General features: G+C 45.7%; 1 protein-coding gene across 1 annotated transcript; it reads right to left on the bottom strand.

The window, feature by feature from the left end:
• Positions 1 to 43858: 43858 nt before the first annotated feature.
• Positions 43859 to 135483, bottom strand: LOC144148547 (papilin-like). The gene is made up of 16 exons (XM_077680068.1): positions 135381 to 135483; positions 132458 to 132502; positions 126194 to 126238; positions 124378 to 124422; positions 121996 to 122040; positions 119753 to 119797; positions 117243 to 117287; positions 116998 to 117089; positions 93119 to 93416; positions 71843 to 72013; positions 70487 to 70657; positions 64943 to 65107; positions 63368 to 63538; positions 60307 to 60471; positions 48668 to 48687; positions 43859 to 43995 (listed from the first exon to the last, which is right to left on the bottom strand). Exons 1-16 carry the CDS (start codon positions 135439 to 135441, stop codon positions 43921 to 43923), a joined length of 1659 nt encoding a protein of 552 aa, XP_077536194.1. The 5' UTR covers positions 135442 to 135483; the 3' UTR covers positions 43859 to 43920.
• Positions 135484 to 144179: the final 8696 nt, after the last annotated feature.

The following is a 144179-nucleotide window of genomic DNA, read 5'->3' as shown; positions in this document are numbered from 1 at the left end:
CCCGAGAAAAAAAAAAGTAGCTAAAGGGAGCAACTTTCACTGTTCGTACCTCGAGCCGCGCAGTTTCTCCCTCGGAACAACCAGTTCGTCCCTCAGCCGCACGGGTTGGTACTTCACGACCCGCTCGCTTTCACTCTTCACGGTGATCAACATGACTATTCAGCGGTTCCGAACAAGCGCCAGCCAGCGGCATCAACCACGCACAACCGCTCGTCACTGTGTTTTGATTTGCGCAAGCTAAGTGCCATGCATGGTTGAAAGGAACGAATTATGCCAGTAAATATTTCGCGACAGACTACTGGACGTGTCTCCAACAACGGCGATAATCTAAAATCGCCTGCTATGCCCACCTAATACGGCCGGCGCAGATGTTTTGGTCGCTCTCGGCCAACCGCCAGCGGCGCCCCTCCCTCTTTGCGTACCTCCGGGAGAAACGCGTCAATCACCGGAGGCAGCCGAAACGCGGCGCGCAACCCATTCCAGATTTCCGTTTTGTTTAGTTACAGCTTGCAACAATAAAGTAAACATGAAGATATGTGCAATTGCTTACGTTCCAGTGTTTCGCGGTATTATATTTTGGAAATAATAACGCGTAGTTTTGTAAACATGCAATGAGAGGCGCGCCTCACCGCGGCATCGGCATCCCGCGGCTGGCGGGTATATATACATGAAGTGCACTGCTAGCATTTGTGCGGTGTCGGTGTCCTGCTTGCAAGCGCTTGTGGTTTTTCGGATGTAGTACGTTTGTGAGCTGGGGTTGTGTTGTTTGTTGTGTTGTGTTTCAGAAAGTGCGCGTGTGGATGTGTGGCTCCGCAAAATGTGAACCCTCGCAGACGAGGAATCTGTTTCTGCTGTCTTTTTTTTTTCATTTTTGCTCCCACTAAACAATCTTTTAAAGGGCAATAATGACGACGTTCTATTAAGCTGTATTGACACCACGGTCTAGGAATGGCCGGCTTTTCTCACTGCATCACGTTTCGAATATCCTGTCCGAAACGCTTCGGTTAGCAACAGCGATTGATTATAAAGTCTACAAAAAACTTTCTGTAGAAAGTCTACAGAAACGTTTCAGTTCAAACACGGTGGCCAATGGTTGACAAAAAGTTGGTAGGTTGTTGCTAGGAAGTCTATAGACAGTAAGTAGACAGTCTACTCAATGTTGGTAGCTTTTGTCGACTTTTGTCAACAAACATTGAACTCAATGTTGGTAAAAAATTTTTTGAGGGAGGGGTATGTGTTACCTTCTCATCTTTCCACAATCATACAAAGGAAGATAGATTACAAGCTGGGAAAATTAAAAGAGGCGGCAGCGTCAACCACTGTGTAAAATTTGTGCCCTGTCCTACGGGCGTTGTCTGCCGCTTGACCCTCGATTGCGGAAAAGGGCACAATGGGCAATCAAGTAGATGCGTCAGCAAGCAAGTTCAGAAACCTTTGAATACTTTGACACGAAACACATCCTCCCACCTATGAGTGAACTACCAAGCATGTGGTTGCACGCAGTGTTTTGATGATTGTGACGTTTTCGTGCCCCACAAGGACTACCTGGCAGGCAAAATTGTAGAAGCCGATTATATCAAGAATAGCTGGGTCAGATGTGCAGTCCATCTTTACCTTGCGTTGCACAAGGAGGAAAAGTCCATTTTGGATGCAACCTAGCCATGGAAGTGGTTATCTTGCCTTTGCCCGGTTTTATCTGATCTTTTATGTTTTGTTTGTTTTCACCTCACCAGATTGTACGTGTCGGCTACACATTTGTGCTCATTTCCCCGGGTGCCCATCTTGTGAATGTCTTCTGTCGCCTCCGTTGTTATTTTGCGTTGTTAAACATCAAAATGCATACGCACCAACTCGCCCCGCTTTCAATTCTATCACACTATTCATTCACCACATTCCTGAAGATGCTTCTGTACCACTTTCCATTTCACCTTCTTTCTATGGTTTCCCAAGGTTAGCTTCATCAGTCCTACGCACGGGGCACCTTCAGTAATCTTGGTGATCGTATTGGCGACACCCCGGACCCCGAGCCCCCCTACTCATGCTGCATCGCTCCATTGCTAGGAGTTTTAAGGTGAAGGGCAGAAACCGAAAATGGTAGCCGTTGGAGCCATGGTCAAGCTCCTTCGGATGGGTTTTCTGGCTGTTTAGTAATCAGGAAGCTCCAGGACCTCTCTAACATTCAGGATAAGGTTAGAGGAGACACTACCCCCGTCCCTTGCCTTTATACTATAGCTTATGGTATTTTCTAAGCCCCTCCGCAAACATGATCGGCCCCAGAAAAGGGGCCGCACCGAAGTTTCTTTCCCACCACTTCCTAACTTGAGTCCTCTTAAGCCGCACAACTACCCTCGTTTCATGGGGATGGAATCGGTCCAGCAATCAAACCCTCTTGCTTCACAATCGGCATTTCTTCCTTCGATATTTCTTGAAAGTATCATTGGATAATTGTATAAACCCAAAAAACATCGAACCGGCGAAATTCTTGTCGAGGTGAGCAGCCTTCATCAGGCAGATAAATTTCTTGGTCAAAATCAAGTCACGCCCCAACGCAGCCTAAACAGCTCCCAGGGCGTGGTTTCTGATTTCGACCTACTTAATGAAACTGAAGCCGACTTGCTTGAGGGCATCCGTTGTAAGGGCGGTACAGCGGTCAGCAAATAAACATTCGCAGAGATGAGAAACGAATACCAACAAAGCACCTCATCCTAACCTTTGACATGTCAACCCTTCCGGAATTTCTCAATGGAGGTTTTTTCCGATGTCCAGCCCGGCCTCACAACCCGAACCCGCGCCGCTGTTCCAAGTGCCAACGGTTCAGGCATGGCACAAACCCCTGCCGTGGGCGACTTGTGCAAACTGCGCCCAACATGAACACGCGTCCAAAAACTGTAACGTGCAACAGTTTCGTTGCGTAAACGTCTAGGGTCCACATGCGGCCTACTGCAGAAAATGTGAAAAGTTTCAACTTGAACAGAAAATCATCAACATCAAGGTCACTGCAAACATCACCTTCCGAGAGGCGTGGTAGAGGTTCGCCTCTTTCCCTCTGGGAGGTACGTGGACGAAGTTCAACGGGGGGAGGAGCGGCGTTTGTCTTCGTCGGAAACACAGTATTGCGAGTCGAGACTTTGTCCCCCCACCCCGTCTCCACACCGCTTGCTGAGCCAGCAGCGGCTGTGGAGACAACCACACCTAGTGGAAGTGATGCTGCATCCACCACTTCCGCTCCACTGTCCCAAATTACACGTGAGGGCATGGAGAAGATGGAGATGGATTAATTAGTCACAGCTCCCACCCCCACCGCACCGCCAATGCCATCGGAGGCGTTCCTCAAATCTTGGGCGGTTGCAGGCCAGGAAAAGCGCGCCCAAAAGGGTCCGCGGTCCAACGCTTCTGATAACTCAGGCACTCCGAGGACATCCGACAACGAAATGGATGCCTGACCGTTCTTGTATGCGGCGCCCCGCAAGGAACGTGTCCTGACGCCAAAGCTTCCTCACAAGCCGAAAAAGACGAGAGCCACAGCCCCGAAAGATGACAAAGAAACATACACATTGTAGTAGCTCTCACACTAAGTAATGGGAAGAGAAAACATAATTCATTAGAACTCTAGAGGCCTTAAAAATCCTGGCGCTGTGTACGAGATCATCATCACCAGCCTATCTACTGCAATCAGCCAAACGTCATGTGTCTAGAAGAAACCCATTTAAATTCCAAACATACAAATTTTTCGAGTAGTTACCTCGTACTTAGGAAGGACAGGAACGGTAGGGGTATGTCTTCGGGGGGTGTGGCCATCATTGCCAGAAAGTCCTTGGAGTTTCACACTATACAAATACAGGCCATCCGTGAGGCTTTTGCCATTCGTACCATAATTTTCAATAGGCTAGTAACACTATGCTTCGTTCACATGCCTTCTAATTTCCAGCTATCGCGATCGAATTTCGAGGGCCTTGTAGATCTTCTACCCGCACTTTTGAATCTTTCAGGCAACCTCAACGCACATAATTCACTCGGGCTCTACTCGCACGGATGCCCGAGGTCGCCTTATCGAAAAATTTCTAATATCTTCGGGAGGATGCCTATTCAATAAAAACAAGCCTACATATCATAATATAGGGCACAACACTTATTCACACCTCAACCTGGATTTTGACTCTGTAGTACTCTTTTCATCTATTGTGCGGGATGTTGGCACTAATCCCTATGGTAGTGACCACTTTCCAAACACATTAACACGCATAAGAAAAGGCCCGAACAGTCGACCTTACCATAAAAGGTTCAATGAAGCCAGCGCAAACTGGAGTACAGTTACAGAAACATCCAAACTACACCACACATCCCTAACACACTTACACATTGAAGAAGCTACCCAACTACTCACGGTACACATGGTTCACTCCGCCGAAAAGTCTATTCCCCGGGTCTCTGGTGCCCCGCAGAACCCAAGGAGGGCATTTTGGAATGAGGACGGCAGGCGAGCGCAACAGGCCCAGAACAAGGCGTTGGGTGTCCTTCGCAGAAACCCCACGACGGCTAACCTAATATCTTTCAAGAGGGCAAAGGCTTTGGTAAAACGCGTCCGCCGCGAGGCTAAACGAGGATTGTTGGAGCTCCTTCATAACATCCATAAATTCATACACAGACACAAGCAAGGTATGAACACGAATACGTAAACTTAACTGACAGCGTACACATACCCTTCCCTTGGTCAGCGAACACACTTGCGTAACACTTTCAACACGTGTTCAGCTCTGAACAATAAACAAACACTTCTCTGAAACATAAAGCCTCTTGTGAAAAGCAGTCCCTACGCGACAACAACAAATCACAGACTTCTTAGAACTGTCTGTTCGCACTACATGAGCTGAGGGCTGCGCTGAGCACGTGTAAACCTTTGGCTCCTGGCCCAGACAACATCACGTATACAATGATACAACACCTACACGCAGACACTCTTCTAACACTCATCTACCTATACAATAGGTCATGGCAAGAAGCCGTAGTAGTGGCTATCTTGAAGGAAGGAAATGACCCGTCGCCCCCCTCAAGTTACCGTCCCGTCGCCCTTACAAGCTGCCTGTGCAAGCTTCTGGAGGAGATAATAAACAGGCGGCTTATGTACTTTCTTGAGTACAATGGTGTTCTCAAGAGCTGCCAGCCAGGTTTAAGGGAGGGGCGATCCACGACTGATCAGATCATGGCCTTTCAAAGGTACATTAAGGATGCCATCGCCCATAAGCAGTTTTGCGTCGCAGTGTTTTTTGACCTCGAGAAGGCGTATAACACCGCTTAGCGTTATAGGATCCTCAGCGACCTGAATTCATTCGGTGTGTATCGCAACATGGTAAACATTCTGGCCAGTTATTCGCCTGAAAGGACATTCCGCACCAGAGTTGGATCAGCACTGTCACACGTTCATGTGCAGTAGAATGGTGTTCCTCAAGGTGGTGTCTCGAGCTTCGTCGGAAGGCATTGCCGCAATCAATCTCTTGTTCAGTTTATGTCGATGATGTGTAAGTCTCATTGAAATCTTGTAGTATGTCCATATGTGAACGACAAGTTCAGCTTGGGGTCACCAAACTTGCTGTCTGGGCAGATAAAAGTGGTTTTAAATTTAAACCTCTGGAGAGTACCTGTGTTGTATTCTACAAGAGGCGCGGAATCTGTTCCAGCCCTGAGCTAAAACTGCATGGTGGTTCTATTCCAGTAAAACAGGAGCACCAGTTTTTAAGTGTTATCTTTAATAAAAAAGCTCACATTCATTCTACACCTGAAACAACTTAAACACAAATGCTTAAAAACTATGCAAATCCTGAACTACCAGTCACACCGGTGCTGTGGTGCAGACAAAGAACTCCTCCTGCGTGTCTACTCTGCCTTGGTGGGGTCTGGACTGGACTATGGCAGTGTTGTGTGCGGGTTGGCAAGGAAAAAAGCACTGAAGATGCTTGATCATGTGTTGAACAGACAGCTTCGCCTTGCCTCGGGGGCTTCCCGTAGTAGCCCAGCGCAGAGCCTGTACGTATAAAGCAACAAATGGTGCCGAGAACATCAATGATTATACATGAATTTACTATACGCTTTTAACGTCTCGTCAATAAATATTCACCCATTAGGCCTGCTCTTAAAGATACGTCTCTGTCCAAACTTTTTGTAAATTGCCCATCTGTTTCTCTGCCTTTCTCACACAGAGTAAGAGAGGAGGCATCGGCTCTCACCAAATTCTTTATATACTGGTACACATCTTCTCTTACTGACATTTTTCCACCATGGCAACATCAGCCTGTATCATGGGATTTATTATTGATGAAAAAAAAACAGCGTTCCTATAGCTGCGTTTCTGCTGCACTTCTTGTCGCTGCAGGATAAATATAAATGTGCTGAGTTTAAGTGATGCCTCGAAAACTTTAGCTATGGTGTCGTGTGCTGCTCATGGTCCTAACTTTATTTCTTTCAAAACCATGTGCGTACACACCACTATCTTCTCAGCAGACGGATACGGAATTTTGTTGATCATACAACACATGCTTAAATAATAAACTCTAGTCAGTCACCTTCCAGACTATGAGCGTTTTGCGTGCATTATCACCAAACACACCCAGAAAAAAACGACATTGTCAATCTAGTTTTTAGTGCCATAATGAATGCATATGCAAAAAATTTTGAACTAGTCCTGTGCTTGGTTGCAGGCCATGTGGGAATCGCGGGGAACGAGACCGCGGATGGAATGGATAACGCTGCTGCGTTTCAAATTTAGTGGAGATAACAACAATACCCTATGCCAACCTCAAGCCACACATAAGACAACACCTTCGCAAAACATGGCAAGCCGACTGGACTAAGCAGGCAGACAAGTTACACATAGTAAAACAAAACTTAGTACGGTATACTGCTGATTTACACAACAAATTCATCCAAATTTCCCCAGCTAGATTGCGGATAGGCCACACACACGCGACACACTCCCATCGGCTCGCTGGATCTCCAAGATCCTTGTGTAGCAGGTGTGGGGAAGGCCTCTGAGAAATCCACCCTCTAATTACATGCAAAGCACTCCACACAACAAGACTCAAACATTTCCCACAACCATACAGATAACGCATACCACTACACCCAGCACTGTTTTAGCTGAGGACCCCATGATTCCTCTACAGCACCCTTTTAAGTTTCTTAGCACAATCAAATTTTACACCTCTTTTTAATCACGCGTAGTTTTTGCCCCTAATTTCATGCCATGCACTATCACACCATGGGCTTTTACACCATCCTGCCTCATTATCTTTTACTGATTTTAATTTTGTTTTTTAAGCCATTTTAGAGTTTACGTCTTCATCCGTCACACATAACCATTATTTTCGCGCTCTTTGCCATAGTTGGCCTTGCGAATAAACTACCAACCATGATCATCAGCTTCATCAATCCACCTTCTAAGCGTAGTAAGGCGGTGAGTGTCTGAATGAAAACCATGCGAGGCTGGATATTTTTAGATGCGCTTCAAACGGAAGCTTCGATTGTGAATAATATACGTGTACGCCGTGCACGAGTGAAACGGGAGTGACAGTTGTTGTAGCGACGTTACAATTTCACAAAATTCACAAAACTGGAGTTTTGTGAATTTTGTTAAGTGCGAACAGTATCCCTGAATGCTCCCGATACAGGGTCAATCCCCTACGTGTACATGTGCGATACATTTTGATAAACGCGCACATTAGCTACTCAAAGCTTCCGATCCCAGGACTATCTCCATGTTGGTACGTGGCATCAAAAAACGGAGATAAAACACAACAATAATAGTTTTGAGCGGTATTCTCTGATTTACCTTTTAACACATGGCAAACATTTCTTCCGAGCAAACATGCTGAAACCTTGATTTGATTATAAAATTTAACGCTCCCACAATGCACTGGCGGTGAGGCGCGCTGTAGTGGAGGGCTCCGGTTTAGTTTTGACCACCTGGGGATCTTTAACAGCGCCAAAATATCGAAGGCACAGGCGTTATCGCTTTTCGCCTCCGTCGTAACACAGGGAAGAGAAAAGGATACAAAACGCCACGTGGGGTTCGTAAACATAAGTACGAATGTCGTACATGTACGCGTTTCTTTATTTCTCCTTTCTCCACAAAAAAATTGGTTTACTAACCACAATTTTACCTATGACATCATGAGTCATGTTTTTAATTCATCACTGAATCTAATTTAAATCAAATTTTAAGAGGGAGAGAGAGAGAGAGAGAGAGAGAGAGAGAGAGAGAGAGAGAGAGAGAGAGAGAGAGAGAGAAAGGGACAGAAGCCTTTACTGGACACCAGGCGGGGTTGGGCCTGTTAGAGGTAATGGGTTAGTGGATGGGATAAAATAAACCGGCACTGGAATTGAGATGAACTAGGGTTCGTCATAAGCCTACTAATATAAGGAGCAGTATTGTGGGTATCGTGTTACGAGCAGAGGCGCAAACCCCTTGCTTTCAACTTCTCGAGACCGTTCGAAAGACCAGCTGCGCAATTTAGTGAAGGGTGCCAATACCTTCAGTGAAAGCGTATCTTGAGAAAAAAAAGAGAAAACAAATTTGGTGCCAAACGATGCTGCGAAAGTGGTTATACCAGACGATATCGTTTATGCTTTATTGCAAGAAACCTAATGGTTATCATAGCAAAATTTTGTATGTTTTTCAGCTCACAGGAAGGAAAAACACCCTGGTGCAAGTATGAGGCAATAAACATGCGCAGAGACGTGTCGTCACCCCCGTTAGGCTTAAAATTAGGCTATCGCGTTTGTGTGGCTTAACTTGTAGCTACCAAGCAGCGTGAAACCAGTAGACAAAGCTATTGTACGTAAAACGATGGGCACCGTTTATTGTGAAAGACGTGGAAGCTCTACGTTTTGCCATAAAGATGAGTAAGCCACTCCGTACGCCGTCCCGTTCAGGCACAAGGATGTAAAAGAAAGCTAGAAAGGGGGGGCGAATAAGTCTTAAATTCCAGAGCGGAAGCTGATTTTAAGCGCCGCACACTCCAAAAGGCGTCCCTAGTCTGAGATTCCTCAGTTTCCATCAGCTATCCTAAACATAAACTACGTAAGCGCGTGGTACGACATTATTGTGGGTACGCTTCTCCCTTAAATTTGATAGTTATTTTTCTGGGATGCACATTAACGCGGAAAACAAAGATTTCCGAGGGGAAATGGTACACTGCAGAAGTTATAAAAATTGTCTGGGGCACCTCAACACTACGGCTCAAGATTTTCTCTGGTTCCAGCCCGCCTTTGAGTTGTAGATGATGTTCTCCGAGAAAAATGAACGGCCTGGGAATAATAAAGGTAACTTTAAAGGGTGTGCAAATAATCCTGCGGAAAGATTGTATTGTATGCTTGCTGTTGCGAGACGTACTCTTTCCTATAAAACTGACAGTGGGGTGCAATTTGGTACGAAAATGTCTTCTATAAAATCTGGTGTTGGTGGCTGCACACGATGAGGGCTATATTGGCGTTATTCCTATTTGCCTGTGGCCATTTTTAGAGGCTCAAGGTGGATGGCGAGGACAGGAGCTTTCGTTTATCAACCGTTGCCTTACAAATAATTGTGCACTTACATTACTATAACCTATACTCTCCGTATTCGAAAGCGTGCACTGTGTCCTTCGCGTAAAAATGACGATGCAAATCCTTTCGCTGATGCTTGTATTCAGACAATTATTCCGCACCATTTAACCACAGCCAGTGCTCTTGATGAGATGTGCAATCAGCTTCAGAAAGGGGAAGCCAAAATAGCTTCGCAGACAGGCACATCGAATTCTCAATTTCTTTCTTAGCTCGTAAATACAAAAATATCCGAGCTCCAACTATGGAATCCAGAGCCGAAGGCGAGGGCTGCGAAATCACGCAACCTATCAGAAGGACGACGGCTTTTAACAGACCCTGATAGAGTACTAATTCAACAATACGCACAATGGTACAAAGTGATGCTGTCCCGAGAATGAATAGAACTATTTTTGTGACGAAGGGATTCGAAATGTTGGGAAAAGAATCCTTCATGAACTACATCTTACACAACCGAATATGAAAATTTTGTGCTTGGTTAACGATTGGATGTCTTCAGAATTCAAAGAACTTGCAAATATAAGACAATATCAAGAAAAATGAGAAATGCCAACGACTTGTCGTGCAACTTCAGCTTTTTTCGAAATCTGGGGTGACACACAGGCACCAGTACTCGCCGTGGAAGACGACTATTACACATGGGAATCAGCCCTAACCTTTCAGTCTACCTAACAATATCACGGATCTGCTACGACGATCCCACGCAGACGCGATAGCACTGGACACCTAGAATTAGAATACTGCCTGTGACGTTCCTACGCATTGTGCCTGCTCTCTGCCCCTCCATACCACTTTTTCTGAGAAAAAAGTGTCATCTTTCTTCCTCTGTAGAGGTTAAGAAACGGGATTTCGCACTTGTATAGACATCCCCAGAGCTTGCAAATCCCCCTCGGTAAGCAAAATCCAGCAAAGAAGAGAAGAAGAACGAAAAGCACAAAATGGGTTTTTTTGCTAGACGGCAAAGCAACCAACCTACTCCTCGCCACCCTTCGGTCTCAGAAAGGTCGCTATGGCAGCCGCACGAGCCGACGCCCCAGCAGAGCGTGTACGTTGCGGCGTCTCCTTCGAATCCCACTTTGGATAATGCCTACACAGTGCATGGCTACATAAAACCTGGTGCCGGTGATGGTGCGGACAGAACCACCTCGTTCTTCAATTTCATCCTTATCCTCGTCACCACGGTAATAATACTCCTCGTCCTCTGGTTGTGGGTCGTCGAGCGACAGTTTACCATAGCGGACTCGGGCCAACCCCCAGAAAAGCCGACCGACAGCGGATTCATGGATGACTTCCCGGCACCCCGCAAAAAGACTGCCCGGCACCCCAAAATGGCGACTAACGAAACGTCGGAGACCACTTTGCTCGACGACTCAATCAGTGCAACGGAAACACATGCCGAGGAGCATGAAGCTGTTCCATGGGCTGTTGCTCCAAGAAAGTCATGAAAGCCGACCCAGAAAGAACTACCTGTGTGGTGTTTGTGTACAGCTGGAATGATTCTGCTATAATCAGTTTCTTCGGTAGTTTTTGGTACAGCGAATGTGGTATTTTTTAAGACATTGCATAATTTTCCCAGTGAAGGTTAACCACAACGGCTATCTCGCACAAAAAGGACTTATTGAATTTTGTTTTCTGGCAGGGACAAATGACCTAGTGCGGCGTGATTTGCATCCAATTTTTTCTCAATAGATGTGTTTAATTCTCCGCTTGATAAAATAAATTCAAAAACCATTCTACGAAGTTTGAAAACTTTATTTAGAAAGTTGCGCAACTTCTCTAATTGTCAATGCCCGTGCATATGTGTGTGCAGACCACGCAAAGTAAAAAATCGGAATATTTATACATTGTTGTCATTGGGTGCAAAATACTAATTGCATAGTACAAAATACCTTATGAAACTTTGAGGTCCAAATATAGCGTCGCTGCATGCCGCATTGTAAAATAATGGACCCGCAGCTCACTCCGTTGGAAGCTGCCAGAGGTACTTCCGTGAATTTTGTTAATATTCTGCCTCGACGGTGATTCAAAGTTAACATGGGAGCCCTTTTTCTGGATTATTGTACTAAGTGTACTACTCACAGACCTAGAAGCCAAAAAAGGCTCAACAATTTCATACATACCTTAATAACCAGAAGCGTATCCACTTTCTAAGGGGCCGCTGTTTGTATGCTCCCCAACAAATGCGTAATGAATAGTGCGATGCTCAGAATCCCACAAGCAGACAGGCAAGATGCGAAAGCTGCAATTATTGTCTTGCCCTTTATTGTATCTAAAGAAATTCAGTGCCTCAAACTCGGTGGCTTCAAAACCACCAGCCCATCCATTAGCCGTTACAACCCGACGTGACATTTTGGATCTTGAGCATAGGCTGTATCACTGCCAATAAAGTTGGCTGATGTCCAACGCTCTATGCTTGCATCGCACTTACGAGATCGAAGTATTGTTTATCGCCTTTTGATCTACCTAAAAAGGTGCAAAAAATGTGCACCGGATTCGTCTGTGCGAGCTGGCAAATAACAAAATGCGGCGACTCGCTCTTTACTTTGCCACCTCGAAAGGATTTCTTCCTGACCATCGGCCTCATGAGTTATTTCCCCGCACCATGTGCAAATCGGCCTCATCAGTTATTACACATCTCTCCGCATCAGCCGCAGTAATTTTCTCCCATCGCGGTAACATCATTCCGCTATATGATAGAAAACATTCCGCGTTATCTTGGCTCACCCTGCTCTCCTTTATCTTTCTGGGCTGCGATAACCCGACGACTGATATTCATTTCCCTCTGCGTTATATTTTTGTACGTTCCAGTATAGTCACACGTGGTGTTCACAGTGAGACAAAGCTTTTATAGATGTAGAGGTAAGGTTTGAGTGAGGGGTCCTTATTCCAGGATGCCTTTAGCTCGGACCCCGTGGGCAACCCTTCCGATCAAGATCAGGTGATGTGCGCCACCGAAGTTGGCCGAGGCTCCCGCCACAGATATGTTGAAACTTGATGTTCGAGGGTTCTGAGGTCAATCCGTCTCATCAAGCCACTATGTGTTTAAGGATCCGTCAGTTGGGGAGCCGGTTGGTTGGTTGTAAATATGACTTACCTTTGCATGTGTCCAAACAACTCGCAATTAAAGAAGCAAGACGTGGATGATGAACGCATTTCTTGATAATCAAGTTGGTCGGCCCGAAATAATAATTGCCAGTTAGAGAAGTTTACCGACGTATTTGAGAAGAAAAATGCAAAAAAAAATCAAACCAAAAGACAGGTGACAAGAAACAATCAACTAAGCTACGTCAGGGGCCATACCCTCACACGTTAGTATGCGGGTATGGCCCCTGACCATGACCTGCGACTTCCCCATAGAAAATCGAGGCTTTTTAGATGCGAAACATCTCATGGTCGTGGCTATGTCCCTCCCTGGTCGTTGTCGTTGTTGCACCGTCCACTCCCCCACTGCGCATTCTCGGCTAGCTGAACACCCGGTCCATTCTATGGCTCCTGGAGCGACAGTGTTGTCGGTGTCTTCCTGGGCCGGCACGAGACGAGCACGCTTCCCTTTAAGGGCTCCTGGAGCGGCAGTGTTGCCGGTGTCTTCCTGGGCCGGCACGAGACGAGCACGCTTCACGCGCCTTCGACGTTTCATCGCCGTCGGCAGCGGCGTGCGTCGGCGAGTCTCGGCGGGCCGTGATTACACGCAGCCTACAACCATCCGGGGAGCGTGTATTGACCTCATCTTCAGCAACTTTAGGGTTCATCCACTACAACAGCCCTTGACTTTACATTGCACAGACCATAAGCGGTCATAATCAAAGCCGAACACGCCAACCACTGCTCGACGTCACATACGTTGAACATGATGATGATAATGATCAAATAAAGACAAACTTATACCACGTACAACGTCTCTCTCTCTCTTTCTCTCTCTCTCGTTCACTCTAATGCCTCTCCACTCTAACACCCCCACCACCCTCAATAAAATTACACCCCCTTCCCGTAGAGGAACCCTGAGTAGTATGCGAAACAGCCATGGGGTCAACGCAATTTCCCATTTGGTAGTTCCGGTAAGTGAAAAGTGTGGTAGATGGCATGGAAATCAAACGGTAAATATAACGGTAGCTACGTACCTCAACCTCACGGAAACGACGAACTGAAAACTAATGGGCACTTGAATCGACCCCATGCCTGCTTCGCATACTACTCAGGGTTCCCCTACGGGAAGATGGTGTGATTTTTTTAAGTGCAGAGAAATTCAGGACCTCGCCTTGTCGTCGTAGCTTGCCGTAACGCGTACCGGGGAACGCTTGACTGCCGGAATCATTCGGCGAACGAGATACAGACTGTGATGACTGGCGTCCCACGAGTGGGGAAAAACCCGGCCGACGGCGCAGAGCAGGTGCCTCGAGGAGAAGAAGAAGAAGATGGTGACCGGGCCAATTTCCCTTAGAGGGTGTGTGCCAGGAGGGGAGTAGCATCATCATGAACGGCTGGCCTGGCAAGCGGAGCGAGCGGCGGAGGTTCGGGAGGGCAGCTGGACCAAAACGACCGGCAGGCGGGTCGAGGTTTTCGTGGCTTTCAAGGTTCGAGGTTCGTGGTCGCTCCAGCGGGGTGATGTCCACGGGCCTGTGACGCGGAAGACCGACGTCGCCGTTCGGGAAGCTGTCAGATCGCCGCGACGACCCTGGGAGCCGCAGTTCCGAGGCAAGGCCTAGCGAGCGGAGCAAGCGGTGCGTGACTCAGCGGAACCGCGACTGGTCCGCCGTCAACTCCGTGGCGACTGAGCGCCATCACTGTGGGACAGAGCCGTGAGCGTGGCATTGTTTTTTTTCCCCGCTTCTCTCCCGAACTCTAGTGGGTCGGACCTGTTTGTATTTTTTTATTTCGCTTGTGTGCGCATTCCGTTTCCAATATATTCAGTGTTGAGTTATCTGTTCAAGACCATGGCGTCAACTTTCTTGTGATCTTCCTCCGCGAGTCACACACCCGTCTGCTTAACCCCAACGTCCTCTCAGTTTTTGGCGTCCGCGACAGGACCTTGCTCTACTTCCATCTGAAGAGCTTAAGCAGGCAAGTGGGTGTGACGAACGAGGATGGATCTCGAGAAGTTGATGCTCATCGGAAAGAATTAGGGCTGTCAGGTCAGGACATCAGAGAATGGATCGACGCTGAACGCGCGAAAGAAAGAGAGAAGCGTGCGACCGAACGCGAGGCGGCTAAAGAAGCCGCAAGGCTAGCACAGCAGACGGAGACCGAGACACGAGCTCGAATTGAGGCTGAACGTGCCATGCTAGAGCTGAGGCTACAACTTCAGGAGCGGTCGTAGGGTTCCAACGCAAGTTCGGTCGCCGTGGGAAGTGACACCGCGACTAATGCGGCACAAAGCTTCCACAGCCCTCACAAGTTGATTCCCGCTTTTAATAAGGAACGAGACGAGCTCGACGCTTATATACAGCGGTTCGAGAGAGTGACAACAAGCCAAGGTTGGCCTTCGGACAAGTGGGCGCTCTCATTACACTTGTGGCTTACAGGTGAGGCGCTCAGGGCCGTTGGCCGCATGTCGTCCGACGATGCACTGGAATACACGAAACTGAAGAAGACCCTTTTACAGAGGTTCAGGTACACCGAAGAAGGGTACCGGTGCATGTTTAGAGAATCCAGGCCGCTGAACTCAGAAACAGGTCGTCGGTTTCTTGGTCGTCTTCTCGGTTACTTCGACAACTGGCAGGAAATAGCGAGAACAGAGCACTCGTACTCCGCGCTCCGGGACAAAATGGTGTCCGAGCAATTCCTGTGCCAGTGCGACGAGAAGCTCGCCATTTTCCTCAAAGAAAGGGGCTGCAAGAACCTGGACCAGCTTGCTGAAACGGCTGATCAATACCTCGAAGCTCAAGGCTTAGTCAACCTGGGCAGAGGAAGGGAAGAAAAGAAAGACGGTGGCAAGCCCCCTCGACTCCCTCGCGCTCCTGATTATCATGATCGCAAGACGACCAAGCCACATTGCTTTTTATGCAATAAGCTAGGGCACCGCCCGTCAGACTGCTGGGCTAAATCGCGGGGTTCCAGTCAGCCCAGCCAGAAGACGCTCTTTTGCGGACGGTGCCGAAAACACGGACACCGATCTGACGTTTGCCCCAACCAACCAGGAAACACGGGCCAAGCTTCCTGTTCCTTGACGGGACACGCATCTTGGACGGAACTGTCAAAGAAGGGGATACGGAATCCAAAACACAAAAAACCGAGAGCTAACCGGGAGCAAATGCCGACAGCCGAAGGACTACTTGAAGGGCAACCGGTGACACTCTTACGCGACGCAGGCTGTAATTCCGTAATCGTGAAGCGGTCCTTGGTTCGCGATACCAAGCTCACGGGGAATACCAGCACTGTTTATCTGTTGGACCGAACCCGCCTCGTTTTACCGGAAGCGGAAGTGGAGATTGTGTCTCCATTTTTCTCTGGCCGAGTACTAGCCACCTGTATGGAGGACCTTCTCTATGACGTTATCATAGGGAACATCGAGGGCGCCCGCGATGCCTCCATGCCGACCCGCGACTCGGAAAACAGATGGGAGCAGTCCCATGAACCGGAATCTCCTCCGACGAGTATCGGCCCAGCGAACGGAACAGGAAGCGCTTCAACAGTCGTTCCAGAAGTCCAGTGTAGCTGGAGTGAACCGCCGTGCACCCCAACGAACGCGGAGTCAAAGCCCGACACACGTGTGGGTAGTCGCTCCAGAAGTCCAGTGTAGCTGGAGCGAACCGCCGTGCACACCAACGAACGCGGAGTCAAAGCCCGACACACGTGTGGGTGCAGCAAGACGCGAGGCGTCGAGAAAAATGCCGCGGCTACCGGCAGTTACTGTTAGCCCTTCTACGATCAGCGTTGCTGAGTTAAGACAAATGCAACAACATGATCATACGCTTCAAAAGTTTTTCGGTGAGGTCGGGAAAAAGATGATGGTGAACTCGGCTGCTATCCAGTTTGAAATGGTAAATGGCGTTCTATACCAGCGGTACCGTTTAGCCTCGAGACAGGAAATAGAGTAGCTCGTTGTCCCAATCGAGCTTCGAGACATTGTTTTGACAAGGGCTCACGAAGGAATCTTGGCTGGACACCAGGGAGTTAAACGAACTCTGGACCGCGTGCGTGAGGAATTCTACTGGCCTGGCATGCAGGGTGACATAACACGATTTGTGAAATCCTGCGACATTTGTCAGCGGACTGTACCTAAACATCTAGTAGGCCGCGTGCCACTAGGGAACATGACCGTGATCGAGACACCGTTCCAGCGGGTTGCCATCGACATAGTAGGGCCGCTCTCCCCCACCACAGAGAACGGCAACCGGTATGTGCTAACGATGGTGGACTTCGCGACCCGCTACCCCGATGCCGTGGCGTTACCAAGCATTGCAACAGAGAGCATCGCTGAAGCTCTTCTACAGATGTTTGCTCGAGTGGGATTTCCTCGAGAAATCGTCAGCGATCGGGGCAAGTCCTTCACATCTGGACTTATGAAGGAGCTCAGCCGTTTTCCTTCAGTTGCACAGCTGCCTACTACACCGTACCACCCAATGGCTAACGGGCTGGTTGAACGATTTAACGGCACGCTAAAGCAAATGATAATGCGGATGTTCCAAGAAACTCCTAAACACTGGGACCGCTACTTGGCACCACTGCTGTTTGCGTACCGTGAGGTGCCCCAATCTAGCTTGGGTTTTGCACCGTTCGATCTCCTGTACGGCAGACATGTCCGAGGACCGATGGCTATACTGAAGGAGCTTTGGACAGGAGAGAACGTAAATCCTGAGGTCAAAACGTCGTATGCATACGTCGTCGAGCTTCGTCAGCGCCTGGAAGATACTTGCCGACTGGCACACGAAGAGCTCCAGAAGGCAAAGTTGGCGCAGAGAAAGTATTACAACCGAAAGGCGACGACACGTCACCTCGCCGTTGGGGACAAAGTTTTGCTTCTGCTCCCATCGGACAATAAGTTAATCCTCACATGGAAACGTCCATTCGATGTTTTGGAAAGGCACAACGAAGTCGATTATGTGATTAATCTTGGAACCCGGACGAGCCTTTTCCACATCAACATGTTGAAGAGATATGAAGAGCGAAAACCGTCTAAGCCAGATCCACAACATGTTTCTGTCGCCCTTAGATCCGACGAACCTCAAGGAGGCGACGTACCGTGTGTCCCTCTAAGACAAAAAGAGACCCACAGATATGTGGACGTTTCGGCGGCTATGACTCCTGAACAACACGCGCAGGCATGTACGCTTCTGTCATCTTACCAGAAAATCTTCTCAGACCTCCCTGGGAAGACAGACCTGGTTCACTGCAAGCTGCGCCTTACAACAGACCAACCTATTCAAGTGCGGCAGTACCCGATTCCATTTGCCATGCAAGAACCCGTGGAAAACGAGGTGCAGGAAATGCTGCGAATGGGTATTATCGAGCCCTCAGAGTCGCCGTACCAGTTTCCCATCTTGCCAGTAGACAAAAAAGAGTGAACGATAAGACTCTGCATTGACTTCAGACAACTCAACCTTGTTCTTGTCGCCGACAATGAGCCCATACCTAGAGTTGATATGATGTTTGCAAAGTTGGGAAAGAGTCGGTTCTTTTCGAAATTTGACTTCACTAAGGGCTATTGGCAAGTGCCTATGGATGAGGAATCGAAGCCATTCACTGCCTTCGCTTCTGCCTCGGGACTATACCAGTTTCGGTTTATGCCGTTCGGCATCAAAACCGCCCCAGCGGTGTTTACACGCCTTATGCGTAAGGTGGTTGGTGTGCTTCCACATATCTACCATTACTTCGATGACGTTCTCATCGCTACCGAGACTTGGGAGGAACACCTAGAAGCGCTCGAGACATTCCTCAGGAGGGTGCAGAAGGCGGGACTTAGGATTCGACCTAGAAAAAGCGAAGTAGTCTTCTTCTCAGTAAAATTCCTGGGACACATCGTTGGCCACGGTCTCCTACGCCCGCAAGCAGAAACGCTCAAAAAAGTTCGCGACTCCACACGACCGACGACAAAGCGATAGGTGCGATCTTTCCTCGGCCTCACGGGCTATTACCGGCAGTTCGTGCCAAACTACGCTCAAGTATGTCAACCCTTGACGGAGATGACTCGCAAGCGGGCACCTAACAGGCTCATTTGGGGCGACAAGGAACAAACAGCGTTTGACACTCTTAAAGAACTGTTGTCAACTGAACCTATACTGAAAGCGCCGGACTTCTCCAAGCTTTTCGTACTCCACACGGATGCGTCGTCCACAAGCATTGGCGCAGTCCTCATGCAACAGCATGCGGAGATTCTTCACCCAGTCGCCTACGCGAGTCGTCGACTCTTGCCAAGGGAAACTTCCTACTCCACTGTTGAGAGAGAGGCATTAGCATTGGTCTGGGCGATCAAGAAATTTCACATCTACTTATACGGAAAGCAGTTCATCTTACGAGTGACCACCAGCCCTTGGCGTACATACACTCCGCGAGGCACATTAACAGTCGCGTCCTTCGCTGGAGCCTCACAATGATGGAGTATGATTTCACAGTTCAGTACGTGAAGGGTAGCGAAAACGTCGGAGCGGAGTACCTTAGTCGGATCTCGGCAGAGTAGATATTTTTGTTTTCCCCATGAATGATTTTTGGAACACTTCGTTTTTTTGGGGGGGGGGGGACTGACTGCGAAGGACCTTCACTCCGGCACGTTCCTTCGATGCCCTGTAACGCCATGTGCGAACATTTTTGTGTACCGAGTTTTGTTTCCCCAAACAAACCTCTCGGGAAGGGGGGTGAATGTGATGACTGGCGTCCCACGAGTGGGCAAAAACCCGGGCGACGGCGCCGAGCAGGTGCCTCGAGAAGAAGAAGAAGATGGTGACCGGGCCAATTTCCCTTAGAGGGTGTGTGCCAGGAGGGGAGTAGCATCATCATGGAAGGCTGGCCTGGGAAGCGGAGCGAGCGGCGGAGGTTCGGGAGGGCAGCTGGACCAAAACGACCGGCAGGCGGGTCGAGGCTTTTGTGGCTTTCAAGGTTCGAGGTTCGTGGTCGCTCCAGCGGGGTGATGTCCACGGGCCTGTGACGCGGAAGACCGACGTCGCCGTTCGGGAAGCTGTCAGATCGCCGCGACGACCCTGGGAGCCGCAGTTCCGAGCAAGGCCTAGCGAGCGGAGCCAGCGGCGCGTGACTCAGCGGAACCGCGACTGGTGCGCCGTCTTCCGAAACCCTGCGGCGAGGGCGTCAACGCCGTGGCGACTGAGCGCCATCACTGTGGGACAGAGCCGTGAGCGTGGCATTGTTTTTTTTTCCCGCTTCTCTCCCGAACTCTAGTGGGTCGGACCTGTTTGTATTTTTTTATTTCGCTTGTGTGCGCGTTCCGTTTCCAATATATTCCGTGTTGAGTTATCTGTTCAAGACCATGGCGTCAACTTTCTTGTGATCTTCCTCCGCGAGTCACACACCCGTCTGCTTAACCCCAACGTCCTCACACAGAGCCAAGTAGAGCCCGGCGTACCTTCGTATCTGCGACCCACAGAGGCTTCAAACCCAAGAGGTTTATTTAGTCGTAACAGCTCAAAACTCGTGAACTGCTGGCGCTTGTCATACATCTCTCCGTTGTTTACCGCAAGGAAAAGTGCAGGTACATTTGAGGCAAAATATGCGTAATTAACCGGCCAGTCGGCCGTGGACCTGGAGGAGCCCGAATGGGGAGCATAAAAATGAAATAGACTTCATATTATGCGATAACCCTGGCGTCGTGCAGGATGTGGAAGTGCTCGGAAGGGTAAGGTGTAGTTACCACCGTATGGCAAGATCTCGAATTAGGCTAGATTTGAGGAGGGACCACAACAAGCTAGTACGAAAGAAGCCGATATATGAGCTAACAGTAAGACGTAAAGCAGAAGAATTCAGGATCGCTGCAGAACCGATATTCAGCTCTTAACGATGAAGCCGAGCTTACGACACAGGAATCCAGCGACAACCTTACACTCATTATCACGGAGTATGCAGTAGAAGTCGGGGGCACTATGGCTAGACAGGAACTTTCGCAGGAGACGAAAGATCTAATTAGGAAATGGCAAACCATGACAATCTCTACCGCAGCTGACAGAACAGAACTAGCGGAGCTTTCGAAGTTAATGAATAAGCGTAAGACAGCTGACATACGGAAGTATAATATGGAGAGGATCGAATACGCTGTAAAGAACGGAGGTAGCCTGAAAGCAGTGAAGAGGCGTCTTGGCGCGGGGAAAAATTAGATATATGCACTTAAAGATAAGCAAGGCAATGTCTTCACAAATAGGGATGAAATCGTAAGAGTGGCGGAGGAGTTCTATAGGGACCTGTACAGTAGCTGGGACATCCAGGATAATGCCGAAAGACAGTAGTTCAGAGGAGATAGACATCCCACCAGTAACGACCGAAGAAGTAAGGAAGGCTTTGAAAGAAATGAAAGGGGGCAAAGCACCTGGTGAGGATCAGATAACAGCAGACCTCTTGAAGGATGGCGGAGAAATTGTACTTAACAAACTGGCAAACCTGTATACGCACTGCCTAATGACCGCAAGTGTGCCGGAATCTTGGAAGAACACGAACGTCATCCTAATCCATAAGAAAGGCGACATGAAGCAATTGAAAAATTACAGGCCGCTCAGCTTACTGTCAGTCGTCTACAAGGTACTTACCAAGGTAATCGCTAACAGAATTTCTGCAACCCTAGATTTCAGTCAATCTAAAGAACAAGCAAGGTTCTGTAAAGGTTATTCAACAATGGACCATATTCACACGATCAATCAGGTGACAGAGAAGTGCGCTTACTATACTGAAATCCTACATATAGCCTTCATAGATTATGAGAAAGCATTTGACTAGGTCGAAACCTCAGCAGTCATTCAGGCATTACGGAACCAGAGTGTAGTTGAGCTATATGTAAGAATACTAGAGGATATCTACAATAGGTCTACAGCTACCATCATCCTCCATAATCAGAGCAGTAACATACCTATAAGAAAGGGTGACAGAGAAGGAGACACAATCTATCCAATGTTATTCACAGCATGTTTACAAGAAGTACTCAGAACATTGGATTGGGAACAGCCGGAAGTAAGTGTTAATTGAGAATACGTCAGTAGCATTAGATTTGCTGATGACGGTGCCTTACTAAGTAACTCAAGGAACGAATTGCAAAGCATGCTTTCCGCATTGGGCAAACAGAGTAGAACCATGGGCCTGAAAATTAATATGCAGAAAACTAAAGCAATGATCAATAACCTCGGGATAGCACAGCGGTTTGAGATAGGTGGCGAGGCAGTGGAAGTGGTAAGCGAATATATCTACTCGGGCCAACTTGTGACCCCAGACCCCAACCATGAGGCAGAGCTAATTAGAAGGATAAGAATGGGGTAGGGTGCATATGGCAGACATTCTCAGATAATGAATAGCAGCCTACCATTGTCGCTGAAGAAGAAAGTGTATGACAGCTGCATCTTACCGGTACTTACCTACGTGGCAGAAACCTGGAGGCTCACTAACAGGGTTCAACTTAAATTGAGAACGACTCAGCGTGCAATGGAGCGGAAGATGATAGGTGTAACATTAAGGGACAAGAAGACAGTGGAGTGGGTCAGGGAACAAACACGTGTTAAGGACATATTAGTAGAGATTAAGAAAAAGAAATGGACGGGGGCAGGGCATGTAATGCGAAGGCAAGATAACCGCTGGTCATTAAGGGTAACAGAGTGGATCCGTAGAGAAGGCAAGCGTTGCAGGGGGCGGCAGAACGTTAGATGGTGAGATGAGATCAAGAAGTTTGCGGGGATACATTGGTCGCAGTTGGCACAGGACCGAGGTAATTGGAGAATGATGGGAGAAGCCGTTGCCCTGCAGTGGGCGTAGATAGGCTGATGATGATGATGGCGAACCGGCAGCGCCCGCGTTCCTTTAGTTATGAACGCTCCTTCGCTTGTTTTCTGCAAGAGTAAGCGAAAAATGTGGCAGAGCAAGAAACATTGGCGCGATCCGAACAGCGTGGTAAGCCACCGGCGGAACCGGCACGTGCGGGATGAAAAGCAAGCACAAAAAGAACAAAACTCCCGCTGGCGCTGTTTTAGGCTGGTGGTGCGCGAGCACAGCGAAAGGTGGGAAATGGGAATAGGCTGGACCTATCACCTCCCATTTATCAGAGGAGAGCGAGAAAGGCAGGGTAAGAGCGTGGTGGGTGGTAGCAGTGAGCGGATAACGGTGCTGCAGCCCATTATGGCAAATCACTGCTCTTGCCTTCCGCCAGCTTTCACACTCAGCGGAACAGCTTTATTTTTTTCTTATTGAATCGGACAATACGCTCCATCACAGTGGCAGTACTAACGCACGGCATAGTCAGGCAGGAAAGAGAGTGCACTGAAATTTCGAGCAATGCAAACAATTTGAAAATTAGGCAAACATACCGAAGCGTTCAAACCAGGGAACTTGTCACGTAGTTGTTGGAGAGGATTATGCACACTATGTACAACCGCCACAGTTTCTCCGAAAGACGAGTTTGTTGACCGTAAGTGCATGCAAGGCCTATCGCAAAATAGACAACAGCACAAATTGTACATATCAGTTAAAAAAACATGTGTTAGGGTGGCTCACCATGACTGCCGAATTGCAAATATAGGATTTAGAAAGGCGGAATACCCATATCTTCTCTCAGTATTCACCGCGAATTTCCCAGAAAAGGCAGCACCTTTACAGTTTACAAAGCATTATTGACCGCGTCTGGTTGGGTAATAACTGCCAATAACTGCGCAGACTACCTACCGCCACAGGCGTTCCCTATCGCAGTGTCAATAGTCCAAAAAAGCATTGCTTCGGTTCTTAAAGTACGCAGACTTGTCCTTTTGATTGTAGGGTGACTATGTACTATTTTTCATTCGTCATTGGTTAGTTTACCTTTGTTATTTCAGGCTTTATGATTGTCGATGGTTTTGTTTTTGTACTAACCTAGAATTTTTTTCGCTCATCAAGTTATATTCCCCGTCTTTTAAACCCCCTTTCTGTCCCTTTTATTCCCTCTTTCCCCACTTCTCATGCGCAGGGTAGCCAACAGGACTTTTCCCTGGGTAACATCCTCCCCTTTCCTGTACTGTTTTATCCTTTCTTCCTTCCTTCAAACACCCCTTCGTCTATCGATGAAGAGAGATGAACCGTGATTCGGTCTTTCACCGAAAACGGAGTCGAATACAGATGAAATTTCGTGAGGGCTTTGCTGGTGAGAGATTAACCGATGAGGGATTCGCTGGTTGTGTAAGTTCGTTTTACTGAAGTGCGTTTTGGGCGTAATGATTTAAAATTATGACTTGGACTTCGAAAATTTAAGACCTTGCCTTTCGATCACAGTGAGTTTCGCGTTTCAACCATCTTTCTCTTCGCCTGCGATCGCCATCATGTTCAGCGAAAGTTGGTTTTCCTGCAGTGTGTTTTACGGTGTACGTTCGCATCAGTGACTGCTCTGTTTTAAATATGTCTGGACGTATGTAGTGACTCTATAATTTTATGGCATGACTTCCATACTAGTCTGCCGTTAGGTTTTAGTGTAATTTTTGTGTTCCACTCGAGTTCGTCACTGCTGTCGATATGGCGCGACTGCTTGTGTCAGTAGCAAAATGTGGCGTTTTCTGTTAAAAAAAACGTCCTTTGCCGTTGGAATCGAGGTAAGGGTATCACCAAGAGCTTGTTCGTTTGAAGTAAACCAGATTTCACTTTGCTTTCATGGTCCCTGCAACGCCATCATGCGTCACCTCCTGCATATTTTGGCCTACGACGCTGTGAATACCCGTCGGGTCAGGACGCTGCTCTGTTAGCCGAGTTTGGGGATGCAAAAATTTGCCAGTATCTTAGGAACACAATTTGTGTTCACAGCTGTCGCTGCGGGAATTCTTCGGCCTCATTTTTACTCACAAAAGAATTTGAGGTGTATGCCGGCCACATTTCATCTATCAAGAAGCACAGACGTGAAGAAAAATGACGTGAACGCCATTTGAATGGCGTCGTTAAAGTTAGTCTCTGTAGAGACTTCACAGCTTCCATAGAGAGGCCGTTGGATGCAGGTACCCTCCAGGGACGCCTAGCCATTTATAACAACGCTTGTGACAAATATTTAGTTCAAATTAGAGAAACCAGAAGCGTAGTGCAATTAAAATTAACGTTCTTACACCATAAATATGAATCCTTACAGCATTGTAGACGTTCATAGCCTTCATTCACCCTCGTGTAAATCAGAACGTGGCTTCTACCTGTTGTTTTGGTGGTTCACACAGCTAGCCGCGGGTATCCTTGCTTACAGAATGCAAATTTCTTTGCAGTAGTGCGTGTAAAAACGCTGCAGCCGGACTTTCCTTTTTAAAGCGAAAGCGTTAAGCACCTCATTCTACGAAAACCCATTGTCGTCGTTGTTGCCCGGTGAATAAAACGTCCACTTCTCTAAAAAGTAAATAAAAACACGGACATCTAAGATCCGAAGTGGTTCAAATCCGGGTCTTCATGGTAGCAGCCCCATGAGTTTTCACAATGCTATCTCCACAGGTTATCAGCGGAGGAACAAAATTGTTTGTTATTTTGCCTAAGCACATACCAAACGGCGAATCGGCAGGAATCAGGAGCCTTGAGTGTATAATGAGGCGTGTGCACAAAACGGTGCACCATCAGCGAAAAATCATGATTCCAGGCAACGTATGGCTGGTGCAAGTCTGCTTGCTGACGTAATTGACGTCGTATTATGCTGAAACAAAAGCTAAGGAAGAGGCGAAAACGTGGTGCTATAGAAAATAAGCTGGTCGCAATATTTCGCGCGAAAAACTAACAAGCTAAAAAAAAGAAAGAAATGCTAATTTGGTGTAGCGGTAAAAACTTTATCTGAAACACGACCGGAAGGATATTACCAAAACCGACACCCGTCCCCACAATATCCATCGTCTGCCAACTGATCCCAACTATCGACCCTGCACATTCTGGAGGTTCGCTTCCACCACGAAGGTTGAGGAGTGCATATCTTCCCATACTACCAAATATTGTGTCGAAACTAACGCACGTGATCCGACGAATCTGTTCGAAAATACACGGCCTCAAAAAAGCCGACACGTGCCATATCCTCCAAGCACTCTTAACCAGTCACAAAAGCAATGTCAAACCGCAAGAGCAGGCTAAAATTGACATTCTAAGTAAGAAATCCTACAAGACAGGGGTTGGCTTGCCAGTGTACACCTCGAACGAACGACTACTGCAACTGGGCCTCCATACCATTCCCGCCGATTTGATGGAAGCCACATAAACAACCAGTTACAACGACCGCAGCTCAGCCCAACGGGCCGACACAGCTGCTGTGTAAGCTCGGTCGACATGTGGCGCAGACTTCCCATACCCCATACGAATACCCACTGCTCTACACAGGAAAATCCAGCTGCTTCCCATCCCACGCCATATACGCCCCACATACAGTAATGGACGATGACAGCATCGAATCCGCGTACTGCTTCAAAATACGGCAATGATTCTACTGGACTCTACACTGACATCGCTCTCTACTCCCCACAACGGGCACACGTAGCTACCGTAGTGCGTCCCGACGCCACCACCCTCCTTACTTCCAGCCTCAACAAAGCTTCAACGCGCGCGGCAGAAAAAGCCGCTATAGCCCGTGCATCGCCCACGCTACGACAGCTAATATCACGGTGCTCACAAACTCTCAAGCCCCCTGCCGCCGCTACGCTCAAGGCAGAGTTTTCGCCCTGGCACTGCACATCCTATCCCAACGCCGCACTCTACTCTTTACCCGACCGTGTAGACACCCGGCCACACCTGTCTGCCTGGGAACGAATTGGCTCCTTACCATGGGCACTCATAGATGAGGCCGGCCGTCCCAACATCGACCGTGGACCACGCGCTCTGACCCACCTTCCCCAAAGCTGCACCGACAGGGCCTCCGGACGCACGTATCTTCTTCCTCACCCTTCGCTGTCCTTTTCCGGCGCCCGCGTCCGGTGACGACTTCAGACTCACCACTGCCACGTCGACTTCCACCGCGTCTCCCCCACGAGCTATGCACTCAATCGGACTCCGCGCCTTGTCTGATATGCACACTGAATCCCCCCACCACCGATCAGATTTCCATAGAGCGATGGGATAGCGCATTTCGCAGTCCCCAGTTCGAGGACCACAAAACCCTGATCTCTTGGGCGAAGGCGGCGACGACTCTGCGCGGCCTTCCGCAATAGAAAGGCAACGCACCGCTCGCACCCCTTTCTCTCCTCTCTCCCTCTCTCCCTCGCCTTTTATCCATAAACGTTTTTCACGCACTCAACTAGCGTCGCACGGCTTTCGACTATGAAGCACGTGAGCAGGATTAAGTGCCCCTGTGAGTTATTATTAACTAGACAGGTTTCTTCGCACAGTCCGTCACAAACAAAACGACCGGCTGCGGCGTAGGGCATCGCATCAAGTACGTTGACTAGGACAACGGGGAAGCCTACCACGTGCTATGGACCTGCGCAAACGTGTATGTAGGAAATACAACACGGTGCCTCAGCTCCAGTCGGCAGGAACACGAAAACAATGCGTGGAAAGAAAATATCGGGCCCATCGCAAATCCATGCGCTGAATTCGGGCGCTTGCCATGACTTTCACGACTCTGTCATATTGTTTTACAATGCGGATCAAGGCATGCGCCGGATAGTGGAGGCGGCTGAAATACGCATGCGAGATTTCGAGCGCCTCAGCGTAGGACATCGATACCATGACCGAAAAACGGTGCTTCTCTAAAAAGAGTTGTCGTGGTAGCACACGCATGAAAATGAGCGTTACGATTTGTCGGACCAAACATGTCTGCAACCCTACGCCCCGTTATCATCTTTGTCTCTACAAGCTCACCGACTACAAAATTTACGGGTATACGCGAATATAAGCAAGTATATTTCTTTCGATAACATAAAAAATAGATGTGGTTTTTCTGTTGACTTTTACGCGCCTTGATTTCCGAGCATTTTTTGTGCAATGGTGGATGTTAAACGTTGTTACTGGTGCCAAAGGATTGGCCCCGCCGGCAGCGATGAGTTCGTGATCAGAGTGATTGACGCTGTCTAAGTGCAGTTGAGGACACACGAGCTTGATGCTGTCTACGGGCTATGGTTTTCATTCGGCTAACATCATGTTTCAACTTGCGTGTGAATTTTACCCAGAGAAGCACATATGTTTTGCCTGAAAGGCGTGCAATATTTCCTTCGTGGCAGGCAATGATGACGTAATCCACTTTATTAATTCACACAGTAAGACAACTTCTGCACCACATTTAATTATAGCTACTGGTGTTGTTAACTTGGGAATGAGCTTCTAAAGGGGACTCCAAACAAGCAACGCAAATTGGCAGCTGAGGTTCCTAGAGGTATTTTTACCATATAAGACAAAATATTCGACCTTCAACTAGGGTATCCTGCGTGCAAGCCCAAGAAGGTGCTATGACAATACGTCCCCAGTAACCACCACATTTCACACACTTTCGAAGAATATGCATTGGGAAATGAGCACTTTAAAGGAGCCATGAAGAGAAAACACAAGTTTGGTTCATTCAAAAGATTGTCTCGTTAGAATCATACTGACACCACTTTTAACGTAAACTTCGCTCAAATAAGCTACATAATTAGGAAAAACGGGAATGGTCATGCGACCCACCAGCTCATTTCCCGCAACAGAACCTGTGATGTCACATGGGCTAAGCTCTGCGATTGGCGGAGGCTGGCAGAAGCAGACGCAAATTAGGTAGAGCTTACAAACTAGACGAACGAGCGATTTGCGCTTAAATTTAGGGCACATTCTTTACAAAGCAATAGGAATGATGGGACAAACAGTGGAAGTTACGAAAGCACATGTAAACATAGAAGTACTTATGCGTTCTGCTGTTCGTACTGCGCACAGCATGCTTTGGTTTAGCTGCACAGCACTATGGGGCTTGGGGTTGTCTCAGACGACACTGGCCGATTGACGCAAGCAACGGTGTCTTACGTGACCCCATTTGTCGAGCGAGCACTGTTTCAGGGAACGAATATTTTCTCCCAGAACAAAAACAAGCCAGGTTTAAATGCGGGCAAAAACAAACCAAACGCTTGTCACGGTATGGTGGCGCCATCTAGGTTACGGAACGTAAAGAAACGCGGGAACAAACCAACACCGCTACAGGGTGGAGACAACCTTTGAACGGTCCCGTGCCGCCGCAATTGGGCCAACGGGCTCAACGCGTTATTCTTTTCCTTTCCCACGAGACCTAGCAACGCGAAACAGACAATATGATTCAAATTTCTTCAGTAAACCGCGTTGCGGCGATAATTTTAGCGCGGTTTTGACACAATGACTTGCTTCGGCGGCGAGCGAGCAACCGAACATGGCGGCGCCAGCGTTACGTGTCTCTACCCTGTACGGCGGATGCGTGAATGAAAGTACTCTAGGCTGCAGAGTGGTCGGTTCCCGTGATGTCACTTGGGACCACGAAAACGCACGCTTGAGCGGGAAAATCAAAATTTTAACCTAAATTGTTTAATTTCTCAGTGAATAAAGCACCGTTTGTATCTGGACAAGCGCTGGGGGCGCTATAAAACACGAAATCTTTCGAATAAAACCAACTTGCATTTTCTCTTCATGGCTCCTTTAAACAAATTGATGATGCTCCTACAACACATGAGCTCGCTTATAGATCACCCCGTGATAAATCCATAAAGAAGTTTTCTGTTGTGACCTACAGTTTACACTACAGAGGGCTATCTTATAGAAGCCAATCGAACTTAGAGGTGGCATCCAAACCTCAGAAGTCATTAGAAGTGAGAATGTGTTAATGTGCGTGTGTAAAAAGACATTGTACGCATTGAGGAGAATCATTCGATTCATTTCACGCAAGCTGGGCTTGTCTTAGGATATGGCCCGGAGACACAAACGCCACACATCCCACAAGGATCAGACATGGAGGGCGGCCTGGCAAGCTCATTTCTTCATGATGAGCGCTTAGTTTTCGGAAGGGCGCAGAAAGAGCCATTGCATCAGGAACTCGGGACCTCGGGTCTCACCTATCAAACCTTTTTTCGCCACCCCTCGTTTTCCCATTTCTTTTAATCTCTAATAAACGTTTTTCCATCTCTTCGTTCGTTAAAATTGACAAAAATGCAACAAATGTAAAAAAAAGAGTTAAGCTCTTTTCTGCAACTAGGGCGTGTCCCTCAATCTTCGGGTCAAACACAGGCCCCAACGCTCCTCATCACCAACTACAACTCATACGTGTTAAGCGACCATCCTGAGCGGCTCACTGCAAGACAAGATGGACCTGACAGAATGAGCCAGAGCCCGCACCATCGATATTGGATCCCTGGACAGATGATTCCACCCCTGACACAACTAAGACCGCACGATTGGGCGTAGTGGTTCACTACGTCTGAACTGCTACTGGTCTCCCGCCAAAAAAACCAACCACCTGGATCTCCGACATGATCAAAATCCGCATGGACGGCCATACCATCAGCCCCTCTCAACACATCAAGATCCTTGGCATGACATTTAAGGCAGACAGCACATCCTCCATTCTAATCAACAAATTAAAACACACCACAGAACAAGTAACCCACATGATCAGACGCATTGCCTCCAAAACGTGAGGTATGGGGGAGGCAGACACGCTTCGACTATTCCAAGCGTTCATAATATCCCGGATCACCTACGCTATATCGTATGCTCTTCTGTCCGCGGGAGAACTCAAGAAAGTAGATACGATAATCCGGAAAGCCTACAAGCAAGCCATCGGACTCCCAGCAAGCACCTCCACAGACCGACTTCTCCAGCTTGGAATTCATAACACCGCAGAAGAATTATTCGAGGCCCACCTCTCAAGCCAAAGAGTGCGACTGGGAGCCACAGAAGCGGGCAGAGCCATTCTCTCCCGCCTGGGACTTTCAGTCCCACTTCAACACTCACCTCCTGACCTAAGAAGCATACCACACACAATCCGTCAATGCCTCATTGTTCCCCCTCTACCGCGCAACATGAACCCTGTGCACCACGCGGCGAGACGAGAGGCCAGAGCGAGAGCCATTTCGAGGCGATACGGAAACGAATCCGACACTGCCTACACGGATGCTGCCACATACACCGGGATTCAGGCCACGACCGCTGTTGTAGTCATGAAGAAACACCACCACACCAGTCTCACTATACCACACCACAACCCATTGCAAGCGGAGGAAGCGGCAGTCGCCCTCGCCGTGAGTCAAACCACAGCTACTGTCATCATCACGGACTCGCAGCAGGCGTGCCGAAATTTCGCTAACGGAAGAATCCACCGCACAACCCTCAAGATTCTTGCACAACGCTCCCCAAACCGTTCCATCAAGATCATCTGGGCCCCCGCTCATCTCGACGTTCCTGGCAACGAGACCGCCCATCTCCTGGCTCGAGAGCTATCCCGCCGAGCCGCTGTTGCCGGAAGTGAACCTGAGCGCATGCACCCGATGGTCACGTACCGAGACATCACGCTACACTACCGACTAGAGCGACAGCATTACCCCCCAGCGCACAAACAACTCCCCAGAGATCTGGAGCGACTCCTACGTGCCCTTCAAACGAATACTTTCCCCCACCCCACCAGAAGTCACATTTTGGCCCCTACCTGTTTCCCCCCGCACTGCCGCTTCTGCGAGGCCCCCAGAACACTCTATCATACTGGAGGAGGCTGCGACCAAGCTCCGCTTCCCCGCCCCAATCCCTATCCCACCCATGAGCTTTGGGAGAGAGCATTGGCCAGCTCCACCCTCGAGGATCAGCGTCAGCTGGTCGAGAGGGCTGTGGACGCGGCCCGAGCTCAAGGCGTCCTGGACCAGGGAAGCCACCCCGAAGACTCCATTTTAATTTTTTTTTTCTCAATAAAGAAAGTTTATTCTCTCTCTCTCCACCCCTGACACATTTGATTCATCCCCATGCTCCCTCTTCTCCTGCACTTTACATGAGAAGGCGTCAGCTTCTCATGTAAGCATTTGAACAAAAGGAACAGTCAGCTGCTAATAACCGACAACAGCGAAAATGGAAGACCAAAACAAATTCTAGGCCTTCAGGGCTGTAGGCTTGACCGCGTACTGAAGTTGTGCAAAAAAAAGACATCCCCCTCGCGAGGGGCACGATCAAATGCACAGCATTTCCGAGAGGGTGCGCCGGCAAGTCGTATCTCTCGATTGCGGGACCCGTGTCGCCATCTTTTGTAGGCGCGGGACAACTTGTGGCGCTTTCGAAACAAACGAGAAATGAGTGAAGGATATAAGGCGCGTTCGGTGCATCGAAATCTGTGTTGGTTTCGTGGCTCGGTCGGTAGTGCGCCGGGCACCTTGCGTTCCGCCCGCGGCGTCATGGGTTCGAAACCGGGCGCCGGAAACTGTTATGTCTTTTATAGTGTAGTGGCCTGGCTGAGGACTACGACAAGGCGCGCATGCGGACTACGACATGGCACGCCAACGCCGCGTGACATTGTGAGTTACTAAAATGCTATGCATTTAAAACTTTCATGCCCCCCAACAGGGCCTATTGGCCTCCTCCTAAAATAAAGTCATCCGTTCCATTCATGTGTCTATTCGCGTGGACATTTGGAGACAATATGTTACTATCACGTACCCACCACAAGATTCAGCCAATCGCCCTCGGGAAGTAATTGCTAGGAAGGGGAGAAGAACAAGGATGGACAGAGAAGAAAAGTGGCTCCTTTCAAAGATCCGAGAAAACCGAGCGGCTATTGACCACGTTTCAATCTTTCTAAGATCGCTATGGCAGACGCACAAGACGACGGCCTACGAGACTAAATACATAGTGCCGCTGTCTTCGGCGACCAGTCTGGAGAACACGTACGCGGTGAGTGAATGCATAAAACCGGGCGCCGGTGACGTTGAGGAGGGAACCATCACCTTTTTAGAATTCGTCCTTATCGTCGTGTTCGTGTTATTCGCGCTGCTCGTCCTGTGGTTGTTATTCATCGGGAAACGGCTGACCACGCCGAACACAAGCCATCCTTCCGAAGCGCTATCGAGAAAGGTTTCATTCAGTACTTCCCCAGACTCCGCCAAGACCGCTCCCCAAGACAGAAAACGGCGACCAACGGAACATCGCAGGCCAACTTGCTCGGAGATCCGATGAGTTTCCCGAGTTCCATGAGTTCTAAGAGTTCCACAAGGATGCAGAGTAGTGCTGAACCTGTTTCTGTAAGTGCGAAAACAAACTGTGCAGACGAAGTCTCTACGTGTGCGCCGTTTGTCTATTTCGACAGCAATTACAAGTGCATGCTTTTAATTTCGTATTTTCAACGATGATGCATGTGATACCTTCCAAAATGCGGAGCAACTTCCGCACTGAAGCCTTTCTCGCAATAATGATCGCGTACGAAGGACTCAGTGGCGTTACTTTTTTGTAGAATGCTTTGCCACTTCGTTTTGCTACAGCGGCGGCGCCCGCCGCTCTATCCCGGGCGTGGCCGACGCTTCTGCGTTCGGGACGCCGCCACTCCGAATTCTAAGTGACGGCAGGCATAATCTCTGGTTTCACTCTTTACAGAGCCATGTGTGTGAATTCAAGTGACGTCGCATGGGCAATTGCTGTGGGTTTAGTTTGCAGCCTTGCTTTCCGACCATCTTTACAGCTTGGATTGGAGGTAATTTTTTTAATGAAACTAGTTCTACAAGGGCACGAACTAGACGAGAAATATGCTAGACGTACCGGGCAAAGCTTCCAGTTGCTCTGCCGCTTCTTCTAATCGACGAAAACGCACTGCGTCGAAATTCAAAAATGCGAAATCACGTTCTCCTGACGAGGCTTCATGAATGGACGTCAGGGTGTCAAGCGTGAGCAGGGGATTCAGAGACGAATAAGCATAAATTAGAGTTACCTCCCCACCACTCAGCAGTGGTCAATCGTTCCTCGTTTGCAATGCGCGTATGCCTTTATTATCTTATTCCTGTAACTTTGTTCCCGCTTCGAAACTTCCAAAAATAGAGAGTTGGTAGCCTTGTGCGAGCAGCTGGATCCCTAAACGTACTGATTTCCCTTCACTTAAAGGGACAATGAAGTGATTTTTAAACATTGCGGGATTACTAGGACAAATTTTATTCCGGAGTCCATAGGCCATATTTCGACCACTCTGACTGCGTTTACGAGAATATATTTAGTAAAAAAATCGATTCGAAAATGCTGTCCTTCTCTCGGCATCCTCGCAAATTTTCTGTGCCGTTTTCGTGCGAAGTCAGGAAGAAATGGCTTGACTTCGCTACTGCACGGCTCGCCGACCTTCCGACAGCAACAGTCGGCCCAGCGCTAAGTCCGCCGGCCGCCGACGGCTCCTCGCAAGTCGTTCGCTCAGTTGAAACTAAACCACATTTGTGAAGGGAAAATGTGCCTTTTTTTAGTTTGTTAGTTGTTACACTGCATTAAGCTCAAAGTACAGGTCGCTCCACATATGCGCTGCACTAGCGCGCATGCGACGCTACGCAGACTGTTAGGCTAGTGGGAAAATTAAAGGACAATTGAAGAGGGAGAAGAGTCAGCGAAGTCACTATAGGTACTAAGGAAATAAAACCAACCAACACTTTTACCATACAGCGTAAATCTAGGGTGCAGGAAACACTTTTTTAAGCTGGGTGAACCAGCACAGCAATCAGCAGCACGACTATACATCTGCGACCGCTTTTCCTTCTAAAAATGCAATTGCTAGACAAGAGATATTGTGGAAATTTGAGCGACGCTTACTGCACGGGCGCTATACAAGAAATAGTCTTTTAAGCTGCTTGAAAGGCGAAACCCTAATAAAAATAGAAACTGGTTATACTTCCTATACCTTATATTTTCAATACTGGCAGCGCTGGCTCGTGGCGGAGTGGTCCGGAGGGCTGGGTATGCTATTTTGCGAGTCTCAAGTTCGAATCCCCGAGAGTACATCCTTTTTAAAGATGATATTGGGCTACTTAAACGCAGAAAGTTCGGTCTGTCTGTACGTCTGTGACTCGGTTCCGCCACCTAGCCAAAGTTAAACTTAGTGTGCGCAAAAGTTATATACCCACAGCCAAATCTAAACGTCTTATACAAGTGGTAATCTTCATACTTGTCAACATTGTTGAACAAAAACAAGATATTACGCAAGTGTTGGGCAGACAATCAATACATAAGTGATATTTGCTGTGTTCCCTTATTACCAATTCACAGATGCTTGATTTTTGCGATATCACATCGAATACCTCAGCTGCAGAAAATCGTCGCCTGCTGTTGCCCGTGCCACTAAAACTCCTGGCGGAATCTTCAGAAATCAAACGGCAGCAGTAACAAAAGGTTCCACTAGATAGAGGTTACGCTCCGCTTGAATTGCACGTGAAGTAGGGGCAACGTAGCTTTATCAATATTGTAGTAGGGTGCTTCGAATCAAGCGCATCTCCGCGTACGCAGCGCTGGCATCGAGGCACATGGCCTGGAGCAGTGGAACGCGGTAAATTTAAATTTACTTGAGCTAACATCGAGCGTCATAACTTGGGAAGAACCAACAAAAATTAAAAACAATACAAAACCAACAAAATCATTACTAAACCAACCAACTTACAAGCTATTGTTCCAGATAAGCTGCAATTCCCTTTGTCTGATTTCCGTTTATCAAGACTATCTGTATATGTAGTATTAACATAAATCCGCCCCTGGCAGCGCTGACCCGTGGCAGAGTGGTCTGGACACCAAGGTATGTTGTTTTGCAAGTCCAAGTTCCAATCCCCCAAGTCTGCGTGCTTTCTTTAAGTTGAAGTCTTTGTTTTTGACCAATGTTTTTCATACCGAATTCACCATTTTTGCGCCGTAAGGTTCACTCCTCCACGAGCGAGTTCGCAGAACGTGCGCAGACTGACACTAACGCGCTAGCGAGTTCAATTTGGCGGGCTGTTGCCATAAGCAGCGACTGCTTGTGGGCAGTGGGCACAGGCCAGAATCAGCGGACCGTTGGTCTGGTGCGAACCCGCTGTTTACAATACAGGCTGTTTAAAATACAGGCTGTTTACAATACAGGCAAGCTCCAAAGATGGAGGGAAAGCGCATCGCATTTGAGCGCCTGCGGTGACGCGGGGGGCGTTCATCCACTGCGTAGGCCTCGGCTAGTGATTGATACGATTCCAAGCCGTCCTGGTAGGCTTATCTGAGGCATTTTACAGCTTACAGCATGACAGAAGCGCGGTTTGGGGATTAGGGAGATATCGAGAATGTCCATCCAACGATAATATCGGATGCCAAGGATGTTGTTTCACAGAACCGAAACCAAAACTTGTTTGAATGCTAATCTTGGACATTTTCCTATCACGTACCACCTTTACATGACGTCACTGCGGTTAGTTGTTGCAGCCGCCTTAAACCACTCATGGTAGTTTTTCTCCTTTTAGGCTTTACAAAATAAATACCGAGTTATCGCCCTGATAAACGATGAAAAGTGTGTCCATTTGAGTTACTCTACACAGTGCAAGCAAAAACGGGGGCTTGATGAATTCACTTCCGTGTCCCTTTAGGCATGCCTCTCCCATCTTGAGCTGCGAGTAATCTGTTATTTTTCGTAGTATTCAATTACCATTCTCGAGTACCATGTTGCCATGGAGCACATGGCGCACATTTCTTCATTATGTCGCTTCTGTTCCGTTGTGTAAGGGCATGTGGCTTGTATTATCTGGTCTTGTCCTGCTGAAGTTTACTAGCATTTGCTGCGATCCAGCTACGCATAATACCCACCCTTCCCTCTAACTTCCCTTCGGGGAACTAAGGTTGATAGTCATCTCCCACAATCGTATTTTTTGGACGTGTTCTTCCCATTGAGGCAAAGCACTTTCAACATTTTTTTACCTCAACTAGGCCACGTTAACCCGCGACAGCATAACGGCGAGCTGTTGGGTGACCAGTGCTGTAGCAGTATGAGGATGCTTTGGTTAGCGAAGCATAGAAGGGATGCATTAGTGTAAATCACACCGTAATCATTGGAACATACTGCAGTCACTGTGCATACGGGCGCTGTTCTTTGCGAAGCGCTGATACCGTTTCCTTTAGGCCAAGTGATCGGATCGGTACTTATTTCTTAACATTCACTCAAAAAACTCCAGAGAGATACCGCGAATCACAAACTAGCCTAATACTTTTTTAACGCTGTAAAACGCGAAAACATAACCAAATAACAATATCTTACGTCAATAGAGTAACAGGGATAGTGCAGGATGAGCAAAATGATGATCGTGCTCCTGGGGAAGCTTTCGGGAAAAATGTTCCTCTGTAGCAATACAGATGCGATGCCGGGGTATTCAAAACAGGAAGCTTTAACCGCGAAGACACATTTTGCCGTGCATAGTGCTTATATTGAACACCTTGAAATAGTGCAAAATCGAGACGGACACACCAGGAAGCAGACAGAATACTGCGCATTAAAACGTTCAATAACCACTGCCCCCCAGTCTAATTTTCCATCGTTCTAGAGCAGGCATCCGCAACCTTTTAAGGCGGTTGGCCGACTTACATGATGCGGACGTGGAGGGGCAGGACGCAAATTGGGGGTGGGGGGTGAAGGGGAGGCTTTGTAGGCACATCGAAAATAATCGGCGAATGGACCACCATGTACAAAACTGGAATATAAAAAAGGTTTATTTTCAGCACGCATTTCATTTGAGGTAAAGCTTACATGCGTCCAGAGCAATCCTGCCATATCGGCTTGTCGGAAGGAAGAAGTTCAGGGTAGCGCGGTTCTGACATCGTGTCAGGAGACTCATAATATTACCCCTCAGTCTTCAGGCAGCCGACCCCCTGTCCTACAGTCACGTGTAGAGCAAAAACCAGTATTGGCTCATTTACTGATCTGCGGGATGATAAGGACAGCGCATAACTTAGCGGTGGGTGCACATCAAACATAAATTTACCTCCTTTGCGAATGTGCCTGTCAGGCACGTAACCGATGATATCGGCCACATCCCCCTCGAATTTAAACTCGCACGGCAAAAAAAGAAGTGACTGCGCTTCGCATTATTGTGAGTTGTTAAACTCTTGCGTACGCATTTCGGGGGATGCAGTAATTAATGGTGGCATTGCAAACGTCACTACGGCACCACATAATGCTCTACGTTCGCGTGAATGAAACCATTTCCCGCCCTAATTGTTTTTTTGGAGGGGGGGGGGGGGGCGAGGTGGAGGAGGAATGGTGCACGGTTTGCGAACGGGGTAATTTCTTTGGCTCCACATGGGCTGAAAACTCATTGAGTCAGTTTCCTACGAATCCTAACATGTATAGATCTGAGCTTTGCCGCACATCCCCCATGGCATCGCGAGTAGGCTCTGTTTAGATATAAAATCATTGCCAAGTATAGTTACCCAGTCATCGGCTGAACATGGGCTAAATATAGTTCTACATTAAAAGCTCGCTAATTTGGATTTCTAGGCTTCGGATAAATATGTCCAATCGTATGGTCAAAGTAAACCCTATAAACGCGCAACTTTTAGGTGCGGAGTAGCTTAAGACTGCAGAACGTCCGTCCGCGCCCGTGCGCATAGCATGTACAATCGCAAAAAATCACGCAGGCAACGGCAGGATTCGAGCCTGTGTCTGGTAGACCAGACAGAGTTAGTGTCACTCGTCTTGCTACGACCGTGAGTCAGTAACCAACAGTCAAATGGCTTACACCCTTGCCTGTAACGGTGCGGAGTACCCTAGGACCTCCGAATGTACGTCCGCGTCCACCCGTGCGCACACCGTCATCACGCGAAAATCAAGCGAAATTCGATTTTAGCCGTGAGTTGCGGTTTCATTTAGGAAATACTCAATGTGCAACTCGCGGCTCAAATCGAATGACGGTCGGGCCGCAAATCGGATGTCACACGGGGTGCAACTGGGATGCCATTTCAAGGCCCCGTAGTCCGCATCCTCGCAATCATCCACGGAGTGGAGATGCTGCCATTTTTCAGCTTACATTTACAGCACAAACTAATCACGGATGCTTGTATGTTTTCGATCAGAAACTCGTGTGGACACAATTTTCCTAAGCCCTTCAATGTGGAACGCAGCTCGCATAGTGTCTGCAGTGTCAAAACAAAATTCTTCAAGGGCGACTAGGGCCTCTGTGGCTTGCAATCACACTGCCAGGGAGCGTGTGCGGCTCATGGTGGAACTTCTCTTCTTAGTGCTCCTCTTCGTTCTCGGATTCGTCACCCTGCATCACTTTCTCGACGACTTGCTCATCAGTCAGAGAGCATCTGGAGAGCATCATCTGGTGGCTTTTCGAAGTGAGTACGAAATTTTGTGCTTCAATATGTGGTCCCACTGACGAAAGGCAGCCGAAGTATTATCTTTCATGAGCACATGAAATCAAGAACGGCAAGTTTATCAGCTGAACTTTACAGATGGTTTCAGGACCATCTTTGCTTGGTGTTTTTGTGCTACTGCAGGACGACTGCAAAGTAATGTATCGTTCTTTATACCTTTTCAACAAGGCTTTACCGCAGTTGAAGTACTGTAATTTTATTTAAAATGAGTAGCTGTCGTGTAGTCTGTGTGGAGACTCGGTTTAGGGGAAAGGATAGTAGAGTGGCAGGAGAGTAGTGTTACAATGGCTAGGGCATCCAGGCACCGACCTCCGTCTAGTCGTAATGCGTGGTGCCGAGCGGCTTGCAGGAGCGTATTCTCCGTTTTTGACGACGCCGAGCTAAGAGACAACCTAACTTCTTCAATGCATGGCGAGTACAGAAAAGCGATGATACATGACTCCGCACACTGGCGTGCTTACAACATGACAACCGGAACGCAATGAGAAACGCTGTTCGCAGAAGCTCAGGACTCCTTTCCTCATGGTTGGGAAAGAGGGCCTACTTGTTATCTCCAATGTACATGCACGCGCACACGCACACGCACACACACACGCGCACGCCCACACGCACATGAGCACACAAACACACGCACGCACAGCACAATGAGCACATGCACACACACACGCACGCACGGACGCACTCACACGCACGCACGCAAGCACGCACGCACGCAAGCAAAAGCACTATATAACAGAGTCAGCGAGGCACTGAGTCGGATGCCGCTGCCACAACCGGCAATTCACTGTATGCTTAAGACGGTTAAGTCCACACCCTATTTTCAGACGTAAGAGCATCGCAACTGGTCTTTCCCCCTCAACACTAGCACTATGCGGAAAACCATTACGGCTCGGCACAGCGCTTTGCGCTGTAGAAGCCCACGCGTCGTGTCAACGCACCTGCCCCCCCCCCCCCCCCACACACACATGAATGCACGCGCGCCCACGCACGCACACACACACACACACACACACACACGCACAGAAATGCACGCACACACACACACATGCGAGCGCGCGTGCGCGTACGCATGCTTACATTAGATTCGTAGCAGTAGAAAGAGTGTAGAGGAGGAGGATGTGAGTTGGGAAAGAAAAGGATTTTAGATGAGAATTTATATTTTCAACGAAAATGGGTCACAACCGCAGTGTCATCACTATAGCGCAGACCTAGCCATTGTAATCACAGTGGTGGCCGGTATTTCTTGGGCCATAACGCTACACATTTGGCCAAAACTTCACGCCACCCCCGGAGTCCCTTGAAACTTTTGCGATGTGGGTGATATTTTCCTAATTGCTGGCTGCCGATTTGAAACTATTGCTTTAACGGGCTGCTGTATGCTGTATTCACTGAGACCGAGAGTTGTAAACGACAGTGCCTCGTTTCCTTTCAATCTATGGCGTCATACTACGCTCGTCTTCATTACATTTGACGGTATTTATTTGTGCTATTTCTCGTGGCGCCACTCATAATATAGGCCTCCTGCACTGCCCAGGGGGCGCTGCGCAAGCGGCTTCCGGGCAGTACTTCCGGGTAGTTCAAAGCTGCGCGGGTCCCATAGGATCCCGTGTTGACAGAAGCAAAATGAGCTCGACGCTCCCCCCGATTATTTTGCGACGTGGTCACCAGCTCATCCCCGACGCGTGCGATCTATTTCAGCGATCAACTTGGCATTAGGGAAAAGGCTTTGCTGCGCTAAACACGTTTACAGCGCCGACGAAAGTGCTGGGACCGTGACGGCGTCTGCTACTCGCAGGTTAACCGATCGATGGTCGTACGTTAAAAGTGAAATTTTAAGTAAAATTTCTTGTTTAAACTAAAACTCTAGGTGACAAAGACTTCTCAAAAACGGCCGATCAAAAAAGAAGAGTGACGCAATCGGCGATGATCGCGCTTTAAAAAGCCAGCGAGTCCGGCGGACCGCAGGCTCGCCTGCTGCGGTGCGCCGCTCTTTTGCGTACCTGCACACTATGCGTGCACTTGCTCCTTTGCGTCGCCGTTACGAATACATGGTGCAGCGTTAGCTTGCCGTTTTGTTGCGTGTCTCAGTGACAAAATGCCGCGACCGTCAGAAGCGTGAAATCTGTTTTGCGATTCCGAAATTAGTGGCCGTAAAACAAAGTGGTCGGGTGAACTAAGAGGCCGCTCGCTTTCCTTGTTTGCTCTCAATTTACTTAATTACGCTCTTGCAGAATACATTCCCAGTTCGCACTTAATAGCCTAGAATGAGGGTCAGCAACGGCCGAGTTCCATGCAGCCGACACGGCGGAGGGCTGGACGGCAAATCAAGGGGGGGGGGGGGGGGGTGTATGGAAGGAGGGGAGCTTTGAATGCAAAGATAAAAAATTCAGCGAATTTCTAATAATATTTGACAATAATCTGGCGAAGTGTGAAGATGGGGGAGGGGGGGCAATTCAACTGGAGGACGCCAATTCTCGGTTCTTGTCTCGCTGTCTAACTCCATTTGAATTCAAAATTGGCGTGTCGGCGTTCAGATTCGACGACCCCTGCACTAGAAAACCAACACAGTCAGTGATGATCGTATATAAATATTCGGGGCCCCGCGCCGTGTATGCGGCTGTGTTATGTTATGCTGTGTTATGTGATGTTATAGAAGTACACATCCATGCAGGCAGCGGGCGTGTGATTTGGTGTGTGTTTTGCGTACTTTAATAGCGCTTAATTTGTTTATTTAATTGGCGCTATTGCCCCACCTACTCGCTAGTATACATGTACCCTGCCGTTCGTAAATCGTGCGGCGTAAAACGTTATGCAAGAATCATTTAGTTTGCGAAAATACGAAACAAAATTTCCACTCGTTCAAAGGAGGTGCCAGGCCATTAGTGTCAGCTGAGTCGGCTGCGCAATTCTTGCGTTCGCTTGCATGCTCCCGATGAAGCAACCTTTTGCAGTTATCTCAGGATGTAAGATGAGCAGCATTCCGTGTTTATGCTACTCGTTAACTTTCCTTTGTCGACCGCACGCAAGAAGAAAAAACTGTAACTGTCGTCAAACAGTTAAACGACCCGACCTGGCGATACTGTCCCATGCCGCGACCACAGCGACAGCTCGCTCAAAAGAAAGCCGACAAATCGGCTTCTTTTAGCGGATATTATTTTGTTTGGCCTCTGCAGCTACTTTAAAGGAGTGCTGACACGAAATTTTCGTGTTACGTTTTTTTCGCTGCTATGCGTGCCTACCAGCCCACTAATCATAGAATGACAGATTAGACGGTCGAGCGCAGCGTAAACATTCATTTACGGCGTCGTTTATTCGTGCCAGTTTCGGTTTCGACTGAAAAACGCCGAGCGGCCGCCATAACAGGATGTATCACATGACGTCACCATTCTTGCCGCATCGCTGCCTCTGTGGAAGCGCGCGCGAGCGAGCGCACGCGCGCGCCCAGACCGGCCGAGGTCTTGGCCGTCCCCACAGGCCCGGGCAGCATGACGTCAGTCCCAAAACCATGACGTGTACACACGCCCGAGCAGCGCACGCCAACCACAGCCAGCGCGTCGGCTTTGTCATGGCAGCCCCGACGTCGGCAGTTTGGGGCAAGTAGCACATGATGTCATGTCGGCCCGCTCTGGGCTTTCTCGTGCGGGCGAAGATTAAAATGGGTTTTAAATATGTTTCGCTGAACTGTTGCTGTTGAAACTTGCTGGGAGATATCTCCTGATAAAAAGGAAGCGTTTTACATAGTTATCACAGCTTTGAAATTTCGTGTCAGTACTCCTTTAAGGGCTATTTCATACAGTATGCAGTCATTTAAACACGCCACAAAGCGCCACAACCAACTTTCACTCTGGCTTGTAATTGAAAACACATGGAGGGCGGGGAGGGTCGTCTGCTTTTGTACTACCCAGAGGCGTCGGCCGCTAGGGGCGCTGCATGTCGCCAAAACTCCAGCGCGGGAGGCCTATGGTGGATGGAAGGAATGTCGTGGAAGAACGTATTTGATCGTCTTTTGAACATGTGTGCCCAATACCTATAGCTTATATACTTACGTCTTGACCTTGAACTGCCTTCGTTTGATGGTACCGAGAACCCTTATCTCCGCTGTTTAAGTTGTGATTATGCTATAGCTAACGTTGAAGCGTACGCGGATGACATTGCGGGTGCTGCGGCGTTGTGTGAGATCAGGCGGACGCGTTATGGATTCAAGGTGCCGCTGTTCACTACTTCTTTCTTGTCATTTGAATGTTGTGTTGCCGGCCGCCTCACGCCTGCCAGGAAGCAGTTCTCGGCTTCCTCCGCAAACAGCAAAAGCAACGTTTGGTTCTCGTCTCGTTTGACCATGAAATGCTTTCAGATTACAGTGATAGTCTGGTATGCGTAGGCCGGCCTCGCCTAGCGATATGTTTATCAGTTTTTTCATCCTTTTCGAATTTTTCGAGACAGACGGGCTCCTGCCGGGCCCCTACGCGGACTTGTTTACGAAGAACGCTACTGGGGCGTCTGTGCATCTGGTAGTAAAGTGTATGGGTTCGCTTGGCTTGTGGACATGTCCGGCTTTGTCACAGCTTTTGTGCACCAGTGCGTGACGTGTAACAAATTTGTGGATTTAAATATTCCGTTTCTAAAAGGGAAACATCCAGTATTTGTCTTTTTGCCCACAGTTTTGTATTAGTCAGACTGTGCTCTTGTTCTGAAGGGGAGCAACGCTGTAGATCTAGATATATTGTATGCAATTTCAGTATGTTACGCTAGCGAAGGGAAGAACACCAAAGGAAGTATTTTGTTACTTAACAGTTCGCCTTGCGCTATCCCCCAAATTAGGTACTGACAAAATATACGCTTTTAAAATGCTTAAAACCGTTGTACAATGAGTTGAGAGAATGTGGTTAATGTTTGGTGAGGACAAAATGGGTAGGCAATGGAATCCCATTTTTTGTAGCTGGATTTTTATTGAATCTTTTATCAATAAGAGGCCGAGGAATATTTTTATATAGATAGCTTCTCGGCTTCGTCCAGGTTGCTTTCTTGAAGCTCCTGTTTTGGCGCAGCGCTCTTGGTTTTCTGCAAAAGTACGTGTTTGTTTTGTTGCATCGAAATAGTTATGCGCTTTTTCCCTTATTATTTCCAACGAAAGAGTACTGCCTTGCTTCTTTATGTTAAAGTGGCTCCCATCTTTACCAGAATGTGTCTTTGATGCATTAGACCAAAGGTCGGCAACCTTTTTAGGTGGAGAGCGAGTTGCATGAAGCCGACACGGCGGACTACCGCACCGCAAATCGGGTTTGGGGGTTGTGGTGGAACGCTTTAAAGTAAAAAAAAATATTGAATTCACAATAATAGTTGACAATAATAACCGATAATCGGTGTAAGTGTGAAGAAGGGGGACAATGCAATTAAAAGCTATCAATTCTATGTTTTCGCGTCTCATCTACGGCGTATGAGATCAAAACTGGCATGTCGGCCTTCAGATTGAAAGTGACAAAAGGCAATATGGGGGTTCTGATCATGTTCTGGGGGCCGCACGCGCCCCGCGGGCCGTAAGCTTACGCGAAATCGCGGAACCTTTCCCTCTCTCATCCTTCGGTTTTGTTAACTGTATATCTTTTCAAAATGTTAAGGTTAAGTTTCCTGTGGTACAATCGCAAGAAAAAGTGGCACAAGTGACTCATTACCGGAGCCGAAAAATCGCGACACGCGGTGTTATTGCTCCCGAGCACACCGGTTCCGAGAGCGGGAAGCACATTCTATTTTCCAAGGAAGGGGTGGCCGGCAGAAACAGCCCATCCTGCTGTTGGCCCTGCGATAACGTACGGCAAAGAAAATACCGCTGTTCGCAACGCCTCATAAAAAATGAAATGAACTGACGTCCCCCGCAAGGTTAGCGTATGGTTTTACTGATAACCCTCGGGCAGTCTATCATTTCCAATGTAAACTTTGTTGTGCTTTCCGCCGGCTACCCTTTCTTACGAAAATGAATAGTGCTGGTCAGTATCGCTGTATGCGTGGTTACTAACAATAGCCAGGCGTAACACGATTTTTTTGCTCTGCTCATGAGTCGCTTGCGCCAATCCTTTTCCGTTGTGACTATACACCTCGAATTAATCACAGTAGCACAAGGCCCGCACGACAGTGAGATTCACTTATCCCACGAACGGCTAACTGATTATCCGAGCGGCTGTAGTTATCTCGGTATGTATTTATTCTTTTATTTCTGGTGCAGTGACGTGTGCTGGTCTTCAGAACGATAAGAAACTACATTCAAGTACAAAACCACGCAAGAACAGACAACGATTGTTTAGCCGTCTACAGGTGGCCATTAGATATTACTGGCTGTGAGCGGCAATTACCATAAATATATATTTAATGTACCAAAGAAGCCCACTACACAATTGAATGCATACCAAAATAGGTACCCATTAGAAACGGGAAGTTACTGTTCAGTGAGTAAAGCAATAATCATTTGCGTAGCCTGGATTGTTACGTACAGTGCGTGGCAATGCAGCACGGGTAAAAATTGCGAACAAGTGGCACTGCTCCTCTTACCATTGCAATAGCTAGTTGCAGTAGCGACGAATTCTTTGCACAATGGATAAAGTGTATGATTAATACAGTTAGCTGCTAAAGGTCGCCAGCAATATCTGCAGCCCACGCAAGATAATTATATTCAATAAACCACTGAGCATACACCAGGCACTTATATATTACCCTGCACACCAGAAAAAGCAACCACGGTTTGGTTATTATAGTTTGCGAACTCTAACATTCATTCCCAGGCGATAAGCGCGGAATGCTCGGAAATACTGTTCAGGGTCTGTATAAACAAGTGCTACTGCGGCATACCTGGCCAGTCAAAAAAAAATACAAAGAAAAAATAATTTCATCATCAGCAGCAATTTTAACCGACCACACAGCGGTCTAGGCTAGTGACGTTAAGCCCATACAATTCAATTAATTTTCGTACATAAATTTTACCCTAGTAGTCTACCTTGCGCCTAAAGTAGTCTGTGTTATCAATGATCTGTCGAAGACAGTGCCATTTCATGTGCCCCTCGTGTGTTAAGTTCAATAAAATTTGGCACACGCATTCTTTTCTTAGTATTCTGTCTGGTACTTGCAACAGTTCGCGTAATGAGTCACCCGTCGCTGCTCATAGTGGTGAAAGAGCTCGCAAAATCGGGACACAAGCGAAGAGTTGTGTTGTGTTTAATGACACGTAGGCGACTAATTCTATCATACGCCAAACAGACGGTTTTGTGTTTTGTTTTGAGGATAATGATCCATTGCTTTGAAACATTACAGCTTGTTTTGGAGCATTGCTTCTTTTAAAAACTAAAAACAAATGAAATTTTAACTGACCATTTTCTCCTAAAAGTAAACTGGGGTGATATGGAGTGTGTTCCTTGTAGAACAGCCTAAAATTCCTTCCTCTGAGGGCCTCAGATTTCGCACATAACTTTAAGATGGGGTTCAGTGTTAGCTCTTGGCCACATTCGTCACATTTCGGTTGATCTTGTTTCATAGGAAAGTTATAAGTCAGATGTGTGTGCCCCATGCCTAGACGACATAACATATCTTCTGTGAGCCGTTCTTCATGCCTGCTGATTCCCACTGTGGTATAGTGGGTTTAATTATTTGAAGTTTGTCATTGGTTTCGTTATCCCATAGGGACTGTCATTTTTCTATCAGTGTACTCCGTGTGAATTTCATTCAGTCACCATGAGGAATCTGTACTTTTTTTATTGTTTCGTTACCGGCCTGTGCGGAACATGCGTGAGCTCTCTCATTTCCGTTGATTCCAACATGGCTTGGAACCCCGCACAGCTTAATTTCCTGTCCCTGTGCTTTGGCTGTCACTAAATTGGGTTTCATGTCTTTTAATAATGGTTCCGCTGCATGACTGTAATGCACTCCTGTGATTGCGCTGAGGGAGTCTGTGTAGATAACCCTTTCAGAATTCTTTCCGTATTTATTTTTCTACAGCGACAGCAATGGCATAAGATGGTGCTGTAAATACCCTGGCGCACTGAGGTAGCCTGCTCAGCCGCACCCATTTTACTTGTATTATTGAACTCCCAACATAACATGGTGTTTTGGAACCATCTGTATAAAAGGCTGTGTATTCGTTTGCATTCCTCGCTAAATGCCAAAAACTCAGGTAGAATATGTTCACGCGGTGTCTGCTTTTTTCGAAGGTGTGTCAACGTAAAATCGCATACAGAAGGGAAAGCATACCAAGGTGGTAGTTGGTCTGTTCTTTGGGCAGTCTCAGGTAAAGTGTCTAGCATACTAAGTTCTCGGCATTTCTCTCAAAGCGGAGGAGCAATGATCGAAAAACTTGGGGTTTCGCTATAAATAGTGTTCTGTATATATGGACATTTTGTAACTATGGGATAGCAAAGATGCTTTGGAAGTGAACGAATCTTTAGGATGTATTAGAACATCAGTATGGTTCTTCTGTATGCACGTACTGGTTCATTGGTCTAAACATAAAGGCTGCTTATTGTGATGTCCTATATGCACCAGATGAGAGACGTAAACCTAAATTGTGTGCTGGGTCCAGTCGTTTCACGTAAGACTGCCTTGCTGAACCTTGCACAATGCAACCATAGTTTGAGCAGGAGCGTAAACTGAGCGATAAACTTGTAGAAGGCATGATCTGTCGGAACCCCAGTTCTTACGTGACAGGACTTTCAGTATGTTTAGACCATGGAATGCTTTTTTAGCACATTGATGTGAGGGAGAAAAATGAGTTTTTTACAAAGGGTACTTTAAGAAATTCGTGTCATTTTGTACAGGTAACTAGATTTCATTCAAGTGCAGGGTGCGGTCAGACTGCAAGCCTCGTTTGAGTGAGAACAGAATAGCCACTATTTTCTGTGGTGCAAACTGGATACCATTTCTGTCTGCCCATGTTTAGTTTATTTATGGTCAACTGTACTTGTCACTCGCACGTTGCTACATCGGAGGATGTGCAAGCTATTTGAAGGTCATCGACATAGACAGAATACATAGTACACATTCGAAAATTTTGAATAAGGAGTTCAATTTTACGGCAAAAAATGTGCTTAGAAAACACCTTGGAAGGAACCCGTTCTCCTGTGCAAAATTTCTCGAGAGGACTGAGCTCAGGCGCAGTTGAAATGAGAAATTTCCCATGAATTCATTCACACAATGCAGCATTATTCCACGGATGCCTAATTCAACTAAATCGCGCAATATTCCAAACCCCCATGTGCTGTCGTAAGCTTTCTCAAGATCGAAAAGGGCAGCAAGACAGTGTTGTTTCTGCGCACGTGCTTCTCGTACGCTATATTCGAGGCGGCCAACTTGGTTAGTTGTCGAGCATGCTGTTTTGAAACTCACAAGAGAAGAGGGCAACAGCATTAGCACTAACTATAAATACTCATAGTCAGTTGATAGTCAGCGCTCGTTTTGTTGTACTCTTCTCTTGTGTCCTGGTTTTTCGCGCCGTTTCACCATTATAAATATGTACCAACTGGCCCAGGTCTCGACTCTTTTGATCATCCATCAGTGACCGCGATATTTTATGTACCGCTCGTGTGTTATCTGTCCCGCATAGCCAAATCCACATACACAGTCAAATTTCAGATGGCATTCACTATAGTTTCTGTTATTCGTTATTGTGAGATCTTTTATTTTAGTTATACTGTGTTATGTCACTTGTTTTATGCTATTTCTTCCTGAGGGGATAATTTGAAGAAATGCCACTTACATTTTTGGAGTTCGAATTACCTGTAACAAAAGGATGGCGATTAACAACAAAAGACATACAAGGATGAATATATTTGTCTTTGCGTATCGCGGAAGTATGAGAAGAGGTGTAGAACAAAACATTGCTCTTCGGTATTTCTGTTGCAAAAATGATGTTGACTCCGAGTGAAAGTCAAGCCCTTAACATTAAACGTTTCATTGGAAGTAAGTGCAGCGTCAGTTATCTATCCTGTTTCGACACAAGATGAACACAACACATTCCGCCACGAGTCTAAACAACTAGCCATTAAAAGGTTCGTCAGTCCAACTATAAGTCGGGTCGAATCGAGTAAATCCCAGTGCAGGATAGTACAATAGAAATAGTGCCAGAACCAATTGCGCTTATTGACTGAATGTGCATGAACCTGCGCTTGACGAGATGGCGCAGACTTAAATGCTGTTGTTAAGTACCTAAAGAGTGTAAAGTGTTACAGAAATCAGTTGCTAAAAGCTGTCCCTGAGGGGGAACCTCCTGTTAAGGCGAGAGACTTGTCATCAATGAGACATGAGGATTGAGGCGCCAAGAAAGTCACACCCTGTCGTGAATGGTGCAATCAAGAACCAGCTCAAGATTAAAATTTCTGAAGGGTGCCATGTTAAGAACCCGCACACCACTTGCTCGAAAGGTGTATAGGGTTTGAAGAACAGAGTTAGCCATTAGCTAAACAACTGCTCTCTATGCCGCTGTCTGAGTACACATTTGACACTGTCGGAATTGATGTGCACAAATCGGAAACGCATACACAACACCACTGAAAAGTTTGTCAGCTTTTTCAAACTACAGAAACTAATCACTGGACCACAACATATGACGTTGGTGTCCTGGATTGCGAAGGCCTCTCTGCCATTATAACCGGAGTTTAGATTGCGTACTTGAACCACTTCGCCAAACAACCTGAGAAGGCGAAACCCCTCACGCAGAGCCCTTACGACGCCTGCTCTAATGCAGTGACAGGTCGCATCAAGGTAGACAAAAAACCCTCATCCAGAAATTACAAAACATTAGTATTTAGCTAAGCTTATAAATAACCATACCACAAATGAAGGGAAAATGACCTGCCCCGCATTTAGTTAATCACTGCTGAAAAAGAAGGCTTTCTAGACCAAACATAAATTCTTAGCTGGACTTGGTGGAACAATGAGTTTGGAGGAAAAAAAGCTAAGCCAACAAACCAAAACTAAATAAATATTAGCACACATGGCGCAGAGCATAGCTTAGAACTGCTGGTACCCAGGGACACTGTAGCAATATAATTCATGCCGGTAAAATCGCTAAAGGGAAGAGGATCCTTCCGAAACCTAGGTCTTATGTGACAACCGCAATACTCGAAGCTTTCAACGACAAATGGTTATAACCCGAACTGGACACAACTATGCATCCATACCCACTTCACCTGGGAATTCGACCACAGACGAAGGTGCTGAAACCATCGAACGCTCGTGTTTTACACTAGTTGCGAACTAGTGCTCGCGCACAGCATGGTACCGAGGCAGTTAGTTTTACGCTGTCGTCGGGGCTGGTATCAATGCTTACTCAGATGCACATGCACGCTGCACAGTTGTGAGCTTCAAAAAATTGCAAAACAGATTCCAAACATCGAGAGCCAAACAAGGAAAACAAAACCTGGGAATAGGAACACACCCCTCCCAGCCTAAGGTCGAGGCCGACGATCAGCTGTAGTTAAACACAATAAAAGGCACGGCAAGGGTCATAGACCCCCTCCTCCCGGGAAAAGCCCACGTGAGTTGCGGAATACATAGAATGATGATGTGGGAATTTTTGTATACTAAAATCGCCCCTCATTGACAGATCTGTGCAGTCACAAGTCCTCTATGATCAAGAGATCCTACGACGGCTAGGTCCGGCTTGTTGGGATAATCATTTCTAGGAAGAGAGGTGCAGTGGCTCCTGTGTTGCGAAAGCTTGTTTATGTAACTGGAATACTTTAGAACAAGTTTGGACGCGCCATCAGAAATAGATGCACCACTGTGCCGGCTATTCTTGAGTCTCGAACTACGTATAAAGCAACTCGTTTTTGAGGTTGGCCGAGAATAGATGACATATTCACCCCACCGAAACGGTTCGTCACTTAACTTGCTTGCTTATTTAGAAAGTTATTTTTCGTATTTCATGCAGGCGGTAACTTTTCAAAAAAAGTCAACTAACATTCGTTTTTTTCTTTTTGTATTGTTCTTCAGGACATAAATTTGGTGTTCCAGTCGTTTCTTAGCCGCACAACATTTTAATCACCTCTTTGTCCCCTCCCCCCCCCCCTTGTTGACATTCCAGCCAGGTTAAACACAGTCAGGGTGGCGGAAGTTTTAAGCCCGTGTGACTGTTTGAAATACACGTGTTGATTTGTCGTGATCCATTCCGGCCATACCTCGGCATACGCCAGTGCATCGGCATGACTGCCGCGAAAACTGCCGCATTTTGTACACTCGCTCTAGCAGTCTCATTGCCTGTCCGTGTCTCCTTCACTCCTATGGTGTATGTGCGTGTCGTCGTCGTCCTTTCACCCTCTTCCTGTTTTGCCACAACGCGCTCGCTGCTCACTTCATTAAAGAACGCGTATAAGTGGTGACGGCAGCTACAGGACACTTCGTGGCGGCATACGACAGTCGCGTCGGCAGAAACATTGTGGTGAGGCGGGCTTCGACTGAATGTCTCCTAAGTAACACAGGTCGCGATTTGAACACACCGTCAAGATAACAGCCGCTTTACCGTCAACGGTTTTTCTAGCCTTCTCTTTACAGTTAGACCCCGCAAAATCTTTGCCATCACACCTCACCAAATTCTTATGGAACACAGGCACTGATATTGCAGTCCATTAAAGGGACACTGAAGTGAATTTGTCAAGCTCCCGCTTTTGATTGCGCTGCGTAGATTGGCTTAACGGAACACACTTTTCATCGTTTATCCGGTTGATAAGTAGGTAATTATTTTATAAAGCCCGAAAGAAGAAAAACTACCATGCGCGGTCTGCGGCAGCGGCGGCACCAACTAAAGGCTGTGACGTCGGGAGGAGATGCACCGTGATTGGACGACGTCCAAGATTAGCATTCAAGCAAGTTTCAGTTTCGGTTCTGTAAAAACATGTTTGACATCCGACGTTATCGTTGGATGGCAATTCTCGATATCTGACTAATCCTCATACCGCGCTTCTGCCATGTTGTCGGCTGAAAAATGCCTAAGATAAGCCTCCCAGGAGGGCTTGGAATCGTAGCAATCACTAGCCAAGGCCTACGCAGTGGATGAACGCCCTCCGAGTCACTGCAGACACTCAAATGCCATGCGCTTTTCCCCCATCTTTTGAGCTTGCCTCACTCATGCATGTGTCGTAAAAAGCGTGTTCTCACCAGGCCAAGGGTCTGCTGATTCTGGCCTGTGCCCGCTACCCGCAAGCAGTCGGTGCTTATGGCAACAGCATGGCAACGAGAACTGGGTGGTGCGTCAATGTCAGTCTTCGCGTGTTCTGCGAACTCGCTCGCGGAGCATTTAACGTTACGGCCCAAAAAATGGTGACTTCTGTGTAGAAAACATCTTCCGAAAACGAATAAATCAACTTAAAAAAAAGGATCTACCCTCGGGGATTCGACCTTGCGACTTGCAAACTAACATACCTAGCGCTCCAGACCACTAGGGTGTATTAGCCAAAGCTGGCATTGATCAAATATAAGGAATATAATGTATAGGCAGTTTAAACTTTTATTACGTTTTAGCATTTAAAGCTGCTAAGATGAATATTTGTTGTATAGTGCTCTTGCAGTAAGTGTCCCCCAAATTTCAACAATATCACGTCTAGCAATTTCATTTCTTAGACGGAAGAGCGTTCGCAGATGCGTGGTCGTGCTGCTGACCAATGTGCTTGTTCACTCAGCGCAAAAACGTTCGCCCTAGTTTACGCTGTACGGTAAAAGTTTCAGTTTATTTTATTTCCTTAGTACCTATCACAATTTTGCTGACTCTTCTCCCGCATTCGCTTGGCCTTGGATTTTCCTGCTAGCGTACCAGACAGCGAAGCGTCGCATGTGCGCTAATGCAGCGCTTGTGTGGAGGGACGTGGACTTGGAGCTTGTTACAGGGCTCAAATTAACAAAAAAAGAAAGGCACAGTCTTCCTTTCACAGATGTGTCGTGGTTTAGTTTCAAGTGAGTGAACGAATTGCGACAACCCACCGGTGGCTGGCGAACTAAACGCTGGACCGACTGACCCTGTCGGAATGTCGCCGAGCGGGGCAGCAGCGTAGTAAAGCCAAGTAATATTTTTCTAACGTCACAGGAAACCGCCACAGAAAATGGCCGAGGATGCAGAAAGGAGGACAGCGTTTGCGAATTGATTTTGTCTAATAAATAAATTTGTGTAAACGCACCCAGAGTGGTCGACACGTGGCCTCGGGACTCTGGACTACAAGCTGCGCTAGTAATCCTGCAATGTTTACAAATCTCTTCAGTGTCCCTTTGATGCCAAATGTTCGCGCCGCACGCCGTTTACCAGTCGTGTAACACGAAGCTGTCAGCCTTTCGCACGCAGAAATTCCAGCGATGGCGTCTGTCATAGTTGTCATACTTCCACGGTAATAGAATTTCCTGGGTCTGCGGGAAAATTTTCCCGCGGACCCAGGAAATTCTATTACCACAAGAAACAGCTCGACCCAGGGAACACGCCGATACCAAATTTTGGTGAGTCGACTCGACTTTTCACCGATTTTTGGTGATTGGAAGACTTCGAGCGTGGCGCGGGAGCTAAGCCTAATCTAGGCTTAGCACGACTTCGGGCCGGCGCGCCCGCCGGCCGCCAGCCAGAGCCCCACAGCCGTCGCCGCATCGCGGAGCATGGCGTCTGCGATGGACATGGATCATGCGCCAGACCGAGAACAAGCAGAGCCCCAGAATTTCCGCATGCACCTGGACCAGCGAGACGGCCGCACCGTAATCGCGGTCGCCGGTGAAGACCTACAAGAATGCGACACCGCGGGGTGGACCCTCGCCGCGCGGCGCCCGACGACATCGCACAGGGATCCTCAACCGCCACGTGCAACCGGTGAGTCTCCCGCCAAAAGGCACGAACCTCGTTCCACGAAAGCCCACTTTGTGAGAAGAGTAACTGCTACTATGACGAAGGCGGCTCGTATGCCTACCAACATTCCTAGGGACGAGCACAAGATCATAGTACGACCTAGAGGCGGGCTCAACACCGGCCGCGTGGAAGCCACAACTCTAATGACGGCCATAATGGCGGCTACAGGCATAGCGAGAGACGAAACCCTGCAAGATACTGTATGTGCTAACGCGGCACAAAATATCATAGTGTTGAGCACCCCAAGCGAACAGAGAGCGGTGAAATACGCCCAACTCCGAACGCTCAACATAGGGGACCAAAGCTACGAAGTAAACGCTTACCACGCGGCGCCCAACGGCACAGCCAAAGGCGTAATCTACAATATCGCGGCAGCAGACACGCCGGAAGAAATAAGAGCTAACGTAGTGAATCAATACAACCCCATGGCGATCGACGCACACCGAATAGGAGACTCGCATGCCGTCATCGTCCTGTTTCAAGGTCACAAAGTCCCGGCAACGGTGAAATACGGCGCGGTCTTACTCCGCTGCAGCCTGTACCGCCAACACCATCAGGTATGCCGACAATGCGGCAAAATCGGGCATCGTCAAGACGTATGCCCTTATCCTCAAACGAAAATATGCTTCGCATGCGGAAAGCCCAATCCAGGAGAGAATCACGAAGAAGAATGCAAGCCTCACTGCAAGCTGTGTAGTGGCCCACACCCCACAGGGGCACCCGGCTGCTCAAACCGATTCAAAATGCCATACTTAGTCAAGAAACGACGTTGGGAACGCGCGCAGCCACCCCCACCGCAGAGCGCACGTGCACCGAGCAGAAACCCCGCCAATTTCCCACCTCTCGAAACTCAAGGTCAACGGGAGAGGAGCCGCAGCTGCACGCGGCGAAACCCCGCCCACCAGGATCGCTCGGCCTCCGGCAGGCGCGAAAGCCGCAGCAGAAGCGCTCGGCGCGGTAGCAGAAACGGTCGCAAAGCGTCTCGCTCCTGTGAAAGGGTTAAGTGGTCGGACGTAGTAATGAACCCCAAGCAAGGCGCCAGCCCGCCAAAGCAGCACAAGACCGCGATGCAAGCCTTACAAGAAGAGAACGCCGAACTCAAGGCAGAGATCAGACGTCTGGATCAGCGCCTCGAAGAGGCGTTACGGCACCTTCGCAACCCACCGCAGCAGCAGCGGGAGCAACCGAAGGCAGCAGCAACCGCTCCGCAACCGGAGTGGGAACAAGGGAGAGTTCCCCGGCCCCAGTCCCTCACGCCGCGGCATCAACAACCCCCACAGCACACAGCGAGAACACAGGCAAGTCCCCAGCCTACCTTCCAAGTCTCACAAACGAGCAAGCATGCCCCCAAACAAGAAGCAAAGCCTGCACCCCGCCCAACCTCCCCCGAGGAGAGCATGGAAGAACAAGACGACGAACCCCCCCAGCCTGCCAAGGATGAGACCGAACCCCGCTCAACCAGCGGGATAAGCTCTGCTGTGCGCCTACGTAGGTGCACCGAGAGAATTGATCGCCTGGAAAAAAGAATGGATGCCTTCGAGCACCGAGTGAATGCCCGCTTCACCGCCATAGAGCGCCGCCTGGACGCGCTCCAAGACTTTCTATATCGCAAGCTAGGCCGTGAAGATGACGCAACACAAAAGCGCAACCCCACCACCTCCCCGCAAGCATCAACATGGCCCGAACACCCGCAAACACAGGCCTGAAAATATGGCAGTGGAATGCCAACGGGTTTCGCTGCCGAAAGGCGGTCCTCCAACAACACCTACAAAGCATCGACTCACCTCCCGATATCATCATGGTACAGGAGACCCACACGGAGAGTGCACCGACCCTGCCTGGTTACCGAGCGCACGCCAGCCCTCCGAGCGCGAGAGACTGTGGCAAGGGGAGAGCGCAGGGAGTGTGTACTTTCGTGAAAAAGGGACTCACATTCATCAAGCATGACCACTTCCTCGACCGCAGCACCATAGAACACTGCGCGACCGAGGTGGTGGTCGGCAAGAAACGACAGGAAACCCTCCTGCTCGTCAACATTTACAGCAATCCAACGCACCGGCAACAAAAGTTCAAAGCCCTATTACACAAAGCGACACGCACGGCAGCAAACGAAACAATAGTTATCGGGGGCGACTTCAACGCCCCACACAAAGAGCTGGGATACAGCCGCACAACCACCAAAGGGAGAGATCTTCTCGACGAAGCCAACGCTGCAGGATACACCCTCTACTCGGACCCAGAAACCCCCACCCGCATCGGGACCTCCACGACAAAAGACACGAACCCGGACTTGACATTCATCCGACTGTCAACCAAGACTAAGGGAGACGTCACGTGGACCAATACGGGCTGCAACCTGGGAAGCGACCACTACATCCTGGAAGTCGTAATCCCAACAAGTGTACACCATACAACCGCACCACGCCGCCAGCACAAACTCACCAACTGGACACAATTCCGCAAGACCCTAGAAGATTCCCATCAACTGCAAGACATCACAGACATCGAAGAGTGGACGTCAGCCGTCAAGCAAGCGGCGACTGAAGCCACCACCGAAATCGACACCGACGAGGACATCATCCAAGTCGACAGCAAATTAGCCCACATGATCGAAGCTCGCAAATCGCTACAACGCCGATGGAAACGACAGAGACATAACCGCAAACTCCGAAAGAAAGTGGCCGAGATAGGACGAGCCATCGAAAAGTACAGTCAAGAACTGTGTACCCAACAGTGGTACGCCATGTGCAGCGCAGCCGACGGTCAACTACACAAGGGCCAGACATGGAAGCTCCTCCACCACCTCCTGGACGAGACATCGACGAGGGGTTGCCAACAACACAGGCTCTCCCAAACCATGCACGCAGCACTAAAGGAGTTGGGAGAAGAAGAGACAGGCAAGCGCATCAATGCAAAATATCTGCCCAGTACCCCTGCAGAACAGCACGAAGATTACCAAGGAACCGACAATCCAAACCTGGATAAAGACATCGAGGAGTGGGAAGTCCGGGCCGTGCTACAGGAACTCAACTGTAAGTCCGCAGCCGGTCCCGACCAGATCTCCAACAAAGCCTTACGAAATCTGAACGATGGGGCCATCACGGCCCTAACGAAATACTACAACCGCTGCTGGCAAACTGGCAAGCTACCGTCGCAGTGGAAAACGGCCCGCACGGTGCTCATACCCAAACCCGGCAAACCCCCCAGCATAGACCACCTCCGCCCAATCTCACTAACGTCATGCGTGGGAAAGGTGCTCGAGCACGTACTACGAAACAGGTGGCAACGTTACCTCGAGCGAGAAGGCCTCTATCCGGACACCATGCTAGGGTTCCGGGAGAAGCTCAGTACCCAAGATGCTATGCTGTTACTACAACACGAAGTCCTCGACACGACAGTCCCCACCAGAGACAACAGAGCAGTGCTCGGCCTCGACCTCCAGAGCGCCTTCGACAAGGTGTACCACTCGGCCATCTTGAAGCAGGTCTCTCGGTTAGGAATGGGCCAACGCACCTACAACTACATCCGGGACTTCCTGTCCAGTCGAACCGTCAAGATCCAGGCGGGAAACCTGCAACTCCAAGAACGAGCGCTGGGCAGCATAGGAACTCCACAAGGCTCAGTAATATCGCCATTACTCTTCAATTTGGTCATGATTGGAGTGGCCAACCGCCTGCTCTCGGAGGTCCCGCAAGTCCGCTACACTATATATGCGGACGACATCACGCTGTGGGTCTCCGGGGGCAGCGACGGCCACATAGAAGAAACGCTACAAGCCGCCATCAACACCATTGAAAGCCACCTTGCAGACACGGGCCTTAAATGTTCACCACAGAAGTCACAACTCCTCATCATCCCACCACCGGGAAGATACCGGAAACAAGCCGCCCAAGGCGCAGAAAAGATCACAATACACACAAGCGATGGCACCGTCATCCCAAGAGTCACGATGCTCCGAGTGCTCGGAATGTTCCTCGAAGCAAGCAGAGGTAACGGAACCACAGTCGACAGACTGGTGACCAAACTGGGGGCGGCTACACGCCTCATCAAGCGCGTGGCCAACCGGCATCGAGGCATGAAAGAGGCAAGTCTCCTCCGGCTGGTCCAATCATTTGCAACAAGCCACGTGTCTTACATCGGGGCCTTTCACGGCTGGAAGGCCCACGAACGAGACAAAATCAGCGCTGCGATACGCAAGACCTACAAGGCTGCCCTGGGACTCCTCAATTGCGCCAGCACGGCCAAACTACTTGAGCTGGGCGTCCACAACACCCTAGAAGAAATTGCGGAGGCCCAGCGGACAGCCCAAATAGAACGCCTCAGGAGGACTAAGACGGGGAGGAACATACTCACCAGAATGGGCTTCTCAGAGGCAGAAACACCGCAAGCACAAGCAGCCCCCTCCCTACCGGAAGGCGCCAGGCGACGACTCCAAGTCTCACCAATGCCCAGGAATGTCAACCCGGCCAACAACCCGGGAAGACGCGCAGCACGAGCAAAGACCCTTACAGACACATACGCTGCCGACACCGGGGCCCTCTTCGTCGACGCAGCAAAATACCCACATATACAAGACACCTACGTGGCCGTGGTGGTCAAGGCCACCACCGGTGAAATCTGCAACGCCTGCAGCGTCCGAGCATCGTCGGCAAGCCAGGCGGAAGAGATGGCCATAGCGTTGGCACTCACGGATCCCCGATGCTCCACAATCCTGAGTGACTCGCGCTCAGCCATCAAGAACTACGCAACAAACACGGTGTGCAGCGAAGCAGTGAAAGTGATACGGTGCAGTGAAGTGCGTAAACCAGTGCGCGACGCAGTGCCCACCACCCATCTAAGGTGGTTCCCGGCACACACTACCACATGCAGCAACGGGTGCAGTAGCAGCAACCCCAACCGTAACGAGACGGCGGACGCCGCCGCGCGAACTCTCACCAGATGCGCGACGACCACCACCTCCCTCGTCTCAACGGCTGGGGCGGACTGCGAAGACTGTGAAAGGTGTGGTGCAGTGAACGCCGACACAGGCGACCGAGACGACGAAGAAAACGATCCCATACAAGAGTATGCAGAAGTGCTGGGGTGGTACAGGTACGGTCGTCGGACCATGCCCCCACCCCACCCTAAACTCACGCGAGAACAAGCAGTGCTTTATAGGCAGATACAGACGCGATCAGTGCTGACTCCGGCGCTCGCGCGCCACGTGTGCCCGGAAGTGTTCCGCAGCGACGTGTGCAGTGTGTGCAAAAACTCTAAGGCGACCCTGACCCACATCTTGTGGAACTGTGAACTACACCCCACAGAAGCGGCAGCATTCCCTGGACGGCTGCCAGAAGACATAGAAAGAGCAGTGCATTCACACGAACTAGCAAGTCAGCTACTGGCAGTCCAGCGGCTCGAGGTGGCTCTCTCCCGGCAAGCGCGAGAGACTGAGCCTGCGGGTGGTCGAGGACACGTCCCCAACGGCCATCTGCCGGCTGGTCCAGCGTAGGCTGGGGAGGCAACATCCCGAAGACGCCATAAACAAAGTCGGGTGGCGGGCGACCCTGCGTGGTTCCCCAACCACCTCCGCAGGACATTTTCAATAAAGTTCATTTCTCTCTCTCTCTCTCCACGGTACAACTTCCCACACAGTTTGGGTAACCAGAGCAGGGGCATAAGAATAAGGACGCGAGAATTATTGCCTTGCCGAGGCATCCAATAAATGTTATTATTCTGATATGCAGGCGTGAAAACATTCATGGGAGATCCGAGGCATGGCCCTTGGCTGCATTACTTTCTACTGCGTTAGTTACGCCGACGTAGCAACAGCAGATTGACTGTATATGCACCCAATTTGTAATATGTCGACCGACATGCACTATAGTCAGTCTATATTCGCAAAGTTCCGGTTTCGGTTTTATTGATATACCAAAAAAACTTCTGCGAAAGTGCATGAAAATGCTGAACGGTAATTGCTTTCGAGATATCCTCACAGCCAGCATGTGCTGTTCTGGTCAATTTAAATATGCCTTGTATTTAACAACATTCTGCCATCAGATTGTAGGAAAAGCTAACCCACACCACGCCAATTTTCGGATATCAATAATACACTAAAAGGCGAGGACAGTAACCCTACGTAGAGCAAACTCGCACTGCCTCCTTGGGTGCTTAAACACCTGCTTCGCATGCACCAGCATCACCCGGTATGTAGCCAATCGCTGACGGTTTTGTCGCTTCTACATTCCCCCCTAACTATGAAGTCACACGGGTCGTCAGACCGCGGAAGTCATCAGCCCCCCTCAGCACAAGTCAAAATTAAAATATAATATGTCCATCCCAATGGCGTAAGTTACACAGTGGGAATTGCCAACGTGGCTTTAAGTTCTTTGGTGCATGGGCTTATCTTGCTGTGCTTGGACGTATACACGCATTTCCTAGTGTTTAACGTTCTAGAAAAGATAACAAATTCACTACATGGCTCACTTTTGGAAGGTTACTCATATACTTCTCCCTATTTAAGAAAAGGAGCGTTTACTTACCAAGACATCTCTTTTCACACTCATGTCGGCTATGGAAGTTATTGCCGTTAGGATTGCAGCCACCCCAAAAGAATGACTTACATCGCTTTCCAGAATACCAGTACCTCAGTATAGATCCTTTACACGGGCCTTTTTTCTGCGGGTCGTGGCAATTTGGAGGCGGTGCTGCATTACAAAACAAGAATGGCGTGTATCCATTCGTCATATTTATGGCATCATATTTTGTATCTCCTTTTTCATACTAAGAGTTCCATTTACAGCGCACTGCTTTTTAAAGAAATCCACATCAACTTTAGAAACGGCTCGTCGTGTTGACCTTTGTGAGACATATAGCGGTAAGAGCTGATGCGGCCCATATGGAATCGCTCGCTCGAACATGCAGCGTAGCTACCAGTTGCGTTTCTAGCTGTTGCGGGGTGTCAATTTGGTACCAATGTCCCATAGAATCTGTGGTGGTACGACAGAGAGTGTCGCTACACACAAGCGAAAGCTTTATGGACCCCATGATGCAAAATGTTGGCATTGTTTGCAGCGGGTGAATAAGAAATTCTAAAAATGCTTGCGGGCCGCGAAAAGAATGCGAAGAGTAGAAATTAAAGACAAAAACAAGCGAGCGAGAGCGGCGAGGCGCTCTAATAGGAGCTGCCACTTATGCCTAATTAAAGTGCCAGGGGATAAGTCAGTCAGCCGGTTGCTCGTCTGGGTGATCCTAGTGTCTCGCGCAGTGGCTTAGAGCAGAAAGTACTTTGAAGTTAGCTGTACTGACAGTTTCTGAGTATGCTAGGTGCCGTTTACATGAAAGTACGTCAATGAGGCCGGACAGCAGGAGGTGTGCGATACTAGCGGAAGCAGTAAGGCCGGGTTTAAGCCGCATAAAAAGATCAGAGTGCCCACAGAATGTTTGTTTCTGTGGTGTTTTGAAAACGACAGCACTACTATTGCGTGCCCATTTCACGCTAGCGACGCGTTCAGTGAGTGTTTGAGGCCTCCTTCACGTCAATGGAATGCGCGTACACAGCGGTGGAGTAAAACTGTGGTTTTCGTTCTCACCCAGGGACACTTAACGTTGCTGCCTTGCCTTAACGTTGCTGCCTTAACGTTGCTGCCTTGTCAATCTCCTCTCTGGTGAGAAATCTAAAGCTAGCAGGCTGACTAACCTGCTTGAAAGTTGTTTTATATAAGTAAAATGTCTTCGGTCATCAACAACGAACCACACTATAACTGTATGATACAGTTAAACCTGGATGTAACGAACCCCTATTTACCGTTCTCCTGGATTTAAGAAAAGTTTTCAATTTCCCATTGCCAGTCCCATTGAAACCCATGTGTTCGCGACCTTTATGTAACGAACGAGTTGCGATGGTTACCCTTGATGTAACGAATTCGCAACGCTTATCAAGCTTTTTTTGCCCTTTTTTGAAAAATGTGCTGGAGAAATGCACTAATTAGCGAACTTTGCCCGCACTGGAAACTACTGTGCGTTTCCATTGTCGATGCGGTGAGAGTAAGTGCTAGGCCTGCCTGACGGCGCGTGGTTGTAAGTCTCCACTGCGCTCTGTGGTGTCGTCTAGTCGGTGATGAGATCTGATGCCAGAAAACGAAAAGTTTTTTTTTTTCCTTTCCAAGACAAATGCCGCCACCGCCGGTCAGAAATAATAACGTCGCTACCCGGTATAGTATCTCAGCTAGCACCCTCTAAGCAACTTTGAGTGCGGAAAAGAGCATCAAGTACTCAAAAAGAGGCCATTTCAGCGTAAGTTTGTCTTTAAACGGGTTAAGGCACCGAAAAGTGTTAAGAGGCAGAAGCGATACGTTACTTTCGTGAATACGGGGGTAAATGACGTTGCTTCTTTGGACTGCAGTGTGGTGAGTCTAGTGACTACGTTTGTGGGAAAGTGGCAGGCGCAAATAACGCCGTTTTTCACTTTGAAATAAACCCTTGAGGGGGAGCTCACCACCGCGTATGTCAAGTATTTTGGTTTCGTTTCTGCTTCATTCACATGAACCTTAACTGACAACCTGCGTGTAACGAAAACCGGGTTGTAGCAAAAAAAGAGAAATCTTTGTCAACTTCGTTATATCCAGGTTTAACTGTACCACCGTTGCACATGAACATCTAGACGATGTTAACGAAACGGAAGGTTAGGAGGTCAGATAATTTAACAGGAAGTAGTGTCAACATTGAGACGCTTACACGAAAGCACCTATTTGTGAAATCGCCACCGTTGCAGGTCCTCATGTGAGAACGATGATGACCGGTCGGTTACGCAACACAGGCCCAAGAGGGACGTCTACTGCTGGCATCTTATATATATGAGAAGCAAACATTTCGCCACTCCTGATAACCCTTAGAAACGAAATGAGAAGGTGGCGACCGGCGGTGCAGGTCTTTTAGTGTGTCGTAAAGTTTCGCACTTTCCTTAGGATAAAAATGTACCGTATTCTAGTTTCTCTTACAAGTTACGTCATTCTTGAAGTAAGGTACTTTATAAAATGATGGTTTTGTGTTAAAATCTTGTGACAATTACCACACGTGGACTAAAACAGCAAAAACAGTTATGAAATCACGGCTTCTCGTCTTCTCATCTACTTTATTGCGCTTGCATTCTGAGAGACAAGGTTCAATTTTTAACGCTTCAGTAATGCCTAGACTCTTGCAGTTTTCAAAACCTTTTCTGCCTGTCACTACCGCCGCTGCTCAGTGCATACTCCTCAAAATTCCTCTTACCCTGTAAGCCTTCTTTCTAGCAATTCCTGTGACTTCGCAGCAGTGACCACGCATTTATAAAGTATTATATCACAGTCATTTGCCCGATGTGAATTAAGGTTCGGTAAAGAAGTGTAATTTCCCTAACTCCTGTAACGCTTATGCAGAAAAAAAATTTTTAACATCTATGGGGAAAACACGACATTGAACAGCACTCGTTCTTCAGGAACCGATCCACAACTGCGACACCGTAAGAAAACCTCACCCATGGCTTATGTTATAACTGAAAATACATTACCAAGAAACAAAAACCTGTGAATGGGCAATATATTCAAAAAGTATGTGTGTACTCACCAAGACACGTTTTTTCACATTCTTTCTTGGTGACGTAGTTATTACCGTTGGGAGCGCAACCTCCCCAAAGGAATTTTTTGCACACATGCCCGTCAAACCACCATCTCGGTATCGCCCCTTTGCAGGGTCCTATTTTCCGTGGGCCAACGCAAGTGGGCGGTGGGGGTTTGCCTGCAACGTGAGCGCAATCTCACAGTTTGTATTTCGTATACATGGCTTTAATAAAAATAAACAAAACCGTAAGGTAGTTACTTTTTGCCATAAAGTGTGATGCAATGAGTAACTTTTTGTCGAGGCAGTTCAGTAACGAAATGCATTACTTAAGACGCCATTACTACAAAAAAGTACTCAATCACTTCTAAAATTACCTTTTCAAACACTCACCGCGGCTAACCTTGCAGTAAGAACACCGGCAGTTCTATCTGTTATGTACGATCACTCGTGGGGTCATTCTGTGGTACTCAGTGCATTGTGGATGAAAGGGCGACACCGCAGGTGCATCTTAGCGAGCAGCATAGCCGGAATTCAGTTGTGATGCTTTTCAGTTCATAGATTGATGCAGACGCGGACACGTCTGCAAGCTCGGTAAGTAAATGACCTATTTAGTGCGACACACAATGGTTTCCCCGAAATTTCGCAGGAACGCGCTGAAAAAGCAAGGAGGAGGCAGAGAAAGAGGAGAAAGAAGAAGATGAAGGACAAACTTTATTGAGAAAGAGATACTTGTCGCTACTCGGGTAAGCAAGAGGATGGAGCCGTGAAGACCGCGGCTCCATCTAAACGAAGTTTTCTGTCTGACGGAGGGGAGGGAGGAAACAGAAGAGGGCCGTAATTTTTCCTATCAACCAATAATGACTACTGATAACTATCTTTACGTCGCAGACTACGATGCATGCACTCACTATGACAATCAGCCATTTGGCGAATTCAGTGGAAACAAAACTGAAAAGAGGAATTTGAAGTTATACTTTGGCACCACCCCTATGATTTTTTTACTTCTAGTGTAGTCAATACTTTGCCTTGGCATTTAGTTTTTTCTTTATGCTAGATGTTATCTAATCTTCAAATGTTCGAACGAGGATGCAGAAATACAGTCGAGATGTTATCTAATCTTCAACGAGGATGCAGAAATACAGTCGAGATAAAGTTATGAGAAGGAAACAACAAGTCCTAGCTACATTAAAAACATTTTATCTCGTTGCTCTTTTGCACCATCGTTTTATCAAACAGGTTTCGTCCGACGGTGACGCGTTCTTGAAGTCCGTATGCATAAATTCAACTGAGTCTCGTTCTCTGGAGTGACAGTCTGCAGCTACAGCGGCCCGAGCTGCAAAGCGTAGATATCCTTCGACCAACTCACAGCACTAGAAAAAACATGAGTGTTCCTAGTAGGAGGACTTTTCATCTTTGTGGGCTGGTGTTCCCGCCCGTGCAGGTCAGGGAATATTTTCTCGTTTACTTCAAGGCTACACTTGGAAACCGACTATCACAGGGACGAACCCTCTATAAAATAAACCATTATTTGTCACTCGTACTATTCTTCCACACTCGCTTTATAAAGGAGGGCTTACTCACCATGGCAGGTCAGTTTGCAGGCCAGCTTGCTCGGGAAGTTATTGCCGTTGGGATTGCAACCTCCCCAAAGAAATTTCGTGCAGCTTCGACCATCAAACCGGAACCTCGGTATCGCCGCTTGGCATGGGCCGGTCTTCAGCGGATCGAGGCAGTTCACTTTCGGTGCTAGAGCACAAAGAAAATTTTACCAGTGGAGCTGTTTAAGCTTGAGCTTGGTAGTTGGACTGAAGTAAAAAAAGCAATATAAAAAACTGCGCCACCTGTAACGAGCCCACCCCCGAAGAAAAGGTATGAAAACAGAAAAGCGAACTCTGAGGCCAGATTAAGTACGGGGACTACACGCACATGCTTATGCGCACCCCTAAAAATACCTTTTTAAGGTGATTGACTTTCTGTCGCTACTAAAATACAAAAGATGATGCAGCTCATGCTAGCAGTACAAGGCTGGAAAAACATCGGATCTCGGGGTGGACTTAGCTTCTTCCACCATGGTGTCCGCCGTCAGAGTCGGGGGACCGATGGAACAGCCTTGTAAACTTCCACTAAACTTGGCGTCACCCCTCCCCTTAGCCTAGCCTGGCAAGAACATAATAAGATCTAACAAACTTAGCAAAGCGTAGCAAGACGTAACTAAACGGGAAGAAGCTACGTTGAACCCCGCGCTGCTGTTTCTGCGCCCTTGCACACCAGTAGGGCAAGCTGCCCCAGTTTATGTACTCATTTTTGTCTCACGCCTACAGCGTTTATTATTCGTCGTTATAATAAATCTATTTGTAAATATGAAGACATCCTCAACATTTTAAAAGCTGAACTACTGTAACAATGGATGCAAGCTTACTACGTATAACCTCTGTGATGGGACGGACGCTGAAGCAGTAAAGAACAGTCTTTGTCAAGGAGGAATATCAACTTAGCGATCTTCAGTGAAATTCCCCTTGAGAACACATGTCAGCGACAAATCATTGTGTATGTGGGATGGCGGTGGCTTTATCTGGGCGTTTACTTTATTATATTGATCATGTACTTAGACGACATAGACAGTAACATAAGCGGGTATTTGGCTACCTTCAGTGTAATTTATGACTAAGCTCGCTGGCCACAACCTGAGTTCTGTATTGAAGGCATGGATCCACGTAAATGTAATTTATCTCCCCATAAAGATTTTCTGGGTTCTAGTATCGACTATAATAGTTCAAGCAGCGTTATACTTTTAGGGGCTCGGTTCTGTCGGCGTCATCGTTTCATGTAGCCATGCTACACAAACACCGGCACAAAAGTTTTCCGACGCCTCGCGCTGGAACGTTTCATCTCCGTGGGAAAAAGGGCATACCAAGAGAACACACCGGGACACTTCTTTTCCTTCGCCTCGCAGAAGAACGCTTCATGCCTCAAAGACACGGCACTTTTACAGCAAATCTGCATACCTCCACACCTCAATGGTTACATCTCCATGGGCAAAAACGCGAAGGCGCCAAGAATACACTTACTGCACGCATCGCCCCTCCCCAAGTTTCACGTTAGTGGAGATGGCCCGGTTTTTCATCTTAGGAAATGGTACTACTTATTTATGCTGCGTTTAGAGCAGTCCTGAACTACCTTGGAGTCTATATAAGCCTACATAACATCCCCAGAAGTAACATACGAGCTTTTCACTTGCGGCGTGGTCAGCAGGGAAATATTTATTAGCAGAGCAGTATACAATGATCTCAATTACTTACGTACCGCTGAACTTCTAAGGTATGCCGTACACCAAGCTTTTTTATTTCTTTCAGAAAGCTGCGATTCGTGGTTACACGGTACGACTTTAATGGCAGTCATACATGATGACGATCTCTTACTTCTTATAACATCCGGGGGACCACCCGCGTTTCTGGAGGCGTTTCTAGGGGTCATCTGCGGCTTGGTACGCATGAATTTTTTACCGAACAACTGTGTAGGCCGAGAGCTTTGCCCGTTTGTCACACCAAAAAACCTCTAAGCCTAAATAATATGGCGGTTGAAGTTCCCTGAATTGAACCCGGGACATCTATGACGGAAAACCGGCAGCCTAACCACTGGGCCACTCAAGCATCCGGAGGTGAACAGGGTTATCAGCGGCGGAAAAGAATAACTTCCCGTGGTCGGAATCGAAGCTCAGTCCCTCGCTTTGTGAAACCTGCGCCGATCAAATCCAGCTATCATCCCATTCCGGGCGCACAACACTTCCTTCGTGTTCGTAGCGCGGGCATTGGCTTTGAACTTGTCCACGGGTTCTAGGGCGCGCTAGCGCAGTCCGCTTTGGGAGGAATGTGAAAGCGAGCGGAGGAAACGATCCGGGCCTGCCGGTCGTGGGGAAATTCTAGCGGCGAATTCGGAATTAAATATATAGTGCAACCCTCGGGTCTTCGACAAAAGTAGAGGTGCAGCAGGCTGTTCTGTTTCTCCAGCGTTGGACCACTCGTGCAAGCTGCGCCAATTTTGTTACTATATAGACATGATGCCAGAATAGAATGTTCCTTCGTCACCGGTGGTGTTGGCAACTATTCCCCGTATTTATGAATTTAAAGTAAGATTTATTTGCTTCAGTGGTAAGGTACTGTGTTTATGGACAGGTTTATTTCCTAAAAAAGTCAAATAATCACATGAAACGGTGTTCCCCTCATTGCGAAAAGGGCACAAAATGTAAGTTTCGTCCAAACAAATATATACTACTTGCCAATACCGATTATGCCAGTTTCAAGCAAACAATGAACAAATATTGCAGATAATAGAAAATAGATAAAATGGTGGGGAGTCACTTTACTGGTTTGCTTGATTGGTGACCTCCAACCAGAGCCACCACCAATAAACATCACTCCGGAAATGTACAAGTGCCTCTAGCATTCTTTCGCGCATCCTTCACCCTTATGTTAAACCCACAAACGTTATTTTTCTTTAATATCTCCCCAACTGGTCAATGTTTACATTGTAGAGGGCGAAGATTTATTAATTCCACTCTTTTTTCTCGCTTTAAAGGTAACGTTTTTAAGGCCATGAAAAGATATCAGGGACTTAGAAAAGCGCTGTTCTGTCAAATAAAATATACTAGAAATATTTTCAAAAACTGTTCAAAGCGTCAAATATACTATTTTGCTCGAATATACAAAATCATTTTCCGGCAATAGGCGACAAACCACGACAAATTTTACATATAATTGTTTTTTTGGAACGAATACAATCTTCTGGTAGATATAATTTGTTGGGTGTTTATCTGAAAGGGGAATTCGATTTACCCCAATCGATAACCAGCAAGACGCGATATGCTTGTATATGTCCCGTGTTGTTGGCCTAATAACGGGTAAGTGACACGCCTTACAAAAAACAAATTCTGCTGGAATTTAAGCCTCCTCACGTGCTTGAAAATGGAAAGCATGAGGTCCCTCATCACAGGTTTTTTGCACCTCTGTAATGTCCGCCCCTCTTTCATTGCGTTCGTTTCTTTGCTTTGAAAGCGAATCCCTTCGACAGGATTGTCTACTGCCACATACTGTCCTTTGTTCCACATCATGTTCCACGTCATTTCTTTCTTTGCTTTTGCTTCTTCGACTTTTCGCGTGAATTCAATAAGCATACTGGCAGTATGCAACAGAGCTTTCAATTTAGACTTTGGCGTGGCTGAGGGTGCACATGTTCTATTCGTGGATACGACATGCCCACGTGCCATTAGTTGTACGTGTGCAAGTACGCCTAGGCATCGCAGAAATAGCGCACTGGGCTCTTGCACGTAAGTCACGAGTTGTTCGCGTACAAACTAAAATGTATTTTTATTTCTTCTTCAGCGGCGGCGATTTCCTGACTTGGACAACACCACGTGTAAAAACAAGAATGTCTGTTTTTGTAGTATGGGAAACTTTGGGCTTCTACCTAAAAGTTACGGTCTCAAGAAGTGAAGTGAAGAAAGTGTTACCGCTGGTTTCTATGCATCCTCGCTGCTGGTACCGATGGATACCATGAGTAGCCCCTATGCCTTGTTATTTTAGTAAGCAGACATTTACTGGCCTGATCATAAAATGGGTGAGTATATTGTTTGATATATTTTGTAAGTGAAACACTTATTTGGAAATGTTCAGGCCATTGAAAAAATCACCGCCATGCTCGGTTGTCATCGCATTGAAAATAATCACGTGCTTAAAAGAGGTGTCGTTTAGAATATTTGGTCATGTAGCTCGTTGCATACCTTAAAATCTAGTGAACACGGTGCTGCCTGTTCTTTAAAATTGATATTCTAAAGTTTTTTTAAATGTAGGCAGAAGTAGAAATACCCCTCATTAATTTCGCCTACGCCAACGTGATATCCGAGTCAGATTATGCCCCTGTTTCCTCCTGAGAAAGAACTTGAGGCCACTCATTTTTTTTATCCATTGACTTTGCATTTACTGCGTAGTGGGCCGTTATGCATCCCACAGTTTTCTAGCTTCGCTACCATCGAATTAGATGATTAGCGTCAAAATTGTTACCTTGAATCGGCCTTTACCAACACCGTACGTCCATCCCGGGAATCAATTGGCGAAATATACCAGTGTGGAGATCCACCTTTTTGTATTGGTTGCATTCCAAGAAAGCGATCTTTTACAGCGGATAAGGCAATGAAAGAGTGACACTATGAGCTGGAGCAATCATTGGTTTGCAGCAACATTCTTGAACAGCCCCATCTATAGCGGGGATTCTACGGCGTGTTGCTACCGGGTCCGGAGGATTGTACCGACTGTAGTCCACAGAGCTATCACAAATAAATGCGTGAATGTGTTGCCTCCCAGCACTCAATATTTCGCGCACTGTTCTTCTAAAGCAGCTTTGAAATGAAACGAAGCCACGCTGACATCAAAGCTACTGTCACTGCGATTGATTAGAATGCGACCCCTTTTGCTATTTTTTGTATGAGCGGCTATGTAATAGTCGGCACGTGTCTGCAATGTGATTATGAGCGTTTCAACATGTATACGCTGCCCCTTTAAGTGTCAGTGGACCATAGACGCACTGTATATAAATTAAGATGATTCTCAGGTAAAAGCCCCCCCCCCCCCCCCCAAACCTGGCAATAAAAATTATGCAACCTTATTTGGCTGACTTGCTTTCTTGCATTGATCCTTGTAATAATATTTTTGTTAAACTTTCTTTTCTACTCGTATTGATCTGGTGTTTTGCACCCTCATGAGCGTTTTTGCACCTACTAAAATATATTTTGGTGGTATGCGCGACTGTGTTGTACACCTAGCCTTTATGATTTTTTGCTTTGTATTTATCTCTAGATGTACGCTGTAGTTTCTTTTTCTCCCGAGTTATTGGCATACCAGTGAGACTTATCGTTACTCCATGTGTCATAACTTCAAGTTGCAACATTTGTTTTCCCATTTGTTCTTCCTGATTTCCTCTAATAATTTCCGTGCGGTTTTTCTTGCCGATGACCACCTTGTAATAATAGGATTTTCGGCCCACCTTACTCAAATATTTCCCTTAGCCTGAAATGTGTTATGAAAAATAAATAAACAAAAAAATAGGTCACACAAAAAATACGCTCGCACCTACCCGTGCACGTTTTCTTGCATTGTAGTTTAGTTTCGAAGTTATTCCCGTTAGGCTTGCAACCTCCCCAAAGGAACTTCTTGCACCGAATTCCGTTAAAATACCACCTTGTTATGGCTGCTTTGCAGGGGCCTTGTTTTTTGGACTCGTAGCACTCCAAAGGAAGTGCCCGACCTAGAAAATACAAAACACACTGAGCATTATTTTCACAAATATCTGGGGATTATTTCTTCAAAAAGTTTCTTCAAAGTTCTGAATCTGTTGACACTTTCTTATCACTACAAAATAGTACCGATTCCGGCTAGTCGTGAGTTACCCCTAACGGCTTGCAAGTGATTGAGAACTTGTGTTCACTCGTTCTATTGGGCAAGCGTAGGAGAAGGAGTGTAGGAGTAGGAGTGCTACACCCTGTGAATGTTTTTTTTTCTGGTTGATGAAAATACTGACAACGAATTGGCCGTAACATTCACGTGTGTGAAATGGGCGAATAGAATATCTGGTCTTCACTCCTCCACAAAAAAACAAAACATTCACAAGCAAAAATAAAACTTTCTTGTTCCTATTTGCGAGGGAATATTTACCCCTGTTGCATACTGTGGGAGTGCCAACGAACTCCAGACTTGCCCCTCCCCCTTTCCAACCCAACCTTCGAGCAGTGGAGGGCTTCCCTGGCCAGCCCGGACCCGGATATCCAGCTTAAGTTGGTGACCCGAGCACGGACGGCCAGCCGAAGTCAAGGCATCCCGGACTAGGGACGCCTTCCACGGGGCGACGCCCACCCATCAGCCTCTGCTGAATAAATAAAAATATTTTTTCTCTATCTCTCTTTCTCTCTCTCTGTCTCTGTCGTCATACGTGCTTCTTCGACTTATTTATTGAGGCAAATCGCCACGGAGCATAGGTGTCGTTCATTTCCTAACTTTAATGTGCGCTCTCTCCTGACCCAGAGAAAAGCCTACAATATCCCCGAGTGTGCGATATTTATCGGCAGATATAGGTCAATCGGAGAGGCCTGCGTATAGCGGTGGACCTAAGCGGGCTTTTAGTTATGATTGTGATGAAAAAACAAGTGTGGTTAAAATTGTCCCGCGATATTGCGTCCCCGGTGTGTTACGTCAAGTACAGGTTTTCATTATGTTGATAAAAAAATGATGGAAGCAAAACTGCCGCGTTCGTTTTACTTTCATAAATACAGCGGAAGTCAAGTGCCATATCAGAAGACGGCTACAGTCAAGTTGCCCTATCTCACGGAGCGGCGGTCCTTCGTCAAAATACGTGTTATTCAGGACACTGCACAGGTGAATGAGCCTATGTAGGGAATGCACGCTAGCAGAGCTTTTGATAAAACCCTCTTCTCACCAAGGCATTTTTCTTCACACTCAGATTTGCTGTGGAAGTTGTTTCCGTTGGGCTTGCATCCTCCCCATAGAAATACGTCGCACTTACGACCATCAAACCAAAACCTCGGTATTGTCGCTTTACAAGGGCCTATTTTCAGTTTCTGGAGGCAAGGATGGTGTTGTGCTTTAACTGCGAAGAGAGGAAAAAGATGCAATTATTCTTAGACAACGCATTCATATCCAAGCTCTTCATATAATACAACACAACACAACTTTTTTGCAAGGTATCATAAAAAAGGCGAAACGGGACATCCTTATCTCTAACTACCGTCACCTAGCAGGTTGGGTTGAAAGGAAGACCCTGCTACGTACTCGTACTAGTGAAGTGGGTTGCAAAACGCGCCCGGCGAAAGCCATCGGTAACAAGATCATTTACATTTTTAAGGGTTACTGCAACGTAGGTTCCAGCTTCTTCGGAAATGAGAAATCCTTTTCTAATGCAGTCCAGGAGCGCACAAATTATATAGATTTGGTTGCCAAAAAGTGCTTCTGCTTAATATTCCTGCTCTACGCCTGTCACACAAAATAGAAACTTCTTCAAAATAGTTTTTTTTTCTGGCTGTGCGCATTGTTTGCGCTCTTGAATGACCTGATTCTAGCCTATTTGTCGCTACTGCCCGGCGTCTTTGCAGTTGCACCAAAGAACGCATTCCGTAGGTGCTTCCTGAACAAAAGCATAGAAGAGGCTTAACGTCACATGGGCTATGACGAGAAACACGCAGTGTCTCAGTGTGTTCGCTTGGAGGGCTTTGAGGCAGGAGAAAATAAGTGGGAGCGTGAATCGACAGTGTTACAGGATCGCGTAAAGGAAAATTTTGCCGTCAGGTTTGAGTCTGTTTGAGTCATTGTTAAGTGCTCCTTTCAAAAATGCATCCAGCATCCACCTGTGTTATGTACACTCTATGGAGGTAAGCCGGACTCACGCCGCGCAGCCGACAACTCGCAGCCCCGAAAGACAAGTGCAAAATACTGAACATCTACGCCTGCCCTTTCCGTGTGTGTTGGATTTAACGTGATAATCTTCCTGCTCACGTTGTGGCGGTCACTACCTGCCCCGTTGCATACGCTCCACGACCGTTGCTACCATTGCTTAAAGCCGATCAAAAAGAACAATATCCCCCCAATCATCAAGATCTCCGTAACGCCACATGTACTCTCATACTACTTTGAGCTAAACATCTCCTCAGTAGACACGCCAGCAGGGGGAAGAGGTTGCTTCAGAGGCTGCTGCAGAAGACGCTGACGAAATTATCTAATATTTACGCATCGATCACTGGACACAGCGAGATATCGAGAGCCTGAAGGAACGTCCCTGCATCCTGAGAGAACCTCACCCCAGCGCTGTCTTTTTTGCCTTCCTTTTCTAGAACGGTGCCAATTTGTATCTGCAATACTACACTACGTTATGCCAAAGGCATATCTTGACATTAAAAAACAATGGCTATATTAGTAATTGCGAGTTAATATCTAAGTTTATGCCCAATTGATAAAATTATTTGTTACTTCTTATTTACAGCCTTCAAGAAAAGATTTCCAGGAGTACCACGTGTTAATTCCCAGCCAGTAGCGATACTGCGTCACTCATTTTGCTTAAGAAAGCAGTTAGGTCCTGTATACCCAGCAAGCAAGGCGCAAGATTGTTGTGACTGCGGTATTACAAAACCAAAATTTTAACTTGTCAAAAAAATTCCCCGCATTTCCCCGAGGGGAAGAATGTGAAAGTGCGAATGCACGAGTTGAATTTGCGCGGTTCGGTAATGTTCGCGAAAGAGAGATCACACACACACACACAACTACAAAGAAAGAAAGATGCATTTATTCACAGACACCTATTTGTGTTGTCGTTGTACTTGATTGCTAGAGCGGATCTCAGCTTTGCAATTTCGTGTCAGTACTCCTTTAAGCAGGTGCATTAGCCCTTCTCACGCCCGATTCTTGGCCAATCCCCCCCGTGGGTATGTGCCATGTCAGCGGCCAGGCAGCGCGCGCCCATCTCCTCCCGTTGCCAAGGAAGACGAGGAGATTCCTGGCCAATCCCCCACGTGGGTATGTGCCATGTCAGCGGCCAGGCTGCGCGCGCCCATCTCCACGTGCGCGGACATCGCCGGTGGACGCAGGTTCAGGGTCGCTTAAGAAGTGCATTCGCACTTAAAACTGCGCGGGAGGAGTATTGGTTCGTTGAATGATTGTGGGTTTGAATCGCCCAAACTACACTTGGGCTATGAGGCGCGCCGTAGTGGCGCGCTCCTGAATAACCTTGACCCCTGGGGACCTCTAACGGTAGGCGAAATCTCCACGCGCGGGCGTTCTCGCTTTTCGCCTCCACCTAAAAAGCAGCCACAGTTGCCGGTATAAAATTCCCGCTCTTGATCCGAGCGGCACAACGCCTTGGCCGCTGCGCAAGCACGCCGGGTTAACGTGGGAAATACAGTTACTTAGGTAGTCTTTATGCCCACGCACCACCTACACTTTGTTGTTGTGCTGTGAGCTACGACTTCCACGCGATATCGCCCGTCAATCGAAGACGTGTTCTATAATATTCACTCTTATTATTTTTCCGTGGAAGGGGGGTATTATAAAACCTTTTTTTCTATTGTTCAGTAAGCCGACAAGCTTTTGCGACTCAAGTAGTCACGGATATATGCATTATTTGTATCCTGTCATGCTTAGTGACGGAAGAAGCAACTGTTCATTTAAAAGTGTTTGCCAAAGTGCCTGTCTTATTGTGGCGCCTTCAGAATACTACAGAATGCTTTTGGCCGGCAAACCAGGGAAAGCTAGCTTCAAGTCAGAATTGGGGCAAGGACATACACAGCTAATTGAAGCTCTCTTTGGAGGCGGTTGGTTTCATATCTTAGAAAAGTTCAGTTAACGTACACCAATATACATGGATTGAAATCTCTGGCATTTGATTCGCAGGACTGGAAATACTTAAACACAAGTTCTCAGGACTACACCCTGTTCTAAACTTCCAGTCAAAGGGTGAGCAGAACCACTAGAGAAATGTTCGCCGCTTTTCAGGTAGTTTTTTCCTTGTCTGGACGACCGAAAAATACATATGCAGTTAAGAAAGCCGTTAACCAAAGGAATACAGGCATGCAAGTGCAACTGTCATGTTTATAATGTCGCCCATAAAGGCTGTCAATACAAGTACTCTTTGAAGTTGGGGTATTTTTTCCTAAAGGGTTATGGAATAACCGGTCCTGGGTAGCGGCAGACATCCTCTGTAAGCAATTTTAAACAACATAGCCTAATATTTGCTCTCGACTGAAACCGATCATTCATATCTCAAATTTTCTAGACCTCATATTCTTCTTAAAATTGCACAATGCTGCCTATTTTAAGCAGAAGCATGTCTGCCACTTTACGTTTTTTTTTAAATCTAGATAATTAGCTCCTTTGCAACATACAACTCACTCATATTAGTATTTAACCGGCTACTTGCAGGTGTAAAACTTTTTGCCGAGAGGAGCAAGGGCAGACATTGGACGCAGTAAATGCAGCGAAATAGTCACACAACAGGATGAAACAATGAGGCTACACTGTGCTGCTTACAAAAGATAAAACGCTGAAAGATTTCGTGGATGTGGAACAGTAGGAATATATATTAATTGAAGCATCGATGACGAGAAATGTTGTATTATTTAACATAAGCAAATGCTATTCTTGCGAAATTACTATGTAACAAAGTCGACTTTGCACCAGGTTCTAAAACATTTTACGCATCAATGAGTACCATCAAATTATGCAGCCGTACAGCAATGCTTCTAAATGTTTTGTTCATTTGCAGCTTGGTTTATACCTTGTCTCGGAATACACGTCAGCTTTACTTCTTAGGTACCGGAAACAAATATTCGAGATTTGTGCACTCCACGCAGTACGTAATAAAAATAGCAAATTAATCAACCGATATGCTTAACACCTAGTCCACTTCTAGCTTTATTAGGGATTCTCCGATACGCGTTCACCGGGTAAGAAGTCTGGTCTATTGAATGATGGTGCCCTGACATCAGTGAAAAAAAAAGCAGGTTATGTGAAATCTACAAAGAAACTTGTGAAAGTAAAAAGCAAGCTTTTTAGGAGCACATTTCTTGTTGGTAACAACATTCGATTCTTAGAATAATGACCATCGCATGTGCTGTAAACTATCTTCCAAAAATCGCATCAGAAAACCTATTATGATTATCATCCATAAATAAAGCTTGTTTATGTCTCATACTCTTCCAGATACGTGCAAGTCCTTCTACTCTACTTAGTGTTGAGACAGTGTTTTCTTCAATTTATCGCATTGCCTAGTAAAGTTCGCTTCTCAAATTGTGTGCCCGTCTCACGGTAATCATCTGTTACCTAAGAGGTGAACCCGTAGTGAGTTCTGCACAAAAATGTGAAGGTTAAAGCATATCGATTCCTAATATAAGCTTAGATGTTTGACACGTGAAATTGTTCTGAGTTTAACATCCTCTAGATGATTTTTATTGCTACAATTCGTATTCCTATGTCTGACAGAAATGAATTCAGATTTCGTTCAAAGAATATTCAGAGGTTAGTTTAACTAAGGGAAGTGATCACGAAATGTGGTATACCTGTTTTTCGCTATTTTGAATTAATGCCGTAGCGTTCTCGTTGTTTCTTTGAAAGCGTCATTCTTCCTGGTAGAAAACACATATTTTACAGAAACATCATGGCAGGAAATTTTCCGACAATATATTGTTGTGAACAATCGCACCTATTTTGAGCTATAGGCAAAGAGTTTTTCCTTGAATTCACAAACTTGCAGGTAAAATGTATAAACATACGATTCTCTACCACTTGCGCATGATGTGTTTCTTGGCACATCTGTAAACACGGACTTAGAGCGAAAACACGTCCGCCCATAACTGAGCAGCAGGCGGGAAGCACACACAGAAAAAGTAGACTTCTTTTACAAGCTAGAAAAACTTGTCGCCTCACTTGCCTTTTCTTTTTGAAGTCGCCCAATCCTCCTTGGTTTGTTTCTCATCTGGAGAACCTAGAAATATATCAGCAGTTGCAAAAGAGAAAGTCGCCGTTTTCTGGTAAATATAAATAAGCGCAACCTGCACAAAGTGACATTTTTAATTTCCACATAACATGAAAATTGTGGTTCTAATCACAAGCTCAAAAATTAATTCGTGTTGCTCATTCTTTTCGCTCTTTGTTCTCAAAACTGTAGTATGGTGCCTCTTCCAATGAGCAGCAATATGACTTTTACCGTGTAGGAACGCCTTGTTCGTTAGAATTCAACTCAAGGAATCTGTAAGAACCAACTACCACCCGTTCTTTTGTTCCTTTGTTTAGGTATGTGCAAAAGATTTCAAGAGAAACTTGAAGTTATTAGTATGTCATTGAAACTCTGTTGAAAAAAAGTAGAAAACATGAGAAGGCTACAGGCGGTGCTTTAGTATATAGCCGGTATAAAAGCACATGAACTAGTAGATACGAACGGGTATAAAAATGTCACATGGGGTATTGATGAAGACATCAAATATTATGGGTTTTTATAGGCAAGCACTGTTATTATTACAATGACGCAAAGCTATCAAAACAAACTACGTTGACACTAGGCCCAACATGTCTTCAAATGAAGCACTGTTGTGTTTCCAGGCGACTGTACAAAATTCTTTAAAAAACGTTTTTTTCTGTATTCAGCTTTACATATTATTTTACGCGAGGCCTGCACATCAACGTTACATCCACGGTACTGCAAACGTTTCGCTAACATTTCTCCTGTAAATTAGGCACGCAGGCCAGTAACATCCGCAAAAAAATATGCCGCATCAAGTATACTTTCGTAGATAGCTGCAGGGTCATGCCTGGAAACATTTTGTTTTCTACACGAGATGAATTACACTTTTCCGACCGCAAGATTTCAGTTTTACTTCCCAAGTGCTCAAGAAATTAAATACGAAACCGGTTTTGTGGCGCATCTATTAGTCTCCCCATCGATACATGGACGTACATTAGGAATACACGGGGCTTTTTGATTCTTGTCGCGAAATCAAGCATGACTCTCCTGCCATTACTCTTTGACCCGCTGCATGTTGGCCACACCACCCTATTACAATATAAGACTAGGTTTGATGATGAGTCAAGTACGAACTGTCCAAATACGATATAAGCTATTCATGTGTAAACCCAGCTTGGAAGGCTCTAGCGAAAACGCACTTCCTAGAGTAATATTGCTAACATTTGCTGCACCTAAGCTTGCAAAAAAAAATCACGCCATATCCACGGAATGAATGATGATAAGTGGGGCGAAGCTCGAGAGGGGGAGATCATCGGTAACCGTAACTCTCCCGTGAAAGTTCGCCCATTACATCATTAAGAAAGACGTAAGACTGTGTGCGTACATTGTACAAATCAACTTTTATTTTCGGAGTCAATGCTCCCAGGCCCAGACCTGGTGAAAGACCCCGCGCCATCGAGGACTACCCCGCACCTCCACCACAATTTGTCACGTAGGATGGGACACAACGGTAAAGAAAGAACTTTTATTTAGGGCGAACTTGTGCCCGAACAAGACGAGAGGAAACGAGCAAAGGTCCTTGCGTCTCGTTCGATCTCCGAGAACGACTGCCTGCGTTCGTGGCGTGATCTCTTGCGTGATCTCCCCCTCACAGTGCACGTGCGCTCGCGCCTCCGTTGGTGAACACAGACAAGCTCGCGCTCCCGGTGCCGAGTTTGCGTTGCCGGTTGCAGCCGGTTCTTGCGCGTGCAACGCGGCCCACTTTGCGACATCTCCGAAAGCATGCGGCGGTCACGTACCACGAGACACAAGGGATGGACAGACCCATGACTTAAGGAGCTTCGCCCCTAAAACTAGGAGTTGGAAGCTCATTCTAGTCATCATAGTCATCACAATCAGCCTGTTTGCAGCTTCTACGATGGGCTTCCAAATTCACATACCCTATACGGTCCTAATCTAGACTATTCAAACATATTCCTTCTGTTCGCAACATCAAGTTTTCTTTTCCTTTAGATATTTTGAGGTCTCTCGGTAGGCATTGTGCTACAAAGGCTGTCTACCTGTTGGTAGCTCTCCACTTCTCTTAATATGGGCAAGGATGCATTCTACCGACCTTCTTTGTAACGGAAAATGGTACAATAAACCTTTTCAGTGCCTTTTCAACCCGGTTTAGGTGCTGTTTATATTTAATAGAGGAACCTACTCCGTTCACTACTCATTACTGTGCAAAGACATTTGGCATTCCGGTTTGCATAAAACATTTCCGCTGCTGAAATTCTTCTTTTATTAGTATTATCAGCTCCGTCTCCAAAGGCATAAATTTTAATCCCACCAATAGCAAGCTTCTTTTTTTTTCAAAGCTCTGTGTTTTGGTTAAGGTTTTTCAGCTTCTAAACTCCACCAACAAGACATAAACAGTGACAAAAACCTTGTTATATTCAATTTAGAAACCCGATCTGAATGAATTTGGGTGATAATCTAGGCCCCCTCGTATGTCTGTGTTCTTAATCAGGTTGCTTGGGCTTCTGAAAATGTTTCAGTAACTTTTTTCAGGGTTTCGATAGTTTACAGGTATTTTTGCAAGTATATCTAGGTTGGGCTTTTGACCACTATGGTGACGCTACATTCAGCCCTCCGATGAAACTCAAGAACCCAAATTTATTATGAAGCGTTATCCTACAGTTCTTCGTACTGTCCCTTGCTGAAATCAAGCTTTATTTGCTTCCTATTGTCAGTTTCGTCAGTTTCATTTACAGATACCGTAATGATGCTTCTTCCCATTCTTTTGTAACAGCTATTGACCTTGCAGCACCTCAGCATCAAGAACATGCATAGATTGGCGTTACCAAAACCATGGTTTTTATAATTTATTTGACATTGGGTTCCACCAAGCGAATTTCCTGCTCATTCATTGAGGAAGGGTTTATACCTGGTGAATACACGAGTTATGTGTCCTAACGAAACGGTGTATGTTATCGATGATTCCCAACCCCTATTCCAAATTACTGCAGCCTCTCTTACCAGCTGGTCTGTCAATGTTTGTTTCTTTCACCTTTCTTCGGTGCCTGCTAATGAGTCCCCAGAAGCGGGAAGCTCTCCAGATCCCTCTTGCGCAACGTGTCAATTTGAGACCCCCAAGGAACAGTCAAACGTATTTTTATTACATCCAAATTGACAAGCTATAAACTGAAATGCTGATTCCATACGTAACAGCGTTCAGCCGTATGCTAAAGAATATTATGGGGAGAGGGAGGAGGGGGCCTTCCAAGGAAAAGTGGGAAAAACGAGACTTTTGTGTAAATTCTGCATCATCTTAGTAGGCGAAACCCACGGCGTGACCCAACTAAACTGCTTTAACTCACACATATTTTTAAGTTCACGACAATACCCGTAACGTCTATCAGCTTCTTTCATTCTTAGTTCAGGGTAATATTATCATCCGAATACCCTCTTACGGCTGAGGTAAAGATAGAATCAAAATATATCTTTGTTACTCGTTTTTTCTTTGGGCTGGGTTCGCCTCTACTATTTATGCGATCTTTACAACCCTCATCAGGACATCCTATAGCTATGGATAATTAGCTAAAATTCATATTTCCACTGTGTACACTTAATCTGGCGTAGACCTTGCTTATGTGTTTTGCTCGCACATCTGCCACGGCAGTGTCGCAATGCCACACCTAGCGTTTTCGGCAAGAATAGCAAAGCAGCTAGTTTTGAGGCAATATTCTCTCTTGAAATAATGCAACTTGGAACTGCTCCCAAGAAAGCCTTCACACCAATATAAAGCACGCGGGCATTAGTACAAACGCAAAAGCGCCAGCGGCTTTTTTGACAAAGCTGTTTCAACTGCTTACCCTTTCCTTTCAAATTTTTCACATCCGCTGTAGCTTGCTTCGGTTCTGGAAAACAAAGAAATCAAAGAGAAATCAGAAAATACGAAATCCGTGTAAACAAACAGGCCGCCAAGAGGCACGTAATAAATATTAGCGCGTTTAAGACAGATAACGTTACAATTTCATATTGCGGAAGTGATTTCACTGGTAAAAAATGATACCAGGAGGCTGTCCCAAAGAATGCTCTTTTATTGTTTTCATCAGTTCAACCTCACACCTCACACCTCACAAAACCTCACACCAATATAAAGCACGCGGACATTAGTACAAACGCAAAAGCACCAGCGGCTTTTTTCACAAAGCTGTTTCAACTGTTTACCTTTTCCTTTCAAACTATTCACATCCCCTGTAGCTTGCTTCGGTTCTGGAAAACAAAGAAATGAAAGAAAAATCAGAAAATACGAAATCTGTGTAAACAAACAGGCCTCCAAGAGGCACGTAATAAATCTTAACGCGTTTAAGACAGATAAGGTTACAATTTCATATTGCGGCAGTGATTTCGCTGGTAAAAGCCGATACCAGGAGGCTGTCCCAAAGAATGTTCTCTTATTGTTTTCATCAGTTCGACAAGTCTGACATAATCTAGACTAACGAATTCAGCCAGCCGTAAATGCGACGCGTTTATCAGCCCCTCTATTCTCAAAACTTCACATCGGCAGCTGTTACAAAACGCAATAAGCTTGCAACATGTACTACGTTGCGGTAATAATCCTCAAAAGGGGCTCCATGCCATGTGGAACGTTAACTTGAAAATGTTTTTAAGTAACGGGTTTGCCTAAAGGTAGAAGCTTTGCAGGACGTTCGAAATAGCGGTGGTAGAAATACTTTAACTCTTAAAGTAACAATCAATGATTGCGTCATAGATTATAACACTTACTGTTTTGTAGTACTTAGTGCGGATCGTTCAAGTGAAAAATGTCTTTAAAAGGGCCATGAAGAAAAATTTTAATTTTGGTCAATTTAAAAGCACGAGCATTTGGTAACTCACTCAGCTGCTTCACAGCTATAAAATTTGTTTTTAAAGTTTAGAAACTCCAGAAATGTTTAAACAATTTCCATTTTGTGGAAACACTGATTTATTACGGGCGAGCAATAACAGCCAAATTATCACTTTAGCTCGTCAGCATGCATGCCATATGATCAAGCAGAGCTAGAAGCCCTACTACAATCGGCTAGTCATCTTTCTCAGTGGTCACCTAAGTCGGGGGCCGGCTCTCAAACAAACACGATTTGCTGGCTTCATAAAGAAATAGCTGAGAAGTCACTGGTGAGTCTCTACGGCTTCCTATGTTTTCATTATTATGTCGAAAACGTTTTTCTGTTTCGATGGAACTGGTATCCTGATTACCGACACCAAGTAGTATTTCGAAGGAACCAATCCTGTAGTTTGTATTCTTGGTCCATTTCAAAGTTTCGCTAAAGGGGACAGATGGCAGGAAACTTGGATAGAACTACTCACAATAGAAAAAATTGTGTTGCCTTATTTACGCACCAGCTCCTGCTGCGTAATGATTGCAAAATTAATGGAGAAGAAACAGACTTTGTATGACGTTCCAAATACTTTCCGCAGTAGGTAGAATTTTGCCGTTGAGTACGCCTACCGGAGTGCTTTGAAAGCATTGGCTTCGCAACTAAATGATTTCGCGTGCCCGACACGTCACGTTTACCTTCGAGGTTCTAGAAACATTCAAAGGTCCTCCCTTTTCACACTGTGCTTATTGCGGCTATGACATTAGGCAAAAAGAAATGTTTTTGAAATAATACGAATTTGATATTTCATTGTTATTCCGAAAAAAGCACCCCTGGCCAAAAAGTATGACCCCGAGAAATGTCCCAACACGAGACCATTACATCGGGACGATTTTTATAGCACACTGCTTCAGCAAAATCACGCGCTTATAAAAACGATACAGATGGCAAATATCACTCCTGAGCCTTAAAAAGCAGGCTGCGGAAAACCCGATTTTACCATCACGGTCTTTGTAATCAGCTCGGTTGTGGCGACACCTATACACTTCTAAATGCTTCCCTTCTACAAGGCAATGCTGCAGTATTTTCTTGGAATTTTCTCCCATTTCATCAATAAACTATCTCTCTTTGAATACTGCTGTGCCGTTTCCTGGTAACTATTTGTTAACAAAAGATTCAACTGGTCGTGAAATCCGGGCATTAAATTTTTTATTCTGACTCAGCCTGAATAATTACTACTAGCTGAGGATTAATAAGTCATTATTTGTTCACTTATCCTAAAGAATACACGTAAGGCTTACCACTAGCGTTCTTTTAGGTGCGGAGCACCTGAGGACCGCACAATGTCCGTCCGCGTCCGTGCGCATAGCATTTAAAATCGCAAAAAAAAATCACACAGGCACCAGCAGGATTCGAGCCTGCGTCTGCTAGACCAGACATGGTTAGGGTCAGCCGTCTTACCCATTGGGCTACGACCGCGAGTTAGTACCCAAGAGTGAAACGGCTTACTCCCTTACTCATCTTTATCGGCGTACAGCTTACGGAATGTACGGCTTACTCATTGTTATCATAACAATCAATCTGTTTATGTCCACGAAGGCCACTTTAATACATTTAGTACTGCTTCTGTAATTCATTGTCAGAAGTCAGTCCTTTGCTACAGTATGGTAACAATTTGATCAATGCGCATATCGGTCCTCATTATGAGCCTCGTCTGTTTGCAGCCAATGTGGCACCCATATGCCGTCTGGTTGACATACCCATGAATTGCAATCTCGAACCAACTGAACCCCTGGTTTATATAAGCTAAGATGTTTTCCAATCAATTTTGTTGCCTAAAGTAAAACGTTCAAATTATTCCCACATTTTGTATTTTCAATTGCCAGGAGCCGAAAAAAGTTTTCGGCGCTAGAATGCTCCCCATTCGAAACTGACTAAACGACTCCTTTTCAATCCGAGGCTATATTTGGCGACTTGAGTCGCCAAATCTAGCCTAAACATTGCCCAAATACAAAAAGGTCGCTTATACTTGTAGAAAAACCGTGCACTTGTTCAAACAATATTAATTCGAACTATTCATTTTCAGGTTGGCAAAAAGTGCAGCAAAACCTGCTGTCACCATCAGGATCATGTATAGATAATTTAATTCCCCAGACGCTCCTGCCATAGAAAAACAACTGCTCCTAGCATCCGTTCTCTCAAGACAGTTTTTTGTCGAATATTACTCTCATTCCTTGATTCCGTTATCATCTTTGGCTTACTATTAGTTCCGTCTTGTACATATCGGGCTACCAAGGTAGGTCTCGGGTCGCCGGATCTCCAATGTTGTTTTGGCCAAACCAAGCGCCAATTTATTAATTATGAAATACGATGTCGCCCACTTATTTCCCATCTCTTCCTAGTTATTCTTTTCCTACCCTTTTCCAAATTATTAGCTCTACCTTTCCATTCTTCTTTCTATATATTGTATATACTAACTGTGCTTTTTGTCGTGTTTAGGAAGGTTCAAGTTTTCCTAACTGGAGTCTTGCCCTACCACATATTGCCATTTTAATGACAATGGAGCATAGGCTGCATCACCTCAAACCGCTTGGTGAATGCGGGCTTTGTCTGAGCGCCTTAAAGGCCCAAAAGATTCTTTAGCAGCCATTGAAGACATCGAACATCAAGCGAAAATGCCGCCACAAGATAACGCAGCCAGTGGCCGATGTCTTTAAGGAAAGATGTGGTTTGTTATTTGGAACGTTGTAGCTAAAGTGTACCTGAAAAACATTTCTTCCCTAGCAGCCTCGGACCCGTGGAACAGGACATACCTAAATTCAGGGTTCCAGTAAAGACAACACCATGCCTCCCTCCCCGACCTCAGAAATATTCAGCCCGCCGGCGGGTAGCACAGCCAGAGAAACGATTGGATGTTTTTGCCCACTAGGAAACTCCTCTCCCTACTTGCCTTCTTTTTTCGCCTGTGGCATCGTCTCCTTTGCTTTTTTTGGGCCTGGAAAACACAGAATCGTTTCAGCCGTCAGAAATGAAAAAGTTACTGCACACATATCTAGCCCTCAAAGCGTAACGGTCGTGTTCATTTATCGCTTAAATAGACTGTCATTCCAAGTATTCTTGTGAGGGTAATTTGCGCACTCTAAGGGTGTGCTATGCATCCTTGTTCAGGTTTCATGTTATTTATAAAGTCTAAACTGCTCCAAAATCCCGAACGGCAAAATCACTCTTTTCCTGCTTTTATTTTCAAAAATGCTAAATGGTGACAATTTGAAGAAAAAAGGAGCTCGGAAGTGCACCGTATGGTTGTATTTTTATTTCCCGACAATTATCCTCATTTTAAATACGACGTTGAACTGCTAGAAGATTTTCAGTAGCCAGTTACGTGAATGCGGAGAAACATTTCAGAAAATACGGAAACTTAATATACTTATTAAACAAAGTACTGAATTAACATTAAAATGTAAAATATCAGTAGTAGCTTGCTTGTGCTGCACAGAACAGGGGGAAAGCGGTAACCCCAGTCGGACAGGCGTGCATGTCCTGATAAGTATCAAGGAAACTATCCAGAATACAAAATAGTCCTCTTCTACTTAGGAAATCTATATTATAAAATACTGGCAAAATACACAATGGCAAAAATTATCATTTACGTACAAAACCCTTGCCGCATCATGCCATATCGTGTCACTGTGCTAGATAGCGGAACTTTTGAAAAACATTTATTTTCATTTCCTGACCTACTTTACTCCTTTCGAATGGCCTATATGTCAGCGTTAGTTGGCACGTACTGGAAACATTTATGTAAGGCTCATGAATGCCTCCTTAGTCCTGCTACAAAAACAAGGTCGAGAAATATTTTAAACGTAGCGTTTTATGTTCTATTGGAATACCGAAAAAGTTGAACACCATATAAAATGCTGCTCCGATAGAAGTAGAATATACCGCAATGGTATGAGACCACATATTTTACGTCCCTTGTTACGAACACGGCTCAAATAAGAAGCAAAAAATGGAGGTCCTTATCCTACTACAAGTCGTCACAAAATGTTCCCCTTCTCACAACAGTACAAATGGCATGTATGGCTCCTGAACTTACGAAAAACTTGCAGCAGAAAACCAGTCGTGGTCATCAGCGTCGTTTTAATTCATTTGTACGTGTTCAAAAGATCGTCTCCGTTGGGCCTCTGACTCCTCCGGATCTCCACTGTTCCCAGACAGTTTTTTCGTAAATGTTTCTTTTCTTCCCATGAAGCGATCTGTATTACCTTGCTATCAGCACAATTTAATTACCGACCCTCCTATCCATACGGTCCACCGCCTCTCCGGATTACCACTTCGTTATCCCTTTTATTTAGACTAGGGTGTGTGCTACCGTAAACCCCTGCCTAATACAAGACTCTTTTTCTACCTATTAGCTCCAATGCCATCAATCTCCTTTCTCTGGCTCGTGTGTAGGATTGACGTCTTTTGTGATTTTTTTTCTACTGCGAAGCAGTACACGTCTACGGGAAAAGGAAATTTTCTTGTCCTCGTCATCGGAAAACGCCCCGGCTAAATACAATAACAAAAGTTTATTAGAGAGGTTGGACATGTCGGTCGTCTTCGGGACTAAAGGAAGGGGGGGAGGGAGTTTAAAGGTTACATTCGACGGTAGACGCCTGAGGAGAGCACCGAACTCCCACAAAGAAGGGAGCGTCTGCCGTGTATTATCAAACCACAATAAGGGTCTACCAGGCTAAATAAACGATATTACTGGCATCACCAAGTAACGAACCTCGACCCGCAGACAGAACCGGAGAAAGAGCCCGTCATCATACTGACTAAGCTACGCAGACATGACAGGTCGGAGAGACAGACAGTGCTCCCAGCGAGCACAGCGGCGGGTCTACCACTTGCACTCAGTCAAAGCACTTCAGTGAAGTGCAAACCGAATAATGTATGATAAAGGTGATCACGTGGTTTCGACTGGGAAAAGTGTCGGGGCCTTGGCGGCGTCACATGAAACAAGAGTGAGGCGGAGGCAGTGCGAGAGTGATAGCCCCGCGTGCTACCCTTTTCTCACCCTCCGCCAGATGCTCCTCTCTGTTTGCTTTTTGCCTCCATCAGAAAAGTGGCCGCCGCGTGACAATGAATGGGTCATCATTGTAGGTGTCGTTTGCAGTTTCGAACTCCAACCACCTTAAAAGCGTGGATTGAAGCTAAATTTTTTTTTAGTTTGTATGACACAACTGACCAGTGAGGCACCCACGTCTCAAAACCTCTTATTTTCAATTAGGACCGAACCTACGTTGTATCCGCTCGAACTGCTTAAACGTGCGGGCTACTGCACTGGTGATGTTGTAATACCAAAATAAAAATTCTTCAGAAGCAAACGTAAGGAGTTCATTTTCGAGCCGGTATTCTGGCCGTATGCTGTAATTTGTTTCAGCGCTGAATAAAGATTGCTGGTATTCAATAGACACATTTTCATTTTCTGTAGGCCAAATATGTGATTATTACCGGAGTCGTCGTATTTCTAGCAATTTACATGCCTGTAGAAGAGGTCAGCGCCAAAACAACCTTTCCTCAACATTAAACAGTGTTACGAGAAACACGCCAATAAAGCATAAGCTACTTTTACCAAATAGAAGTACCAATTCACTTCGGTAACAAAGAGCCATACCCGCCGCGGTGGCTAAGTGGCTAAGGCGTTGCGCTGCTGAGCACGAGGTCGCGGGTTCGATTCCCGGCCGCGGCGGTCGCTTTTCTGATGGAGGCGAAAAGCAAAAATGCCCGTGTGATCCTCAGATCCCCAGATCCCCAGGTGGTCAAAATTAATCCGGAGCCCTCCACTACGGCGCGCCTCATCGCCTGCGTTGCGTCGGTGCGTTAAACCCTACAATCAATCAACGAAGAGCCAGCGCGAAAACAACCTTCCAAAAATCTTAAAGGGGAACTGAGGCAGTTTTCAATCTGCTGAATACACAGAAATTCGGAAGCGTTGACCTTAAACACCTTACCTACGAGGTGTTTTTCTTATTTTTTTGGTTGAAATAGTGGCGTAATAGGCGAATAAACAAGCGCCATCGCCACGCCCCCGCGACGCGCAGAGCGCAGGCGAGGAGGACGGCACGAGAGTGAAAGGGGTCGTGGTGACGTCGTCGTGAGGAGCGATCGGGAGCCGCGGCAAGTGTTCGGCCCCTGCTGCTGCCTTTCTCAGCGTGCCGTCCGCCAGCGTTAGCTTTCCTGAGCCCCATGCTGTGTTTTGTTTTTATTTAGCAACTAGTAGTGCAAACTTTTTCAGTGCTGCGTTGTACTGCTTATCAATCGTGCCGAGGAAGCGGAGTAACCATGCCAAGGTTCTGCTCGGCATTCGGTTGCAACAGCACCTATGGCCGCGATAAAGTGGTCTTCCACAGCTTCCCGCGGGAGCCGAAACTCGCTGCCCAATGGGTTGCTACTGTAAAGAGGGAACACTTCAAGCCCACAAAGGCAAGTGTGTTGTGTTCCAGACATTCCCAGACAGGCTGCTACTCGGCAGTATCGGGGTGCCATTCTGTCGAAGTGCAACCTCCAGCACAGCCCTGTTGAGGCACACATTTTTTACTTTTCTGGTGGTTGTGGCGCACCTGGGGTGCCTTTGCCTCTCTCGAACCTCCCGTATCTCCTAGCAACAGCAGCAATCTTCTTCGTCGGTCATTGTAACGCAGTGCGCGTATGGGCACTTGTTATGAAAACGTGCTTATCGTGATATGAGTGCCTCAGAAAGGACCACTACTGGCCAAAGCGTTTCAATATAGCTCATGCTGAACAAGTGACGACGCCACTGCAGTTACAAAAGCCCCAGCGGCGGGATATCGGCTCTAAAATCTGGAACAGCAGTGATGACGTCGCAAAAAACAGCTGCGAGGAGCGGCTGTACTACGACCTGACCCGCGCTCTGTAGCGCACGGTAGTGCTCGGTAGCGCGTGTCGGCCGACGCGCTTGTCACACCAAACCGACGGCCGCGCGACCCCCCCCCCCCCCCCCCCCCCCCCCCCACCGACGGCTCCGCGACGGCCGACTCCGCCGCCTTGCCTCTCCGCCCAGGGATCTCTTTCTTTCTCTGATCAAAGTTGGAGTATCGTGTCGCCGCTGCACTACTGAAGCCGTTCGTGCGTACTGGCGTGTGCGCTGCTTGTACTGTATGTACTCCTCAACTTCTTGTTGGATCACGGACAAAGAAAATAGATCTGCGCGCGGCTGCCGCGGCAGTAATAATATGGATGTTATGGATGAACCCCCGGAGAAAAGACCTCTGGAGCACCTAAAATTTGCATATAAATTAGTGCGTACGTCAGCAGAAATGTAACCTCCTCTAATGGAGAAGGCCTTACTTTGCACCATGGTACCGCATTTTTGAGAAACACGGTGCAAGAAAAGGGAAATAATTGTCGTGGCTCAAGACGCCACTCGCTGTTTCGAAGGAAATGTTCCATTGCAAAGGTAGTTGCTTCTCAAAATCAGCGCAGAAAATGATTCACAAATTGGATACGCAAACCATACCCCTTTAAAAAAACGCTAAAAAAACCTGACTTACCCGGGAATCGAACCCTCAAAGTTGAGCGCACGGGAGCGACGCGCGAGAGCACTGCGCCACCCCAAAAACGCTGAGACGTTGCGAAATAGCCTGGGTAATAGATGGAGGCCCATCCTGCCGTGTCATACGTCGGTGTTTACTAGCTGGTTTACAGAATTCCTGACTGGTAAACTGAAATTTCTTAAATAGCACTTGCACAGCAAGGTTCCCCGAAGCCCCCACAATAGCTTTTCGCCATCAACTCCGCTGCTTCGCGAAAGCGCTTGCAATAATGCGTGTGCGCGGCTGCGACTGCGATTTCCCACTGCGGGGATAGCGCTTGCCGTACTTTGGTTTTACGTTTCACGTGAAAAACCTTCGCCGATATTGAAGTTATTACCCAAATTACCCTACGTAACTCTTCTTCTGCACGAAACTGACCTTACATTTTCTACAAGCGAGCAGATCGCACACGCATTTACAGCTTGCCACTCCGGGGTAGCGGCGTCGCCGAAGAGCACAGCCGAAGCGTCGAAAGCCAAAATACACATTGCATTAGCGCTAGTGTTGAGTTGCATGGGCTTCGTGGAGCTTACTGAGTTTATTAGACTCCAGAAAATATCAAAATGGAGCCGAATTCATTGCGGCACGAATGTTGTCTGGGAGCAGTTTTCGCTTCTCGGTCGATTCCCGACGACGCGTCGGACGACCGGTCGGGTGACCGATTTTGTTGGCTTCTTCCGTCGGCGAGTCAGTCACACTACCGCGACTTTCCATCGGCCGACGTGTTTGTGTAGCCGTCGCACGGTATTGAGGTGTTGACATGCATTTAATTCGTACCAGTGAAGGTTTCCCAGGCGGGTAAGCGTTGCCGGTTGGGACACGTTTTCCTCGGAAGTGTTATCGTCACCGGCACTTGTCGCCGTCGCCGCTCGTGCACGGGCGAGAGGCTCGAACAGTACGGGTGTACGATAAACTCACTACTCGGACTGGCCATCGTGGGAATCAATTAAACAAATGCAAATACAGAGTTTTCTGCCGCGACGACCCGCTGGGAACGCGCTTCCTGCTCCGCCTCCTCCGAGGGTCCTCACGACGACGTCACGAAGACTTCACCAATCACGAACGGCGGTGAGGTTCGCCAAATGCCCCTAGTCACACGTTGTTCATTTTTGCCAAAATTAAGTGCTTTGTAATAGTTTATGCCAAGTTTTGACATGATTTTCGAGTTCGCCGTATGCAAAATATTAAAATGCTAGCAAAAGCTCTTTTTTTGTAAAAAGTGCTTCAGTATCCCTTTAAGGAGTCTGGTTAGAAAAGCCGCTAAAACAGCTTTAGCTGTTTTTACCAACTAGAAAAACTCGCCGGCCAACTGACCTTTCGTCTTCGAATCCTTCACTTTCTTCTTCGGTAGTTTCTCTGCTTGGACGAAAAAGAAAAATATTAGCATTCAGATAAGAGGAAGTTATCAGAGACGTTCAGAGGCTGCAGAAGGTGAGTGCCGTACATAATTTCTCACTTACAAAAACTACCTCTCAAAATGGGTATTCCAGCGCTTGTTTAAGGTGATACGGAAACGCTGTTCTTAGAAACGCTTATATTGTTCCAAAAACATAGAAAGGGCAGCCTCCTCCAAACTTATAAAGTAACATCGTCAGTGAGTTCCGGTTTTTTTTTTTCCTTGTTTTACTCGAAAAGCACCCGAGTGTAGTATTCATTCACTGAATGTACAAATATTGTAAACACATCCCGTTTTTATAACCATCTACACTCTTAGGCAAAAAGGACTAAAAGTTCGTCCTTTGGGGGACTAACGGCCTTTGCCACAATCATTAATGCCTCCACGCTGGCTTCGGGGTGGGAGTACACTCCACCGCATCCACTCTCGCACGCCACGATGAGTGTAGGCCAAGTGTAATGACGCATTCGCACAGCTCCGAGTGTTCTATCGGAACGTCCAGGTAACGGAGACCTGCCCAGCCAATGTCCCAGTGGACGCCCAGAAAACACTGCACCTCGTCCCAGAACTAACGTGCAGTGCTGCATTCTAGGAACACGTGCTCCGCCGTCTCCAAACTCCCGCACAGGAAGTAGCCCGCAACGCGCGGCCGAAAGAAGCCACGTTCTTCCTGTCGTGATCCCACCGGTAGCACCCCGAAGTGGAAACGGCAGAAAAAGTTTTTCGGCCCAGTCAAATCGGCAGGCACATGATTCGCTTTAGTACGCCCCGCTTAGCCGCCTCGACTGGTGGCTGTCGGTACAGGGGTGGGGGAAGGAGCTTTGCGAGAAGGTCGTAGTATAGCCGGCGGGGCTTAACTGCTAGAAGGTAGTCCCATGAGAACTGCTGTTCCAGTATGGTGATGGCGCCAGCGATTTCTTATAGAAAGGGGCGGCTCGCGCGCCATGGTGCAGTTGCACAGTTGTGACCTGCCACTTTGATATGTGGGCAGAGCCGATTGACTGGAGTGCTCCACGGAGAAAAGAGTTGGACTGGTCTCGGAAATATATAAAACGTTGGACTGTCAGCTTAATCTCCACGTGGACCAGACCTAGGCCGCCGGCATCTAGTTCCCAAAAGAGATTTGTGCGTCTCATAGGCTCGTACGAGGAGCGCCAGACGAAGACCACCCATGCAACTTGTTCACCGATTTCTTGTCGATGGAGGTGACTCGCTCCGAGTATAGGGTAGCCGGGTACACTACGACATTGCAGATGTATGCTCAGGCGACCAAGGCGATGTGGCGTGTTCTCCATGGTTGCAAGTTGGCCTCCGCTGCCGTTAGCCTAGGTCGCCATCTGGCTGCGTTGGCTTCCCATAGGGCCATGTTCACGCCCAGGTAGCGGTGTATTGAATCCTTCCAGCGAGCGCTGCAGAAGCTGGGGGGCTTGAGTTCCCATTCACCCAGCCAATATCCCTCCGATTTGGAGAGGTTTAGCTCCGCTCCAGAGAAGCGGCAGAAGCGACGTGCGAGCTCCACGACCTCGCTCACCTGGATTCGTGATGTGCAGACGACGGCGATGTCGTCCGCGTACGCTAGCACGCGGAGTTCTTCATTCCCGAGGACCAGTCCCCTGATCGAGTTGGAAGTAGCGATCATTCGACAGAGTGGTTTCAGATAGAGCGCGAACAAGACAGGAGACATTGGACATCCCTGGCGGACCAACCTGCTGACCTCTATGGGTGGTCCGAGTGCTCCCCCCAACATCACACGTGTTGTGATGTCTGCTAAACACGTTTCTAGCCATTCCATCATTGTTTCCCCTATCCCACAGTGCTGAATAAGAGCGAAGAGAAATGTGCGATCGACTTGATCGCAGGCTTTTCGAAGATCTAGTTGCAGTACCGCAATAGGCATCACGCCCATCTCTGCAGCCTCGCAGGCGGTCCTCATCCGATGTAAATCGGTGTTGATTGAGCGACCTTTGAACCCGCAGGTTTGATGCTCACCAACCACGCCTCGGAGGGCCATCTCGAGGCGTCGAGCTAGGATCCTAGCGAGTATCTTATACTCGCTAGATAGGAGTGTGATTGGGCGGAAGTCGGTTACGGCCGGTAAAGCTTTGGAGCTGGTCTCTGTGGGGATTCGAACGAGGTGGCTTTGCCGCATAGAGGGAAGGAGCCGACCTTCCTGCCTGCATTTTTCAAAAACGGTCACTAGAATGGGGCCCAATTCTTTTCGAAACGCCCGATCAAATTCGGCGATGATGCCGTCCGGACCTGGAGACTTGTTCTTAGGGAGTTTTTTTTATTTCGCGGTCTACCTCCCACGTGGTTATAGGCGCGTTGATTAGGTCTTTTGCGTCGTCCGGCACTGAGGGTAAGGAAGAGAGTACCTCGGTGGGCACACCGTCTGGCGTCGGTCTAGACCGGAAAAGGTCTTTAAAATAGTCGCAAAAGGCTGCCGCCACTTCCTTCTGCCCCTGCGCGACTCCGCCACCGTGGCTGACCTCGTTGATCTTTTTGCGGGCGATGCGCTCGCGCTCGAAAGCCCGGAAGATCTTGGACGGCTGCGCCTTGTACTCGACCCTCTGCTCGCGGCTGCGGACAAGGGCGCCCCAGTATCGCCGCTCTAGCTCACTCCGGAGCTCTTCTTTAGCTAGGCGGATGCCGGACGGATGGTCGGGTACAGCGTACAGCGTGTAGTGCTGTGCCAGGTGATGGATTCATTGCAACTGGTGCCGGAATTTCTATTCGTTCAAGCGACCGTGACCCCGATTTGCGCTTTTCGCTTAGCGCTTTGCTAACTTGAGGGTCCATTGCACATTTCGATTCTAAGTACAGCCTCACAATTCAGTTTTTTCTCGTAAAGAGCAATACACTCGTCGCCTGTTGAGATAGATGGCTGGGTGATCTGACGACTCATTTGTTTACGCACAAATTAGCGCAAACTAAGTGTATTCTTAGTGTTCGATACATGCGTTAAGGGCTCTAGGTATCGTGTGTGAAAGCGGTCGTCTGTGTGAGTGTCAGAATAGGGAAACAGACCATATTTTCCTGCATCGGCCAAATCAAATTTGGTATTGCTTAGCCTGAATTTTTCAGATTAGCGTCGCTAGGCGATCGGGACTGGGAGATGCAACGGGGTTTTACAGCAGTTGCAGCATTGTCACAGCTTTGGTGCACAAGGCAGTTATGTACCGAGTGTAAAGGATAACTTCAAGACGCTTACCTGTACCGAGCATTTTTATTTTGCAGTTGTTGTCATCAGCACCTAATGCGTATTTTTGTGTCTGTGAAACATACATATTCATTACGCTTGGGGATCAACGTTTGCTATTGTCAGTAATATTTGTGTTATTGTTGACGGGCTTGAAATCTTTCATTGGCCGTTATTACCTCGCCGAATCGTATGCAACATAGCGTATCACCGTAACCTCGCCGAGAAGCTTCTGTCGATCAGGCATCGCCGCTCCTTGCCATTACCCGCCGCTCGATTGACACTAGGCGCTTTTTTTATAATTAACATAAAGATTTTTTTCCTGTGGCACCATGCAAAGGACCCACTGACTGCAATGACTTGTGTTTTGGGAATCCGTAACTGTACACAGACATATGCGCCAAATGGGAACGACGACACCATTAGGGGATTAACGACGCAGGAAAGGGACTAAATGCATGCGTTTTGCCTTCTCGTCACTCCTTATAGATCGGCGGGGACGAACAGTTAGTCCGGATTTGTGCACACGGCACACACTCTGCTACAGATACTCCCATTGAAGATGAAGTGTTGCCCGTGAAGACTAACTGCTGTATTTTAGTCCCTATTTTAGTCCTTTTTGCCTAAGAGTGTACACTTTCTATAAAACATTTCAGGATAAACGGGAAGTCAATGATGCGGCACAGTAACCACACGGAATTGAATAATGGAACATATACCAACAGGAGCATATAGTTCCTGCTGCACCGCTCAGGGAAACCGATACTTCAAGGTTTCGATGGGGACCGGTAGGTAGAAATATCAAGAAAGCTGTGCATAAAAGGTAGTTTCATTGATGTACACAAGATTGTTTTATGCAAAAGATATGCTAAATTTTCATAACCAAAACCTACTCTTGATTACATCCGAAAAATTGCTCAAATTTACCCCATCCTGCATCAGGGACTTTCACTGGAGTATTTTAAAAACAATTCTATCTCAGGTTGTAATTTCAAAGGATCACTGAGAACAAAAGTGGAACTTTTTGTCAGAGACCGGAAAAATTTAATAAGTTAACCGCGTCAATCCCCTCAATTCTATCCCTGGCGGCTACGAAGGCACGAACAAAATATTGCCGAAATATGGCTGCTTTGTCATTGTTTACTGCGATACCCAACAGGATTCATTTCACACTTAAATGCTGCCGCGTTTGAAGAGCCCCACTTATCAAGCCAAATTCTCCAAAAAAATAAGTATCGCTTCGAAACGACGCCATGGCGCCATGCAAATACTTGTGTTTTCAGCCAGGAGCACCGCTTTTAGGGTCAGGAAGAGGGGGAAAAGCACACAGAGTTTGTTACAACGAAGGCACAAAGCGACGCCAACTGCCTCCCGTCATTTTGCTTGCGATTTGCACCTTTGCTACAGTGTTCCTGTGTGGGCTTTACCCTTCTTCCTGTCCCTCAAATCCGCATCCCAGCCTACGAACACATGCATTTGCATAACGCTACCGCGACGTTTCAAAATAACGCCTCTTTTTGGAGAATTTGGCCCCAGATCTTTCAGACACGATCGTGAACTCGGGGACTTCGTGAACGAAGCTGTCAAAAAGCAAAGAAAACCAGAGAGGCGCTCATCATGCAACACCTGCTTTAGTAATAACATCGTAGCTCTATTCTCTAAAAGTCTCTATGGAATACCTATTGCAGTAATTATCGTCATTATGTTAAACCTGTTTATGTACACAACGTCCTCAGTCATTTATTGCCAACTGCTGCTATACCGCCTTCTCCGAAGCTTGGTTTTGCTACAATTTTTCTAGCATTCCTATATCAGATTGTCGGTCTTCTCTTTTGATAACCCCTGTTCCTTTATTGCCATTCTGCTAGTCATGTGGCTCACTAGTTGTGAGTACGTCAAGAAAGACACACTGCACGCAAAGGAAGCCGATGCTTTGCCGGCGCTTGGTTGGTCACCCTTACGCTCTATGGGGCGTCGGCTGGCTATGCGTGCCTTTAAGCGCAAGCGACGAACTAACCATCTTGTAGACAAAGTTGATTGGCTGCGCAATCTCAAGTTGAGTATAACATTATATAACATTGCGGGCATACTTTCTGCTTTGAATCGTAAGAAAAAAGTTTAGAAAAATTAAACCTCAGCCATTTTTTTTATTTCCCTGGCAGGTAAAAACTGAAGTTTTCTTTCGAGGTGTTTAGCAAATTTAGGTGCATTAAACTAAGTGATAATATAGGGACACTTTAGTTTCCCCTACTTCATGACAGTCACGGCGGAAGCCTTGGTTTCATTCCTTCGAAGGTCTTGCGACTGAGAGATTTGTCTTGGTGGTCTCGTGATGCCGCACACATTTTAGCAGCCTAATCAAGGTTTCAAGCCACACATATCGCATGAACAACTGGGCGAATTGGAGCTCTTTGGGAAATATCCGTCTTTCCCAATGTAGAGACCTTTAGGCAAACTATTCTAAGCTTCCCACTGTAATTAAATTTGTAGCACTATAAAAATCCAACCACCAGTATATTGCGAAAAACACTCTCATCAGTGTTAAACAAGTGGACGTGTAGTAAAGCCACAAGAATGTTTGCTCCTGTTACCCGCGAGGAAACTGCTCAGGTACTTGCCTGGTTTGTTCGAATCTCCCGCATTTTCCTGGGCTGGTTTCTTGACTGGTGTACCGATAAATAATCGAACACGCAAAAGGAATCAAGTAAAGAAATACATGTGAATCCTAAAAAGGCCAGTCCGCATGTATTATCAGGCTTTCAAATTGTCATCCTATGTTTCTCCTTCAGCACTTGTTAACACGGTTAAAAAGACACTGAACGATGTTTATCGCAATTTTTCTAATGGTCGAACTAATGCAAAAACAACGGAAATAAAATACGAGAACTACGAGAACTATCGCGTTTTGTCTGTCCCATTGATGGAAAAGATTCAGAAGTAATTCCCTTTTTATGAACTTCAGTAGTTCTCAATGGATGTTCAATTTACTTTCAAAACGTTATCACATGTCTGCTCTCAGTAACCTGGAGTACTTTTGAGGACAAGTATAATGGAACATATGGGGAGATAGAGGTATGACACGCAAACAACATCGAATAGAGCTATGCAATATAAAGCATCCATGTGGGACAATTGCTGCGGTATAGCAACAGTAAAAAGTAATAAAGCAACTCATAAAATAACAGGCCAAGTACCGTTAAACGAATAACATAGTCTTGTTTTGTTAGGCAGGGGACCTACATTTTATTTATTGGTGAATTGCTGCACTAAAAATGTGGTTTTATTTACGTAAATAACTTTTCTGATTGAGCCGTAGTCTGTTTTGGGCGCCAAAACCGGTACTTTTAAAAACCAGTCATTTCTCTTGAAACCTTGAATTCTTACTTGACGCTTTGCATACACTCCATTTTTGTATCGCGCATAGCAGAAACTTTGGGTAAGATTCTCGTGTTCGCGCACAGGAATTATTCCTACTGTTATAACATCTACAGCAAAACATTTGTTGTGGGAGCTTGTTTTTGCGTGAACTAAAAAGATTTCCGCATTCTCGTACTCTGGAGGTTCCCTACATCCATTATTACAATAATAGCGTTTGGCGAGTTCTATCAGGACATTGTAACATCTGCATAAAACTATAAATTTCCTCATCTTGAGTAGGCAGCGTATAAAAACCCATATTTTAGAATAAATAACAATGAGGAATTTCCCTGCTTGTGTTGGCAATACATTTTCAGCACATAACTTATTTTCGTCATCATTTATATATTCAGCCCCTTTATCCTTTGAACGATCTCCATTTATCCTCTCTTACTCACCTTCACTGTCTTAACAGAGGTGTGCCAAGAATTCTCTTGTCCCTTAATCTGGTTATCATCTTCCCTCACTATCAGCCCCGTCTGGGTAGCCGTCCTGTTACCCTGGTGGTCCACCGACGTATGTGATAATAGCAGAACGCATTTCTTGCAATCATTTCTTTTCAACGATGGCTAACACTTATCTTTAATCTCCTCACGGGAGATACAAGAGAACTCTTTTTACCAGCAAACTTTTTAGCAGCAGAAGAAAGGATCCTGTCCCCGTTATAACGTACGCTTACAGTTGTAGCCCTCTCTCTCAGAGGAAATTGTTTTTCCTCCGTAAAAATATGTTTAGATCAACTATATTTATATACTTTTCTAATATAAACCTGCCCAGAGGAGAATAAGCCGACTTGTCAATTAGTGACGCCGTCGGGTAGCATAGCCAAAAAAAGGTTCAGTCCGGGTTTTACAAACAACAATTCCTTTCACTACTTGCCTTTTTTAGTGACATCCGCCTTAGTCTCCCCCCCCTTTGTTTCTTTTTGTCCTAAAGGATTAAGGAATATTGAACCGTGTACAAACAGATGAATAACGCTGACGTTTATGAGTACCAAAGGGTTTACATGTTTCAGTTGTAAAGGGCGTCACCCCGAATTAGCTTCACAGCTCCCGTTCCGCTAGTAGTAGGCGATACGGAGATGTTGCGTTATGCAGTGTTTATTGTATTTGAGTGTTTCAGACCATTGTAACCTGTACAAACTGTAGATCTAAAGCAGTAGCCAACGTTTCAGGCGTTTCTTCATCGTGGGAAATGCGTTATTATGTCCATTTTAATGACCTGCAAATCGGCGGCGCCCCGCATGTTTCCATTCTTATCCTAAAAACCTAAAATTATCCCGCCTTTTTTAATTAGCTTTGATTACGTATCTTTGAAAACAAATGAATAGGTTGAAATCAAAGGTAAACATACTTCACAGCAACAACCAATTTCTAATAGAGTATAACAAATATTACACACTTATTGGTGCAGCATCGCACAAGTGCCACAATGCGAACATTTTTTGTTTGTTCGATAATGTGGAAGTAAATATCGAGCGAAATATAATTCCCACGGTACTTGTTTGGAATATTCACGTAAAAGCTCTGGTTTTCAAAGAGAGCAGCGGAAAAAAACAGACGTGATCAGACCAAAAAAGTATAGGGGTAGCTGCTTTGCGCAGAGCTCTAATAGGTAATATTATTCCGCAGTTACTACCGACCAAATTAATACTTACCTATTGGACAAAATTCCTTTCGTATCAAGCAGTAACCTGCCATTACACACCACACTGGAATGCTTTTAAAGCTTCCCTTCAGTACACAGCTTCAATTAACACGTCGTCGCTGGTCGCACATACAAGCATTACTTCTCAGATGGTGGAAACTGGTCCTGACAACATTTGTATTTTCTGGAAACTTTGACGATCGCCTATAAAAACATGATCGCGATCTGCTCAAAATAGGGGGTTGTTTCTTTAAAAGTGTGTTGCTCTTGAAACATTTCCTGCTATATTACCAGCCGGCCTAATGCAAATTATCTACATGCCAATATTACAGTAAATTTGGGGACTTATACGCAATAAAAAAAACCAATGAGCCATCATTCCCTTAATAAACAGTCAAGAACAACCACCGTGATAGACGTAGTGAAATAGGACAATGACGACACCCATCATCAATTTGACTCAAAAAATGTGATCGGCACTGTGATCGACCGTTGCCATACCAGGAATGTACATATGCGCAGAATTTCAAATAGCCCATCTTACCCCTTTTACGGCTCAAGAACTTACTGTCATCCGTTGTACACTTTACATGATTGAAAAGACACTATGCTCAAGATGGACGATCTTATGCGACTCAACGCCTGCGCTTCAATTGCTTTAGTCAGCCTTGTGCCATGGAACCTATGAACAGCACATGGCTAAGATAAGGCTATTGTACGACCGTGCCGCACAAGCGGGTCATGGCATTCTCTTCCCGTGGCTTCCTAGTCATCGCGACATTCTCGGAAACGAAAGTGTGACGCTGCCGCCCGCTTGGCCCACCAAAGCACAAAGACCACATCCATTCCAATTTCAAGGGCGGGCGCAGCTAGGGCTCTCCATAAACTTGCCCGGGAGGCAAAGCTATCCAAATGCACTACCCAAGAGTTTACGTGCACTCATAATAGTTCCCTGGACCCGCACCTTCAACGTCCACTTCCATTAGGGCTCCCCCGGTATGATGCAACCATTCTTTGTCGTCTCTGGCTTGTAGTCGCATCTACAAATGCTTTCACTATTTGATTGGAATGGCAGCCAGTGAGGCGTCCAGATACCATACATTTCCATTGCGAGTGTCCACGTTTTTCTAGGGAAAGAAGCCAACTCTCTTCTACTCTACGAAAGCTAGACTCTCGGCGCCCGTTCTCTCAGTAGAAAATCCTGAGCCATTGGCCTTCTCCGCAATCCACGCACAAGGCGAGAAACCTGCTGCTGTGTTTTAAAAAAAAAACGCCCGACTTGCACAGAACACTGTAGCGCAAAAGAATACCCCCTGTGAACTCACTGAACTCTTCTATAAATAGCGTCCTACCGCTGCGAACACCACTTTATGCTGTGACCAGACATTCATCTTCTTTTTCTATTTTTCACTTTTTCTTTATTGTTGCCCTTTCCCACGTGTAGGATAGCACAGTAGACCGTAGCCTGGTTAACATTTTTTCCTTTCTTTTGCCTTTTTTTTATCTCGTTGTAGAGCCATGTGCGTGAATTCAAGTGCAGTCGGATGGATCATCATTGAGGGTGTCGTTTGCATTTTTTATCAAACCACCACACCAGCGGATATTGAAACCAATTTTTTGTTTTGAATGACACAATTGATTATTGAAGCAGCTACATCTCATATCGTCTTATTTACAATTTAGACAACAACTACGTTGTATCACTCCAAACTACCTAAACATGCGGGCCTCTGCTTTGGTGTTCTTATGATACAAAAATGAAAATAAAATTTACCTGCGAATTTAAGGTTTTTATTTTCGAGCAACTATTCTGGCAGTCTGGCGCAATCAGTTTCGGCACTCAAGAAGGATGGCTGCTAATCAATAAAAAGATGTTCATTTTATGTATGCTAAATATGTGATTCATTAACAGAGCCCTTGTATTTCTGTCAATTCTCATGCCTATAGAAAGAGACAGCGCGAACACAACCTCTCCTCAGCAATAAACAGTGCGGCGAGAAACGCCACCAATAAAGCATAAGCTGCTTTTACCAAATACAAGTACCAATTCACATGGGTATACAAGGGGCCAGTGCGAAAACTATCTGTCATAAATCCTAAGAAGTCTTGCGAAAAAAGCCGTTAAAAGAGCCTTAGCTGTTTTTACAAACAAGAAAAACTTGCCGGCCAACTAACCTTTTGTCTCCAAATCCTTCCCCTTCTTCTTCGTTGGTTTCTCTAGTTGGATGACAAAAAAATAATTTAGCAGTCAGAAAACAGGAAGTTATGGCAGACGTTCACAGGGTGTAAAAGGCGAGTGTCGTACATAATTTCTCACTTACAAAGACTATCCCTCAAAAATGGTATTCCAGCGCTCGTTTAGGGCGGCACAGAAACGCTTTTCTTAGGAACGCGTACCATGTTCTAAAACAACATAGAAAGTGCAGACTGCTTCTAACTCGAAACGCTTTTCTTAGGAACGCGTACCATGTTCTAAAACAACATAGAAAGTGCAGACTGCTTCTAACTCGAAAAGTACAGATCGCTACTGAGTTCCTCTTTTTTTCCTTCTTTTCTCGAAAAGCAGCCGGGTGTACTCTTCATTCACAGAATGTACAAATATTTTAAACACAACCCATTTTTCTCACCTCGCACACCTAGTACAAAACATTTCAGTAGAAACGGAAAGGCAATGGTGCGATAATGTAACAATACGGAGCTGAAAAATGGAACATATATCATCAGGAGCATATAGTTCCTGCTGCACAGCTCAAGGAAGAACCGATACTTCAAGGTTTCCATGGGAACCGGTAGGTACAAATATCAAGAAAACTGTGCATAAAAAGTAGCTTCATTTATTTACAAAAGATTGTTTTATACAAAATATATGCTAAATTTCTATTAACCACATTGATTTTTGATTACATCAGAGAAATTGCTCATATTTGGCATCATGCTGCATTAGGGACTTTCACCAGAATATCTTAAAAAATGTTCGTTCTCACGGTGATATTTCAAAGGATCACTGGGAACAAAAGTAGAGCTTTTTGTCAGATACGAGAAAAAATAGTAAATTAACAGCGTCCTTCCCCTCAATTCTATTCCTATCGGATACGAAGACACGAACAAAAATTCGTCAAAATATGGCTGCTTTCTCATTGTGTATTGCGATACCTAGAAAAGATCTGCGTCAGACTTTAATGCTGGCGCGTTTGAAGTGCCACACTCTTGTGGCCGAATTCTCCAAAAATATGCGTCCTACTGAAATGACGCCGTAGCGCCATGCCAATGCATGTGTTCTCCGCCAGGGTCGCCGTTTTGAGGGGCAGAAAGAGGGGTGTATGCACACAGAGTTTTGTTACAGCAAAGGCACGAAGCGAGATCGACTGCCTCCCGTCATTTTGCTTTCGATTTTTCGCCGTTGCTACAGTGCTCCTGTGTGTGACTTTACCCCTCTTCCTGCACTCAAAGCGGCGCCCCAGCCAACAACAAATGGATTTGCATGACGTCACCGCGCCGTTTAAAAACAACGCCTCTTCTTGGAGAATTCGGTGCGAGATCATTCGGACAAGATCGTAGCTTCGGCTACTGAGTGAACGAAGCTGTCAACAAGCAAGGCAAACTATAAAGGCGTTCATCATGCAACTACTGTGGTAGCAACAACAGGCGCTTCACAGAGCAATAAAAATGACAAATGACGTACTTGAGGTTGCACAATTTTTTTTATCGAATACCAGTTGCGTCAAATATCGTTATTATACTAAGCCTGTTTATTTACACAAAGTGCTCAGTCAATGATTGCCAACTGCTGCTAACCCGCCTTCTCCGATGCTCTATTTTTCTACAAGTTTTCTAGCAGCCACATATCAGGTTGTCGGTCTTCTCTTCTGGTAACCCCTATTCCTTTAAGTCCATTCTGCTACTCATGTGGTTCACCAGTTGTGAGTACGCCAGATTATATTGGCGGCCTAAAACCGCTCCATCGTATCAACGAAAGCTACCATATCTGCCTCTCGTACGCGCCCCCATGTAGAACACGCTCCCTTCGTTAACATTAGTCTTAGTTCTATCATTTTAGGGGGAATGCTCTACTACGTTGCATCATTCAGAGAATTCATCGCGTAAAATTGACGTTCTGCCGCAGTCGTGCACGCTTCCCCAATACTATCCCTTCCTTGCTCGCAGCTTCGTCTTTGCTAAACCACGTGACTAGGCGAATTTGAAACGGATGCGTCGCCGGCGCCTTATTGCCCAGCGGCACCTGGGCCGTCTCTGCGCACGGTTCAGCGCTGGCGAACCACTTGTATAGGCGAGTGTTCAACGACTCCTACAGCACTCTTGCTTTGTAGGAACGAACTCTGGGAAACACACGTTGCACGCACAGGAAAGCGATGCTTTGCCGGCGCTTGGTTCCTCACCCTTACAACCTATGGCGCGTCGGCTTGCCTGTGCATGCCTCTACGCGCAAGAGAAGGATCTAACCATCTTGTCGGCATAGTTACACAGCAGGCTACGGAATCTCAGGCTAAAGGAAACATCCACAACACTGCATGTATACTTTCTGATTTTGATCGTAAGAACTAGGTTTAGAAGAGTTAAACCTCATCAAGTTTTTTTTATTTCCATGTCACGTAAAAATTTTCTTTCGAGCTGTTCTGCTAATTTAGGTGCATTATACTTATTGATAATAGCAGAGCACTTTAGTTGTACCTCTTTCTTGAAAGTGACGGCGGAAGCCTTGGTTTCATTGCTTCGACGGTCTTGCGACTGAGAGATTTTGTCTCAGCTGTCTCGTGATACCGCACAAATTTTAGCTGCCGAATCAAGGTTTCGAGCCACAAATCTCGCCCGAACAACTGGCCGAATCGGAGCACTTTTTGAGATATCTGTGTTCCACAATGTAGAGAAGTTTAGGCAAACTATACTAAGCTTACCAATGTAATTGAATTTGTAGCACTGTACAAACACAACCGCCTGCATAGGGCGGAACAAGCTCTCATCAGTGTTAAACAAGAGGAAGTGTAGTATATCCGCAAGAATGTTTACTCTTTTTATCAGCGCGGAAACTGCTCAGGAACTTGCAGGTTTTTTCAAATCCGCCAAATTTTTCTGGGCGGGTTTCTGGTCTGAAGTACCAATAAATAATGAAACACGCCAAATGAATCCAGTAAAGGATTACATGTGAACCCTAAAATATGCCGGTTCGTGTCTATTATCAGGCTTTTAAACTGTCATCCTAACTTTCTCCTTTACCGCTTGCTTACACAGTTAAGACACTGGAGCGACGTCCAACACAACTTTTCTAATGGTAGAAGTAAGAAAAATTACAGAAATAAACTCCGAGAACTCTCGAGTTTGTCTGTACCACTGTTCTGAGTAATTTAGAAGTAATTCCGTTTTTATGAACGACAGCAGTTCTCGATATGATGTTAAAGATACTCCCAAAGCGTAGTCACGTGTCCGCTGTGAGTAACCTGGAGTATATGATGGACAAGTATAATGGAACATATGGGAAAATAGAGGTATAACGTACAAACAACATCGAATAGGGCAGTGCAATATAAAGCATCAATGTGGGCCGGTTGCTGCGGTACAGCACCAATACAAAAGTGATAAAGGAAGTCCTAGACACAAAACATAAAGTAACACGCCAAGTACTCTTAAACAAATGAAATAGTCCAGTTTCATATTAGGCAAGCCACATAAATTTCCTATATCGGCCAACAACTTCTCTAGAAATTAGGTTTTATTTACGTCTATATTTTTTTTTATTGAGCAGTATTCTGTTTCAGGCGCCAACACCGGTACATTTCAAAACCAGGTATTTCTCAGGGAACCTTAAATTCTTACTTGTCACTTTGCACAGACTCCATTTTTATATCTTGCATACCAAAAACTTTGGTGATATTTTCTCCTTCGCGCACAGAAATTATTCGTATGGTTATAACATCTACAAAAGCATTTGTACTAGTGGACTGTTCTTGCGCGACCTAAAATGAGGTCCGTATAATAAAATGATGGTACTCTGGGGGTTCTCTACTCGCAATATTACAATAACACGGTTTGGCGACTTCTATCAGGAAATTGTCAAAATTCAAAGCAAACTATAAATTTCCTCATCTTCCGCAGGCAGCGTAACAAAACCAACATTTTAGAATAAATAACAAGGGATTCTCTTGCTTGCTTTGGCAAGATATTTTCAGCCCACCACTAATTTTCGTCATTATTCATATATTCAGCCCCTTTTCCTTTGAACGATCTCAATTAATCCTCTCTTGCTCACCTTCACTGTCTTAACAGAGGTGTCCCAAGAATTCTCGTGTCCCTTAAACTGGTTATCATCTTCCCTCAATATCAGACTCGCCTAGGTAATCGTCCTGTTACTTAGGAGGTCCAGCGACATATGTGATCATAGGAGAACACATTTCTTGCACTTCTTTCTTTTCAACGACGGCTAACACCTAATGTTTATTCTCCTCACGGGAGACACAAGAGAAATCTTTTTAGCAGCAAACTTTTCACCAGGAGCAAAAAGGTTCCTGCCAATGTTATAACGTACACACACAGTTGCAGTTCTCTCTCTAGGAGAAATTTTTTTTCCTCCATAAAAAGGTGTTTACATAAATTACACTTATATACTGTTCCAATACACACATGTTCAGAGGGGAAAGAAGCTCTCTTGTTAATTCGGGACGTCATCAGGTAGCATGGACAAAAAAGGTTCATTCTGGGTTTTACAAACACGAATTCCTCTGACTACTTGCCTTTTTGAGTCACATCCACCTCAGCCTCAGTCTGCGTTGTTTCTTCCTGCCCTAAAAGATTAAGGAATTATCAACGGTGTACAAAAGATGGATAACGCCGACATTTATGAATACCAGAGTGTTTACATATTTCAGTTATAAAAGGTGTCACCCCGATTAAGCTTCACAGCTCACATTCCGCTAGTAGTAGGCGACACGCAGATGTTGTGGCAAGCAATTTTTATTGCATTTGAGTGTTTCAAACTATTGTAGCATGTACAGTCTCTAGATCTAAACCTGCCAATGTTTCACACGTTTCTTCATCATCGGAAATGCTTTATGGTGCCAATTTTAATGCCCAGCAGATCAGTGGCGCGCGGCATGTTTCAATTGTTATCCTCAAGACATAAAATTATCCCACCCTTTTTAAGTAGCTTTGATTACGTACGTATGAAAGCAAATGAGTAGGTTGAAATCAAAGGCAAAAATACCTCACAGCAACAACGATTTTTTTAAATAAACCATAAAACATCGTGCGAAATTATTGGTGCAGCATCGCACAAGTGCCACAATACGTAAAGTTTTTTTTGTTCGGTAATGTAGAAGTAACTATCAGGGGAAATATTAATCCCACGGTGCTCGTTCTGAATATTCAACTAAAAGCTGTGGTTTTCAAAGATAGCAAGAAAAAAAACAGACGTGATCCGACTACAAAAAGTGCAGGGGTAGCTTCTTTGCGCTAAGCTCTAATAGGTAATATTTTAGCGCAGTTTCTACCTCACCAATTGACTCTTACCTCTCATACAAAAAGCCATTTCATATCAAGCAGTAACCTGCCATTACACACCGGCCATGGAATGCCTTTCAAGCTTCCCTTCCATACACAGCTTGCATTAACACATCGTCGCTGCTCGCACATACAAGCGTTACTTCTCAGATGGTAGAAACTTGCACTGACGACATTTGTATTTTCCGGAAACTTCGATGACCGGCTATAAAAACATGATCGCGATCTGTACCAAATAAGGGATTGTTTCTTTAAAATTGTGATGCTCCTGAGAAATTTCCTGCTATATTAACAGACAGCCCAATGCAAATTATGTACATGGCACAATTATAGATTGTGGTAAATTTGGGAAGTTATACGCAATAAGAAATCCCAACGAGTCATCATTCCCATACTAAACCGTGAAAGGCAACCACCGTGATAGACGCAGTAAAATAGGGAAAGCCGATACCAAGCATCCATTTGACTAAAAAAACGTGATCGGCACGATGGTCGTCCGTTATTATACCAGAAATTTAGATCTCCGCAGAACTCAAAATACCCTATTTTGCGCCTTTTACGGCTACAGAACTTAGTCATCCGTTGTACACTTTACACCATTGAAAGAGCAGCATGCTGAAGATGGGCGATCTGATGCGACTCAAAGCCTGCGCTTTAATCGCTCCAATCAGCCCTGTGCCATGAAACCTATGAACAGCTTCTGGTCGAGATAAGGCTATTGTACGACCTTGCCGCCCAAGTGGGTCTTAGCATTTCCTTTCCGTGTCTTCCTAGTCACTGCGGCCTTGTCGGAAACGAAAGTGTGACGCTGACGCACGCTTGGCCCACCAAAGCACAAAGACCATATCCATTGCGTTATCCAGGACGGGCGCAGCTAGGACTCTCCGTAAACTTTCCCGGGAGACCACGCTGTGCAAATGAATTGTCGGAGAGTTTACGAGCACTCGTAATGTTGCCCTGGACCCGCACTTCCAACGTCACCTTCCATTAGGCCTCCCATGGTATGATGCAACCATTCTTTGTCGTCTCTGCTTGTAGTCGCGTTTAAAAATGCTTACTTCTATTTGATTGCAATGGAACCCAGTGAGGCATCTAGATACTGTGGAACCCCGATAATACGACTTTGAAAGGACCGCGAGAAAGCGTCGTATGACCGGGGGTGTAGTAGGATGGGGGTGCTGCGTATAGATTGCTTCCTAGTAGACGGCCTCACGCGATAGGTGGGCTGCGAAGGTATTTAAACTTCTATCTTTAGTGCGTTCTCGCGTTATTTGAGATCCTTTAGCTGAAATCCCAAGTTAAAAAAAGCATGCTGTGCCCACCTCCCCTTTATGGCGTCCAGCTAGCCCGCTAGCCAAGTGCCGCGCGCTACGCCATATAATGCCGACGTGGTTAAGCGAATTGAGAGATGAAAAGGCGAGTGTAAGACTGCCAAGGCTTAGCGAAACGAACGATAGTACACAGCTGAGATCAACAAAACAACGGCATTGCTGTGCCTGGTGGAGACACCGTTTGAACGGTCCCGTGGCATCGCTATTGGATCATAGTTCTCAACACATAGCTGTTTTCGTTTCCCACGAAACCCAGAAATGCGAAAAGGATACGGTAATTCAACTTTCTTGAGTAAACCGTGCTGCGGCAAAAATTATAGCATGGTCTTGCTACCGTGACTTGCAGCGGCGGCCAGCGACGGACCCAAAAATGGCGAGGCCAACCACTAAGTGTCTACTCCCATCGCCTCCTGCATTTTGCTTCTCCTGCGTGAATTGAGGTACTCTAGCAAAGGAAAGAGCGGAGTGACATCGCGGCTTTCGATGAGCAGAGAGCAGAGATATAGGGAGAAAGATCGTAGTGAAAGGGAGAAGCTTCTAGCAAGCGGGCGGGAAAGCGGCTGTCCGGTCATCGTCGTGCGGCTGCGTCGTATGTGTTTCGCGTCCCTCGGCGGTTCAACGGGAGCTTCAAATTCACGCTCCACCTTCCACCGGAATTTCGACTTCTCGCGTTTGGAGCGTTGGCGTACTTCTGCCGCATAGGGCCGTCGCAGCTTAACTCCCGCTCACGGGTACCCGCCTCCTGGCTTGCATCTGTTCAGTAAGTGGTCTGACCAACCGGCGGACCTTTGCATATCAAGGAGCGTCACATGGGGGTTAGAATAAAGAAGGTCAGGACGGGTGGCGAAGCAACCAGAGTCCGTCATATGAAGCGGACCGTAGGCATTCGAGCGTCGTATCATCGGGGATTTTAATGAATTGCTTCTATGGGCAGTTTGCGGAGACCGCGGTGATCCGTCATAAGAAGTGGTTCATCGTAAGTCGGGGGGACATATCAGCGGGGTTCCACTGTACCATACAAGATTTTCTACGCGAGTGTCCACGTTTCTTGGGTAGGAAAGAAGCCGTCTCTCTTTAACTCTACAGAAGTTAGACTCTGGGCGCATGTTCCCTGAGGAGAACATCCTGCCACACTGGCCTTCTCCACAAGTCACGCAAAATGCGACAAAAGCGCTGCTGTGTTTTTTTTTTTAATAAACGCCTGACTTGAACAGAAGACCGCAGCACAAAAGACTACCCCCTGTGAACTCACTGACCTTTTTTACATATAGCGTCCTACCACTGGGTCCACCACTTTCCGCTGTGTCCATTCATTCAACTTCCTTTTCTGTTTTCCACTTTTTCCTCATTGTTCCACTTTGCCACGTGTAGGATAGCACACTAGACGGTACCCTGGTTTATATTTTTGCCTTTCCTTTATATTATTTCTGTATTTTTTTAGAGCCACGTGTGTAAATCCAACTGCAGTCGGATGGATCATCATTGCGGGTGTCGTCGGCCTTTTTCTATACTCGATAACAACTCAAGAACGGCACCTTCTTATGTAGTGTATCACTCCGCCAAAGCGCCGGACCCGTGACGTCAGTGCGCGCGCGTTTTTAAAGGGGTTTGCTATGAATGCGTGATATCGTCTGCCTTGTCTCACGCAGTTTGTTTGTCGTCACTGGAGTCGTTTATAAGCATACTACGTCCACAAAATCACGGGAATGGCTCACGCCATGTTCAAAATATTCCCAGTAACGCCCTACTTGCGCCGCGCGGAGAAACCTGCGGCTACGGTGTTAAGGCACAGCGTCAACTTCCGGTGCCGTTCTTAAGTTGTCACCGAGTATATCAAACCACCTGAACAGCGGGGATTGAAGCCATTTTTTTAGTTTTCAATAACACAAGTGATCAGTGAAGCAGCCACATCTGATATCCTCTTATTTGCAATTAATACCAAAACTACGTTGTACCACCTCAAACTGCTTAAACATATAGGCTTCTGTTTTGCTGTTCTGGTAATACAAAAATAAAAATTCTTTACCAGCAAACTTAAGGCTTTTATTTTCGAGTCACTATTCTGCAGTCTGCTTTAATTAGTTTCGGCGCTGAAGAAGGATGGCTGGTATTTAAAATAGACATGCTCGTTTTATGTATGATAAACATGTGATTGATTACGGAGCCCTTGTATTTCTATCAACTCACATGCCTTTAGAAAGGGTCAGCGCCAAAACAACCTCTCCTCAACAGTAAATAGCGCGGCGAGAAACGCCGCCAATAAATCATAAGCTACTTTACCCAAATAGAAGTACCAATTCACATGGGTATCCAAGAGGCTAAAACAGCCTTTGCTGTTTTTACCAACTAGAAAAACTCTTGGGCCAACTAACCTTTTGTCTCCGAGTCCTTCACCTTGTTTTTCGTTGTTTTCTCTGCTTGGATGACAAAAAAATATATTAGCAGTCAGAAAAGAGGGAGTTATGGCACACGTTAATAGGCTGCAGAACGCGAGTGTTGTACATAATTTCTCATTTACAAAACTATCCCTCAAAATGGGTATTCCAGCGCTTGTTAAAGGCGATACGGAAACGCTGTTCTTAGAAACGCTTATAAAGTTTCCAAAAAACATAAAAAGGGCAGCCTCCTAAACCTTTCTTTTTCCATCTTTTACACGAAAAGCACCAGAGTGTAGTCTCCATTCACAGAATGTAAAAATATTGTAAACACATCTCGTTTTTTGAACCGCCTACACTTTCTGTAAAACATTTCAGGATAACGGGAAGTCAAAATCGCGACAACGTAACAACACTGAATTGAATAATGGAACATATACCAGCAGGAGAACGTAGTTCCTGCTGCACAGCTCAGGCGAAAACCGATACTTCAAGTTTTTGAAAAGAACCGGTAGGAAGAAACACAAGAAAGCTGTACATAAAAGGTAGTTTCATTTATGGAAACAAGATTTGTTTTATGCAAAATATATGCTAAGTTTCCATAGACACAACTGACTCTTGATTACGTCAGAAAATTGCTCGTATATAGATATTCCCGACTCAGGGACTTTCACCGGAATACTTGGAATAAATATTCGATCTCACGGTGTAATTTCAGAAGATCCCTGGGAACACAAGTTGAGGTTTTTGTCAGTTGCGGAAAAAAATTAATAAATTAACAGCGCCTTTCCCCTCAATTGTATTCCTGGTGGCTGCTAATACACGAAAAAAATCGCCGAAATATGGCTGCTTTCTCATTGTCCATTGCGATACTCAAAAAGATCCGGGTCAGCCTTAAATGCTGCCGCGTTTGAAGTGCCTCACTCTCGGGGCCGAATTCTCCAAAAAAATATGCGTTGTTCGGAAACGACACCGTAGCGCCATACAAATGCATGTGTGCTCCGCCAACTTCGCCGCTTTGAGGGGCAGAAGAAGGGGGAAAGCACACAGAGTTTTGTTACAACAAAGGTAGGAAGCGAGATGTACTGCCTCCCATCATTTTGATTGTGATTTTGCGCCGTTGCTACAGTGCTCCTTTGTGTGCCTTTCCACCCCCCCCCCCTTCCTGAACTGAAATCGGCGCCTGAGCCCACGGATACATGCATTTGCATTACGCTACCGTGCGGTTTCAAAACAACACCTCAATTTGGATAAGTTGGCCCCAGATCATTCGGAGAAGATTGCAGCCATAGCTACATCGTGAACTAAGCTGTCAACAAGCAACGCAAACTATACAGGTGCTCATCATGCAACGACTGCTCTAGCAAAAACAGGCGCTGCACAGAGCAATAAAAATGGCAAATGGCGGTCTTGATGTGTAACACAAGTCACTATCGAATACCTATTGCGGTACTTATCGTCATTATATTAAGCCTGTTTGTGTGCTTAAAGTGCTCAGTCGATGATATCCAGCTGCTTGTAACCCGCCTTGTACGAAGCTTTGTATTGCTACAATTTTTCTAGCATTTGTACATCAGGTTCTCATTCTTCTCTTTTGATAACCCATGTTCCTTTATAGCCATTCTGCTACTCAGGGGGCTCATCTGTTTTCTGTACGTCGGATTATATTCGCGGCATAAAACCGCGTCATTATATCGACGTAAGCTACTATGTCTCCCTCTCGTACGCGCTCTCGTCTAAAATAGGCTCCGTTCGTATTCATTATCTTAAGTTCTATCATTTTAGTGGGAGTGCTCTACTACGCTCATTTTCCAAAGCCTTCATTGCGGAGCGTTAACTTTCAGCCGTCAGCGCGCAAACTTCTCCGTTACTTTCTACCTTGCTCGCCGTGTCTTTGTTTCACCACGTGACTATGACCAGATGATACGGATGCACCTCCAGCGCCGTATTGACCAGCGACGCCTGGGCCATCTTGGCGCACTGTTTAGCGCAAGCGAACCACTTACATAGGCGAGTGTTGAACGCCTCACACTATGCTTTCTTGGTTTGCAGGAACGAACTCTGGGAAACACACTTTGCACGCGCAGGAAAGCGATGCTTTGCCGGCGCTTGGTTCCTCAGAGGAACCCTTACAACCTATGGCGCGTCGGCTGGGCTGTGCGTGCCTCTAAGCGCAAGAAAAGAATTTGCCATCTTATAGACATAGTTACACGGCAGGCTGCGCAATCTCAAGTTAATGCAAACATCCCAAAACACTGCGCGGATACTATCTGCTTTTGATAGTAAGAACAAGGTTTAGAAGAGAACCTCAACCAGTCTTTTATTTCCATGTCACGTAAAAAGTTTTCTGTCGAGGTGTTCAGCAAATTTAGGTGCAGTGAACTAATTGATAGCATAAGTACACTTTAGTTTCACTTGTGTCTTGACAGCGACGGCGGAAGCCTTGGTTTCATTGCTTCGAAGGTTTTACGAATGAGAGATTTTGTCTCGGCAGTCTCGTGATACCACACAAATTTTAACTGCCGAGGTTTCGAGCCACAACTCTCGCACGAACAACTGGCCGAATTCGAGCTCTTTTTGAGATATCTGTGTTCTACAATATAGAGAAGTTTAGGCAAACTATACTAAGCTTACCAATGTAATTGAACTTCTAGCACTGTACAAACACAACCGTCTGTATAAGCCGGAAAAAGCTCTCATCAATGTTAAACAAGAGGAAGTGTAGTAAAGCCGTAAGAACGTTTGCTCCTTTTACTAGCGCGGAAACTGCTAAAGTAGTTGCAGGTTTTTTCAAATCCGCCAAATTTTCCTGGGCTGGCTTCTGGACTGAAGTACCAATAAATAATCCAACACGCGAAATTATCTAGTAAAGGAATACTTGTGAATCTTAAAAAAAAAAGCAGTTCGTGTGTAATATCAACCTTTTAAACTCTCATCATAAGTTTCTCCTGTACCGCTTCTTTGCACAGTTAGGAAGACACTGGAACGATGCTCAACGCAACTTTTCAACTGGTCGAAGTAATTCAAAAATAACGGAAATAAAATCCGAGAACTCTCGCGTTTTGCCTGTCCCATTGTTCTAAATAATTCAAAAGTATGTCCATTTTTATGAACTGCAGTACTTGGTGGGATGTTCAATATACTTTCAAAACGTTATCCCATGTCCGCTGTGAGTAACATGGAGTACATGTGCGGACAAGTATAATGGGACATATGGGAAGATCGAGGTATGACATACAATGCAAATAGAGCAATGCAATATAAAGCATCATTGTGGGCCAGTTGCTGCGGTATAGCACCAGTAAAAAAGTGACAAAGCAAGTCGCAGATGCAAACAGTAAAATAACTGGCATTGTACCCTTTAACGAATGAAATTGTCTTGTTTTATTAAGCAGTGAAAATTTATTTTACTTATTGGCAAATAGGTTCAGTAAAAATCTGTTTTTTTTACGTCTATAACTTTTTCGATTGAGAAGTACTTTTTTAAGCGCCAAAACATGTACTTTTTTGACCAGTTATTTCTCTTGAAACCATCCATTGTTACTTGTCTCTTTGCACAGTAATTTTTTTAATCTCGCATATCAAAAACTTTGGTGAGATTCTCTCCTTCGCGCACAGAAATTATTCCTACTGTTATAACATCTGCAAAAATCATTTGTACTAGGGGGCTGTTTTCACGCTACATAAAATAATTTCTGCATAAAATATTCTGGTACTCTCGATGTACTCGCATTATTACAATAATAGGGTTTTTCGACTTCTATCAGGAAATTATCAAAATCCAAAGCAATCTATAAATTTCCTCATCTTGCGGAGGGAGCGTAACAAAACCAACATTTCGGAATAAATAACAAGGGATTCTCCTGCTAGTGTTGGCAAGATATTTTCAGCCAGCCACTTATTTCCATCATCATTTATATATTCAGCCCCTTTATCCTTTGAACGATCTCCATTTATCCTCTCTTACTCATCTTCACTGTCTTAACAGAGGTGTCCCAAGAATTCTCTTGTCCCTTAAACTGGTTATCATCTTCCCTCACTATCAGACGCGCCTAGGTAATCGTCCTGTTACTTAGGAGGTCCAGCGACATATGTGATCATAGGAGAACACATTTATTGCACTCCTTTCTTTTCAACGACGGGTAACACTTATGCGTAATTTCCTCACGGGAGATACAAGGGAAATTTTTTTAACAGCAAACTTAAGGAAGAATGGTTCCTGCCACCCTTATAACGTACATACGCAGTTGTAGCTCTCTCTCTCCGAGAAAATTGTTTTACCCCAATAAATATATGTTTAGATAAATACGTTGATATAATGTTCCAGTACATACGTGCCCAGAGGGGAAAGAAGCTCTCTTGTTAATTCCTGACGTCGTTGGGTAGCATAGCCAAAAAAAAAAGGTTCAGTAGGGGTTAGTGGCTGCACACTGGCTGCCTGCAGGGGTTCTGCGAACTCGCATGAGCGAGTTCGCAGAACACCTGCAGGCAGCCAGTGTGCAGCCACTAATCTTGTACAGATTAAGACAGTGAGTGGAAGCTCTCTTCACGATGGATTTCGGTCCTCATATCAAAGAATCATTTGTTAATGTATGTGTATTGGACGATTTCTAACGAGGTTTTTATTTTTTGTAGCACAAAACATGATTAAACAAGGGAACAGCGCAAAAAAAAACGTTTCCTGATAATCAGGCACGAGGCGAGTAGGACAGCCCCAGACTTCTGGGCTTTTACCAACGAAAAGCACAAGACAGTACACTTGCCTTCTCCTTTCAAATTTTCCTTTTTTTCTTTCGTGCGTTTGGGCTCTGGAAGACCAATAAATATATTATCAATTAGAAAAGAGACAGTTACAACAAAAGAGTCTATCTTAAAGCGGGAGGGTCTGATTCTAGTAAATATTTTGTCACTTAAAATGACTGGTGTTCAATAATTCCCTGACTTCCCGTATTGATAGAAACTGGAGGTTCGGGAAGGATCCTTTAAGGCAAATTGCTAAGGTTCATAGTAATCTAAAAAAGGATGAGCTGTTTCGAATGCGAGAACGAAGCTTATCTTCAATGCGTCTTATTTCCGCGTTTGTAGTATCCTCAAGACACAATGGTGGTTATTTTTCTGAAAAGCAGGTCTGCCGCATTCTGTTTGATTCTGATTTTATTCTCACAAAGGAACGTCATCGTAATAAAAAGGTTATATTCTCGCCATTTATTTTTTCTAACGTGCTACAACTATGTTTAAAACCTTTGACATTATGCCGGAAGTTGAATACAGGACTCAATAAGCACGCTGAGTTTAATAATACAATAAAAATATCAAGATGGTCCAGTTTCTGCTGCACAACACAGGTGAAAAGAGATAAATGAAGCTTCAGATGTGGACCGGTGGTAAGGAAAGTATCGATGAAAAGGCAAATTAATATGGTTTAATTTACGCACTAGTCTAAAAGTCAATATTTATTAAGCAGTATCGTGTCATCAGGCATTTGTTGCGGAAACTTTAAAAGCTCATTTTCTCTCCACCGCGTAAATTAACATTTCCCCAATGGAGCGCTTCAGCATTGCTTCTCAGGTATACGTAACGAATGATTCATGCTTTCCTGCGCAGTTCTTAGTCCCGCGTCTACAATAGTACCGAGAAATTCTAAACATGGATGTCTATTGAGTTTTCAATTGCGATCGTTGAAAACTGTTTTCCGGTAAGCCTAAATTCTGGCCTTCTGAAAGTTGACTAGACACTTTTAAAATGATATCGGTATCCGCTCACTTTGGTGAAGAAAACTGTTCCAATGCAGAGAAAACTGTGAATGAGTTCACTTTGCCTAGAATGGTGTAGCAGTAACAGGCGCTTAAGAGAACAAAGAAAATTAGTAATGTTGCTCTTGAAATTGAAATAAATCCTTACCAACTACCAAACGTAGTTGTTATCGTCATAATATGCCGCCCGTTTGCGTCTACAAAGACCTACCTGAAAGACTTCCAGGAACCGCTTCTATCCTGCACCGTTTTAAGCCAGTCCGCGTATAACTGGCGTGGCATCCTTTCATAAAATGTTTGGTCTTTCCTTACTGTTGCCTGTATCTTTGGTCAGAAATTCTGCTACTGATGTCATTCACTAATATCCAATTTGGTGCTTAATATTGCCTCTCAACGTGACTTCATTATTTTGTGTAAACGAAGATGTCTTGCAGTGGTATGTGCTCCCTAACTGTAGACGGCAGTGTCCAGTCCATAAGCATTACCCTTACGATTCTTCTTTGCATCGCTCGTTCAAACGACGAGGTTTTAAAGAAAAGCTTTCGATGCCTCATTGAGGATGATGGATGTTGTGCCCAAAGGCACTGCAGGAAACCTCACTTCACACAACGGGCTTTACCAAACGACGATGAGAATGCGCGAGGGACAATCAAGTGCCTTAACAGTAAAAAAGACCTCCCATGGCCGGAACGAATCTGGGTCTCTCGCGTTATGAACCCGACGTCAACCCGACTGCGCCATTCTGACACGAATGAAGAAGCTTTGATTTTTTACTTCGACATTGACTCAGGTTGCATAGACGAAACCTTCACATTGTGATCGCCTTTTTGGGGTGTTCAGTGAATTACAAATTTGTGTGACTCGAGTTATGTCTAGTACGTAACGCTTGGAGTCTTTTTCTTTCAGCGAAGAGAGAAAACCTTTGTTTTACCACAACGAACGCCCCTGGCGCTCCCAATCTGGTGCCTCCACAATGCCGCACAAAACCGTTTCTGGCATAAAGCTAAGGGCAGCTTGTTTAGAGCTACAAGACTGACCTGGTGAACTAGTAATTTCATGCTCTTGAGCGCCAAGCTGATGCTGTCTGCAGGAAAGCTGATGTTGTAATAATAAGCAGATATTCGGTAAACTGCATTAAGTGTAAGATTCGTTAACTGTTACATTGTGTTTTAAAAAAAGCGCATACATAAACAACAAATCTGACCGATAAGATGCTCACCAATAAGTAACCTGAGAACCTGTCGCAACTTTACGATAAGAGGGCGCTGATCTGCCTACTTGCCTTCTTCTTTGGTATGGTCTGCATCCTCCTTGGGTTGTTTCTGCCCTGGAAAACGAAGAATATACATCACCAGTCAGAAAATCGAAAGTGTAAACCAAACATATCGTACCACAGAGCTCGCGTATGTTCTGTTGCTTACGAATATTACGATTCCATGTTCCCAATGCACGGACAGTTTCGAAGGTCAGTGGCGGTAAGAAAACGATAGCCTGCGCAAACTTGTCGGCTAATAAGTCATTTTAAACAGTCTAAACTAATTGGTATTCCAGTAAAAAAGTAACCGTCAATTTTTCTCAACTTCTTTGCCCCTTTATTTGTCAAAACATATAATTTTCTCTATTTCAACGTGACTCTCATTAGCCGCGTGGTGTGTGGTTTCACTTCATTGTATTCAACCAATAGATAACGCACGAAAGTTGGGCCGTTAATCAATGGAAACAACGGGTGTGATGAACGAAGAACGGCATAGCGCGAGTGTGGAGCCAAACGTCAAGACGAGCCCCGGGACGGCGGCGGCATAGGCTGATGTGGCGTAGCACTGCGACCGCACATTTCCTTCTGACTTGTGCGCCCTTTGCGCGTCTTCCTTACGCGTTGCGCCACCGCTTGAACACAAGGGAGAATTGATTGGGACGTGAGTGGAGAGCCGAGGTGAATAAAAAAACAAGATGCAGGGGGAATGGCCATGACAGCATGCCAGTAATCGTGGCCAATAACAAAGCGACAAGAAGCCAATGCCGCTTGGAAGCTAGCAAACACGGCCACTATAATGGTTAGCGCATGAACTACGGCAAGTAAGGCGTGTGAGAAGGTTGCGAAGTACCCAAGGTGAGTGGTTTATTAAGACACAGGACGTCGTGCATAAAGATCCCAGGGTCACGTTTGCGATAACAAATTTATTGGAGCTCACACAATAGGACAGATAGGAATATAGGCCATTTGCTAGTTGTATATAAAACGTCCCTCAATGGTAAGTACGACGTGCTACACTGACCCGCTTTTGGCCTAATTCATGTATGGCCACAAACATTTTCGAAGATCGGAGAAGTTTTAAATAGGTCTTAGCAACAATAGTAAATTTGGTAGCACAGTGCAAAATACCAGTAGGGCACAGTTGTTGCTGCATGGAATAAGAGTAGAACATCTCAATACCACGTATTCCCGCAGGTGCGAGGAAGTAACGAGTGAATTATTGATAAGGAGAGCAAAACTTAATATGTAATTCCGGGAAGAGCTATTAGGGAATAAATAGAGAACTAGTAAAAAAATGAATTTAATCTGAATGCAAGAACCATTCCGCCAAACGGAGTATTGAGACGTGAGACTGCTACCTTGAATTTTTTCAAACCATTTTCTTTATTTTGGATTCTGATATAATACTTTTCGGTGTGCCTAAATGTCAGGTACAGCTCTGAAGTATCAAAACTTCTAGTGCAAATTTTTTTCTTCCCTCACACATCTAGAATTAAAAAAAGGTTGATTTTCTAAACATTCTAGCCTAGCGTTTCCAAACGCAACACTCCTAGAACGTTTGCTGGCATGGCATAAGAAAATTATCTCACGGGAATAGTTTTCAAAGAATTTTATGCAGGCTCCTACATCCGCAAACCGCGAACCGGTAAATATCACCTCTTTGAATAACAAAAGGGGAAATATCGCCTTAAGCTTAATAAAGTACATGCACAAAACTTCTGGTTTTAACCGTTGTCGTCATATAAAGTGCAATTATATCCAACACCGCCAGTTCTATACACACCAATCACCTTATTTTGCGCTGTCCAAAAGCAATAGTCTTTGGAATGATGTTTTCTTTAATTTATCCTGCTAGTTCTGATGAACAACTGCGTTTACGTGTACCAGTTTTCTATCCAGCTTCTGCCCCGGTACCTCATTTCTGTATAATATTTTTCGATAGAATTATTTTTTTTTTCTAATATCAGGTAAGATGTCTTCCATCCAATATTGCCCGTAACCCATGACGTCTCCCTGTTTTCCTTAATACATAGCCTGGTGATTCTTACCAAGTCATATAGAAATGAAGTTTTTTTAAAGGTGTTTATATATTAACTTAGCTTTTGGGACACAAAAGGTCACTAATACACGCATTGCTAGAAAAATTTTCTTTTTAAAGACGGCAGATTTCCATCTTGTCACTACCTTGAAGGGCTTGCCTCTTGCGTTCACTTGCTGTGGCCACCTTAAAATAACCTACAAAGACGTTGAGGAAGCACATTCAAAGCAGCACGTTTCGAACTATCATTCAGGAACGGACTACGCATGCAGTAGGCACTCATTCAAAACAGTTGTTTATTTAACAATCTAGAAATATTCATTTAATCTACGCTGAATATACGATTTTTTAGTAGTTTCGTTGCATTTGCACCGATTCAAAAAGAAACATGTGATCGAAGCGGAAATACGTGGGCCTTAAAATAATGCCGCATACAGGAAGGGTAACTAAACAACCGCCTTATTTTACCAGCTGATAAAACTGGTCTGCCTATACTTGCCTTTTTTGGGGGGTTTCACGTCACCTTCCTTGGCTTTTTCCTGCTCTGAAGGACAAACGAGTGTGTCTGTCAGCAGTCACAATAAAAAAAGCGTTGCAGCAAAATTTTAGGGCCTACAAAGCGGCCATGATGTTTGTATTTTGTCGCTTAAAAAACAGTGTCGTTTCAAGATCAACCAGCGAGTGTTTTGCTACAAAATTGTGGTTTGAAAAGTATGGCCTAACACGCATCTAACGGATTACATGCAGTTACATAAGCTTAACCTAACCCGACCACTGTGGAACAGAACCCTTCGTTGATGTCTCGCATTTGCTTTGCCAAATTTCTCAAACGTGCAGACTAATGCAAACAGCTCTACACAGTAGGTGTACCAGGTTTCCTATATTATGTAGTTGTTCTCAATAATTAACGCCTGGTAACTGCCACGCCAAACTACCCACGGGGTGTTTGCCAATTGTGCAGCTTGAATGTACGAACCATGATCGGCTGTATAAATAGCGACGTGCCCATGGAAGCTGGTGACAATACGCGCCAGTACGCAAAAAAGTGTTGTTTAGGGTCGGGGCACTGCGTCAGGTGGGGCTAAATATAATTCCCAAATGAAAGGAAAATTTCTACGATAATTCCCAGCACAGTGCTTTCTTTTTGCGGCTAGAGCAGGTTGCTTGCGAACTAAGACCTTTGTGGGGAAGTATTCACAAAATGATGGGGTATGCGTGGTCTGCGGAAAAGAAACAGAAACTGTGCGGCACATAGTTTTAGAATGCGAGGGTATCCGTCCAAATCTACATGAGGGAAATATTCGGTTTCCAAAAGCCCTGAGATCGTTGTGCTGCTGAGTACGAGGTCGCGGGTTCCATTTCCGGCCCAAAAATGCTGTTGCATAACTGAGGTAAGACCTTCGGTTTTAAGAACGTTATTGCATGGCTAGTATATAACAAACTGAGTTTATAAAAAGCAAAATCAGCATTCAGTAGCAAGCATTCTCCTATTGTCAGGCACCTTTACCGGAATGCTCTAAAAGCATTTATTAATGTTTACAGCCGAATAGTAAATCCCCACTTTGCACACAAGCCACCCTCACCTCGAAGATGCCAGTGCTCTCAATTCGCCAATAAAACATTCCTAAAAATATTCTGAATGTTGCGGACTTCTTTTAAACACGGACACCCCACAAATGTCACTAAGCCTTACTACACTTCTGGTCTCCTGGACGTTACAACTATCCAATATGACAATAATATGTTCAATTTGGAGACATGTCGGGATTCAGTTGGGAAAATACAACCTAGGTAGTTACTCATCTGATCTCACACGAATTAAGACAACCAGATTGAGCTCCGTGCAAGAAGGCTTGTCAGCAGAGAAGCTGTTCTTTCTCGAGGCTTTCATGAGAGGAGGCGAGGTAGTGCGAGAGCAGCGATGTGGAGGGGCCATAACCTAGCCAGGTGGAGAGCAAGCGCCAAGCTCACGTGCAGCGTAGTGAGGAGGGGTGGAGCTGGTGTCAAACGCAGGTAGTCAAGGAGAGGAAGATAATAGTCGGCCGATTGTAGAGCGGTTGCCCAACAGACGGGTCAAAGGAACGCGCATATATCAACGTTTGCGCTCAGCGGTCGATTCTCGAATGTTCAAAAAAAGCGTTAAGTCGTGCCCTCTCCAGAAGACCCTGCTAGTCGGAAGCCCCACCGAGCGTTGGCGTGCGATTGGGAATCGATCTGCTGGCTTTGGGACGCTTTATATACTTTGGTTTTGCGATTAGGGAACACCAGGCTCATTCACTTTTAACATCAGCGTGTGCGACATTATGTCAGTGAACCTAGGCTGATTTTTTCATTCAATCTGGAACTGCACAGTGGATCAATAAGAATACAATACATAACCATTTTTGCAGAGGGCAACACACTTGTATATAACACCGGTTTCGTACTTATAGCCTTATCTTGCCTCGACCGAAAAGCATTTGAAGAAACCTATTGTGTCATTCTGAAATCTTAACTATATATTTTTACCTCTATGTTTTTTGTGAGAAGTTTGAGTCCGCAGTTTTGAGAGGTAACTAGTTGAAGCTCACCTCAGTGTTATAGACAAGGGTGTTGCGCACCGTACTGCATTTGTAGCACGACCCACAGGAAACAATGGTGTCAAAGCGAGAATCCGTCTTAATAAAAGCATGCGCAGAGATGAGACGCCCTCTAACTATGTCCAGCGCTTTCTGTGGCTAGAAAACTGATATGCCTTCTCACCTTTTTCTTTTGATTTCGCACCATCTTTATTTGTTTGTTCCTGCCCTGGAGGACGAAACAAATATCATCAGTAAAAAGAAGCCAAAGGTATTGCAAAATGTTATATGCCCCGAAGCAGCACTTTCATATATATTCTGTCGTGTATAAACAGTATAATGCTTAGTTTGTGTAGTGGTCCCTTCCCTGGTAAATCGCCACTCGAAAAGACTGAGGAGCGTTCACAACGTTCTAACGAAGTTGAACTAGCCCACGTACGTTTGGCTCCAGAACAAAACGGATTGTCAATATAACGCATTTTGCCTAAAAGCAGTGCATGCCAGGAAACATTTTTTGAAGCTAGGATTTCGTTCCAGATAGCACGTGTACCAGTCTTGTAAGGACTCCATAGTCCAGAATGCTCACACCCTGGCTTCCTGCACGAGCACTATACAGACGACATTTTTCACGCAAGGTCCGAGTTCGTCAGGCGGTCCACCCACTGCCCGTTGGCATGGTGGGAAAAAGGTTATAAAGGAGTTTACTGCTGGAATTGACATTGACTGCTGGCACTATTAAGGTGGTGTAACCTGACGGGGATAGGCAGTAGGCCCATGTCATGCGGTACTCCTTAGTCTATATTTTGTTCACGAGGGAGCTCTGGGGCCTGATTTTGTTTGTACACACCGTAGCTTAACGGCTTCATGCCAAGTGAGCTAAGCACCAGAAGGAGAATATTTGCCGCAGCTAACTACCACTTCCAAATGAAGAATAGTGCCCATTTTAATACGAAACATATCCCGCACTCACCATGCGATGTTGCCTATTCCTAATAAATAGAAGTGTGACAAATCCATCTTGTACTGCCACTCGTCTTAGTCATGTATGTGTATTGGTACAAACATTTAAACTGATATAAGAAGGTATAAATATGTGGTGAAAACAATGCCAGAATCCGTATTTTTAGCTAAGACCCAGGGCCCGACCGACTGCCTGACTGACAGACAGAGAGACAGACAGACAGACATACAGACAGACAGACAGATCGATTGAGACTGTCGGGTGAGACCGACAAGCTCGAGATGGACTTGCTAGTTAAGTCGTCGGCCAACAGGCCGACCGATCGACTGACTGACCGACTAAGCAACAATGAACCGAAAGCAATAGCCACAATCCTGATACATAAAGACTTTCAAATCCGATGAAATCACTGGTAAAGGAGACCGTAGATTTTGCAACTTTTGTTAACAGATTTCAGGAATGCAAAGCCAACTATGCACGTCTTAGTAGTGTCAATACTTAGGGAAAACATCCGCTACTTAGAACAATATAAAGGACAAGTAATGCCCATTAGATACAACAAAATGTTCAGCGGAAATCCATTTGCGGTCATCACAGCCACAGGAACCCGTCTGTGCAGTCAACAAACGCTTCTTTAATAGACTTATTTTTGCTCCAACCCTTTGCTGTCCTGAGACAGTTCTTCGTAGAATGTGCTTGTCCCTCCATGAAGTCATGCCTTCCTCTAGTGCCAGCACTATCTCCGTTCCTATCCGGCTACCCACTTGGCCCACCGGTTCTAAGCTCTCCGTATAACACTTCCTGCCTATGTACAGCCGCCCACTGCCTTAGCAGGCGCAACGATTTATCCACTTATTGACTTCTACTATCTTGATGTAACGCCATTTAGCTGCAAATGCTGCAATGTTCTCACGTTCCACAGCCCACATAAGTCCTAAAGGTTCCTTTAAACAGTGTTCTGTGTTAATTTTTAGAATATGTCCACTAGAGTCTAATCTGCTGTTCCAGCTAAGCCTGTGCACACGACTGTACACGTCATTGTACTTTCTTGAGCTGTGCCTGCTTCTAGATCTTCTTTTAACATTCCACGTTCTTTTTATGTCAAAAAACTCTACGGAACCGTTCTTCTTTCCGTACCTCGTTTAAACGATCTATTTTTCTCGGAGGGTTTATAAACTTTCAGTGTTTATGAGACACTAGTGATCAGCGAAGAACCAATTCTTGTGTGATTTTTTGATGACGTCGGCAACGAATTTTTCTCGCCTGAAAGAAGATGGCCCATACGGTATTCTGCTGTACTGCTTTATGATACAACTGAGAAGTTTTAAGCACCCAACTTAGAAAAGCAAGGTTTATCCACAATTCTGGCGCGGAATAACGATGTTCCTTGGGCAATGTTTCAATACATCTTTTTTGTTTCTAATGAAGAGAGGTGCATTCAAGCTATATATTATGCACAACACTATTAACCTAATCGCGGGCCAGCTGAAAAAAAACTTTCTTACAGATATTTTCTTGTTATCAAAATTACTGTTAGTGACAAATTATTTCAATAAGAAGGGTTTGGTGCCTTTACCTTATGGGAACAATGGGTGGGATACTTACCTTTTATTTTCTTATCCACAACCTTTCGTTTTGTTTTTTCTGCTTCTGGATAACCAAGAAATATATCAGGAGTCACAAAAGACAATCTAAGAGCAAACGTTAAGAGCAAACGTAAGAGGACCAGTTTCGTGTAAATTTTGCCGCTTGTAACGATTGCCATTTCAAGCTTTCCTTGCATTGCTTGTTTCAGGCCCCCACCGATGGTCTGGCCACCACCCGTTGTTGGAACTGACTAAGATTTTGAGGGAGGCGACACTGTGTGCGGGTTAGTGACTACGTGATAAGATTCTCTTTTCTTGTCCAAGTAGTGGTCGGAATCGGTATCCATTTATTTACTGTAGGCTAAGGCATGAGATGACCACGTATTCTGGTTTAATTAAGAGCCTCTGTTTGCGGTGGCAAGGAATCATAGCGTAAGGTTTAGTTTGCAACACTCTTATCCGAAGCTCTTATCCGAATAGAGAACATTCATGCTGAACGACAGATTGCCCTCTCTACAGTGCGTGCTGGTTCAGACTTGTGCTCACCAGTGTGTTCCCCTCGCACATTTTGTTTGAATCCTCGCGATACAGAAGTTTTTTGGCAATAATCTCAAGGTAAATAATCTTAAACAAGCTTTCTGGCAAAACGTAGTGCACTTAGTTCTAACTTCCCCCAGAGAACTTGAGAGAGGAGGCTAATTGAAGCTCGAGGTAAGTACTAAAACGTAAACTTCTGTCAGGTCTCTCTACCTCAGCCGTCGCCAGGGTTAATTGCATCCTAGCTAAGGCTAGCATTCGGCCACCTCGGCTGCTGGAATTTCTGGCTTCAGGGCAGATTTCGGCAGAAAAGTCTCCTAACGTTTAATTTCTTAATATTGTACTTGCTGAGTGTATTTATGCCTTCGTTGCTACCGTAGGCGATGGAGTTTTCTACAATTTGGGAGCGTGGAGCTGAACTCAATCAAATAAACAGTTCTTTTACAGTTTTACAGGAAAGAACGCAGTTTTAATACCGGCCGCGGAGGCAGCTTTTATGGGGGAGGGGAGAAGCGAAAATTATCGTGTTCCGAGATTTCAGCGCACGTTAATGATCACGAGGTGGTCAAAACTAATCTGAAGCGTTCTACTAGGGCACGCATCATAGCCCAGGTATATTTTTGCATCGTTAAATCTCACAATCAATCAATCAATTTATTGGATTTATGGCGCCAACACACCTGCACACAGAGTACAACAAATAGAAGCTGAACTGAAAATAAAGCGCTTGGGTGAACAGCCGAACAAGAAAAAGGCAGCTGATAATGACTATGCTCCCTAACACAATTTGCGCGACATGCAAACTGAAGTCTTCTGGATTGTGGCGCGTGGCTGCTGTGCCTCAGGAGGTAATCGCATGGTCAGCAAAATAGCGGTGGTGCACGCTACTCTGCCGTTATATCGCAGTGCGTCGCCGGTACCGACAATGTTTTTGTAAATCGTCTTTGAACCTCTCGCGAAAATGCCACGTGGGTTGGATGAGCCACGAACGGAGGCGGAGCGTCTGGCGAAGTGCGACGGGAGGGCGCTCCCCTACGTCGGCGCATGGTTATAGTGTGCGGGGATGGAAGTGAAAGAGACGACGCCATAGCAGTGCGTGCCACCCTCCCTCTAACGCTTCCGCCAGCACTTTTCTTCCACCAGCACTTCTTTCTGCATTCGGTGTCTGGTTCGCTCCCTCGGTTACGCGGACATACCTATCGCCGCCGCCACCAAACCACTGTACTAGGCGCCAACGTGCTAAACAATAAAAGTGTTCACGTCTTTTGCAAACTAGAAAAACTAACTTGACTGCTTACCATTTTCTCCCGAATTGTCCGTGTCCTCCTGGCTTTGCTCCTTCTCTAAGGGTGCAAGAAACGAATCATCAGTGCTGAAACTGAAACTAGTTGAACGGAAGCGAATGCAGGCCGGAAAGTTTCCGGGTCGTATGTAGGGTGTGACCTGAGAGTACTGGCGTTACAAATTCGATTTAAGCAGATGTTTCGCTGTTATGCTGCGATTCCAAAAGGCATTTTAAGCCACCCATTAAACATTGTAAATTATTCTAAATTGAAAAAATTATTCAAGGCTGCACAGCTGCCCGATCGTTAACGTTTGGTAATTTTACCCCCTTTATGCTCTTCATAAATATTGGCGCCTATTTCAATTAGCGCTACGTTTTCCGTATGGCGGATGTTTGTGTTTGTATTTTCAAAAGGTAGCACCGCCGTAAAAGCAAGGTTCAACACCACTCACTTTTTTCGTAACCTGATATATATGAAGGTGGAAAATTTTCTGAATATAGGGCTATTTAAATTATCGGCTCGAATTCAATTACTGCATTTACCATTACAAAATACGGCGTCAGTAATGTCTTCTCGTTCCACATAGCACGCGTGGGTGAGAGCTTAAACATGCAATACAGAAGCTAAAACACCTAAAAGCGACAGCGTAACTAATAAAAACTATCGGACAACAACTTGCTTGAGACGGCTTTGAGGGAAGAAATACACAATGAAGGCGTTAGAGGCGTTCTTCTTGCCCGTGCAGGCTAGCTGTGCACACCAGAAAAAGAGAGAGGTTTCCTCTGGGCGGCAAGTGCTTGTTATTATATTTCGGTCTAGGTTGGTGGAGTGGGAGATCGCGCATTTAATTCTAGAGACAATTTTAAAATTCCTAAAATATGTATCTAGCGCTTGGTTTGCGGCCTCAAGTTACAAAAAAGCATTATCGTTATGAGGCCAGCATCCAACTCTGGCACCATATGTTACCCAATTGTTGTAAGTGTTGATCAATGGACGATTGTACTTATTTTCTCTAACCCCTTCATTCACGTACTGCAGCGTACGGCAGGTCTCAATCACATACTGCAAAACCAGGGGCATCTTGGAGACGCCTCTCGGTTCATGTTGCAAACACTTCAGATCGTTCTTTTCCCCTCGAAGTAAGTTCTCCGCCTTTGTCACACCTTAACATGTTACTTTCTTGCACACACTCCTCGATTTGCTGGGCACACAAAAGACTGCGCATAGCTCTTGTGCGCTGGCAGATCCCAGATCACTTTAGAGGGACGGCCTTTTTTTTACTTTTTGTATGTCTTTTTTGCTTCTTTAATACGCGCTCTTGACACTTTTCTCAGCACCGGTCTGTCCCATAATACAGGTTTATTCCCACATTCCATGGATATTAGCCGTTTCTGTGGAATTCCAACGTGTTTGAACAGGATTTCACAGCTCGTAATTTTTAAAATTGCACCAGTCAAGACGTTATAGCGGCTCGTTTCAACATCAAGACACTGATTCAACAGCGAGCAATTCTTTCCAACCCCGTGTATTGTGCACCGTACATGCAGGTGTATTAACCACTATACAAACAACTAACAGTTTTAAACACTCTTGGAGTTTTGCTAATATCTGAAATCCAAACGAAGCTGACTTGTTCGAAACTGCTTAAGGATTCTCAGCACGTGTACCACCCCGGTTTTTCGGGGAATATTATTAAATTGTCAAAGTACATAAACACCAAACGACAACAATGTTCCGCGAGGCGTCCTTAAAATTAGGATAGTAAGATCTCCTTGGACCTATGCACACCTGCATTTAGGCTCGCGCACCATTGCGTCAAACACGTTCGGAAACAATTTGCCGGACATCTTGGTCATCCAGAGAAGTTCAACTGTGTTATTTTTCTCTGTCTGTGGAAGATTTATTGCTGCGAAAATTGATTATTTCACCTTCAACACCTTCAAGAAAATCTCTCTGCATCACACTCTAGAAGAGCTGCAGCATGTATTATGACATTCCACAAATAAAGGGCAGAAAGACATTCACAAGGGCAACTAAGCCGACATTGTTTCCTCCGCGTGCGTACCGTTTCTAATTCTTGTGTATCTTTTTTGTTCTGTAGTTATGATCACGTGGAACCGAACTTCAACCTTACAATGATCCCGACAAACATTTTAGAGGTTGCTTCTACTTCAAAAAAGCAATAGCCCACACTCAATGACACATATTTAAACGGTCCTCCAATAGAGACTGATTTAAATGCCGTCGTGTGCGTTCCACCGTTTTGCCTTCCAATGCGTTTATCTACAAATGACGGGCTATACATGAATCAAATCATGTGACAGAATCAGTGTTTTTATTTTGATAATTAGCTTTAGACTCAGTTCTTCCCTACTTTTGATTTATTTCGGTAGTCTCCTCTGTCCCGCATCTTCGTAGATCTTCCGCGGATTTTCTTGTAACCTCCTAACCCTCGTAGTCAATGTTTCTTGACTTGAATAATCACTCTTGGTATGTTTTAATAGTGTTATCGCTGCAGTGTTGTCAGTGCAGAACAAGAAACGCAGGTGTGTTCCTCGGCAAGACAAGTTTGAGCTCCTGCTGCCTCAGGTAGTGGACTGTTGCTTCTGATGATGCTCGCAAGTTACAATGATCAAGAAATAATCTGCATTTTTACCCCCACTATTGGGCTCAGGAACATGGCGACGTATTACGCCAGACGTGATACTTGCCCCACCATGAAAGTACTTGTGTAACTAAGATGAAAACGCGAGCGCCAGACAGACGCTTAGCGCCTATATCAGGGCTTCTGGCGCCGACTCCCTAATCGGCTAATAAATATTTTAACGAGATAGCTCATTATTGTTAAATGTGCTTCCACTTATCTCTTCTGCCATCACACAAAATATAAAAAAGGGAAACAGTGGAGGAAGGAGATTATGTGCTGGGGATGGTACTGGGATACGAGAGCGTATGTTTATAGAGAAAAGGAAAAAAAAGCACTATTAAAGAGAAGGAAGGAATCCGGGATGGCATGTAGGAAGAATAAATCTAGAATAAGAATTGAAGAAGGCTTAGAAAAGAGAAGTGAGAAGGGAGAAAGAGCGGAGCATCAGCCGGAAGAGACGACACGTGGACCACATGGGGGAAAAATTGGGGGTTATACTGATCATTGGAGCGGACGAGGAGATTAGATGAAAGGTTATGCTGTAATAGGGCTGTGGAAAATAGTCTGGCGAGAGGTTACAATGATGCGATAAGAGAGAAGACAAATGCAACATCACGGGGGAGGGTGTATCGTAGGTATACCGGGGAGAGTAGCGGAAGATGAGGAGGTGTATTGGATTGTGAAAGAGGAAACTGGAAAGGTGAGGCTAAGTCAGGAGCAGTTTCCAGCTTCTGTTTAGGTGTTTTGTAATAATGAAATTAAGTTGCGTCAGAAAATGTATAGAAACGTGGTCGCAGAGGTTATAGTGAACAACGAAGCAATTCGTAGCAGCTGTGAAGAGAAGCATAAGATAAAACCACGTAAACTGACATATAAATTACTATGATAACATTGAATAAGGACGCAGACAAAACCTCTAGCATATTAGAAACATACAAAAAGAGTAAACAGCAGAAAACAATGTACAAGAACCTAGACCCAAAAATGAGGAAGACATACACACAAGCACCTATATAAACCCAAGCGCACAATTTGATAGAAGCTGAAGGAAAGAAAATGTGAAATAGGAGAATCAAGGGGATAAATCTGAGGATGAGGGGAATAAGAGAGGAAGAGTAATTACTTTGGAATCCCGCCATACCCCTACTGTCTTGCGACCGGCGTTATTTGTACCAAAGCACGCAGACAAGCGGACATAATTTTTTTATTTTATACACTCAGATACATATCTGTCGTGCATTTTACCTTTTAAAATAAATACACCACTACTGGCGCTCTCACCTGCGGTAGTGAGTGTTTGGTTATTCTGAGGGAGATACAATGCATTTTTACTCGTTTTTTATGTTCTGTTAGCAGCATGTTGGCGTGAAGATCAATATTTCATGAACTGAAAGCCGGGGTACGCTTGCCGTCCTTTTCGCTGTTAATCTGCATCCAACTGTATTCTGTGCTAGGTTGAATATTGTAACCTCCAAATCATTCCTGTAGAATTATTGTCGTCAATCCACAATGCTCCCGATCAAATTAGACGTTGTATAAAAAGACCTGGCTTCAAGGCAGCCGAATACTGGGAACAATGCGACATTTCGTATCTACAGTGTTTACTTTGCACGTATGATTGACTGCTTCGTTGGTATTCTTCTGTACGTCGTTATTATGGCGCATACGTCAGATCCCATGAACTCCATTGAATACAAGAAACTTTAGTGATCCCTGTCTTTGCAAAAATGTGTATCTGGTTTCTTAAATATATTAGCGCACTTTTTCTGGATATTTTTTGCAACCGACTCACTTGTGTTCATCCTGATGTCGAGTTCGAGCGCTGCACTCCCTCTGCGGATACTAAGTTGATTTGTAGTAAAATTAATACTAAGCGAAATTAATGATGAAACGTCACAAGAATTGTAACCTTTACACCAATTTGCCAAACTACAGACATCTGCTTTACACTCTGACGCACGCAGTGGAGAAAACCTTTGTATTATTAGCAGATTTGACGATATGACACCCGTAACAAAACAGGCAGTACAAAATAGGCTCCTGAAGTAAACGTGCATAAATATGGGACCAGAACAATATCAAGTAAATAACGCTAACGGGGAGAATGTTGTATTGGTTATTCTCTTCTAAAGGTCTTGCTGTGCAGCTGTTGCTGCTTTACGACTGTACATATAACGTTTAGAATTATGCACAAACACTACTGTGACTCATTCAGTATCCTAGTGTTGAACACCTGCATCAAACTGCCATATAATTTTTTTTTCAGTTTGCAGCGTTAAGTTGCACTTTGTGCTTATCTAATTTATCGGTTTCACTTCGCCTTTTCTGGAGAAATTTATCGGAGATACCTATTTTTCTCCGAAATTATTAAACCGATTGTAACAACACGAGTGACACATACTCGAAAGCGAGAGACTTTTCTGTCAAGACACCCAAATAAATTTCACGTCCTCGTGAAATTTTGACCCGATGAAACCTTATTGCCAATACTGTTACTGTACAAAAAAGTCAAGTTGCCTACTGGTCTAGCGTAATCTATCGACTGTAAGGCAAATCATGCAGGTGCTTATGTTGCCCAGACATTTCTAGCGAAAAGTGCCGCCTCGTTTAACGAAATAAGCTGCAAATATGGCTTTCGAGCTGGCAAAATGCTTGATGTAGAAAGCGTACTGTCACATCCTCTTTTTATGCAGCCTGTTTAGCATGGACCTTCTGGCAATTTCAACCCTTCATTCTGCGTCATCCCAATTCACTCTTTGCCCAAAATGTCCTTCTCGTCCTTTAACGATTTATTTCACCTACCGCATTATGAGACCCGTCACTCAGTAGCCATTCTAATGTTCCAGTAGCACACCGGTTACCCTTTATTAGCATTACATCCCCGGTCCAACCCAACTACTTTATGTTGTCTTAATTTACAACTATATCCACACGATTGAGTTTCTTAATCCCAACAGCTTTTTTTCATTTCATACAATAACAACCTTTATTTCTTTAATGTCCCTTTCAAATCCCGCAAAACTTTGACGTGATACTATGTCCCAAATTTTTGGAACATAAGTCATAACCTACGCAATCATTAACTTCTTCTTTGTCTTAGTGGCATTGTATGCATACTGTTTACTACTTACATACCCTTGCCAAAAGAATACTTTTGCTCTAGCGGATTCACAATGCAGCCGAGAGCTTTTTAGCAGCAACCTTAATGGAGATAGTTTAGAGCCTCCATTCTTCGTGGTCTATAACATCGCACTCCCTTTGAACTGCCTGCAAGAAGCAGTGCGAGCCACAGTGTGAAAAAGCTTACTAATACCTACACTACAGAGACGATTTTTTGCTAGTGGCACTGCCTTTTTGGCACCGCACGTACCTGAATGCTGCAGCAGACAAACGCTAACCTCCTAATGCATAAGTACGCTCCGTACTAGCGCATTTAGGAACACTTCTTCTGCTTCTACCAAGTGGAAGGAAAACAGAAGAACGGAAAGTTGAGCTAGTTGGTATGTGTTCATCTTGGTGGAAAACAAAAGCGCTCAAAATTAAGCGCCGTGCTGTCTACGTATTTCTTAGTCCCTGTTTTTGAGCGCTTTTGTTTTCCACCAAGTAGAAATACAAGTCTGTCTACTTGCCATCTCCATCCGAAGTCGCCCCATCCGCCTTTGTTTGCTCCTTTCCTGGAAAACACAGAAAAATCTCCGCAGTCAGAAAAAAAAAAACCTTCGTTAAAGGAAAAAATACAGCAATAAACACGCAGTGTGGCATATCTTTTGTCGCCTATGAAAATGCTGTTACACGTTCACCTTCCAGAATTTATTTAGCTGGTGACTGCCAATACCTTAAGCGAGTGATATTAAAGATATACGGGGCTCTGAGTAGATCAACCCGATTTTGGTGAAATCGTCAAGGTGGAGTACGTTTGTGCGAAGAAAAATGTAACATCCACCTCAATGCAGCTGCAATTTTACAAAGTAAAGCTGCATAGTTTTCTCTGAATCTTCGGTTGACGACAAACTTATTCCTGGCCCAGGATTTGTTCTTTCCTGGTGCTTTGCTGTACGGCTGCATTCGGGTTGACGTTTAAATGTTCCTCGCAGGGGCTGTAAGTAGTTTAAAACAGTGTAACGTAACCCATCTTTCAGCACTAGGCAAACGCCGTATCGCATTTTCTTTGCTTCTTTTCGGCGATTTTCTGGCTTGGGGCTGCTAAGTGTGTAGTCGGGCTACTGCGCCTTCTATTAATCTATTTTATTGGTCTAAACGTATCCCTGTAAAGGTGTAGCGCTTAACTTCTATAGGATTTTATTACCCGAAATAGATACGTGCAAATAATTTTCAGGAAGTACGGATGTTTTATAACATTCACAGTAAGCATGTTGAGTTAGGAAATACAGTTTAGTGATTCCTAGTGAAACTCACCAGAAACAATGTGCAGGAAACTATATGAGCAATCGTTCTAGGCGTCGTTAATATTCGCAACAATAGGAACGTCTGATTCACTGTTTGCTTTATGCAACAAAAACAAAAAACCAAATGCGCAAACTGCGATCTCAAGAATAATACAATATTATAAAATATAAAATATAAAATATACTTCGGGAAATGACGTGTGTAGCTGAATATGACCAAGTAAATTTGAGAGAAGTATTAGGACTCTGGTAAAACAGGCTTCCTTGTTTTAGTTAGTCAAGCCGTAGTTAGTGCATTCTCAATAAAAATTCAGCATAAAAGACAATATGCACGAATTAAGTGCGTAATGAAATGGGCAACTACTTACAAATAAGTGTGGTTTATTTGATCCAGAAATGAGCGTGGTCTGGGCATGTAATGCGAACGCAAGATAACCGTTGTTCATGAAGGGTAACAGAGCGGAGCTCTAGAGAAATCAAGCGTGGCAGGGGGCGACAGAAAGTTATATTGGTATATGAGATCAAGAAGGTTTCGGGGATAAATTGGTTGCAATTAGCACAGTCCCGGGATAATTGTAGATCTATGTGAGAGGCCTTTGCCCTGAAGTGGGCGTAGATAGGCTGATGATGGTGATGTTGGCATGATTGTGATGATGATGAGGATGATGATTTCATCCAGACAATAAATCCAGTACTGAGAAAAGACAACAAAAGACGAAACAGATTACTACGCAGCAAAATATCTTCTCCATTGACAAAGGTACCGATAGTGTGCTAACACTCAGTTGTAAGTCAGCGGGGTCGTCTGCCAACTTTGTTCTTCTGCTTTCTAATTGTTCTGTTGTTCTCCAAATATTCTGGGGTAATATTTGCAGAAATAAGGGCGATGCAGTTTTTTCTTTAGAAGGAAACTTTGAGCAAAGAGATGCGTATAGTGCTGCAGACTATTTCAAGACTCCTTCAACCTGTAACTTTTATATCAACATGCATGTAGCATGATTTCAATAAATGCTTGCCAGGTCAATCCTTGACTTTATGCTGTAGCTTCTCTTTTACAGTAAATATAGGCACTTAAATCATGTAGCACAACCAGTGGTGTGTTACATAGGAAGCAGTGTGTAGCTACGCAGCAAAAGGTCCTCCGTTTAACTCGAGTCTGGAGTGCGGCTCTTTTTACGACACCCGATGACCCCAATTCAGCTGAATATCAGGGTATACAAAGGACCAATACCCACCGAAATAGGTGCCTTACCATACGTGAGCATGAGCTTTGGGACGTTATATGTATCCACCGCCAAGTGAATGACAGTTCTGATCGCTGGGAAGCCTTTCAAAAATTTCCTTCAGACAGCAATGTTAAGAATCCGAGCCGCAGAAATCATTTCGTGCAAACCTTAAAAGTGTTTCAATACTTCGAAAATGCAACTACCAGGTATTATTGAAGCCAGGTTATATACATCTGTTCATACTTTTTCATTTTTTTTCGCAAAGTTTTCTAATATTTCGTTCTTTAATTTTGTGTGCTTAACCCGTCGTAGCTCCTCCTAAGCTACAAAGCGCACTGTAGTGAAAGACTACTTAATATCTTCCACTAACTGTGGAATATTAACGTCCACCTCCATTTCAACACAAGGGTGTTCTTGCTTATCGCCTAAATAAGAAAAACGTTGCAGCAGAGCAACGGCTTTGCCACTGAGCCTCTGCGCAGGGTAGCCAATACTCGTTGTAGCCCCATACATACCCTATCTTTATTCGGGGTTACTGAGGTGTCATTTGCTGAAACTTTAAACAGCTAATATATGTCACCATTGCGCCTTGTAATAAATATTGAGCTTTCTGCACAAATGTTTCCAAACTAAAGCCTCTCTCGCTTACTGAATGCATACACCTTGAAACCGAAGCAGTTACATCACATCCTGTATATAACTGTGCGCCCAAAAAATGTTGATGGCTTATTATTGCCAGATTTCTCCTGTATTTGTTCTGCCAATGAAGTTACCCAGCATAATTCACTGTAGTAACACGCAGGCTAACTAAAGGTTTTAGCTTCCATTTCATTCACTTTATCTTGAGAATTTTTTTATATAATAGGAAGTCCGGAAAACAGCTTCATATTAGGCACAAATCTTTAAAAATTTTGGCCCACCTTTGGTGAAAGTCACACAAAATAATAGCACGAGAAGCCACACGTGCAATCCCATTTCCATCTGCTGTTCAAATGAACGCCCCTTCACGTGTTATCAACTTTATCCATAGCACTGAATTTAGTTCTACATCTGCGTTCCTTACGCAGCTTTCCTTAGAATAGCAACAATACTGCCATCAATCTCTTGGAAGTATTGACGTCCGGCAACGATGTTTTGTTCATTTTTTTTGTAAGTTTAAACATTACTGCAGTTACTCTGTCGGTCGCTTGACCATACAATGTGCATAGGACCTTGTCAGCGCGTGGACCCACACTATTTTGAATGATGACTGAGTGTTTGGTTTATTCTTTTGGAATAGCTACTTTGAGAAGTATAACTACCCGTTCTCACTACTAGGTCTTGCCGTCAGGCGTAATATATTTTTCGGGAATATACTCAGGGCGTGGATATATATAGGCAATGCACGCATACCAGTATGCATTACAGTGATACTCTCAAAGCACAGAGTTGCATGGCTCAGTTACGCGCCCTGCTATGGTCCACAGATGCCCGCTTTCCGCTAAAAATACCTTCGAAGGCACCTACCCATTGTATATGAGTAGAGTCCAGATTTTAGGCAAATTCGTATTTTGATCCTGGCACTACAGTTTCCCCGCTTTTATATATAAGAGAGAATTGAATGTTCTGAAAGTATATTATGGTGGTTTTATCAAAGTCAGTTAAAACAAGTCGGATGGGGAGTTTTATTAGGTTATGTTACGGTAAATCCTCCACCGGTACAAAGTTTACTCTTTACCGTGGAGTTTATAAAGCACTATACGCCCAAAAAACACTCCGTAAACCAAGTGATAATGTAAATAAGATGTAATAATATAGCCTTGCTCCGGCCGAGGACAAAGTTAAGCACATAACATCCAAGAACACTCCAGCTCAGGGCATTCTTGCCAAAAAAAAGCTCCGTCTATGTGTGGAGTTGAAAAACGAGCCCCTCGTGAGATCTCGGAGGAAACGAGAGGGCAGTCGTCAAAATGTCCGCTGCACCGGTTGGACGTGCAGGCGGGCAGTGATCTCCTCTATAGAAAACGTGGCTTGTGGCATGTTTTTACCACAAAGCGGAGAATTTCTGTTAAAAAAACGTACAAGAAATGAATGTGTCAGCAAGATCAACCAAGAATGTTTCCAAAGCATCGTCTGGTACACGCAGTTGCTTTGACGGTGATGGGATGTGGTGATGTCTGCGTGCGGGAGCGCGAGCCATAATACTTCAAGTGCCCATCGAACGAAACAACAACCAGCGCAGGACTGGTCGATACGTAAATATGTTGCGCCTTGAAAGCACCCAATCTTGCTGCACAGCAAAGGGCATGTCGAGAATGGCAGGCAGGCTTCATGCCTATAGTTCGTACTTCGGTAGGCGCATACTCAATGCAATCAGCTAACGGTGTGATGTTTTTAAGATCGTGTAATTGCACTTTTCATTTCAAGATGCAACCGTAGCGGACTGTGACGCAGGCGGCGTGGCGTCAAAGAGAACGTGTATATGTCCGGCTGCAATAACCTGCTAAAAAAGCACCACCTAATGCTCTCATTTTTCAAAGGTAAATATTCTAGGCGCTGCACTTGCACTTCGCGTCAAACTTGAGAAAAGTCAGTCAAAGAGAGGGTAGTGCTTTTGCAACAGCTCAATTGTTTTCAATGTTCATTTTTCATGTTTTGTTTCTAAACAGCACATGACTATACTACGTGCCTATTTATTTTATTTTATTTTATTCCTTGTCTAAACGCCCTCCGCCCCCCCCCCCTTCCGCCCCCCGTCGATACCCTCCGACGTTTCAATGCTAAAAAAGCTCTAAATGCCCCTTAAATACGTCGCCAAGGTGTTTCTTCGAGCAGACGTCACCGCTTGCCGCCCGTCAGGTAGGGAAAAGATTGCCCCATTGTTTCCTGGGAACATTCACGAACGTCATACCAGTGCACACTGAGGAACTGCCACGCGCTTCCGCCGTTTAGGCAAAGTGACTAAAACCAAGAGGGAAATACACACACATAGCAAGATGTCTGGCACCAAAAACACGTGCACTTAAAGTGCACTTGTTTTTGATGCCATACAAGCTTTAATGCCAGACCGTAAGGACAAGCTTAAAGCTGGTTCTTACCGTCATTCTAATTTCACCTTGCTTCCATTCTCGTTGTTAATTTCTTTTTTCTTGTCTTCGGCAATTGTGTTATTTTTATACTTTCGTACTGTCTCAATGCCCTGCTCATTGGTTTTCTTCTAGTGCGTCCTTGAGTTTTTTTTATTGGAGACGTCGTATACGCATCGCGTGGGTGTTCCGTAGAGGTCTTTCTTGAGGTGTAGAGCCATAACAATGTTATAAACTGTTATACAAGCTTAGTATGACAAATATGGTGCTGATTTCCTATTTGGTTTAAACAGGTCGCCGGTATAACTCCCGCTTTTCATCTTCCAGTCATATTTGTGAAATTTGCGCTAATGATGGAGGAGGATAGGTGCATATGCTTCGTTTGGACCTGCATATCAAATATTGTTGGGATTTCAACGATCCCAACCTACGTCAAATATGAGCCGCGCCGTGCTGGAATGATTTTGGCCACCTGGCGATCTTTAATTTGCACGGCAATATTGACACGGGAGTAGTCTTCTTTTTGGTGACCATCACAAAAACGTCAGCCGGGGTCGGGATCAATAGCATCCCTGGTGTCAGTAGCACAACCCCGCTGAGCCACCGCGCGGCTGGTAGCTCTACAGTAGCCGACGGATTTTCGGACCTGCAGCGGAACGAAAAATTGTCCGAACAAAAGATCAGTTTGAAAAATCCGCGAGTCGCAGAAACGAGCTTTCTTTCATTTAAATACGACTGAAAGTCGCGAATGGTCCCTGAAAATTTTGATGACGATGTTTCTTACGCTTCAGCCTCAACTGGTGCCTACAAAAATGGTGAGTAAAAATACTGGCCACATGTGACCCGTTTCCAGCTTTGGAGATCGCTTCTGCCGCAGACTACATGCATACATGCGGCCTCGAAGATCAATGTTTGTTAACCAGGCGGGAGTCAAGTCAATCCCCAGCCAATCCGGAGCTAGCCAGGTGGTTTAGGATTCAATATGGCGTCGTCCCTAAGTCGCACCATGGCTCGGTCGCCGAACATTTTGTCTTTGAAAATCAAACATTGGTATTCATTTTCCGAAGTACCTGTTTTTCATATACATTACTGATTTAAAACAACTGGTGGTTCCTCGGGAAAGTCCGGAATATCCACGAAGTCAAAATTTCTTCGAGCCCAAAAAAAAATGGTCGGCTACTGTATATATTTTCTACCGTATTTCATGGGTGTTCCACTGATTGATGTCGGATGTGGGTTTGATGTTATTTGTTTGTCGATGTGACTTAGTCTGGTTTATAGTATTTATTTGGGTTCCACCCACATGTTTGAGTATACGGTGATTTCTATTGCACGGAAATATTTTGTTCTACAGTGAAGTTCATGTGTCCCTACTGGGGTGATCAGTGAATGCCTGTTTTCTTTGCAAGTCTCGTTACTATCCCGCTATGCGGCGTTCTTAAAAATACCAAAGAGTTCACTAGGCACTCGAAAACACATTTATCGGGGGAGAAGCTTTAGGTGAAATGAAATGCTACGCGGGTGGCTAGATACGTCCCTCTTCTGCGGTGTTCTGAAGGACATCAAATACTCCTCTTCTCAGCGAAGTAACAGACAGCAACCATACTCCGTTACATGCCTGGAAAACCTCGATTCCTCAGGGCAGTTTAAAAAATATTCCTATTAGCGGAGTAAATGGAACTCAGTATGCAGAAAGCGCTAAGGGACACGCCATTTACTCCACGTCCGGAGTATTTCCGTTTAGTGCGTGCTTCCTATAAACGCGTATTTTGAAATTTATGCCTAAATGCCGCTTAATGCCTATTTTCAAGAGTGGCTTCTTTATGAACGCTGTTTAGCCTCAAGATTCGCCTCCGAGGGCAGTTTTCCATCGTTATTCTTGCCACAAGGGATGCATTGACTGCTTGCAACTCTACGGGTTCAGCCTATGATTTAAGCGGGTTCCTTTCTTCTTTATCGTTTGTCATAACTTGCTCTTTTGTGGTTAGTGCACTGCATTTCTTGTTTTCACGCAGGAGAATCCTGAAGGAAACAGCATAAAATTTATAGATCTCAGGATCAGTTTCTACCAAGACTAATTGTGGTGGCTTTATAAAGCGCGACCCAAGATGGCCTTTTAACCTTTAACTCTGTAGATTCTAATCAATTTAAGAGAGGCATTGGGCGGCTCTGCTTCGGCAATGCTCTGGAAAAAACATGCACCCACACGATAAAGGAGAGTTTTTGCAGCCAAGAGGGATTGTTTTTTTTTTGCCTTTGGGCATCCGGAACCATTACTTATTTCAGTTGGTGAAAGGTTTGCATCAGAATGCTTTATTCAAATTTAATCATGGGGGTAAAAACAAAGAATATGCTGGTGGCACTGACCGACCGCGTAATAAAAGAGTAGTAATACCCTGCTTTCCCATGATCTCTGACAATCTCAAAAAAGGAAGGAAACACACTAGGGTGTAGGACATGGAGGTAGCCCAGATATACGAAGTCTTCACGACCATCACGACGGCTGAAGTCAACGATTGCAGCCGGTTTGCTTCTTCTTGACTGCCGCAACGATATTTATTCCAACATTGTTAAAATACGCGTGAGCTTCTTTTGCACTTTGGAAGTGACAATCGCGGGACATTAACATTGGGAAACGCCACCTTACGCAACGTTTTCGACAATCACGACCGTTTAACTTCACGATTGCAGCTGATTGGCTTCGTGGTCGCTGCCGCAAAGACCTTTACTACAACTTGGTTTTTTATTGCGATAGTATGCCCGTAGGATAAATACTATGCTACAGGTATAGGTTAACTCCCGTTTCGCGAAGAAACGCAAGGAGGCAGCGGTGTTGGGGTCCCCATATCAACCGATGAAGGTAAGGCGGTCTGCCAGGGTAGAGGCCTGTGCCTCGAAGGTGTCGAGTTCTGGCCGCTTCCAATAAAGGGCACGTCCCCAGCAAATGTTCTGTGTCCACATCTTCGGCAGGAGCTATGCAAAAGGGGCAGTTCTGTGCGAACTGGGCATGATAGCGTGGTGGCCACTCCCGGGTAACACCGGGAGAGAGGTCTACACCAACACGGAGTTTTCGCAGAGAGCGAAGTAAGGCTTTTGTAGTCTTTTCGGCCTGCGACGGGCAACGCCTATGACACAAAATTGTCTGTGCTGTAAAGGGGTGGTCGTCGAGTCGGCGAAGGGTGGTGGAGAGCTGTTGCCTCGGCGTTATGAATCGGTCACAATGGCACAGAAGGTGTTCAATCGTCTCGTCGGTGGCGCACACATCACAAACAGGGCTGTTGGCCATGTCTGAACGATTGTAGGGATATTACTACAGGTCAGTGCCCTAAGTTCACCAATTTTATCAGTGTACCGCCTTATTTTTGTGCATTTTATGGTTTTGTGTGCGTGCTTTGTACCGCCTTTGTAATTGCCTGGTCACGCCTGGTGTTTTTACTAATGTTCTTCCTCTCATTTGATCCTTTATTATATACCACCGCCCTTTCTTTTCCCTTCATCTCCCGTATCCCCACCCCCCTGAGTAGGGTAGCCAACCGGAGAGTATCCTGGTTAACCTCCCTGCCTTTCCTGTACTGTTCCTTCCTTCGCAGAGAGACCTCCTCCCAGCGAGCGAGCCTGTTAGGGAGGTCCGTTCCACACGGGGTAATTAGAGCTCGTGTGGCGCGACAAAGACCTTTGCTTTGGAGAAACTGTCCTGTGGTATTTAGTATCAGTAAAGGCAATGGTCGTGGAACAAGTGCAGTGTGGCAGGCACCATTCACCGCAATGTGAGTGGGGAGCGTATTTCATTGTTGCTATAAGTGTGAACTTCCTTCATTTTTTTATGTACAAATCATTGCACATCTCCTCGGGCGTATGCTGTGGCATGTCTTTCTCGTTTTTAGCAAGTGTGGCCACGGTTACGACAACCGGCGGTATTGTTTTTTTGTTCTGGCAATCTTGGCCAACCTCTTTTAGTGGGAATATTCGTTCTGGCCAATCTTGGCCAATCTCGGCCAAAATTGTCGGGATTAGACGAGATTGGCCATTTGCCAAGATTGACCAAATAGCCACATGGAGATTGGGAATACCAAGAAAATATCTAGCTTACCTTCAGTAGGTATGCTCGGCGTTCTTGGCCAATCTCCCTAAGTGGGTATGCTTGGCATTTTCTTGGTATTTTTAACTGCGGACACGAATAATAATGATTGTTATAGATCTTTGCTGTTAAAAGATAGGAAGGCGTGACAAGGTCAACCTTTTTGTTTTCTGCGAACAACAATCTATTGCTCCTCTGCAAGCAGACGAACGCAGTTGCCCCAAATCTGAAAGGATTTTGGTTAAACCATGAAAATCCGTTTGCACTATGCGAAAAAGGTGCGATGTTCACCAATCCTACTATGCGTGGCAAGGAATACGAAGGCCAAACCGGCCGATGCAAAAACTGAAGACTAGAAGAACGCAACCATAACATGCAGCAGGAGCAGGGCAACGTTCGTTAGCATTGTCGTGATTGTGGATGCGTGCCTCCGTTTTCAAACTTGAGGATACTGCTAAAAATTAACAGCCAAACAGCCATAAAAATTGCGGAAGCTCTCGATATTTGCAAAGCCAGAAAGATAAGCAGCAAACAATAATCGATTGCTTTATTTCCCATAAGAATAGTTTTTATGGAATCCCGTTGTTGTAGAGGGGATGATATCAACATGTAATGGTGTACGTAGAACTTTGTAAGTGTCATCATTGCTGCACCAATGTAATCACCATCATCGGTGCCCATAGTCGCGTGAGCAGATCTCCCTCGAGCTGCTTCATCTTCATCCGTTCGCCATCATGTAAAATAGAACACCATCGTACCACCGGGACGTCTCGGCCCTCGGTCTCTCCTCTTATTCTATATGGTGCCGATAAACCCGGGAACAAGGCCCTCCTGCAATTCGGAGTCTTCCGAACTTCGGCCTTTTTGTAGAGAGAGAGAGAGAGAGCTCTTTAATGTGGGCTGGAGAGGTCAGCTCTGCTAGCGGCAGTGCTTGCTACGCCAGATGGGGATGATTACAATGCAGTGAAGTGAATGTGAGAAATCGGGAAAGCAGTAATAGAGAGAAAACAAAAGTTAAATAAAAATGGCACGCAATGTAGTGCAAGGAAAAAACTCGAAATAAAGTTAAGCAAAAGACAAGAAAAATTGAGCGAATGGAGCCCAGGAACGCAGAGCGCCTAACAAGGAAAAGGAATCAAAGCGTACACAACGACGCAAACGCGTACAGACGTAGCCATGCACACAATGGAAAAATTATTACAAAGTTTTGTCCAGTCCTGAATCTCGCAGAAAACGCAGAAGAATCTTCGTCCCTAAATATGAGTCATTGTTGTTGTCCCAGGGTCCAAGAAAGTGACACAACTGAAGGCTTGCTCCGCGTCGAACACGAGACAGGCAGCTCGCCGCTGTAACTCGCGCAGCGGAAAATCGCGGGCATATACACAACAAGTGCTCGGTAGTCTCGCGCACAGCGCACGTGGAGCACAGTGGTGAATCCTCCCACCCTATTCTGAACTTGAAGCTTCGGGTGTAAGCCACGTTGAGACGCAAACGATGCAGTACACCTTCAGACGCTTTGCTTAGGTCGGGTGGAACACGGAATTTACAGAAAGGGTCAATTCCATGTAGAGGTGGATATCCGCTGCGAGGGTGCTGCCACTTCAACATTTGCTCTCTCCAACCAGTTCGATAGATAAGGGCACAACCATCCTCTCGAGAGAAAGGAAGCTGTGTCGTGTTACGCAGAGAGTGGCCAGCGCTGGCGGCTGCATCAGATATTATATTTCCTTCTATTCCCGAATGACCAGGAAGCCATTGAAGCACAATGTAGTGGCCCGCGCGCACTACCGCTGTGTGGATTTTACTAATTTCACACACAAGCTGACCGCAATGGTTGGACAGCCTTTTTAGAGCTTGCAAAGCACCCCGTGAGTCTAAGAAGATCAGCCATCGTCGAGCTTGATGTGCACCAATGAAATGAAGGGCAGCCCTTACAGCCGCTAGCTCAGTAGCGGTGGATGATGTTTTATGGCTCAGTTTTTTCCTGATTGTGCACTGGACCGACGGAATCCACACGCCAATGGCAGATGATTCTTCGGTCACTGAGCCATCCGCATAAACGTGGGTGTGGCTTGCGTATGCGGTAAATAAAGGAGATTCCCTTGATACCTACGAAGGACCGGTGTGATGGACTGAACCGGTGCTGGTACGCGAAAGTGACCGAGGCGATGGGCGGACTAGACGACGACGGATCCTCAGCTCCGACGATTCCCTCGATGGGCGGCGATTCCAGAAACGTTGAGGGCAATGCCGCAGCGCATACCGCAGTGAAAAACGAACTACCTTTCATGCACGAACAGGATGTTTTTCAATGTAAGATGAGCCTGCACGAACTGAAGATGACAAGAGAAAGGACGCGGTTAATTGCTCGTGCACTACGCAGAAACGCAGAAGCCGCATTAGGGTTGACGGTAATGGCGAGCGATGTTTGCGAGGTGTTGACATGCTTTCTGCGCCAGCTGCGGAAAATTGAAGTTGAACTCAGACTGTTGAATGAGGAAATTGAACCGTTTATTGACATGGACCACTTGGACGAGGAATTCGCAACCAACGTAGAATATGAAGAGGAAATTATG

Source organism: Haemaphysalis longicornis, unplaced genomic scaffold (genome assembly GCF_048455015.1).
Source record: "Haemaphysalis longicornis isolate Haplotype H1 unplaced genomic scaffold, Haemaphysalis longicornis Haplotype H1 scaffold_8, whole genome shotgun sequence".
NCBI classification, from domain to species: Eukaryota; Metazoa; Arthropoda; class Arachnida; order Ixodida; family Ixodidae; genus Haemaphysalis; species Haemaphysalis longicornis.
The sequence above is the reverse complement of the archived record's forward strand: the minus strand, read 5'-3'. Positions and strand labels throughout refer to the sequence as shown.

What these genes read in the sequence shown, in the direction of transcription:
- LOC144148547 (XM_077680068.1), bottom strand. Translation starts at nt 135,441, where the DNA reads ATGGAAATGGGATTGCACGTGTGGCTTCTCGTGCTATTATTTTGTGTG. An exon ending in TGTGGATAAGAAAATAAAAG is followed by an intron (nt 122,041 to 124,377) that starts GTAAGTATCCCA and finishes TTCGTCCTCCAG; the next exon opens with GGCAGGAACAAACAAATAAA. An exon ending in ATGTGAAAAAACGTGTCTTG is followed by an intron (nt 60,472 to 63,367) that starts GTGAGTACACAC and finishes TTTGTAATGCAG; the next exon opens with CACCGCCTCCAAATTGCCAC.